We start from the raw sequence: 106,785 nt of genomic DNA, 5'->3' as shown, positions 1-106,785 counted from the left end.
AGATTTGTGAGAATAAAGGCGGTAATGGCTGTGAATGGCAGCGAGAGCGATGGTTTTATGTCTGGGAAGCATAGTAGGGTTTTAAATTACTCTCTCATCAGCGCAAATGCCTCAGTGGGGAATCCAGTTCGGGCCGTGGCTCCAGGGAAAGGCAGCGGTGTTGGCTGAGTAGTTACATGTGTGAGTAAGTCCGTGGATGTGCAAGTGAGTGGGTGCCCAGGGAGTTCAATGAAGAGGGTTATATAATGCAGAAAACGGATTGGGCAGTCTCAAAGACTAACTTGTTTGTTTTATTTTGGGACAGGATCTCATGTAGTCCATGCTGGCCTCAGCTTGCTCTGTATCTGAGGATAACCTGGAGCTCCTGATCTCCCTGCCTCCATGCCCCAGGGCTGTGATGAGCAAAACGGGCTCCGTGCCCAGCTGAGACTGACACCTTTGAGCACAGGCCATATTGGAAAGGCTTCTCTTAGTTCTCAGTAACCCCAAGTGCTTAGTCCCACGGTCAGGGCCCTTTTCTGGACACAGCAACTGAATGAGGATCAGGGAAGTGGGGTGAGTTGTCCAAAGTCAGAGAGCTCTGAAGGCCAAAGCTGGGATTCCAGCCCAAGCCATCTGACTCTGCAGAGTGAAGCCCTGGATGACGGAGTGAATGAAAGAATAAGTGCCCACCCTGTGGGCAAGACCAGGCCACCTGCTGGTCTGGCGTAGAACCCCTTGGTAAAGTGGACATTGAGGTTCTGGACAGGGCTGATGTCTCTCCTAGGATAGAACTCGACAGCCACGCCTCATAATCCTTCTCCCTTTTTCCCCTGCAGGCGGATGCCGCTATGCAGCACTATGGGGTGAATGGCTACTCCCTGCATGCTATGAACTCCCTCAGTGCCATGTACAACCTGCATCAGCAGGCGGCCCAGCAGGCCCAGCATGCCCCTGACTACCGGCCATCAGTGCATGCGCTTACATTGGCTGAGCGCCTAGCTGGTAAGGGCCCTGGGGACCTGGCCATGGAGACAAGATGCTGGGGGGTGGGTTGGGGGGGGGAGGTCACGGAAAGCAAAGGGGGAGGGGTGTGCACAGCTTATTTGAGGCACTCAGACAGCCCTTGGTCACTCAGCAGCACATTTATATAACATCTGTGCCACTGCCTGCAGAATGCTGCTCCCTTGTCAGCACTGTGCTGGGTCCTCGAGCTACCTCAGCCTTCCGGGTCCTATAATAAGCCTTTAAAGGAGGTGTTCACTAGCCCTGTCTCATACATAGCCTAAGGTAGCAAGTCCAGGGCTGGTCCAGGGACCTTTCACTGGGAAGTAGCTGGAAGAGGGCTGGGCTGCCTTGGGAGAAGACTGAACACAGTGAGATAAAAATGATGGCTCTCACGGTGGTTTGAATACCGGTTAAGTCCCAGCCCACCGTGTGGGTCTCCATGCTCCTCCTACTTCCCTCTGTTTTCTCTTCCTGTATTCAAACCCCAAGAAGAGGGTCACCACTTCATTTTCTAGGGATTTGAACATGACAGTATGAGGCCAGACTTGGAGTTACCTATCTGTGCATCCACCTCTCTTCTTGGGACCAAGTTTCCTCCAGGGCAGTGGCAATTCTAGGGTGACTGGCAGGAAGTGGTCAGCGAATCACAGCAATGCTTATGGTCACCAGCACTCAATGCCCAAAGTGAGTCCCAGGCACTTAAGAGCGCTGAGGGTGACGTTGACTTCTGGTTGTTCTCTCACCTCTCGGTGGTTTCAATGCCAGCTTTCCCATGACTGCAATGACATATGTGGAGAAACAGTTTAAAGAGAGAAGAAGTTTATTTTGGATCGTAGTTTTACAGGTTTTGGGCCGTGATTGACTGGCATTATTTGCCGTGAGATTGTATTGAGGCGTCACATCAGAGAGCGCATGGCACAGTAAAACCGTTGACCTCATGGAAGGCAGAAAGCATAGGGGAGAGAAGACAGTCAATGACCACACCCACAGAGGCTCACTTCCTCCACCTTAGCCTTATGTCCTAGCAGTCCGTTCAGCCTTGAATCCGTCAACGGATCAATCCCTTGATAAGGTTAGCAGCTTCATGATCAAATCACCTTTTACTAGTGCCACCAGCTGGAGACAAAGTGTTTAACATGTGAGCCTTCGATCCATTTTATATCCAAAATTAACAATGCATATGAGCAGGAGTTAATGACAGGTGGTGAGCTACAGACTTCCTGGGAGATGTCACCACCTAGTTTACGATGCCCCAGTCCAGCCTGTCCTGTTGCATGGGCCATGTCCATGCCGGGTAGTTGTAAGGGACTTCATAGAACTGCTTGGAAGACCGAACATCCACAGATCCATGAGAGGGCATGAAGACCTGAGTCAGTGGTGGGCAGCATGGTGGGCAGAAGGCAGGCAACTTTTAAAAGCTCCCCAAGGGGGGAGGATCATCAGGAGACCAGGCACAGGAGTGGGATAGGGTCTGAGGACCATGCCTACCTTGGGATACCAGCCTGGCAGAGAGGACATAGCAGCCAGCCTTACTCTGTTAGACCTTGCCAGGCCTCTGAACGACTGAGCCCCTGGTTACCTTTCTTAGATCAGTGTAGACCTTAGTGTCCAGTGTGGTGGTAGTCAGTGTAGACCTGCCCCAGCTGTGTCTACTTGCCTCTTATGGAATGAATTCCCTTTGACCATATGACAGTGACGTTTAGCTCAAGGATTATATCACAGAGAGGATTCAGGACAGAGGCTCATATACACTGATAGGAACAGAGGGATTGGGGTGTTTACCTCACTTCCAAATAGCCAACTTTTAAGGAGGAAGAGTCCTTCTAGGGATTCTTGTGGAAATCTTACCTTCCATGGCAGGAGCTGTATTAGGAAGCCTGGTCTCCCTTGAGTCCGTGTAGTCCTTGGAGCTAGTGGTAGGATGTGGAGCTGCTGTCTCTCCACTAGAATGGGTGTGACTAAGTGGTCCATGCTCCCTCTCCTGCTCAAGGGTAACACTTGTGACTTCAGGTCTGCCTGGGCTAAGATTAGGATAAGTTATAAAGGGTCTGTCCCTCTTAACTGGAGAAGTATCTCAAAGCCTAGGGTTCCCTGTACCTTTCCCATTTAGGATGTAGAAAGTTTCCCAGCCCTGGAGTACAAGAGGACCCTGGTATTGTTCAGAAGCAAAAACACTTGAGCTTCTTCCAGCATTGACCGAGTCCATTTTTGTGTGATGGGAACTTATGGCCCAAGTACCAGTCAGGCAGAATAGAAAAAACTACACACTAGTCTGAGAGAGATACCATCCTGGCTGGTTGCTGTGTTACCAAACACAAAGGCATGCCTGTAGGATCGATGGATGGTTCATCTTTGCCACTCCAATCCAACCATGCAGGGTGGAGATTTGTTCCCTTCCCCTGAAGAGGCAGACGGAGAGTCAAGGCTGGGTGTGATAAGCCTTTCCCATGGGCTGAGGGCCCTGGCAGGGCTACGTTTTCTGCTTAGGAAACGAGACCAGAAATCTGTCTTTCCACCAGAGATGTATAGACCAGGGAAAAGGATGGGATTGAATGTGAGGGACAGAGACTAGGTATGCCCAGTCAGCCTTCCCCTAAGTCATTTTGGAGACCAGCATCAGCTTCTGGTGCTAAGAAGTCTTAGTGCCCAGAATCTAAGGCCCACAGGGTACCAGAGTCCTTTAGATTATTAGCATCATGTCATCTTAGAACATTTTAGCATCTTGGGACGTTTTCCTTTTTAAGATAGGATTTCACCACATAGCTCAGTCCAGTCTTGGCCTCTGTCTCCTGATTGATAAGGCTGCAAGGATGTGTTTCCATTCCTGCCCTAGTATGTTGAGACTTTAGGGAACTTGGGGTATCACCTATCATCACACCCCTTAATGCCAGCCACATCAGGAGGACTTGTCCCCACACTCACATGCCTGACAGCCATGCTCGGAGCTGAATTAGTCCTCTGTAGTTCTGTGAGTGGAGGCTGTTGACAGGTTAGAGAGTTTTTCAAGCCCGGTCAGTGGAAAGAGGATCGGTGATATCCAGGGGCCGGGGGTCAGCTCTGACGGCTGTTTCAGTGTCCAAAGTGGGTCAGAGCAGAGTCAGATTCAAAACTTATTTCCCATAATTAAATGGGCCTTCTCTGCTTGCCCTCCAACGGCTGTACATTTCAAGACATCATCTTGGAGGCCCGCTATGGCTCCCAGCACCGTAAACAACGTCGTAGTCGCACGGCATTCACAGCCCAGCAGCTTGAGGCCCTGGAGAAGACCTTCCAGAAGACTCATTACCCAGACGTGGTGATGCGTGAGAGGCTGGCCATGTGCACCAATCTTCCCGAGGCCCGCGTGCAGGTAGGGTCCGACCCTCCCAACTGTGCCTTGCAGATGAGTGCTAGGAGTTGCACTTGTCCAGGAGTCAGCGTTTGCTTGAGCAGTGCCGAGATACATGCCTACTTCTCTCGTGTTTATTTGGAAAAATAGATGGGGTTGGGCGAGGGCCTGATTATCACATCACCCGGAGTAGTTGTTCCTCCCCTGACTGCTCCTCTCCGTGGCCCCCAGGTGTGGTTCAAGAACCGCAGGGCCAAGTTCCGAAAGAAGCAGCGTAGCCTGCAGAAAGAGCAGCTCCAGAAGCAGAAGGAGGCCGAGGGCTCCCACGGGGAAGGCAAGATGGAGACCCCAGCCTCAAACACACAGCTGGAAGCAGAGCAGCCTCCCCGTCTCCCCAGTGGTGAGCCCCCTGCTGAGCTTCAGCTGAGCCTGTCGGAGCAGTCGGCCAGTGAATCCGCCCCTGAAGACCAGCTGGACCGCGAGGAGGACTCCCGGGCAGAGGAGCCCAAGGCTGAAAAGAGTCCTGGATCTGAGAGCAAGGTGCTGGGCTGCAAGAGGGCCAGCCCTAAGGCAGGTGAGGCTCAGCTCGGGGGTGCTGCAGGCCGAGCGGAACGGCCCAATCTGGCATGATGGGTCTGAGTATGGAGCAAAGCAGGATGGTCAACCCCTGGCCTTCAGGAGCGTGACCAGTTAGGCATGACTGGCTATTGCAGACCTGTGACCCATATCCACCCTTAGTAGTTGGGTCATAGAAAGGTCTAGAGAGACGGTTCCAGGAGAGGGCCTGGGAGGCAGGGAGGTTAAGGAGGGAGCAGGTGAGGGACTGGCTAAACCTCTCTCTCCATTTATGAATTATGATAGCCCTTTCAATATTTAGCAGCCAGTGCAGACAGATGCACAGTATACGCTGAGTGGATTCCACACTGGTACCTGAGATTCCCGTTGCAGCAGATTTCACCTTGATTCAAAGGACTCGGCCCGTGCCTTTTCAGCCCAGAGGTCTGGCCCATTAAGCACTCTCATGGAAAGGGGATCTGCTGGCAGGGTCTAGAGGATGCGTCTTCTTTTTTGTCCTTCATTTTTTTGAGGATTTCTCTGTGTAACCCACATGAGCTGTCCTGGAACTCACTCTGTAGACCAGGCTGGCCTCGACCTCACAGAGATTCACCTGCCTCTGCCTCTGTGTCCCAAGTGCTGGGATTAAAGGTGTGCGCTACCACTCTTGGCCCAGGGTGGTTCTCTTTTAGGACTAGGTATATCCATCTCTGTTCCACGGAGCTGCTCTGGGCTGGAGCCCCTTCCCCTAGCACGGTTAGGAGAAACAGAGTTCTGGCATGTTGTATATTCAGATACAAACTCTAAACTAGGCAAGAAGGGTGTAGGGCCTTTGAGCTGAGGGCTGGAGAGAGAAGATGAGAGCCCTGGATATTCCTTGAAAAGATTAAAGAGTTCCCCAGGGAATGCAGGCATGGATGCCCAGGTAGGAGGAACCCTGCAGCTTCTCTAAGTCCCTCCCAACCAAATTCTGAGGGTCACTTCGGAGGATGCCCTGGCTGACAAGGGATGGTGATGTTTCTAGCCAGACTATGTTCTAGCCAGACTATGTTCTAGCTAGACTATGTTCATTGCCTGATCAAGGGATTGGGAGGAAGTCTCTCTTCCGCGACCAATCCTCTTATTCTGAGTACTTGTTTTGTGTTCTCTGCTTGCAGATTCCCCAGGCAGCCTGGCCATAACGCCTGCAGCCCCAGCGGGCAGCCTCCTTGGTCCTTCCCACTCCTACTCCTCGTCCCCACTCAGCCTCTTCCGTCTACAGGAGCAGTTCCGCCAGCACATGGCGGCCACCAATAACCTGGTGCACTACTCATCTTTTGAAGTGGGCGGTCCTGCACCTGCTGCGGCAGCAGCTGCCGCCGCCGCGGTGCCCTACCTAGGGGTCAACATGGCCCCACTGAGCTCCCTACACTGTCAGTCCTATTACCAATCCCTGTCAGCAGCTGCTGCTGCCCACCAGGGTGTGTGGGGGACCCCATTGCTGCCGGCGCCCCCCACAGGCCTGGCACCTGCCTCAGCTGCCCTGAACAGTAAAACCACGAGCATTGAAAACCTTCGCTTGCGGGCCAAGCAGCACGCTGCCTCCCTGGGACTCGATACACTCCCCAATTGACTGCCTGGCTTCCAACCCAACCATGGTCTTAGGTGTTCCCCTATCTCGGTCCCATGGTTATTCCCAGAAGGCTCTCCGAGTTCTCCAAGAACTAACTTCGAGAGCCCAGGGATACTGGGGCCTGGAGTCCTTTCACTTTGTCTCCCTTCTTCAGAGTCCCAACCCCAAGTGAATCCCACACACCCTCTGCATGGCCCTGCTTGGACCCCATGGAGGTCAAATGGGGAGGAGGTGAGCAACTGGCCTCCCCTCCCCGGTATTGCCTCCTCCCCTGCTCCCTCACTAGTAAGTTGATGTGTGGAATGTGAGATATAAATATAAATATATAAAACTATATTTTCAGGCACTGCCTGCCCCAGGCCCCTTTCCCTGTTCTCCTCACATCTCACTGCTACCCTTGCCTCTGAGATTCTCTCCAGCAGTTGTTCTCTCTCTCTCTCTCTCTCTCTCTCTCTCTCTCTCTCTCTCTCTCTCTCTCTCTCTCTCTCTCTTCTCTTCCCTCCTCCTCTTGATCTCTCTCCTCTCTCTCTCCCTGCAGCCCCATTTTTCTTCCTCCATCCCTGTCCCCCACCCCCCTACCCCACCTGTCTATCCCTAACTGCTGTGCCGTCCCTTGGCCTTTGGTGCTGGCTGTATTGTTGTCCTATATTCTCAGTGTTTCCTTTGGGCTTGTGGTGTTCGGTTTTAGTCACTTTGTTTCTTCCTGTTTCTCTTCTGCTCTGCTTGCCTATCTCCTCCCTCAGCCTGAACCCTCTCTAGGCAACTCTTCCATCCCATACCCCAAGAGTCAACAAAGCCCTACTTGAAGACCCCGGAGCGACAGGCAGGAGGTAGCCCCTAGCCTCACAGCATCTCCCAGATATTAGGAGGGGCTCACAGTCACCTTTCCTTCTCTTTCCTTGCTTGGAGTACCAGCTCCTCAGATTGCAGAGGGGCATGTGGTGGCACTGGGACAGCAATCTCTTTGCAGGGTTCTAGCCTCCCTTATCAGCGAGTGAAGCCTATGGCCACACACGGTCTCAGGATTTGTTGACTTCCTGTCCCAGAGGCCAGTGGGAGTAGGAGCTTCTGTCTATTAGTCACTAGCACGGCAAGGTGTGCTCTTACAGGCTACCCTGCTCTGCGGACTCCCTTTCAGGGTGGTGTGGCATTGGGCAAGCCCCGTACTTTCTGGGACTGTCTTGTCTGGATAAGATGACTAAGAAGATTCTGTTCATTTCCAACCACCCATAGCCTCTAACCTTGTATGGCAGAGGCTTTAGTTAGGTCTAACCATGACCTGCAGTACAAACACTCAGAGAAGCCCGATGTGTAAGTTAGAACATTACTGTTGTTTTGCTGAGGAACAGTGAGTCCTGCATACCTGAAGCTCTCTGTGGGTACCGCCTCAGTTTCTCAGAAAATGCATTCCTTTCTGGGTTAGACAATCTGGATTTGGTCCTATTTTACTTGGATTCCAGTGCGAGCCTTGGGGGCTACTCCATTTCCATGCCCATGGTGAGGGGTAGGTAAGATGACTTGGATAGATTTGTGGTTATGATTCCCAAGCCCCACACCCACACAGTGGGTTGCCTGGCATGGCTGGCCTACAGAGCCAACAATGCCCACCTTAGTAAGGCCAGTCTGGACTGGGGTAGGAGGAGAAGGCTTTGGGCAGTAGAAAGTGGGGAGGGGAATAACCTGAGACAGGAGAAGCATGACAGAAACAGGAGAAGCGAGCATGAGTGAGCCTTTGAACACGAGGTGACTGGCCTCGTGAGAGTGAGGCAGAAAGCCTAGAGTGCAGCCCAGTAGTCCCACTTCCACACAGGGAGCACCAAAGGCAGTTGAGGGTTTCTTAAGAAGGGGTATCTTCCTGGGATCTGGAATCTGGAAGGCGAGTCCAAAGCCTTTCGAACATCAGAGGAGGAGAAACTTGGCCAAGGGGACGAGAGGTTAGCAGATCTGAGGGGTTCTGGGTTGGGGAGGGTTCAGTGGCCCATGGTTAGCTTCAAGAAATTATGTTTCTGAAATGTCTCATCTGGAATTGGGCACAGGGCTGAAACTGTCTTTCTAGTTCTGGGTGCAAATGACCGATTGTCACTGGGACTTGGGATCTAACCATCTCCAGTCTCCCCAACCCTCTAAGGGGGAAGGCCACCCGAGGTCGTGTTCTGTCATGACACAACCCTGCTCTACCCTAGGCTTTTCAAAAAGCTCTTAGATCTTTGTCATTCGTTCTCTCATTTGCTGACCCAAACCCACAAGGCCAGAGAAGGAAGGAAAGACACAGGTGGGTGTTATCCTCAGGGATCTCAAGTTAATTTAGGGTACCAGACTCAGGTACTCAAAGCAGCTGAAAGAGAAGGGGTTTGAAGAGAGATATAACCATGTCTTCTTGGGGGTGATTAGACGGCATAATTTTTTTGAAGATATTAGAGGGCATGAGTGTGGCAGGTGAACCCACTTGCTGGACATTACTGATGGAATCTCTCCCAGGCCTGCTGGTCACTTGGGACAGAGAACCCAAGGACTAAACTCTTACGAGCCCTTAGAGGAAAAGTCCTGCTCTTCTCTGCTCCTTCCCGTTTGAGGTCTCCTTTGCCCTGCTTCCTCACTTCCCTAGAGCATGGTTCAGGGGCCTGGGTCCCCGCCTCTATGCAGAGGCTGATTGGCTGTACAGACCGCTTTCCAAACCAGCTGTTTTGTGACCACTTGTGCTTAGAGGTTGTACCAGCCCTTGACAAAAAAACCACCGTGTATTGTATTTATTTATTCTGTTAGTTGAAGAAGCAAAACTCAAACCTCTCACTTTCCCTTGTCCTGCCCCCTGCATAGCACAGCATGATGCTCTGTCCCGTGTATCTGTCTGTCAGTCTGTTGGCCTCACTTCCTGTGACTTTGTGACCTGTTCTTTGTCCTAATTGGCTAATAAAAGAGAACCTGGCAGCACAGCCCTTGATCCGTATTCATTCTCAGAGATGCCTACCATGGGCTCAATCGATGGTGTTTCAGAGTCTCGCCGTGGCTGATGGGATACAATGCAGGTAGCTCTGCCGGTGGCAGCTGGCCTCTCTGCTGGTTTTGCAACACTCCGTGACTCTTACTTGCCTGTAGCTGGTGAGGCGCACTGGAAAAGTCACTGGGAGCAGACCTTTCTAAGCTTTTGGGGGGCTAAGGTGGCAGGGCAAACAGGCAGGTGGCCCAGAGGACGGTTCTGCAGGGTGGAGAGGGAAGGATAATTTGTGGAGCAACAAGCAAGCCAGAAACAAAGCTGAATACTAGGAAGGCACATCTGAATCTCTAGGCATGGTGACACACATCTGTAACCCCAGCACTTGAGGAATGGAAGCAGGAACATCCTGAAGGCCAGCTCTCCAGGCCACTTGAGATGGTCTCAAAAAGTTGACTTTGGTGTGTGATGCTTTTATTTATTTGCAAGAGGTTTTTTTTTTTTCCTCTTCTCCTCCTCCTTCTTTTTCTTCTTTTTAATAATAAAGTTTACTAAACAAACTCCAGAGTTGCTCTCTGGTGGGACAGGGGCCTTTAAGTGGAGTGAGTTCTTTATCATCAGAGGCAAGCATGCGAGACGTGGACAGCGGGTCGCTGCAGTGGTAAGGCCACGTGTGTACATGTTGTTGGAAGCCCATGTGTAGGAGTGAGGGCCTGTGCCATGAGCTCCAGAGCCTACCAGTATTTGTGTTCTTCCGGATGAGCAGGACAGAGTGAAAGCCAGGAGACAGGGTATGTAGGTGGTGGCTGCAGGAACAGCATACAGTTCAGAAGTTTGTGTGGTGAAATCTTTGTTTCTCCTATTTCAAGAAAAAAGGAAGCCAGGCTTAGAGGCGCATGTCTTTTAATCCCAGTGCTCTGGAGGCAGAGACCGGATCTCTGTGAGTTTGAGGCTAGCCTGCTCTATGTAGTGAGTTCCAGGACAGCCAGGACCACAGAGAGACCCTGTTTCAAGTAAAACAACAAAAGAGAACCAAACATCTCCATTCTTTGGCCCTCACCACACTGGCCCTATCTTCCTTCTCTGAGTTCCAGAGTGTCTCCAAGAAAACCCATTGCCAGGAGGAGGTGTGCTGGGTGGAGCTGGGGCTTAGAGGGTTGGGACCTCCCTCTGCCAGTCCTTCCAGGTAGGAGAACCCAGGCAGGCCTGGAGAGTATGCAGATGGGTTATCTACTGGATTTTCCAGGGTGGCTCCTGACCTCCCTACTTCCCAGGTCTTTTGTGACCCCAGGAGCTGCATTCCTCTCCCAAGCGGGGCTGAGTGTCACCTCCCTGACTGATCAAATGTCACCCCAAATCTCCCATAGGTCTTACCTGGTACTTCCTACATACCTCAGCTTTGAGGGACACACCTTCCCTGGCATGAGCTTGTCTGGTGACACCGCAGTTCAAATCCCTCACTCATTCTCTCAGCATTGACTGAGCACCTGCTGGATACCTAGTCCCGTGCTGGATGCCAGGTACGGAGAAGCAGGCATTAAAAACACGTCCTGGCAATCACAGCTTGGCATGACTCAGAGTTTGACAAAGAAGGCACTGGCAACAGAGAACGTCCTTAGTTCAGCATGGGGGGTTCAGAAAGGTGCTTTAGGAGAAGGACATGACCTGAGCACCATATGTCAGGTGCTTCTTAGGAGTTCAAGAGCAAAGGATTCTGGGAAAGGCACAGTCCATTCAAGTTGTAGGACTGGAAAAGGCAGGGTGGGACTGGAAGACAGAGTGGCAGTGTCAACAGGTGAGGGTAGAAGGGAAAACTGAAAAGCTAGGTATGCTGCCCCCCTCAGCCCCTTCTCTCCCGAGATCTCAGCACATGGAAGGAGGAGGAGGAGGAGGCCAAAGAGTTCTTAAGTTGGAGGCCAGCCTCGGCTACAAAACAACAAGAGCAACAAAGTCTAGAAAACATACAACGAAAGGAAACGGAGTTTAGAGTCAAGCCCTAGGGCTAGAGCCTGGAACTTTAGAAATTGGGTGAGTGAAGTGATCTGTCTTGTATTTTTAATAATTGCATATTCCTCATGGTTTGTGCATGGTGGATCATAACAAGGAGCTAGATGGAGCGAGACCAGAGAGGAGTCCATTGCTATGTCCTGACGAGAGACAGTAGCATCAATCTGGCCTACAAGAGCTGAGGAGAAGGGCCGATTAATGAATGATTTGGGAGGTAAAATCACCATGGTAACAGCAGAATGGGGAAGGCCCTAGGTGCTCCTAGGTCTATGGCTCAGCTACAGGGTAGGTGGATGCCCTATTCTGTTGAACCTGGGGTGAATGTTGGCTCCTGAGCTTAAGTTTGGTCTCGTTGGCGTGTAGACTTCCCCATATTTAGGGAACTTATGGTAGCGTGGACTCTGCTGTTGGTATGGACTTGATTCAACATGTTCTTTGTGCTATGCATCCTTTAAACAATCCACTTAATCCTGATGCAACTCTGTAGGGTAAATATTGTCATTACTCCCATCTGATAGATGGAAAAACTGAGGTACCCAAGACCACCAGACCAGGACCCAGCTAACATTGAAATTTATACTCTTAACCTTGGTGGTTGCAAAGACAGAGACAAACATGGGAGACATGTGATTGAATGAAATGATAGAGAAGTTTGAGGTCAGGACCTCCAGGACATGCTGGTTGTGACAGAGCCAGGGCAAACTCACTACAACTTTCTGTTTACTGTGGGCGCTTTTCTAGCAAACTAGCCCTCAGCTTCCTCTCTTGAATGGGAGCTGTTAATCACGTCTAGCCTGCTGCACAGAAGACTCAGATGAGGTAAGGAGTAAGAAGGCATCTGAGGAGACAGAAGCTGAGCAGTGCCCCCCACCCCCAGCATTAATGAATGAATGGGCAAATAGGAGGTTTCCTCGAAGTGTAATCTGGAGTTTCAGTTTTTCTTAAGGCTTGGCCCGTGTTCATTCTTTCAGATTAGGAGTCCATTCTCAGCTCTGGTGGAAGGAACACCTGCTGACAGGGCCTGGAGATGCTCCCTTTTAGGGATAGGGAACCCTCCTCCATCCCTTTCCCACAGAGCTGCCCTGGGCTAGAGCCCCCACCCCTAATCTTTCATTCTCCTTCGCTTCTGGTAAAGCCGATTAGAGGGCGGCCTCCTGCCCGCCCCCCTGACAAGTTTGTCTGAACTTCCAACAAAGGCTCTTAGAGGGCTGAAGAGCGAAGGCTGGGGCACAGGGAACCTGACACCACTGGCCTGGGATCACCCCAGCAGCCTAGCAGGTTGCACTGTGGCTCTGCCCACCCTGTGGTGAGCAGGAATGTGCCTGCAAGGGGACCTTGGCCCCACAAAGGCCTGGGGGATGCGGTGGGGGTGGGGTGGAGCCCTTCACCTGAGAACCCCTCACAACTCATAGGCAAGCAGTCAGGGACTGCGTGCATTCTCATACACACTTGAATCACACGCATACATCCTAAACCCCGGCCCAGTGGTATCCTGACTTCCAAATTGAGCCACACTCTCTGGGTCTCACATTCATGCATGAATACACCCCCTGCAAATATCATCCACAGCCTGCAGTCTGCCATCTAGACACTCCCACATAGCTGCTTCACCCCCAGAAATGCATTCTTCCAGCTCTACTCACATCCAGACAGCCCACGGTATGCTCAGAGGTAGATGTAGGGCCCCTTCCTAGACAGGCCTTTAGAGCGGGGCTTGGGCCCCAAGGGTTCCTTGGTAATTGTTGTACCGTGTGTGTGTGTGTGTGTGTGTGTGTGTGTGTGTGTGTGTGTGTGTGTGTGTGTGTGTGTGAAGATGCTGTCCTGCTGCCTGGGTGAGGTCTTACACCAGCCCCGTTGCCATTCATACATCTACGGCTACTCCCACACACCCAATCAAGGGGCTGCCCCTTTACACACTGAAGCCTCCCTTCTCACGGTGAGCTTCATGGACCCCAATGAGGAGTCAAAAAGGATCCTGGGCTCAGAGGCCTCACGACATTCAGATGTGGCCATCTTGGAACTCCTTATTTATTTATTATCTATTAAGATTTCTTTTGCCCATTGTTTGTATATGGCTGAGGGCGCACACACGCTACAGCATACATGTAGAGGTCCAGGGGCACCTTTTCAGGAGTTGCTTCTCTTCTCCCACCCGGTTTTTGAGGCAGGGTCTCTTGTTTCTGCCACTGCTACATATGTGAGCTTCTGGCTGACCCCCTGTCTCTCTCTTCCGTCTTGCCAGAGGAATGCTGGGATTACAGACAGGAGCCACCCACCACATCCAGGAACTGAACTCAAAGTCATCAAGCTTGAATGACTTACCCACTGGGGTATCTTCTGTCCCCACTCCACACACACACACACACACACACACACACACACACACACACACCACATACACACACACACACACACATACACCCACACACACACACACACACACACACACACACACACACACACACACACACACACACACACCACATACACACACACACACCACATACACACATACACCACACACACACACACACCACACACACCTGTTTAGATAAGATCTCATGTAGTCCTGGCTGGGATCACCATGTAGTCTTGAATTTATAGAGTTCCTCCTGTCTCTGCCGCCTAAGCGCTGGGAAGACAGACATATACTGTAGCCAACACTGCAATCAATCAATCAATCAATCAATCAATCAATCAATCAATCTCCTCCTCCCCCTCTCCTTCATTTTGTTTGATTGAGACAGGGTGTCTCTTTGTAGCCCTGGCTGGTCTTGAACTCACAGAGATTCTCCTGCCTCTGTCTCCCAAGTGCTGGGGTTAAAGGTGTGCACCACTACTGCCTGGCTAAAATCCTTTATTATTATTATTATTATTATTATTATTATTATTGTCGTTGTTGTAATCATCATTATTTTAAATAAGGACTTATTTATTTATTTTATGTATGTGAATGTACTGTCGCTCTCTTCAGACACACCAGAAGAGGGCATCAGATTCCATTACAGATGGCTGTGAGCCACCATGTGGTTGCTGGGAATTGAACTCAGGACCTCTGGAAGAGCAATCTTAACTGCTGAGCCATCTCCCCAGCCCAAATCCTTATTTTTTAAAACAAGGTCCAGCATCTTTATTTTATAATGGCCTCACAGATTATGGAGTTGCTCCTCATCACTGTCTCTCTGAACTGACTCACAAGGTTTTAGAAGCCCTTGGCTTCTGTTACCCAAATTCATTCATTCCACTTTGTAGCTGGGGTTTCCCTCCCTACTCACACACCTTACCATACAGCTGAGAATGAGGAGAAAAGAACCACTACAGGCTACCATACCCAGAGGCACATGGGGCTCAAGGTCATCATCTGTAAAATGGGGCTAGTGATAATCCAACACTAGGGTTCTTCGTGATCCTTAAATGAGATTAAACACACATGTTTGCCATTCCGTAACTGCTCGTGTTTCTTACTGCAGTTATACTCTTATAAATGCTGGTAAGCAAAACCAGACTCTGCCCTGCATCTAGTCTCACGGGGAGAGCAGAAAATGCTACCCTAGGGGTTGGGGATTTAGCTCAGTGGTAGAGCGCTTGCCTAGAAAGCGCAAGGCCCTGGGTTTGGTCCCCAGCTCCGGAAAAAAAGAAAAAAAAAAGAAAAAGAAAAGAAAATGCTACCCTAATCACCCTGTAGGTAGATGTTAAAGCAGCCAGGTGAATGAGAAGTGCGTACACACACACACACACACACACACACACACACACACACACCCCTCTGACCATGCAGGGTTTACAACACACAGGAGACAATCTGAGGCTGGGATCAGAGGTGACTTAGGACAAGTCACAATTCTATTAGAGGTCAGAACCAGAGCTCGATTTGGAGCTGCAATGAACCCCACATGTGGCTGGTGTCGAGGCCATTTTGTTTCTAGTAGATTGTCTGGGGCTCATTGAAGAAGCTTCATGGGGAGCAGAAGGGTGGCTCGGCAGTTAAGAGGACCTGGGTTTGATTCCCAGCACCAGCATGGAGGCTTACAACCATCTGTAGCTCCTGGTCCAGGGGATGCAAACCCTCTTCTGGCTTCTTCAGGAACTAGATACACGCCTAGTGCACAAATATACATACGAGAGAAGCACCCACCCATAAAATAAAATAAAAATCCATCAAAAGAGAATTTGTTTCATCGCCTATAAAGTGGGGAGTTCTCCTCTCACCCTCCCTGGTTTGTGGGAACCCAGGGAACTGATCATGGAAATGAGGGATTAAGCTGCCTGCCCGCACTAAGGACCCTAAGCCTCAGTCTGGGTTTCCTCTCCCACCCTCCGCTCCCACCCCACCCCCCACCCTCCCCTTCCAAGCCAGGAAACTCGTGTAGCCATCTACCCTGCTTCAGTGCAGGGAAACTGCCACCTCAGCCCGGGATCCCTTCCAAGACAAGTCTGGGACAACAAAGGCCACAGGAGCCGCATTTCCTCCTGGGGGCTGACCGCCCAGCGGCTCCTTTACCTTGGCAAGCAAGCTGAAGAGCTGTTCATGGAAAGAGCTCGTTTGGGGCGTGTGGGTGGGTACATGTGATCCCGCGCGTGTGTGCACAAAGCTGCTTATTGTTGTTGCCCCTACCTGAATGGGCCGATAGACCTGGAAGTTTGGGTCCTTCTCAGGCCACCCTGAGCATCCCAGGTCCTCTTCGCGGCATGGGTTAGGCCACCGGGAGGGAAAGGAGAGCACTGGAAGCAAGCCACAGTGCCTCAGAAAAAAAAAAAAATCCAGGCTAGCAGAGGTGCATAAATGACAATAGGGAGAGATGACAGGGATTCTATTCTTGTAAGGAGAGGCCTCAACCCTGGGTCTCTTCCCAGCACTCACTGAGAAGGGCCTGCGAGGACTAAATGGTTTCCCTCATTCACCTTTACCTACGGCCCTCCTTCGATGAGCCATCTAGAGAAAGACTGTGCGGACGAAGACTAGCCGACCCCAGTAGTGGAGGCTCCCGGCAAAGGCTTCGTGTCTGTTTTAAGTTTGGCTTGGAACTGAGCAGCTTTGTGGCCCTGACTGAAGTCCCTTGGACTGGGTTGGCTGGAAACTGAAGCTATGCAGGCGGGACTCTGAAGTGGCCAAAACTGTCCCAGCAGTGGCTTGGCTTGGTCCTTATCTTATTTTCCCTCACATCGGCCACCAGAGGGTGGACAGATGGGGCTGGGTTGCCTGCTGGAGGATCAGGTCTGTTGGTAGCTTGGGAAATCCTAAACCAGATCCTCAGACAGACATCTTCCGGGCTCTCCTCAGTCCCAGGCAGGATACCCCATGCCTAACCACGCGCCTAAAGGGATGGGGATCACTGATGTTTCGTAATGCGGCGGGAGGGGCTGCCTCAGCAGGTCCGTGCTGAGACATTCCCCTGAGGTACCAGCTTTACGACAGGTCTAGTATAAAATGAAGTTTATTTGGGGCATGAGAAGGGGGGCTGAGAAGGGAGTAGAGGCAGAGAAAGAGGGGACAGAGAAAGACAGAGAGGAAAGAGAAAGAAGGGAAAGTGTGGAGAGGAGGGATGAAGACAGAGAAGGAGGAAGGGGGGTGGGCGCAGAGAGGAGAGAGAGAGAGAGAGAGAGAGAGAAGCCAAACAGTCCTTTTACAGCAAGCCAGGTTCCTACCTGGTTGTTGCTAAGTAACTGTTGGGCGGAGCCTAGAACTAAAGCAAACAATAACCACCTTCCGCCTTCCTGGACTTCCTGCTTTAGGGAAGTTCTTTACACTAAGTTGAAACCTACACACACAGTAGTCTTCTTATTGGGCTTGACCTGGTCCAGTTCAAGGACCGTGTGGAATGTGTCTATGTGCACTGTTTTGGGACATGTCACAAGACTGTACCAGATGGTGTTTCACGCACTCAGTGCGTCCTTTCCCACGTGTCTTTGGTTCTGCTGAAGCAAACATACTGAGTCTCTGGATCACCCGCTCCAGGAAATACTGCTCGTGGGTGGGAGACGGTGTCCCCTCGTTCTCCTGCCCTTCTTGGCTACTGTCCAGGTGAAACTCCATGAGCAGGACTTGGCTCGGGACAGGTCCTGGTTCACAGTTGGTGTCCAGCCAATCCCAAACTTGTTGAGCTAAACTGGAATATCATGTGAGGGACAATCAACGTCCAGGCCCCTGGTGAGCCTGGTTCTTGTCTGGCCTTGTCCTGACTTTGCAATATGTCCTTGGGTAGGTCCTGACTTTTTCTGGGCCTCTGGTTCTTGGGTGTAGGTTGGACAGAGTGATCTCCATATGCCTCAGACAGGCTTAGGTTCCAAGCATCTTGCTAAATCCTTTTTTTTTTCCTGTACAAGAATCACCCCCAGATTCCTTCTACGATCTCTGCCCGTGCTGGGTACTCCCAGGTGTGTATATAAATAGGGCATAGAGGTACAAGTCAAAGGCCCAGCAGCGACTTGACAAAGTAGGTCAAAGGAGTCTCAAAGGATGGCAGCTAAGGACAAACAAGTCTGTCTGTCCCTTCTCGAGCCTGCTTCAGTAATGGCATCTTCAGTGATGGGGCCTAGGACAGAGGTCACATGACAGTCCCCATCTCTTTCTGAGAACATGACCTCATCCTAGCATAGACTTTCTCTTTTCAGACCTAAACAACATTGGATGTTTAGGGACAACACATCAGCCTTCAAGGTAATGGGAGTGGGCTCAGTGGACTAATAGTTGGGGGGCACCATTCTTCCACTGGCCAGATGCATGCCGTGTGCTGGAAAGTCGGCAGTAAGCAGGGTGGATCCCTGATGCTAATGTGCTTTCCCAGTAGAGTGGATTCAGACAGCAAGCAGATGGACAATGAAGTATATACGTTTGGGTCGCTGCTTGAAGGTTATAAGGACTCCGGCGATGGAGGTGTGAGCATTGAGTTTGAATTCAGCCTTGTCTCAAAGGGAACACAGGAGTATAAAGATACCGAAACAGTGCGTGGGGTCAGGGCTTAGACCCACAGTCAGAGATGAACAGACAGACTACAGTCAGGTAGACAGACTGTGGGGAAAGGCTGGTCCAGGCCCAGGCAGGATGGAAGCTTCAGGGCAGAAGAATGAAGAAGGGAGACAGGATCTATTAAACTGATGACTCCAGGCCTTAATCCTGTGCCAGGCCCAGGAGGGCAGTGTATGTGGGGGAGGGGAGAGCCCCCCGCTGGGGTGTAATTTCACGCTGAAGGGCCTGATGGGGCATCCCCTGGACTGATCCTTTCTGGATCAGAAAACCCACTTCCCTTTGTCGCATGCAGGGCGATTAGCGCCTTAACCCTTTGTACGCTGGCTCAGGGCCAGTTCTGCCCCAACTTGCCTCCAGCCCCTGGGGACCTAGCCCAGGGTTCTTTGCTCTCAGCCTAGCCAACTGCTAGAACTGGTCCTGTATGTGTGTATAGGAAGGTTGAAGCTTCCTGAGTAAGGAAGGCCTGAGAAGACCAGGGAATAGATTCTAAAACAATTTCTGTCCATGTCCCTGCTCTCAGGCACCTAGCGTCCTCAGATTGCTGTTACCACTAGCAAACTGTGGACCCCATATGTGGGGGTCCTCCTTTTATTGCATTTTAATTTATTTAGTGTGTGTGTGTGGGGGTGTGCACACATGCCACACTGCACACGTGGAGTCTAAAGGACAGCTTGTGAGAGTCTTCCCATCACGTAGGCTTGGGGGATCAAACTCTGGCTATCAGGCTTCCTTCCCTTGCTACGCTGCCTCATTGGCTCTGGCAGGTGCCTCTTATTGCTTAGTTCAGTCCACACTCCTTCAAGAAGAAGTCTGCAGTCCAGTTTCTTCCTCTGCCTTACTCAAAGGCTGGCAACCCAAGGCCACAGCCTTCCTACACACCTAGCACTGGAAAACTCACTACCTCCCAGGCAATGAAGCCAGCATCTTCTACTCCCAGTGAGTCTCACTGGGAGTGAACACTGACCCTTGAGGTCAACCCTCTGAACACTCACAGGCCATGTGTCAGGAACATCCCAGAGATAGCCCTGGCCCATAGTGACATTCTAGAGCTAAGTGGGTCATCATACCCAGCCCCCTGCACTTATGGTCTCTTACTGATGACCTCCTCTTTGTGTCTCTGTTCAAAGACCCACCAGGAAGTGGTCTCACCTTTGGCTCCATATGTCCTTGCACCCTTCCCAGGCTAACTTCAACATACCTAGGGTCCGCTCCCCTGGCTTGGGGGAGAAGGGCAGGGACCAGACTTGGCCTCCTTTAAGCTCCCTGGGTCTCTAAAACCCCAGTCCCATTAAAAGAAAGCCCCTAAATGTTATTTACACTTCGGAGTCTTAAAAACCATTAACAAAAGCCACTTAATTCAATTATCTTCCCGGCTGGCTCGGTTCTCAGCACTGAGCACTGGCCTCCCCTTGCCACCCCTCCCCACCCCCCCACCGTCATTGTGTCGGGCTAATGAGGTAAACTGAAGCGAGCCTGTCCCCCTGACAGGTTTATGAGAATTTAATAAAGCGTGGCCGGGACCAAATGAGTTGCCTCAGCCTTGGAGAGCTCATTGTCTTCAGCGTCAGCGTTTTTTGACTCAAGCTGTCCCCCCTCCCCCGCCCCAGCTCTTGCCTGGCTCAGCCCCAACCCTTGCCCTTAGTACCTCCCTAGGTAAACCCAAAATCCTGTGTGCCTGGCGGAGACTGGTGTGGCCCTGCAGGGGCAGAGCACCCATGGAAGTCTCCGAGAAGGGCAGAAATTAAATCTATCCGTTGCCCCCGGGAAGTGTCCCTTTGTGGGCCCACAGTCCCCAACACACATCAGACCCTGAAACAGACCTGGGCCACGTCTCTGCTCAAGTGCTATAGACCCTGCCAACCCGAGGCGAATTTGGGCAAGCCTCACCCTTCTTGCTTGCTGAAGTGACCAGCCAAAGAGAGCTTCTCAGATGACGGGATTTCTCTTCCTGCAAGGGCACATGGTGGGTTCTGGGGTCTCCATTATAGCCCGGAGATTCCTTCTTTATACGGACTGGGACTGCAGTCTCACATTTTCAGTGACACGCAGCGCAGGGCGGAGCCCAGGAAGCAGCAGGGATTTGGTTAAGGTTCCAAGGCTGTTGTAGGCACAGGTGGAAGAGGCTCCGAGGCTGACCTCCCAGCTAGACCCGCCAGAGCACTGTGATACCTTAGGAAGCCCGGTGCCGGGCTTCCTTTAAAACCCAGCTGTCCCGGAACCAGCCTTTCTCTGCTTGTCCTGCCAGAGACCCAAGGACCGGAAGCTTCTGGGCAACTCTGAGGCCTAGCATTCTTTTTATCTCCTACAGAGGTGATGCTGGGCATTACTTCCTAGGGGAGAGAAGCTAGATCTGAAGGGAGTCCTTAGCATATCTTCATGTCAGTGGAGCATCAGGAGAGCAAGGCTTAGCGATCAATGAGTGTGATTGTGATAAAAGTTCAATCAGGTCTATGACCAGAGTTGATTGGGATTTTGTCAGCCAGGGCTCAGTAGATGGACCACAGTCAGAGCTGCTTGTTCCCAGGGCCAGAGCTCAGTCTACAACCAAAACAAGAGCTAACGCGTGTCCATGATCAAAATTCAATGTGTGGCTAAGTCCTAGTTCAATATATAATAAAGGGCAGGGATCAGAGAAGTTGCTAATAAAGACCTGGTTCAGTATACTGACAAAGCAGGAGCAGGAGTCAGAGTGTATCAGGGTCAAGTTCACACTGTAACCAAGGACCAAGACTCAGTATGGACCAGGGTCAGGGTTCATCATTAAGGCTAGGATTCAGTTCATGATAGGCTCAGGGATTTTTTTTTTTTTTTTTTTTTTTGACCTTGATGAATTCTATTTTCTGGTCAAGGCTTCCTCAGTAGTTTCTAGTTGTAGAAATGCATAATTTACTTAGTACATTTAGGTGACTAACCTCCTGCCTCAGCTCCCCTGCCTTACCAGTTCCTTGGGGTCTTTGGCCTTCAGAAGAGAAAAAGAGACAAAATTGTTCAGGCGGCTGGAATTCCCTGTCGTGTACTCGGGGCGCCCTCTGGTGGCAGCCTCTAATAGTGTTTATTTTATCTTGGCCCTCTTGCTTTCGGGAAGCCTGGGCCTCTGGTACGTTATGGAAGCCCATTTGGTTGTCTGTGTGCTCTTACATTACTGCACACCACCCAAACAGAGGAGCAGACACAGAGGAATCTTCAAGTAGACAGTGGACACACCCACGAGCTTTTCTCTCTTCCTGTCCAGTCGGCATCTATGATCCCTGTTACAGAGATCTACGTCTCGACTGTCACATCTTTCATTCATCAGTTCGACAGGTATTATCGTTCACCTACCTGTGACAGGTATCGGAGAGAGCATAATAAAGATCTCCATTTCCTGGTTCTCATTCCTCTTCTTAATCACTAACTCCTGGCCACAGCACCCAGAGGAACTCACTGACACCAGCTGAAGGTTCGCAGGGGCTCAGAACATGCTAGGATCCCTTCTCCACCAGACTGGCAGGTTAGACTAAACTAGGTTTGAAGTCTCTGCCTCTCCCAGTTCTCACATGCCACTACCCATAGGCGAGGCTCCTCTGCCTACATACCAGGGACCTCTTCTCTGGAACCCAGGCCTGTGGGCCCAGGCCCTTCATGGTGACTCAGCTGGGCTGACAGCTCCTGGAACACGGTCCTGCAATCTATACATAAATGCTCCAGGCAAACTTTTAGCACTTCCTTTTAGAGCCTTTTCTCTTCCTTCCTCAGGAAGTCTGGCAGATGACTTGTCCCATTTACCTCAGAGAATGGTGTAGCTGCTTACAGTGTCTACTCCAGCCCCAGCCCCAGGCCCAGCCCCTAACCTTCCCCTTGTTTGCCAGCTATCCCTTTGATGCTGTTTTCTACACAGCAGGCAGGGAAATCTTTCCAATCATAAACCAGATCATGTCACTTCTCTGCTTAAAGCCCTCCAGTGCATCCTATTTCACAGAGAATAAAATCCTAATGTCTCACCCTGTCCTTACCAAGCTTGCCCTGGGTCAAGCAGCAACCCCCTCCACACAACTCTGTCACGACTTCCAGTCTCTATAGCCCTTCTCTCTTGTTTTGACACAAAGGGGCCACGTCCATGCTCACCTCTGGGCTTTTTCAATGACTGTTTTCTGAACTTAAAGTGTTCTAGCTCTGCTTTAGCATGGCTGTCTCTTGTCACTCTGTTCAGAATTCAGCTTCTCTCAGAGAAGACCTTCCTAACTCCCCACGTCCCAGAGACACATCTTCCTATTGTGATTTCCAGCATAGGATCGTTTATTGGTGTTTCCTGGTCTCGTGTGTTCGTGTGTGTGTGTGTGTGTGTGTGTGTGTGTCTGTGTGTGTGATATGTGCATGTGTGGACATGGGTACCCATGCATGTGTGCACAGGTGCAGTGGCCAGAAGAGAACATCAGATGTCCCTCTCTGCCCATGCTCTTGGAACGGGACACCTCAAGCTCATTCTGAAGCTCAGTGGGTGGCAGCCAGCCCCACTGACCCTCCACACCCGTTAGTTTATAGACTCAAAGGCATGGCCGGGCTCAGCTCTTTCCGTTGGTTCTGGGATCTGGTCTCAGTTCCTCATGCTTCTTTTTTTTTTCCTCTTTTTTTCGGAGCTGGGGACCGAACCCAGGGCCTTGCGGTTGCCAGGCAAGCGCTCTACCACTGAGCTAAATCCCCAACCCTCCTCATGCTTCTGCAGCAAGCACTCCTACCTGTTGGGCCGTCTCTCTAGTCCTGTTTACTGTATGCTTCTCTGGGTAGAATGTATAATCCCAGTGCTGGGCACACGGTGAGGTTCAGGAATTATCTGTTGGATTCATTTATAAAAACTGACTCTCAGCAGCTACCCTCATTTCTTCTAGTAGGACTAGAAGGAAGACACCCCAGTTTCTGACCCCTCATGGGTTCCCTAGTTCAGGCCAGCAGGCCTAGTTCTGAGACGCAGGGCCTCCTGGACCACCCTGAGTTCCTCATGGCAAATCCTGGGGAGCTCTATCCTTTCAGAAGGATCAGCTCTGTGTTCTTCCTGTAGCCCTGCACCTCTGGGGATCGCGGGATCAGGTTAGAGGGCTTAGTCCTCTGCTCTGCCCCTTACAGGCCTTACCAGGCCCTCAAGAGCTCCTCCAGGTAGGGAGCTTGCAGACCCCATCCTCATCATAACAGGAACAGCCTCCCAGAGGCCTGCTGGGAGGGCCTGCAGAGGTTTGCATACAAAGCTCTTCTTTGGCACCACTATCCACAGAGAACGGGGCTGCTCCACGGTCTCACCCGCTATACTACAGTGAGTGGGTCTGTCCCTTAGCTCTCACTGTATAAAGGGAGGAGACCCTGTGTGGCAGGTCTGGAGACCCGAAGGTGCTATGCTGGGACTGATTGGAAAGTATGCCCCAGGGCACTTGCGTGACTGAGGAGATGGAGTGAGTTCAGATGAAAGAAATAACCATCTTTGGCTGCGGGTGGCAAGCAGGGACTCTAGGGAGTCAATGCCCCCATCCTGTCCTCTCTCACAAGTCTGCTCACACCACTGATCTTTGATCCGTTGTTCCACTTCCGGGAATCTTTATCTGAAGTCTATTTCTCCTCTCCAGTAGCTAACTCCGGAACAAGATCAGGGAATCTTCTTGTGTGTGGGATAAAGAGCCCCAAGGGTGTAATTCAGGGCATCTGTCAGCTGGAAGAGGGTTTGGGTTAGGGCTAACATGGTAGGGCATATAAGGGTGTCACTCCATATGGTGTTGGGGGAAGGGAGGTCCAGATCCCACCTAAGTCTGCATCAATGGGAACCTCTTTCAAGGAAGAGGAAGCAGTTGGTGTTTGGGAAGGCAGAGCACTATCTCAGAGGAGTTTGAGCCTGGGAATGACCACAGACACACATGTGTGCATACGCACATGCACACCAACACATACCCAATAGGGGTGACAAGACGTTCCAAGAAGAGGCCAGGTATTCCAGGTACTGAGTGAGAGCTGCAAAGGCCAGGCTACTGGCTTGTGGGAACAAATTTACTTGCTGGTAAATTTGCTTTCATTTAGGTCCCTCGGAGACAACAGGAGAGGAGAACAAGGCAGCAGACGAAGGAAGAGCCCCAGGACTGTTGGGAACTACCTGGTCCACAGCAGAGCCCCGCGTGGACAGAGAAGAGAGAGCTGATAAAGCCCAGAGTGGCTGGCCAAGGAGTTATCACTGTCAAGGGACGGTGGGCCAGCATGGGCCACCGTCAGCTCTTGCTTGGGTATCTGAAATGCGCAGAGGGACTGGCTCCGAGTCACAGGATCTTCTCCCAGTCTTCTGTTCCCTGGACCTTCTTCCTGGAGCCCTCCTTATATTTCTATTGGGAACCCTCATCCACCTGCCCAGATCACAGGCGGGGCCCAGACTTCAAGCCTAGCTAGGTCTGAAGAAGGTCTGAGCTTTGCATGGTCCTTGGAGCTCTCCTCTCTTCCCTGCCTGTGCTGGGGGTTGGGCACACTCAACAGCTACCCGTCATACTCTCCTACGCATGCGCGATATCAATAGTCATCCTTTCCTTCGCACGCCCGATGTCAATAGTTACTTAAATGACACAGGTCACTCCTATCCCCACCCAGCCACACATCTGACAGCTTCTCCCACGGACATTCCCAGGGTCTCAGAGACCATCTTGTCCAGTCACACACTCCTCTCCCCTGGGATCCCTCCTAGATCTCCAAGGAGGGCTGGGGCCAGGCTGCTGAAGTGTTTAGCCATAGGCTGCCACCACCTCAGGATCCCGGTGTTCATCAGAGGCTCCCAGTCAGTCCCTCTGCCACCTGCACATCGCAGAGTACTGACTCAGAAAGGGCTTTATTGAGTGAGGCGACAGCTGGAATGGTGTGTGGCACAGTCATGGCGGTGGGTGCTGCTAGGTGGGTGTTGCTAGTAGTGAAAATCACACACAGACCTTCGGGATTGAAAAGACTCCTCACCACGGAGGACCCCAGCCTCAGCTCCCCTGACCTTTGCCAGACAGAAAGGATGGGTGTGCTGTAGCCAACTTATCCTGAAGTCAGAACCTTGGTCCCCCAATTAAACCTAAAGGGCTTGTTGCACTCGAAACAAGAAGGGCAGGAGGGCTGCATGCCTGTCAGTGCACAGGGCCTGGTAGAGCAAGCTCGACCTTCATCCCTCTTTCCACTCCGAAGGCCTAACTAGATCCTCTAGATTGGATGAAGTTTCCTTCACAGTGTTCAGACATCACGGGGGAGGGACAGGTTTCCAGGATCCGGGGTGCAGTTTCATCAATGAGGAGAAGAGGATGAAGTAGAGCTTAGAGACCCCGCCCACGAGGTCAAAGCTCTTCTCTCTTTGGAGTGTGAGAACCAATCCCATCACTACATTCTCCCAACTGGAAGTTTACAGATGGTACAGATGAGGCCACTTCTGCTCAGTCCTGGACCTTCTCTACCCACTAAAGCATCCCCCCAAATCCCCCACCCCAATGCGCTTCTCCTGGCCCACTAGGAGGCAGCTAGGTCCCGAGGGAAGTTGACCTGGGTCCCTTCATTGCGCGGCAAGTAGGGGGCCGCGGTTGCAGGTGCTGGAGGGTCCAGGGCAAAGAGGCCTGGGCCAGGGCTGGACCGGCTGGAGGATGCAGCCGAGGCGGCTGGACTGAGCTGCACCGCCGTCGTGTCCTGCGCCGTGCGCTCGCTGCTCTCCATCTCCAGTGCCACAGTCCCTGGACGCCTGCCACCCTGACCCGCAGTGGCAGAGGAGCGCGTGCGGGGAGCTGGGCCCCGGCGGCTGCACACGCAGCAGGCAGCAAAGAAGCCAAGCGCCAGCACGAGCAGCGCGGGCCCCACCACCAGCGGTACGTTGTGTCCCGGCAGGAAGGTTGAGAAAGCTCCCACCAGTGTCACGTTCAGGCCTGCCAGCAGCACGCACAAGCCACAGGCACAGCATAGAGCAGGCGACGGCAGGCCCCGCAGAAGGCTTCGGGAACGGCCCGGGGGCGCTGGGGTCAGGGTCTCTGTGCTCTTCTTTGCTTGTGGCATCGGCCCGCCCACGTCCTGCTCGCATCAAGCTCTGTCTTGCTGCCTGCCCAGAACAGCACACAAGTCAGGGTTCTGCAGGCACACAGCAAGAGTGTGAGTAAGAGGGGAAGGAGCTTATTAACCTTCAACCTGGGTTCATTTCTTTGGCTGCGTTCAGAGTCAGCAAGTTGCCCAGGACATCTTCAACAGCCCAGGGAAATAACCCACCCAAAGGAAAGAATCTGCAGTGTTCCCCTATCTAGTCCCTGGAGTCCCCACCGCTAATCTTACCCGGACACCTCTCCTCCAGGAAGCCCTCAGGCCGAATTAAAAGACTAGTTGTAAAGTGCAGGTCGCTGGTTAAATGAACTGTTTCTTTCTCTTATTCCTTAGTCCTAACCAAAAGGCAGCATTGGGGTTTTAAACAAAGTGGTGGAGGCCTGGGGATAATCTGGTCTAGTTTCTTCTTGCACATGTGAAGAAAACGAAGCACAGAGATGTCTAGCAATTTACCCAAGAGCCAGACCCAGGACCTACGAGACCTGCTGTCTGCCAGATACTACGCTCTGGTAGACGTGGCAATGACATTAACTTTTCTGAACATCACACAAGCAGCTCTGGTATGGGTGGCCAGTGAGCCTGATGAAGCTTCTGATGTTCAGCTCTTCACTGAGGGGGGCATTTCCCCGTGATCTGGACCCCTGACCCCTTTCTAGACCGTAATTCTAGTAAATTCCAGGTCCCCTCCATTTTGCCACCTAGGATCCTGCAGTTGGACCTAGCTTCAGAAGCCTTATCTATGGGGCTGGGGGGTGGGGGTGGGGTGAGGAGACGGCTCAGTAGGTAAAAATGCTTGCTGCCCATGGCTGACGACCTGAGTCTGATTCCTGGAACGCAAGTAAAATGTCCCTGAAACAAGTAAAAAGCCAGATGTGGGGGTCAGCATCTGTAATTCCAGCACCCCTATTGCAAGATGGGAGGTGGAACAGGAGAACCATCTGGAAGCTCATTGCACAGCCAGCCTAGGGTACACAGTACAAAGGCAGAAACAAGAGAGACTCCACCTCAAAGCTTAAAGCAATAGGGTTGGAAAGAGCCAAGTGAAAATTGTCCCCTGACCTCCACTCATGTGATTAGCAGGTATGTACCTTCAGTTACACATGCACATACAAAACAGATTAAGAATGAAAGTCCAATCTATGGATGTTAAAACGCCTTTCTTGAGATCTCTATATGCATCTAGTTCTGGGAATACCATTGGTCTGGTAAAACCAGATCTATGCAGAAGCAACAACAACATAGTCACCGTGTCAGAAGGTGACTTCTCAAACAAAACAAAGCAAGAGCAGGACACAGGGGTACCTGCCAGCACTTCGATTCCAACACGTGAGTGGCAGAGGCAGATGGTTCTTTGTGATTTCTAGGCCAGCCTGGCCTACATAGTTAGACTGTCTCATAATCATCAAAAACAACCCCAAAGCCCCCCACCGAACTCCAGCATTTATGACCTTTTATTTGGGAATTCTAACTTTTAATATGAGGTCATTGAGACCTGTGAGCTGCGCAGAGATCGTGGAACTGTGTCGGAAAAAGGTCCTACGTAGAGAGGGGAGTAATCGGGTAACTCCATGGATGGCACTGCAGAGAGAGAACAGCCTAATGCTGTGCTTACCTGTGAGGGCCAGTAGAGCCCTCCCGACCCCTTGCCTTCCTTCCGTTGCTGCAGTCAATCCTCTTGGCCCTTTGTGTTTTCTTCCCAGTTAAAGCCCTCAAGCCCAGGACTTGAGCACAGAGCTCTGAGCAGGGAATCGTGTGCACTAAAATATCTTGGCTTTAGTGACTCCTCCAAGTTGTCTAGTCCATGGAGATAGCCTAGACCAGGCCTACGCTGGGGATTAAAACCAAGGCCTCAAGCACGGAAATCATGTCTTCTATGTCTGAGCTAGATCCTTAGACTTTTTTTGTTTGTTTGTTTGTTTAAACAGGTTCATGCTAAATTGCTAAGCTGCCTAGGGTGTCCTTGAACTTGTGATCCTTCTGCTCCACACTCCTGAGGAGGTCAAGTTACCAAGGCCTCTATAGATAGAAGTTGAGGCTTGGAATGAGAAAGATCATGGAGGGAGACTGCTGTCAAGCTTTTTCTAGTGCATACAGGGTGCTGACCACTGATGACTGCTACCCATGATCCTGGCTAAGCAGTTCCCTCTCTCTGCTGCCCTGCCTCTGGCCAGGAAGACCTTGTGATCTCTATCTGGAAGTCTGGAGTAGAAGCAGTTTGGGGGAAGAGGCAGGGAAGGAACTTGGGGATGGGAAGTAATCAGGTTTGGGCTTTGAGCTGATGGGCGACTTGAAACAGCTGGGACCTCTCCTCAGGACTTTGACCTTAGCTGTCTGAGCATAAAACATAATGGGTGATTGTTATCTCTGAACTGAGGTCTCTTGTCAATCTGATGCCCCATGCTTAACTTCCTGAGGTTTGTGAAGGTAAAAATGGGATCCTGTTTAGAAATTCCTATCAAAACATCACAGGGAATCATAAAAGAAACCCACTGACCAGTACTTAATCATTTCTGCAAATTCTTTGTTTTGGGTTGAATTGAGCCATTCCCTAGAAGTCACTGTTGTACCTGGGTTCTGTCTCTCTCAGTCTCTCTGTCTCTCTGTCTCTCTCTGTCTCTCTCTGTCTCTGTCTCTCTGTCTCTCTCTCTGTTTCTCTCTTTCTCTGTGTGCTTACATACATGCGTGTGTGCATTAGCATTTAGGTCAGAGAAAACATCATGTCCCTCAGATCTCTCTCTCTCTCTCTCTCTCTCTCTCTCTCTCTCTCTCTCTCTCTCTCTCTCTCTCATGTTTTTAAGCCTGTAGCTCAGCCATGTGGTGGTGGCACATACATACCCTTTGATACCAGCACTTGGAAAGCAAAAGCAGGCAGACCTCTGAGTTCAAGGCCAGCCTAGTCTACAGAGTTCCAGACAGCCAAGGCTACAGTAGAGAAACCCTGTCTCAAAAACAAACAAACAAACAAACAAACAACCAAACCAAACAAACAAACCAAGACTGCAGCCATTGATTGTAATTACCCAGGTAACCATTAGTACCTGGGGTGGTCATCAGTAGGTGGAGCTAAGAGCTAGCTCCTTCGGGGGAAGTTTCTGCCTGAAACCCCTATGCCATCCTGCCTCAGACCATGGCTCTGAGACTTCTGTGTCCAGTAAGAGCAACTGCGTGGCTGGTAGTGACTGCTAGGCCTCCAGCTCTGGCTCCTGCTGTAAGATCCTCTGGGTAAAAGCCTCAGGACTTAGACAAAGATGGCTCCCTTGTCCTCCGTGTGTGACCAGTCTTTTGCTCAGTCAAAGTCCTTGTCCCTTGAGTGGGAACTCTTCTTTTTTTCTTAGTTCCTAAAGTTTGGGCAAGGCCTTTCCTCTGGAAGCCTGGACTAACGCTCACCCTATCCTTAACTCCTCCCACCCTCAGGAAACCTCCCCCACTGCTGTTACTCACTGCCTGCTGGGGCTTATTCATTACACTGACAGTTCTCAGCTCTTGCCAAATGGATTCTGCCTCTCCAGGGTCTAGAGAGACACCATCATCCCTTCCCAATCAATGGCTAGAAGTTTCCCCACCCTTTGACATATGAAAACACCACACACACACACACACACACACACACACACACACACACACACACCAACCTAGAAACAATGTTTGAGGAGGAAGAGGATGTTTGGAAGGCAGGGCTTTCTAGTGTGTGTGATTCCTGGACTTTGTCATCCCATCTCCCAGTGTGCTGCCGCCCACCACCCTTACTCACTACATACACACTCATGGACCAGACATCCAGGACACTGATGCATGGAGAACTGCAGACGTATTCCCATCTGAAGCAGATGAGCTTCTGCTTAGCAGCTGTGTCTCTAGATACCTCCTGCTTGGTGGTGATGGAGGGTCAGTGAGGGGCCTGAGAGCAGTGTCCCTAGGAGAGGTCATGGGGTGAGGAGCTCTGATTCAGGTGTTCCCATGACGCCCTCCTGCTTACAGTGGTCTTCATGCTTCTAGCCAGCAAGCAGCTCCAGACCCTCTCATGGGCCATTTCCCTGTCACACACCTACCTGTGAGGTAGGAGTCCCACTTAAACGGTCTCTACGGGCTCTCATTCTAGCACAGCAGCTGGTCCAAGGGACAAAGGACTCTGCATTAGTCACAGCCCTGTGTTGGTTAGACCAACCTTTGTACCCATACAGGTAACAGTGGCTCTGCTGCCGTGGGTCTTCTATTTCTGCTCAATTCTTCCTGATGCTCTCTGATGTGTTCCTGGTTCCTAGCCAGGGCACCTTTGCCTTCACGACAGTAACTCAGCTACCTGGAGCAACAGGAGCGATGGTTGGTGGGGACTTTACACTGCTGGAGTGGGGCTGTCCTTCCTTCACCTCCTTCTGAGGCTTGGTGTCTAGCCCCACTTATCCCTCCTCCCTGTCCTAGCTTGCCCAGAGCCCGCAGTCCTCCTGGCCTTTCCTCCCTCAGTTCTTCGACATCTTCTCTCCGTTGTCCAGTTCCCTCACCACATTTCAGCTACCCTGACCTCATTGTGACCTGCAGGACTTCATCATCCTTGGCATCACCCCAGACCAGCCCACCTTAGAGAAGCCTAACATCCTATTTTCCACTACCCTCCTGCTTCCATCGCAGTACAGACTCTACGATAGCACCTACTGTGTGCCCAGTGATGTTCCAAGCTGTTATGGTTCAAGTATGGCTCCTCTCTCCCAAACTCAAGAAATCAGACCTCTTAGGGGTGGGGCCTGAATGCCAGGACAATCACTTTTAAAAAGTAATTGGGAGCTGGGCAAGGTAGCGCAAGCCTTTAATTCCAGTATTCAGGAGGCAGAGCCAGCCTTATATGTAGAGTGAGACCCTGTCTCAAAAAAATATAGGGAATATAAGCCAGCCCCCTTCTCTTGGCCCTCCCAGTCTCTAGGATAGTGTAAGTTACTGTAAGTTCCCCAGTCTTAGGTTTTGCTATAGCATTAGAAAATGAACAATGGGGGTTGGGGATTTAGCTCAGTGGTAGAGCGCTTGCCTAGCAAGCGCAAGGCACTGGGTTCGGTCCCCAGCTCTGAAAAAAAAAAGAAAAAGAAAAAGGAAAGAAAGAAAAAGAAAATGGACAATGAGATAAACCCTTTACATATGTTAATTCATTTAATCCTACGGCAATCCTAAAAAGTAAACATATTACCATCCTTTTAGATAAATAAGGCAATACAGAGTCAGGTCAAATTAATTACCCGAGCTCACACACCTGGTGGTGATACATGGCAAGGCCCAGTGTAAAATCTAGGCTGTGCCTCCAAGTCTGTACCTAAGCCACTGCAGTTCCAGGACTGTCCCTCGCTGTAGCTGTTCCTTGATGGTGTAAAGCCCTCAGAGCTGATCCCCATGGTCCTCATGTCTCTGATTTTTTTCTCTGTCCACATGTGATCCATACTGAGTTTACGTTAGCTACTTTTGTGACTTTTCTCATCTTTCTGTCCTGCAAAGTGCTGACCGGCAAAGCTCAACCCTGTCTAAGTCCGGCTTCCTGCCTTCTCAAGTCTTTACCCAAACTCTTAAGCCTGGGAGATGAGAAGAAACCCCACTGGGCATCACCAGCCCACTGTGTGGCTGCCTTCCAGCCTGAGGGAGACTCTCAGTGGACCGTACCTCCCCTGGGAACTGCTGCCTGTCCCATCTTCAACCCAAGTCAATCACGGTTTGAGTTAGCAATCTCTTTCCTTCTTTAATACATGGCTTACAAGGACCACGCTAGTCTGGTTTCTGTCCCATCATGTTCCTGCCTCTATTCATCAGGATCACCGGGGACCCCTTGACAAGCTGTTCAGGATTGACTTTTGAAGCCTCCTGAGCCACACTTCCTGGGAACACTGCCTCTTTATGTAGATTTCTTTCCCACAAAAGCCACAAACTCAGGACCCAAGCTTGGCCCTGGTCCCTCTCACCCTCAGGCTTCTCCTCCACACATCTGCAGCCCCTCTTGGGGCCTTTAAATCCTTGCCACAGACCTTCGCAGCCCATCCTTTTTTCTCTCTTGTCCTGTAACTGACCTTGCTCATTCTCTATTTCTTCTCATCGTTAAAACCCTCCTGGACCATCTGCTGCTCCCCTGGCCCAGATTCCTCCAGGTAACCCTCTGGATTCGGCTCTGTGGAGCTGAGCTCACCGGCTTTCCAGAGCCGGTCTCCAAGTCCTCAGCTGGTTCCCCCAACTCTACCTTCCTGTGTAGATGGTGTGCCACTCAGTTCAGGGTTCCCGAGTCATGGGGCTTCCTGTGTCTAGGACTGCAGGCCCCACTTGAGGTACCTGTCTCTTCTCAGTCCTCTGCGATTAGTAGGGACACAAATGGAAAGGGAACACTGGTCAGAGAAGCCAGGGAAGGCTGTCTTCTGGGCTTCACTTGTTTCTCAGATTTGGAATTGCTGTCTGCCGGTTTCTCTCAGCTTTGGGCATTGGAGAAAGCATAGAGAGTCAAGGGAAGCTATAGGGTAGATTCAACTGTTAAGAGCAGCAGGGACCAGGGTAGAGTAGGGGAACGAAGGCAGCCAGCCAATCTCTCCCCTGTTCTCTTATCCCTCTTTTTCTTTTAAACTTGTTTTCTCAAGGCCCCTTGTCTGGTACCTTCCTTTCTCTCAGAGTTCAGAGCAGGATAAGCATCTCCCCCTTTCCTTCAGCAATCCCTCCAGAGTCCTTGCCCACTTATCAGCATTCCCTTCCCCCAATTTCTGCAACTTCACTTGCCTGAGAGAGTGTGTGGACACTCCCCTGCTGTGACCCGGCTGACCCCTGAGGGGAGTCCCAGGGTCCAAGTGTTCAAGGGGTTGGTCCAGCTCAAGGCGCGGGATCCGTGCCTCACCTGGGAGAGCTGGATCAGTAAACGACCTCTAGGTAGGGGCTCCGGGAGGGTGGGTGCGCCAGGCTGAGATGATCGGTCAGTTTCTCTTTGTCGGGTCTCAGCGGCTTCAGTGGAGACCTTGGCAGCATCGGCAGTGAGTGGGAGGCAGCGGCGCGGGCTGGGACAGCAGAGCCTGGCTGTGGTCTACAGCATCCTCTCGCTGCTGGCGGAGCCCCTTCCCAGTGTGGGCGGCAAATCTCGTCGGGCTCCCACCCGTTGCCTCCAGCTGAGAAGCCTTGCACACGTCCTTCTCGCCTTCGCTCCTTTGAGTTCGTGGGTTGTGAGCACCCCAGCAACTAATTCCCCACCGCCCACGCTGTCTAGGCTGTAGTTTTTCCCACCCTGTGTGGAAACAGTGCAGCTCCTTTCAGGACGCCCCTACCTGCATTCTCTAGCATTTCTGCAGTCTTGGAGGGCCTGGTGCTGCGGAGGGGGCAGGCAGAGTTTTCCCAGAGGTGAAACTTCGAGGTTTTTTTTTTTTTTTTTCCCTTCCCTAATTAGCCAAGAGTCCAGAGAGGGGCGTGGCCATACGCCTCTATAGGCATGAGAGGAAGGTCCAGAGGCAGCTTGAGGCTGGATTTTGTTGCAGAGAGGCTTGGATAGACACAGAATAATGTGGCTGGCAGACTCCTCTGCCCACTGCCCCTTCATTCATCTATAAATGCCTTCACAAATCCACCTGATATGTCTGTCCACAGAGCACGGGCCAATGAGGATCTGTCAGCCATCAGGTCCAAGGCTCCCAGCTTCTTGCTTGGCCCCTGGAGGCCTGGACCAAGATGAGAATTTCATTTCCACTTCCTTAGCTTGAGCAGTTTTCCTCCAGAGAGATCCAGTGAGGATGTGACTTCAGGGGGCTGCCCAGATCACGTATCATCCAGCTGTGATTTACCGCTGCGTTCTCTGAACTGGATCTTTATGGGCCAGGGTCCAGGTGTTGGGACTTCTGCAAACACCCAGTTTCCTTTCTGAGTAGACTCCTTGAAGAGCTCTCTCTCCCACTGTCCACTCCTATATGGGTTAGGACACTGGAGGGTCTGTTGCTGCTCAAGTACTAACCCAGAACTACATAAACTACTACAAGCTTGGCCCCGCCTCCTCTCTTCTCCAGCAGGGTCAGGAGAGAGGGTGTACCTCACTGGGGCCACTGGGGAGGGTGGGTACTGCTGGAGAGAGGTTTCAGGAAGCCCGCCTCAGGGGAAAGAGGGGAATGGTAGGGCCAGGCCTCCAGAACTGGCACTCGCCTCACGCTCTGCCAGTTTCTCCAATGGATGTAGCGCTTGCTTTCTTCATGTTTTAATTTATTCCTCAACAAATACATCTCTGTGCCTGGCCCCTTGGGTATCAGGCGTTTACCACCTCCTATTTTAGGGCTACTCTGCCTGGGAAGGTAAATAGAGGGGATCCACCTTCTCCTCAGCTTTGGTTTATGTCTGTGATTCTCACCCTCTGCCTTTGGGCATTTGAAGCACAGAGGACTGAGGAGGAATGGGAGGAAGGGGTTCCTCATCCATCAGGGGAGAGGGTGAGTGGTGATGGTGCTGAGGAGGAGGAAGAGACAAGTGATCAGAGCAGGCACAAGGGCTGTGGAGAGGAAGCTGTTGCACCAGTCTCTACAGCCGACCAACATTTCTGAAATCGACCCCTTGTGGATGGATATTAGCCCGCTGCTGGCAGGGACCTGAGCTCTGAGGAGAACTGTAGAGACCTGGCTTTTTCTGGTCACCTAATGAGTCCTATCTCATCTGCCCAACATGCGCTCTCCCGTGTTGCCTGTTTTCCAAGGCCACTGGATAAATTCTGTGTACCTGGCTCTCTGCTTTCATGCCTAACAAGGAGAAAGAGACCAGAGCCACCGAGGTGATCAGCTCTCCTTGGAACTACTGGGGCACTGTCAGAGAAGGCGTCTGAGAAGAGTCACTTGCGAGAATAAGACAGTTCCCACCTTGTCTTCTCAAAGCAGGACAAGGAACAGATGTCTGTGGAGATCAAACAATGTTGCTGTTCCTGGAGCTGCAGACACGGAGGCTGTGGCAGCCTTCTGCCTGGGCATGTGCTCCTGAGCCTCTCTAGCTCAAACCTTACTGTGGAGATGCCACAATGTAGCTCCCCAGGAGAGTCTAGTGGGTAGTTTTTTCCCCACTTAATTTAAGCCGCTAGCATTTGCAGCTACTGTGTGCTTTGCCTTGTGCTAGGGACTGGGGGGAGCATCATTCATCATAGTTAGGTAGGCTTGAGAATTGTCTTTGTGAGCACTAGGCATAGAGCTGAGTAGAGTGATTGTCTAGTGTGTACAAGACCCTGGGTTCAGTACTCAGAACAGAGAACAAATGAAAATGCTAACTTTAGCATCGCTGAGCATATAAGATAAGCTTAGGCTATGAGATCCTGTCTTAAAACAAACACGGTTGTCTTTGTGAAGAAGAAGCCAAGTCTTCCTGGAGGTTCCAAGAGTAAGGGGGACACAGGCTGCTAGACTAAGACAAAGGGGACATGTAGCTATGGGATTCTGAGCTGGCCTTGTAGAGGAAACAAGGAGCCTTCTTCTTTTGAAGAGGAGTGGGAAGAACCGGAGATGAGGGGAGAGGGATGTGTGTGCAGCCAGGTGCTTCACAGCCCTGAGTGGAGATGTTCAGTAGCAACAGTGCCAGCATGGACTTAGCTGGAAAGTTCCCCTCCAACAGTCACCTCTGCTCCTGACAAACACATGACAGCCTCAGCCAGGACCCCCATCTATGGTCCCTGTAGTTAGCTTCTATAGCCAGGATAAAACAACCATCTCTAACTCTAGTCAGGGCCCTGGACCAAATCGCAACAAGGGATCAATGAAGGAACAGAGTTGAGATGTTGTCCAGAACAATGAGCCCAGAGAAGAGGGTCCTGTGGGTCTTTCCACGATGCCAGGAGTGAAGGAATCTGTTAGGGAGAGCCTCACTGGAGGAGAAGGTAGGCCCAGTATTCCCAGGCTCATCTCTGCATCTTCCCTGAAACTGGAGTATGGGGAGTGGGGAGGGTGAGACAGGAGGTCGTTCTCAGCCCTCCTCGGTTCCCCGGCCTCCAGGCTTCAGCTTCTCCAGGGTTCTGGTCACCGTGGACAGGCCGCTGCGGGCTCCTGGAGGAGACAGTAGGACAGGGATGTCTCAGTACAGATCCCTATTGAGTTGTCAGATCAGGAAGCCCAAAGAGAGCAGGGGACAGGATGCTCTAGGGCCCCAGGGCAGAGCTGGGACGGAGAGGGAGATGGGGGAGTCCTAGGGACCAAGAACAGCGTGAGGAGCAGACTCAGCGGGAGCCGCTGCTCCAGTCCTGGTCCCACTGCCTCCTAGATGTGATCTTGGGTGTGCCATGCAACCTTTCTGTGCCTCAGTTTCCTAACCATATTTAAAAAAACCAAAGGAACAACAACAAAAAAAGAAGTTTATTGTAGTACTTCCCAGCATGTGGTTTGCAAGAACCAAGCTGTAAATATATGTAAAGTGGTTGGGGCAGCATCTGGAATGGACCCTTCTGCTGAGTTAACATTAGGAGAAGGACATAGCAACATACAGGGTTGGGTTGCCTTGGAGACACTCCTTGCTGGGTTTCCCAGTGTGGAGAACAAGGTCAGGAAGGGAGAGGATGCCTAGTTTCAGGTATCATTGTCAAGAGCCACATTTCAGCACTGGGGACAGTGGACAGTAACCAGGGCATGAGGCCCAGTGGTAAGGGAAGAGGAAGCAGGAGGCCCTCCGTCCTGTTGGGCTGGGCAGAGAAACCCTACAGACAAATGAGAAGGGCTTGTGCATATGGAAGCTGACCCAACACCACTGCTTTGCTGGGGTGGGGACCCCTCCCTGCCCATGGCCTTCAAGGCTCCTCTCAGGACCTACAGAGCTGTCCAGTCAGATAGCAGAGACAAAAGATGGAGCTCCGAACTTTAGGCACTTACCTTCTTTATTGCTGTTGTTGCTAGATCTTCCCTCTCCATGGTCTGGTGCTGAGTTAGGATGGATTCTCAGGTTTCCTGCAGGATGAGAGCACCCAAATTCCCATCTACTGGGTCATTCCCAAATCAAGCTCAGCTTGAGAAAGGAAGTTCTTTCTGTTGTCTAATCTCCGTTGGTGGCTGTCTCTGCTCTCCTCTAGGTCACTTTATCTAGGCTGATTTGTGGAGGGGCAGAAGAAATGAATCCTTGAAAAAATGGTAGTGGTAATGGCTTTTGTTTTATTTTGTTTTTGTTTTGAGACTGGGTTTCTCTGTGTAGTCCTGGTTGTCTTGGAACTACCTATGTAGACCAGGCTGGCCTGGAATTTGCTCTGTAGACCAGGCTGGCCTTGAACTCAGAGCTCTGCCTGCCTCTGCCTCCTCAGTGCTGAGATTAAAGGTGGCCAGAGGTGGTAGGTTTTCATGGAGGGAAGTAGGTGCATGTGAAGCTCCAGAGGACTGAGGGCGTTGGGAGTTTGGGTGTAGGCTGTGGAAGTAATGTAGGAACTATTAAGAGGTTGTGGGACCCAAGGCAAAACAGAGGGTCTTTACAGGGCCGGGGATGAGAGTGTCATCTGGAGAGCTCGGAGACTTTGGGGAACAAAAAGACTCTTATGGGAGACAGATACCTGAGGTTTAGCCGTGTCTCCTCAGGCAGCTGCTGGATTCTGCTACTCTGTAGCCATGGTGACACTGGTATACAACACACACACACACACACACACACACACACACACACACACACACTCACACACACACACACACACACACACACACACACACACACTTTTCCAGGAGCAGTCTCACGTATGGGCATGTTCCCTGACAGTCACTCACAGGTTTGCACACAAACGGTCTTGCACACTCCTTGTCAAAGGGTTTGTGGGGGAGGAAATGCTCACCTATGGCAGGTAGGATGTGGTCCAGGTTGAACCGAGCCTTCAGGAAGGGGTAGGCGAAGATGAGGAGCCCTGAGGAGGGACACAGAGGATGCTGTGATGGGGGAAGTCCTGACTGGTTTGAGGTGTAGGAGGCTGGGGGTGAGTGGTTTGTTTATGAAGGTGATGTAGGAAGGCACAGGAACAAAGGATCAGGACTGTGGGGGTGTAAATGGTGTGTGTGTGTGTGTGTGTGCGTGTGTGTGTGTGTCCCCAGCACTCAGCCCTGGCTGGGGATTCAGTACCTACCTGGGAAGGAGCTACAGACTGCAAGCCACAGGTTTGCAGGCTCTAGTCTGCTCAGGTGAAGAGCAAGTGACCACTTTCCTTCTTTGGCTAGAACTGGGCCAGGTGACACCTATATCGCTGCCCCCTCCCCTTCCATCTCAAGCTCTCTCCTCTCCCAAGACCTCTAGTGTGGCCTTCTGGGCTCCACTGCCGCTTCTCCCTACTCAGACCTGATGGCCAGGAAGCCACAGGTAGGAACCTGCCATGCTGTCCTCCCAGACCGTGTTCCTGGCACTGAGTGTTTAAAGATTGGAGCTCCATGTTCTCCATGTTCACCCTAGCAGGGGCTGGGGTGAGAGATGGTATTCTACATCAATGGGCCTGGCCAGGACAGACAGACAGACAGACTGACTGACAGAGACACAGCTGCTGCTGCTGACACAATGGAGGAGAATCTTTGTCTGTCCTGTTGTACAGGCCTCTATCACCCCACTCCAACCAGGATGATGAATCCTACCACAAACACAATATCCCACCAGGTAGTCCAAGAGGTGTGGGACACCAGTCTGTCCTCCCTTGTCCTCCCAGCACACTCAACCAACCCCCAGGCCAGCTCTCCTTCCTGCACTCCGAGGCTGCACTGTTTATAACACTCTCTCCAGCCAACTCCCACCGACCAGACCAGCCCTTCGCCTCTTATTCACCTCACCAGACCACTGCTTCCCAGAAAAATCCCCTCCCTCTGTCCCAGCCCAGTTTCTGCTCACCAAGTCCAGCAGCACCAAGAAAGATACCACCCACGGCAGCAGCAGCCTTGGACACGGAGACACCAATGATAATGCTGCCGGCCACCAGGCCGAGGGCCACACAGGCCAGCTGCAGGCAGCGGAAGTCTCTGGTGCTAATGGGGATGTCCATGCAGGTCTACCCAGGACGATGCTTCCAGGCCTCCCGGAAGTCTTGGTCTTCTTGGATGGATGCTTGCTCCCTTGTTGGGGCACCACATCCAGGATGGAAACTCCTGGACTGTAAGTCTTTAGGCCGGTCTGGGTCTGGACTTATCTGCAACTTTATCCTATGGCTTTCCAGGGGGCAAGAGGCCTAGCTTGACCTCTTGACCAGTTTACTCTTCCTCCTGTGAAGGGCTCTGAAGCCAGAGGCCCCTCTTGGGGTTCCTGCTTGGCCACATTTCCACTTTGGCCAGGGTTCTAGGGAGGTGGGTCTGCCCCATGGGGTCTTCTATGAACTATCACGTGGGACCTGAGGGAGCTGGGCCCAGGTTCTCCTGTTTAACTTTTGTCCTAGTTCTGTGGATGCTGCTCAGTTGTCTGGGAGCCTGGGCCTATTAAAGTTTAAAGAACTGCAGGGCGGGGTCAGGGGCAGGCCTAGGAAACAGGTTTCTCAGAGGCACAGGCAGCAAGCAGGGGATGAGTTATTCATGGCCTGCAATGTGAGCTTTGTTTGCTTCCCCATGGTCCAGTGGACAGGCAGCCTGGGTTCCACTGTTGGTTCCTGGGCTGGAAGACTGGGCTTATGGCTTCATACGGTGCTCAGGGGTAGGGGTAAGGATGTGAAGAGACTCCCCAGTCTCATGCTCAAAGCTGACTCTGCTGGCCTCTGCCCCTTGGCCTAGCAGAGTACCTGGGACCCTGCTTGGAAACATGGAAGGAGGAACAGTCCTCCAGGTCTACTCTCTTCTCTGTGCTTTCTAAGCCTCTCCTACCACCCTGCCAGCTGCTGGCCCTAGGTGAGGCTGAGAGGTCTTAGCCCAAGCCTTGATCTTAAGAAGTCTCATTTATCTCAGGTAGGCAATGGTACCAGCTCGTTTTAGCTTCTAGTAGGAGGGAAGGCTAAGCCCTGGCAATTCCTGGCTGGTAAGAGACAGTTGGGTAGGATAGGGTTGGACAGAGGAACTGGGCAAGAAGTGTCATGAAGCTGGGACATGATAGGGACCTTTTAGCTTGAGTACCTCTACCCAGCCTGGCTGATCTGGTAAACCTGTTTGGAGGACCAACCGAACTGAGCCTGAGCAGTGGTAACACGAGTCTAGTCTTGATTCCTGTCCCTCCTAGAGCCTAGCTCCAACCTTCATTAACTGCATTCCCTGGACCTATATGGATCAGGGTGTGCCCAGTCTTCCAGCACAGGCCCGTTCCCTGCTCTAACCTGGAGACACTTCTCAAGGTCACATTACCCTGCACTGAGCCCCCAGGCCTCCCCTTCATTGCTGTTTTGTTTCTTACCATCAGCCTCACAGTCCCCTCCCTCCACCGTTTCTCCCTCTTCAAGCTCCTCTTTCTTTCTCCCTGCGGAGCATCTGCCTGGTGCTTGCTGTCTAGCAAACCTCTCCTTGTCCCTCGAGACCTACACGGACAGCCATTGCTGTGCGGCCTTCCCAACCGTGCCTGGGCTGCTCTGCCGCCCCACCGTAAGGGCTCCCTCTTCTTTGTTCTGCTTCTTTTGGAGTCTGTGAACTCTGTGGCTGACCCCGGGGCAGCTTCTCCCCTCGTGAGATCCATGCACTGGGCTGAACAGGAGTGAAGCTTAACTGGGGCTGGTGGGTTGGTTAGGCAGGATCTTGGTTGGGGTGAATGTGAGAGAAATAGACTTCTCCGTAGACAATTTTCAGCAAAACAGCTTTTTATTGGGGGGAGGGAGAGGGATAAGGGCTGTATAAACCTTGGGGAGTGGGTAGAGGTTTTGGGGGTGAGTGTACATCGTTGGCTGGGGCTGAGATGCTGGGCAATGCTTTATTTGCTTGAAGAGGGGTACAGGTGCTTTCTAGACATGTCCCTATAAGGTGAGAGGAAGTTAACCTGTAACTTTGACACCAGGCTACCTCAAGGGTGGAAGAGGTGGGGGTTGCAAGGTTATATGCAGGCCATGCTGGTCCAGAGAGGAGAGGAAACCATCCTACATCTGCTGGTCTCAGGATGAGATTTTCTAGGTTTGGACAAATCTAGACCTCTCAGTTTCCCGCCCCATGTCCCCACACCCTTCCAGCCTCGCACTCTGCAGAATGCTATGCTACAGAGACCTGGCTGAAGCTTCTGATAAAGGATGGGACAGAGCTCTGGGCTTGGCCCTACCTCTCCACCTTGAGTCATCAGGGAAGAGGGCGTCAAGTAAGCTCCATCTCTACCAATAGTCTTCTCTTGCTTTACAGCGTGGGGGAGGGGCTAAACAGGTCCCAAGGGCACCTGACGGAATCCTCAGCTGTAGGACCACAGAGCTTGGATGGCTCCTCAGGTCCCGTGAAGATGGAGTCGGAAGCCATTCCAACGCCATCCATGTTTCCAGGAGAAGGCCTGAGTGTTCCTCTAATTTGTCGCCAGTTTATATCTCATGTCTCTGTCCTTTGTAAAGCATCTCTAAGGCTGGCTTCAGAAAGATGTCAAAATAAATGGCCATGAATACTCGTTCCCTCATGAGTCTCCGCACCTTTCACAATGCCTTGCCTCCCACTCACCCTTCAGTGTTGGCATTGCTCTGGGTTAGTAGAGCCAGTACTGGCTCCTCTCAAGGTCCAAGGCTGAGAGGAGCTCTCCCACACTGTCATCAAGACAGATGCCCTGAGGCTGGTCTGGTCTTCACCACTTGCTCTGTCTTACATCAGGCACCTGTGCTAGGTACTGTACCTCAAGCCAGATTCAAGAACATTCTGATCTCTAAAACCCAGAGTCCAAATTCAACTTTAGACGTTCTGTTTAGCACTGTAGAGGCACTGGGGAGATGGCCCAGTCAGTAAAGTGCTTGTTGTGCAAGCGTGAGGACTTCAGTTTGATTCCCAGAACAAACATTAAAAGCTGGGCATGGTGACATGCACTTATAATTCCATTGCTGTGGAGGGCACAGACAGGTCCCTGAAGTTCACTGGCCAATGAATCTGACTCAGTAAATCTCAGGTCCCCGTGAGAAACTTTTCTTTCAGAAACAAAACAAAACCCCAGGATGAATGGCTCCTGAACACCTGAGCTTGACATCTGGCCTCTCCATGCATGCACACACATGTGCACATGCATATGTGCATGTGTGCCCACACATACACCCTCAACTGCTTGCTCTCCCATTCTTCCTTCAGTGTGGGCTAGACAACCCTTGGGGAAATACATGCAGTGATCTGCTTGCAGTTAGAGACGAGTTTATGGAGGCTGATGGGGAGACAGTGAGCTACAGGAGCCTAGGCTCCATGAGTTCTGGCCCTTCCAAGTACCAGAGTCCTTCTCATGGGAGCCTGGGTTCTTCTGGAGCCATAGGCCTCAGAGCAGCACTGAGCTATGGCACAAACTCAGCCCCACCATAGAATCTCTTTTGTCTCCCAGTGAGGCAAAGACTGAGAGGGTGTCTGCCTACAGAGATGTCTGCCTCTGGTGACTGTATGCTATGGCGGTTCCTGACTATGGAGGGGGTCTGTCTATGCCCTTTCTTTCTCGGGAATGTCAAGTCCCAGTGTGGGTTGAGTGTGTGGAGGGAGAATGGTTGAATGAGCCCCAGCTTAGTTTGGTTCTATTTATTTTCCATGATGGGTGAGAACCCTGGAACACAGTGTGATTAATTCACTGGTCCCCCGGGGGACGGGCAGCTTTCTTGGATGGTTCAGAAGCTGAAGTCAGGGAAGCAGCTTCCAAGGCAACTGCTACCATGGAAACAAGAATGTCAGCTTTCTGGGGACCTTGATCCTAGGGTCCCTCCAGACCTGAAGCTGCTGGAGTAGTTGGCATGAGACCAATGCAAGCTGGCTGTGAACTGGGTCTGGCAAGGCTCTGTGGACCAGAAGGGAGAAGAGGCCCCAGAGTTTAAGGTGGACACGTGGAAGCCCAAGGACTTGGTCATCCATAGCCAGAGCTCCCAGGATCCAATTGAAACTACTACTGGAGCTGGACCAAAGTCCTCTGGTTGGATTTGAGAAGTGAGGCCTGAGGTCGGAGAATTCTAGGTGGCTGGAACCAGTTCTCCTTCCAAGATGGAAGGAAGGACAGCCAGAGGAAGTTGGTAGCAGAGACACAAATGTCTTTAGCCCGCCAGCTCCTTGAAGCCGGCTCCCTGAAGACTACAGCCCAGTGTGACTCCTCGGGCAGGAAAACTGGCTTTTACCATCCATCCCAAGTTTCAATGCTTGGACAAAGCACCACATGGCAGAGCTCCCTCCGAGCTTCCTCTATACCTGTCTCTGTCCAGCAGAGCTAGGACATTGAGGTGCCCCCGTGAATGGTGGCACAGGCAGGACTAGAACCCAGAACCCAGTCCAGCTTCCAATGGCAGACTGTTCCCTGGCACTACGGCTGCCCCTCTGACAGGGACCCCAGGACAGAGTGGTGGGCAGAGCAGCCAATCAAAATAAGGTTCTCTGGGCCCAGAAACCTGACATCTCAAAGTCAGATCAATCTACATTCCACACAGGGGCTCTCAGAGGACTCCCTGGGCAAGGAAAAGGGCAGCTTACTTCCAAGCTTGGTGTTACAGTTTTATTAATTTCACCCAGGAGACAAGATAAGTACAGCAAGATAACCAAAGATGATGGACTACCTGTTGGATGCTCCTAGAACAGCATGGCCCTTCACCATCATCACTTTATTCTTTTTACAGCTCGGTGAGCTAAACACCGCTATCCTCATTGAGAGCTGCTAAGAAATGGTCTCATATGTAATTTGCCTGGGAAACAAAGCCCATGAGTGGCTGTGCTGGGACTTGAACCAAAGCAGAGCAAGGCTCTGGATTCCAAGCCTCACTGGAAGGAATTCCAGTCCCACCATTCCTAGCTATACAGCTCTGGGTCACTTTCTTTGACTTTGTCTGCCTGTTTCTCCTGTCCATTGGATACAATAATAGCATACACCCATAGGACAGCTGTGCAAACCAAATGCCTGTAATTACTTAGGGCGAGCCTACTGCTTTATAAATGTACAACTGTCAGCAAACCAAAGCTACACTGTATCATTTAATCAGCTTTCCAAGGGAGCGGGACCCTGTGAGGTTGGTGGGAGGGCACAGCCTGAGTGAAGGCCGGAAGGATGAGAGCTTGGGCTCTTGGGCTGCAGCAAGATTGGGGATGGTGGTGGGAGCTGCTTGATTTGGGAAGTGCTTGAAGACACCTTCTTCTTGTTGGCTGACCAGGCCAGTGCTCAAGTCCACAGACAGAAGTCATTTCCTAGTTCTGAATGTTTAGGGGCTGGGAGCCTTTGGGCCATTCTATGAATCTGCTTTCCCAGTTGGCCTCACCTCAGGTGGATGAAGAGACGCAAAGGGAAGACCATCAACCATGCCAGCACAATATGCAGACATTCATGCTACAGGACATGGTAGCCCGACTGGACCTGAGACCGGATTCCCTCTTGACATCTTGGGAAGTTATAAAGGCCCCTCCCACCCAGCTCCCTCTAGTCTGGGTATGGGTGGGAGGCATCATTTCTCTTTGTCATCAACTCTGTTTGTTCAGTTTCTTTTTTCTTATTTTCAAGCTGGGGACCCAACCCAGGGCCTTGTGCTTGCTAGGCAAGTGCTCTACCACTGAGCTAAATCCCCAACCCCTGTCATCAACTCTGACAGAACTGGGCATACATCAGGTCTGCAATAAGACATAGTGATGCTTTAGACGGGAAACATGGTCTTCTGTGGGGGTGGTACAGGGCTGTCCATTATAGCCCCTCTTGAAACCTGTGTGATGGCTACTGACCCCCCTCAACCTCTTCTTGGTAAACAGTCTCTCAGAAGCAGAGTTGTTTATGACAGATGTGGTGTTTGATGAATTTCATTTCCTTAACTACAAACTACCACTATAATATCAATGTGGTATTATATTTGGGAATCCCTCCTTGAACTTCACTAGGCTCAGCTCCCATCTTGGAGGTCTGCCTCCTCCTCAAGTCTGCGGTTGAAGGAAGGACTACCAAGGCTGACACAGATAAAATTTTAAATTATTTATTAAAATAAGCACAAGTTATGAGAGAATTTGGGTGGTCGTGGTTGACTAACGTATGTCACATGTGCAAATCTGTTTTATGTGACCCCACAGCTTATCTGACAATGGCTGTGCCTTCATGTCTGGGGGCAGTGGGCACAGCATTTCTCAGAGCAGGGCAGCAGGGCTTCATCTCGGACACAGCAGTCTGACTGCCCTGGGTTTGTGCCTCTCTCCACAAAAGACCTGGGAGAAGGCGGTGGCAGACAAAGATGCGAAGGCACCGGTCTTTGAAGTTTTCATCATAGTAACAGCTTAAAACCATTGGAGATAAGGAGGATTAAAACCCAAGTGCATGGGCATCCGCCTGGGGAAGTCCATGGGCGCACAGCGCGAGTCTGAAGTTCTACGATTGCTGGAAGAACATGGTTAAAAATAAAGCAAACGCATTTTTAAAAAGGAATAATACTGACTTTAGCAACAATCCGAAACACGGAAGAGGATGATAAATGAGGAAGACATCTCGGTCACGGCAAAGAAAGATTATGTGCTTCTCCATGCTACAGACTGGAAGACTGATCTGGTTGGTTCCCTGCCCTTCCCGAATTGAGGGGACGGCTTTGCTCAGCCGGGGAGAAGACAGGCAGAGAGGACGTCTGTAGGACAGAGGAAGGTGGGAGGATCGCCCGAGAAGGTGACAGTGCAGGGGAGAAGAGGCGTGTCTGTTGGCAGCTTCTGTCAGCTCCTGGAAGCCGGCTCCCTGAAGGCTGCAGCCCCAGCAGCCCCCACCGCAAGCTGGATCCCGGATCTGCACATTGGGAGCAGTTGGAGCCGGGCAGAGAGATGTTCCTGCTGCAGGCTATTATGCAAAGTGACAAGTGATTGCCTTCCTTTTCAAAGACAACCCCTTTGGAAAAAGCTTTCTCCTTCGAGGACCCAAGGGAAATGGGGGATGGGTGGGAACCCAGGAGCCTTTGTGGATGGTAAAGGCCTGCTGGGGCTGCAGGGCAGGTCCCTCGGCTTGCTTCACACTTTGACCTCACAGGTTGTCAGGGGGCACCGACAAGGTGTGCCTGCATATCAGTTCAGAGCCCTGCGGGTGTCGAACATGAGTTTGCTTCTCGGCCAGCGTGGGCCAGGGCTCGCCTTCTCGCCAGGCGAGATTTGGATGGAGGGGACAGCTTCATGGAGCAGAGGCCCTCGGCTAGGGCCTCATGTTCCTCAGCCAGTTCATTCTCTTCATGCTGAGACAGCTGGCGGTTGAGGGCAATGGCCTCAGCTGCGAAGAGTGTCAAGTCCATGGTGCTGCTGTTTCTGTAGGGGCCAGGAAAGGCATGGAGAAGAGGGCGGCGGGATTGAGATCAGCCAGGCAGGCTCTCAGATGTACCTGCCTACCCACTGTTGGGCTCTACAATCCAGCAGATTTTCCTGGCCCATGCTGCTCTCTCCTAAGCAGCTTTGCCTGGTTTTGAACCCTGCTTGACTAAGATGAGAACGGGCTGTGAGCCCGGGCAGGACAGTCAGGGCAAATGGTCCTTTTTCAGAGCACCCACCTCTGGGCTCTAAGCTTGGTAGGAATTCATCTACAACCGCTCTGTGTCCTAGCACAAGTCAACTTGAGCTTACTGACTCTTACCTATTCCATCTCTAAAATGGATTCTGGAAACCTTTGTTTGTTGTGAAGACTATGGATATAGCACAGTCATTTGCTGCATGGAATTACAGTTGCTGACACAGACCACGTGATTGTATCACCCAGCATCATCGTTGACGATTGTACATGATGAGATTGTATTTCTTTTCTCTTCTCTGTTTTCAGGGCTGGGGACTGAAGCATTTCTCTCACTGCATTTTTCCAGGATGGACCCTGGTCTTTGAACAACGCATGGCTGTGCATGAAATGCCTCTAGTACCACAATGGACATGTGGTAGGTATTTAAGACACAGAGGCCATTATCATTCTTGTGTGCCTAACAGTGTATGTGGCAACTTGTCCCTCTGCCTTGTAGAGGCCTTGAACCCCTCCTCTCTCCTTTTGCTAGGAGCAGAACCCTCCTATGAAGATGAGCCAGAGAGAAAGACCACCTTTTGTTTGTAAATGGTGACTCTCAGTCATGTTCAAGTGAGTAGAGAACAGGTTTTTCTGCAAAGAAGGACTGGGATGAAGCTGAGAGAGAGGAATCTATGGAGATCAATGACAGGATTGAGGGGCACAGAGAACTCTCTGGAGAGGGCCTCATAGTCTGAAGATGGGCCCATTCCCCACACATGGCTGAGATCTGAGGGAAAGTCAAGGCCAAGGTGGGAAGGCAGTGGGTAGGACGGAAGCGTTTACCTCTGAAGGACTTGCGGCGTGGGGAGTCCCCTTTCTGGAGCTTGCTAGAACGGGAAGGACAGATTGTGGGTAATGTTGCTCCCTCCTTCCAAGAGCTGCCCCCACCCAGGCCAGCAGAGGGGGCAGGTTACTGCAGGTGCTTAGCCCAGCCTGGAGACTTGGTCTGCAGTCAGACCTTCTAAAGATGGAGTAGAGACGTACACTCTGAAGTCACAGCTGCCCCTGCAGACAGTCTTCTCTCCCCTTTCCTGTTAAAGTCTTCACTTTCCCTGCCACTCTCCCACCCCGTTTCAAGCAGAGGCCTTGCTCTTTTGTGCCCCCCCCCCCCCAGCACTTTCTCCAGCACCCACCATACCGTTCTACAAGTCTACCTCTCTCCAGGCCTGGGCCTTACTCCTCTCTTTCCCGAGAGGCTCTGATATGGTAAGGATGGGAACTAGCTACTGAGCTACCGTGACATCTCTCTGGCCTGGCAATGCTTGCCCCCTTCCAGCAGCAGGCTGGTTAGGGCCTGGCAGACCAAGGACATGGACTTCTTGGAGGGAAATGCTCAAGTACTATGACTGATGGTGGACGATTTAAAGTTTTATATCGAGGACTTGGTTTCTGAACTCATGGAAAACACCACCACTTGCCTCTTCGGGCCCTGACTCCCAGCTGCAAGGAGAAGCCTATGACCCTAATGCAGTCACATAAGTTGTAGGACCTTGCTTGCCTCTGGGTACCCTTAGCTAATACTGTTTTATACCATAGACCTTGAATGGCAACTCCAGACTGCCTCCTGGGATGGGTGCCTCTGCTAACAGAGGGAACCATGTGTCAAATCCTCACAGGACACTAGGGTTTGGTGAGAGGGGTGGCCAGGGTGAGATGTAAATCTTTGGCACAACAAGGGGCTGAGCCAGGAGTCATTCCTTCTACCATATGATGACTGGAGCTGCTGTCCCGCCTGTCCCCAGCTTGGGGAAGCCGCACTGCGAGGTGAGAGCTTCCTGGTGACACCTCCTGTAGGCCAGTAGAGGTCTGTGCCACCCATCCTGCGGTCACTCACCCCTTGCACCCATGGATGCTGCAGAACTTGGGCAGCGCTGAGTCTCTGCTTCGCATCTCGAACCAGGAGCTTAGAGATGAGGTCTTTGGCCTCGGTGGAGATGTGAGCCCAGTCTTTGTCGGGAAACTCGTATTTGCCTTCCTGGATGCTCTCGAACAGCTTGTTCTGGGCAAAGAGAGTCCCTTCTGAGGTCACACTGGCCAGGGATGGGCAGGACATGCTGCTACTGGTCACCCTGACTCCGAGTCTGGTAGGACTGTTGCTCACGGTTTGAGAGTGCCAAGGACACAGCCTCCTTCCTAAATGTCCCCTAGGTCCCTCAGTGACATTCAACGACCGTGGAAAGCAAAAATGGCTATGCCACTTGTAGGACAGGAGGTGATGTGTGAACAGCAGCCATAAAGCAAAGCCCATTCGTGGCTCCTGGAAACCCCGCTGTCAGCATGCTACCTCTCCTCCCTGCAGTGCACAGGAAGCGCTCCATGCCTCCGTCTCTTGGTCTGGATTCATCCCACCTACAGATTGTCTCTTCCCCTGGGCAGGGCACACTTGCGTGTGCTCAGGTCTGCTGGTCTCAATATTACAGCTGGCTGAATGTCTATCTCTGTTTTACTTCTGGTCTCCCCCTCAGACTCGGGACACTCTCCCATCCTAAGCCTGTTTGGTACCCCATGGTCACGCCGACCTCACCTATGCCCAGCGAGGTCAGGGCAGCACTTACCTGGCACATCCTGCATACCTCTCCCCGGTCCCAGCCGCAGTCAGCCCCACAGTGACCTACAAAGGGGGGGTAGCCACTCAGCATGATGTAGAGGACCACACCCAGGCTCCACAGGTCACAGCGCTTGTCATAGAAAGTAGCCTCGTCCCTAAAGACCTCCACCACCTCAGGTGCCATATACTCTGCAGAGCCGCACTGTAGGATAAGGGCATGGGAAGGGGAGATGGCGGAGAGAGAGGGTGAGTTCATGGGTGAGCAGACGGCAAAATGCAGCATGTATTTCAAGCAAGAGGAAGGAAGGATGAAGTCACAGACAGACAGACCGGTACCCCAAAGACACAAAGAGAAGTGTCAGCAGAGGAGGCATCATCCCGTATGGCTCATGGCCAACTCCAAGTTGACTTCCTGCCCTCCAGTGGTCCCAGGAAAGGAGCCCCAGGAGCGCGTCCCTCTCCCATCCCTCTATAAGCAGACGTTGTATGTGTACATGCCAAGACTGGCACGGGAGAGGGCTCTATGGAGATTTGCCTCCTTCTTGGAGGGGTTTAAAGTGGCTCTTGCCCAGCTCCCCACTAGCTTAGCGAAGGAAACCTAAGGCTTTAAAATTCAGAGGCCATCAAGTCTTGAACTCTGATGAATGGTCCAATCTCCTCACCCTTTAGAAAGAGAAGGTTCAGGATGGACAGCAGGGTAGCCAGGCAGTCTCAGGCCATGATCGTCCCCTCCCCCCACCCCAGTCCTAGCACAGGAGGCTGCTGAGAAGAATAAAAGACATGCATTTTGCTTCCCCCTTATTATTTCAGGCTCACCTACTCCTACCCAGCCCTCTACCCTACCACTCCTAACTAATTTGATTAGAGGATGGTGAGTGCTCTCAGGAACAGATATTTTGTTTGCTACTGGCAATTAGCGTTAATGAATTTGAGAGCAAGGGAACATTGTATGTTGGATGCCGATATGAAAACACTCCTAATACTGTTGCTTAGAATAAGACACGATATAAGCATATGCAAAGGCAAGTGTTAAAAAAAAAAGGCTATTAGGAAAACTCACTGATGAAGCATGCAAATCTCAAAAGAATCATCGTAATTACAGCGTATTAAGTATGTGTGAGAGAGGTCTTCTGGGGAGCTCCCAGCACCGCGGTATGAAATGTGAAATGTGAAGGCGGAGAAACATTAGGAAAAGTGATCCTCTGTGCAAGATGTCTGGGACCTCACGGTCTTCCCACAGCATGACCCATGTACTTTCCTGGGTGGGATGACTGTTCTATCCTCCTCACAGGGGGATGAGGGACTTACGGGGGCTCTTCAGAGCTTATGTGCAATAGAGCACATACCAGTTCCCAGTTTTCATCTGGGACAAGTCCCCGAAGCAGCCTGTGCTGGAGACGACAGGCTCCTCTTTGGCCAATGAGCTCCAATGGCAGTTTCAGTAGTGACTGGGTGGGGGTCAGTTTGAGAGCCAAAGGACCACTCAGGCCTGAGAAATGCAGCGTGGGGCTTCCCTTCCTATCTTTCTGTTCTGGGTGTCACAGATTCAAATGCTACACACACACAGCAGCAGGGGCACAGGGTACTAGGCCATACGTACTGGAGTGGTCAGCTCTGGTGTGGTTATGGGAGTACAGGAGTTGTTCAATTTTACTCCACTGCCCAAGTCAAAGTCACAAATTTTCACCGGAGACACCTGCAAAAGAAGACAGGACCTGCCATAGGAAACCAGAGGTTATAGGGACAGCAGCATGGCCAACAGAGGCTTGGTTGGCAGTGGCAGCTGCTCTCTCTACCAGACCATATTTCCTGTCCTTGGGTTAGTTAGCAAGACACCTGACGATGGACTCCAAGCTCTCCTCTCCCCCATGAGCTTTGATTTCCTAAGGGATAAGGGGCTGCATTGGATGGTGTTAAGATTGCTGTGACCAGGGGTTGGGGATTTAGCTCAGTGGTAGAGCGTTCGCCTAACAAGCGCAAGGCCCTGAGTTCGGTCCCCAGCTCCAAAAAAAAAAAAGAAAAAATAAAAATAAATAAATAAAAAAAAAAGATTGCTGTGACCTAGCTGGCTGGTGGTGGCACACATCTTTAATCCCAGCACTCAGGAGGCAGAGGCAGGAGGACCTCTGAGTTTGAGGCCAGGCTGGTCTACAGAGTGAGTTCCAGGACAGCCAGGAAGGCTGACCTCAGACTCACAGAGATCCACTGGCTTGCTTCCTGAGGGCTGAAATTAAAGGCATGTCATCACACCTCCTGTTGTAGCAATTCTTAAATGTATGACCTAGTGTCACCAATCATATACACCATTACCACCACGAGTTCCCACACTTGCAAGTATTGCCCATTTGTGACCCCCAGCTCAGGCAACTCTGACCTACTCTGCCTTGATTGATTGACCTGCTTTAGACACTTCATGTAATTGGGACAAACACGCTTGTATAGGTAGCTCCTTCCGCTTAGCTAAAGTGTTTTCACTGCTGTTTTGGGCAGTGCTGGGAGTGGAACCCCAGGCCTTGTGTGCTAGGCTAGTATCCTAGCCATATCTCCAGTCCTGGCATAAATGTTCATGAATAGTAGAGCGGGTATCAGAACTTCATTCTGTTTAGGGTTGAATAGTATTCCATCGTATGTAGAGATCACATTTTGGTTATCCATTTTGTTGATGGGCACAGTGGCTACTAAGAATCATGTTGTTATACAGTTTAGCACACAGATACCAGTTCCAGTTTCTCTTTTCAGTTTTGGGCACATCCGTAGGAGAACTGCTGTTTCTACACTTAGCCTTTGGAGGACCTGCCAAACCGTTTCCCACATTTCACAGCACCAGCAATATATGAGGATTCCAACCTACATCTTCCCTACCATGAGGCATTTTCCACTAAAAGAGGAACAGGGGGCCTAGCGGGCGTACAGTGGCGTCTCGCTGCCACTCTGACCTGCAGTTTGCTAATAACTAATGGTGCAGAACATTTTTCATGTGATTGCGAGCCACCTGCAAGTCTTTGAGGAAAGTCTATTCAGACCCTTTGACCATTTCGGAATTGAGTTGCTGTTCTGTGGCCAAGTTTTAAGAGGCCTTTATATATTTTGAATATTAAACCCTGATCAGATAGACAACTTTCAAATTTCTCCCATTATTCAAGTTAGTTTTTTAGTTTCTTGATAATGCCTTTTGACATTTAGCTTCTCTTAAAATTTAGGGTTTTTTTTTTTAACCATAAAAAAAAGGGGCAATAAACACGCATGGAGAACGGATGAAAGAGAGGACCCGAAACACCGTGTAAGTCCGAGGCAGCAACGGAAGCTCTGAGCGCCCACGGGGCTCTAGGGCCTGCTCTAGCTCCTTAGCGTTCGTCCAGCCTTTTCCATTCCTGTGGGAAGACCTTCTGTATGGTTTTTTTTAAAAAAAACTCTCTAAGTGTCAGTTTCTGCATCCACAAAATGAAGATAGTCGTAGTGTCTATTCCAAGACATTTTATACATACTAAATAGGCATAAGTGCCTGGCACAGCATGAATATTTGAAGTGTTAACTATAATTATTTCTAATGATCATAATAATGGTACATTATAAAGGTGTATGCCAGAACCATTGATAGGATGTCACAATCACAAAATCTTTGTTTTTGAGTTTTGAGACAGGTTCTATGTATCCTTGGCTGTCCTGGAACCCACTCTGTAGCCAGGCTGGCCTCGAACTCAGAGATCTGCCTGCTGCCTCTGCCTCCCCAGTGCTGGGATTAAAGCAGAGGTCACAAGTTTTACTTGAGCTAATACATTAGCATCCCACAAAGAACTGTGTGTAGCGGACTGGCTCACACATTCACTTCTGGCTGTCCCTGAGCTAGGAGCTAAAGCTTCTACACCAAGACAACTGTTCTTGCAGTAGTCCACGCATGTATACACGGAGCTGCGAATGTGGGCTACTGGTACCATCAGTGTCTTCTTACACAGACTTGTTAACGTCATACACTGTATAGAAATGCTAACACTTCCGTCTACTAGTGGCCACGGTAATGCTTACACGGGATGCACTGTTCAACAGATGCATCAGTGTTTTACTGTTAATGAACGCCTTTGGAGATAGAAATAGAAACAAACTCTTATCAAGAGCTTGCTTCCTAATTATTAGTGGACACCATCTGGCATAATATCGTACCACAATTAGCATTTATAGGCAGAGACATAGCCATATAAAGGAACATATCTCAGTAGTCTCTGACTCACGCCAAGTACTCTGAAGCACTGTGACAGAAAATATTAGCTGTTCAGGGTTCACATATTTTACAAGCCTGCAGGCTGAAGCCAATCGAATAGATGATAAGATCAAAAAGGTTCATGGACTAAATAAAGTACCTGAAAGTTTGTGGGGGGTGGGGGTCATTCTAGACAGGATCTCACTCTGTAGCCAAGGTTGGCTTTGAACTCGTGGTGACCCACCTGTCTCAGCCTCCTGAGTGCTGGGATTACAGGTATAAGCTGCCACATCTGGCTGGGATGTGGGGACATTACACAATAGGTACAACCTTCTCATGTGCTCATACTAAGCTGCTCTTGGTGCTTGGCCAGGGAACTTCTGACCCCTGCAGTGAGGCAGGGAGGTATTCCTGATCAACAGGAACTGTAGCATCCCAAACCGGGCCCTAAGTACCTTTTCTGGAGATTCGCACAATATGTTTTCTGGCTTCAGATCACGGTGAGCAATGCCTGGAGTGACAACACAGCAAAGAAGGGGTTAGCATATACACATAATAATCGAACATTCCACACACAATTAATTTTTTCCAAATGCTGTTGTTCGCAGATTAATTTCCAATTATGGTACATTAAAAAAATCAACGAGCTGCGGGAGGCAGCAGTAACCAGAGACACAAACCGAAAGCGTGGTTGATTCTGCAAAGTTCTTTTGAAGTAGAGGCTTTAGAAGCCTGGCAGGGATAAGAAGCGCTAAACGAATCCTGGGCAGTCTGCTTTCAGCACGGCAGAGACAACCGAGGATTCTTACTGTGCCCCCTGACACAAAGCAAGGCAGACGGCCCTGCAAATGACCAGGCTTGGGACAGCGATGCGGAAATAATTAGAGCCTTGTTTGAGAGCATCTTGGGGACTTGGTCGGCTCTCCCTCATTTCTTCTTGTGTAACTGAGTTTAGGAAAAGAATCCTCCAGTGTGACTCCTGGAATGCTCTGAGGACCAAGCGTTCCTCTGCAGTTCTCCAGAGGCTTCTCAGTTCTCCTTCTTACCTGCTCTGCACCACATGCGTGTGCTTGGCTGCCCTGCCTGCAGCAAAGCTAGGATGGAGCTCACAGCTCTTCAGGGGAGACACCCCAGTGTCTGGGCCAGACCTCCTACAGAGGCCTGCACATAGCAGCTGGCCCACAAAGGTGTTCAATGTTGCTGAAATGGCCAAGAAGGGAAACCATCTTGTAAACAATAGAAAGGGATAGAGCTAATGAATGAAGCCATGGTGTTCTGGCAGACAACACGGAATTCTACCCTCCATCCCTCGACAGCACACAGTGTACACAGCACTGCCACAAGGCCTGAAAGTGAATGCGCTGCTTCGAAGGCCTGGGAAGCAGCTGAAGATACAGAGTGATGGGGAAAGTGAACACGCCACAGTCGGACTCCCTGGATCGGCGTCTCAGGCAGCCCTCTGATTCTCTATTAACAGGCCCGGCCTTCTGAAGTTGCTTCACTAGAGAAGAAACAGCTGAGCTCCAGCAAGCTAAGTAACTTCATCAGTCACCTAATTGAATGAGAACCCAGAGCAACTCGGCCTGGCCTGCACAAATTGAGTCAGGCTACCGCTCACCCCACTAAAAGTGAAGGATATTTCCCATTATGGCAAGTGCTCCCACAGAAGATCACAAGCCGCACACAGAGCCTTACTCTCCAAATAGGTGACCGTGGCCCATCTGTGCCTCAGCCCGAGGACTCGGGGAGCCGGGCTGTAATAAAGGCCTGCCTGAGTGAATGCGCCAGCCATTGAGCGCTCCAGTTCATTTCCCAGAGGTTAAGCTGCAGTGTGTCCAGTATTTAAAAGTAGGGAACTTGTTTTGAGGCTGACCCATTCTTGCCCAATTCATCTTCCCGGCATGAAGTTATTTAGAAAACAGCCAAGTTCACCTGGAAATCGTTTTTCATCCTCTCCAACTTTTGGTCACATGGGCAGCGGGCCAGCTAGATGGTAACAAGCACTTGAGAACTTCTAAGACACCATTGGCCTCTGTTCCCTTTAGTGCATTTTTGTAAATAAATAAATAAATAAAAAATAAAACTGCCTTTACCCCTCCTCCAAGGTATGGCTCCTGTGAAAAGCGTGACCCAGTTTTGCAATCTACAGAGGCAGCTTGGGGAGCAGTTGTAAATCTTTGTCAGGCGGGTGTTCCCTGCATGCACCCCGGCTTTCAGAGACAGAACCACTTCCATTCATCATGCTGTGCAGAGCACAGATACCCCCTTCTAGGAATTTTCAGCTCAGGTGCAAAGTCAGGGCCTCAGCATAGATGCTAGCAGTTTGCAGAACACTTCCAGCTGCCGAGGAACCAGGAGTCAATGAACCTGGCCCTCTGCTCACCTGCCACATCTGGCTAGGCTAGATGTCTGACACAGAGTGGGATCCATGTGTGGTGTGCGTGCAGCTGGGTCTGCACTCACAGCCATAGCTGTGCAGGAAGTGGAGCTCACAAATTATTTGCTCCACCTCCATTTCCCTGCCCAAACTAGGAAGAATGCTTTACTTCAAGGAAAGTAATTTAGAAATAAAAACTCTTTAGGTCTAAAGGGAGAAAGTAGAGAAAGTAACATTTAACAAAGTTAAATTATCTATCTATCTATCTATCTATCTATCTATCTATCTATCTATCTATAAAACAAAGGCTTAGAGCTTTTATTTGTGTATGTAGCTGTGTGAATCTTCTGTATGTACTGTGTATATATGCATATACATGACAAGAACTGTGCACAATTACCCCATCACTATACATGGATACAGTTCCTGACATGTGTACACATGTATGCCCACAAGACATACAGAAGATACAGCCAACTCCATAAATGAATGATTCACCCAATACATAGCAAGCATAATGTGCTAACTACCACGGAGGACATGTCATCTCTTTCAATCCTTACCATAATGCCACAGGATACGTGCTACCACTGAAGGAACACGAGGGTAACTCAGTTTGCTGTGGCATTAAAACACGTATGTAATACTCCAACAGACTTACGGACATGCAGAAAGACTTAATCCACTACAGAAGTCCTTAAGTTATCTGATACGGAAGAGTTCCTAATCCTACCAGGCCACTGTGAAAGGGATACAGGTGGTACGCTTTAAAGGATGAAAACAGAGTGATGCTAGAATGCTCGCGTGGGCATGGGCCATCCGTTTATGAGTCTTACATTGTTTGTAAGGAAAAGGAGGGGCCGGGGAGATGGCTCGGTGGTTAAGAGTGCTAATCATTCTCCCAGAGGTCACAGTTTGGATTCCAACACACACGTCAGGCAGCTCATAACCACCTGTAAGCCAAGCTCCAGGGGCATCTGAAGTTTCTGGCCTCTTTGCACATGTCTTTGCTACTTTGTGGGTTCTTCTTTTTTATACCTTTTATTCCCCCTTCACCCCTGTCACTAGATAGGAGAGAAAGATGGATGAGGGGGAGATCTCTGAATCTGATTTCTTTCTTCTTTGAGCACAACTAGTAAGTAACCAACCACAGCCAGCCCCCTCGAATGACCAACAACTTATCAGGGGTCTAGCACTTATAAACCCGCTGAAAAGTTTGCAGAATTTCAAATGTCACTCAATCGCAGAAACTATCTACAGCTGGTAAAACCGTGCCTCTGCTAGAGCATGAGGCAAATCACAGTCAGCTGTTGCAGACAGTCTGAAGCAGCCCCACACCCCACATTATTTAATCTGGGATTAAAATAAAAGCATGTTCTTATAATAATCGTGTTTTTTCAAAGGAATCCAAAATTCCAGAATTCTCAAAAATGTCACTATACAGTACCACGCACAATCATACATGAACCATTTTTTTTTTCAGAGCTGAGAACTGAACCCAGGGCCTTGCGCTTCACTCTACCACTGAGCTAAATCCTCAACCCCAACATGCACGATTAAAAATAAAATGAATTCTAAAAAAGAAGAGAAACATCACCTACATAGAACCACAGTGCACAAACCCACATGTGCTTTGGGCACTGTGAAATCCAGTCTTTTCGCCCCTTCTTTTGCTTATACCTCTATTCTACCCTCTACCATCCCCCACTTTCCACAGTAAAGCTTTGGAACCACATACCTCCCTCTCCCCTACTAGGTGGACAAGTTTGAATTGTGAGGTGCCAGCTGTGCCACCTCCTGGAGAGGTTCCCTGCCAGGACTGTGCCCTCTACCTTGGTACGCAGAGGCTGGTGGGCCCACCCTGCCCACCCTGCCCACCCTGCCCAAATCACCTTTAGTGTGCAGGAAATCAAGGGCAGTGGCGACATCCCGCACCACTCTGCTGGCTTCTAGCTCATTGAAGTGCTTCCGCTTCTGGATGTGTGCTAGGATGGAGCCTGGGCGAGGGGTGGCGGGGGACAGAGGGACAAGAAGGAATGGCTTTGTAGGCTTTGTAAGTTAAGAGCATAACTTCTTAAAGGACAAGTTTGCAGTAGATACACAAGCTTACTTATTGATTAATGTCAAGCATGAACTCTGGTGCCTGGTACAGCAGGACCAGCGTATTTCTGCTGAACTAGATTGCTACCTTCTATGCCTGTCTACGAGGAGTTCAGAAGCAGAAGAATTACATACACAAAAGATACTAATGCCACTGGGGCTCATCTGGCTTCTGAAATGAAAAGGAACCAACGGTGAAAACACACAGACATTCCCCCTCTTCTGAACTCCAATACAGAGAAGAACACAGGCAGGCCTTCCAGTGGAAATTCCCCACACTCCTGGTGTAGGCAAAGCCTGAGGGGTGGGAACAGAAAAGACCGGATTGCTTTTCCTCCTGAAGAGTCTCCCTCACATGTCATTATTAATTCTGTTGGCGATGATTACCATTTATCCAGTGTCTACTGTGTGCCCTACACTGTTCAGTTCTCTTCGAATACATCATCTCAACACGAACGCACAGAATGAGCAGAGCAGAGATCCCATTTTATGAATGGGCAACTTCCTGTCAAAAAAAACGGTTAGGCAGCTTGCCTAAGCTCACACACAGCAAGTGGTGGAGCCATGACTTTTGCCTCAGAGCTTGTGCCACTTCCTTTCTGCATGCAGGACTGTGGTCCAACTGCTGAGGGGTGGGTAGCCTTGGATCCCTCCACTTCCCCTCCATCCCACAGTCTGGCCTCACTAGAGCTACACCTTACGCTACAGAGGATTCTTAACATGTAGTTCACAGTCTATACTCACTCCTGGAAGCCAGTGTGGGGCTTCCACTGGGCTGGGGGTGTCACTCCTGGGTCCTAAGAATGCCCATGATTATTTATTATGGTTTTGCCCTGCTGTTTGCCTGTTATTTATACATTTATTTAAAAAGCAAGGCAGGAAAAAATAGTCCACACACTTCTCAGGCGTCCCTAGGCACAGTCAGTAGTTTCGACAGAACCAATAGGCAGCACTTAGTGAACGCTTCGTGCCTAGCAGCCTGGTGCTAGGTGCTTCTTCTCAGTACTGTCTCCCTCAGTGCAGCAGCCCTCTGAGGCAGGAGCTACCAAGAGCTCTATTTTACGGATGAGAATACTGTTTGCAAAGGGCTGTTTCCAAGGTCATGGAGGCCGACTGAGTGTGACTTCAGCTTAGCTCTGTTGGTTTCTATGTAGCCTTCCTCAGCCCCACACATGCTTGTAGCCTCCATCTAGCAAATGTGCCCTTCACCTGGGTGCCCAGAGGGGAGGGAATGTGCCATTCCAGTGACAGCAGTGTGGTGGCAGGAGAGGCATCTTCCTTCTAACCTGAAGGGTGGCGTGTTCTTGTTCTCCCCTGTATCCCGAGTCTGTGTTTCAAACAATGGGGCCCTCCTCTCCTCTGTTTAGCCTTTTGAGACTTCACAATGTAAGCCAAAGCTTCCGCTTCATAATTAATTTAGTTAAATAGTGAATGTGTCAAAACAGGGGATTGATAAATTGATCACTAACAGTATCTATCCATGACTCCTATTATAATGAAAAGGCATTTATAGACTATCCACACAGGTGACGTTCTAAGTACTGCAAAATGCTAATTACCATCCTTCCCTCCGGCCTCCCTTCTCCCAGACCAAGGGCAGTTTTTAAGTCCTTCATCCTTTTTATTAGCTTGACTCGTTTTAGAAGTCTCTGGGATTCATGATGGATGATCACCACCCTGGGTCTTAATCCAAAGTCCAAACACATACTCAACAAGATATACCTCCTTGCAATTTCTCAAAGACCAAGTAAAATCGTGTGTCATCTTCAAAGAATTCAATCAGCTCCAAAATGTTCCTTAAATAGAGAAAAGGGGGGGGGAGCATTATATGCTAAAGTCCACTCACAAATATCCAATGGACAAATAAACAGCGGCTGTCGTGGGCAGAAAGCAACTAGAAATCAGAATGCTTATTAGAGCCTCATGTTTGAGAAGCGGCCAACGGTGTTAGCGAGATTCAGGTCACCTTATCTTTCCATAATGTTTAGTCTCTGGTGTTTTCACCAAGTCTGGGCTGTCAAACCCCTACCCTAAAACCCACTAGGTAGAGTTATAAAAAGTCCTGGTCACATTAAACTGAATAAAATCTGCAGCCGACTGGAAGCAATTGCGGCTAATAACACTGAATAGTAGGTGTGTGTCCTGGAGGCAAGCAGCAAATAATTACTTGCCCTCCCTCTTGCCCATAAATCACGGGGCAGTATTTACATTGCCTGGAGAAAATGGAAACATCTGTCAAATAGACTTGGGGCCTAACGTGGGCACCGCTAGACCCTAACTGCTAAGCGCTGCTTAATGAAACCGCAGCGTTCCTGGCCACTGTAGCACTTGTGGCCTTCCCCGGTGAGCACTCTCTGTCTGCCCGAGTATTGCAGTGCTCTGCCAACAAGGTCGTCTTGTAACTCAGTGGGGAAGCCACCAGCTTGGATATTGGAGGTGTTGGGGGCTTTTTTTTTTCCTTTGGAAGAACGAAATAAACCTAGTAGAGTCTCTAATGCTGAACTAAGAAGCTGCAGGGCTGAAAATAAAAATCTGTCCCTCATAAAAAAATGCTGACCACTTGGGGAGATACCGGGCTTTTACTAGTGTGAAGGCGTCCAAATAAGATGGCCAAAATGGCCTAATTTGAAAGAAGATTGTAGAGGCAGTGCCTGGAGTTAAATCAACAGCGGCCCCCTTCCTCCAAGCTTAATGACAAAGCCATCAATACCAGGCCACTGGCTCCCTGCTGACCCTGCCAAGGAAGTGGGGGACGGACAAATCTTGGAGGTGACCCTGATTTAAAGCCACTGTGGGAGGACCACTCATTTGGAGCTGTGTAACACAGGGCTAAAGGTTACTGTGGCCCAGTTATCAAGCAAAGAGTGCTGGTCCCACCTTCAGCACAGTAATGGCATCTTAGACTGAGACCAGGAAACAGTAGTGAGCAGTCCGGCAACCCTCAACCTTGTGTCTGCATTAAAGCATCGCTAAAGATTGCTCCCAGGCAACAATGCTGGCCCATTTTCCACAGGCACTGGAAGAAAAGGAAACCCCATTTCTTCCTCAGACGCTGATGAGGAGTGCTTATTCTTTTACCTCACAGACTGCTGCCATTTACAGTACTTCAGTCAAGAGAAGACAGTGTTCTGGGGCTACCGCTATCCCTGCTCCCCTTGAGAGCTGGAAGGAGTTGCATGCAATTGTGGAGAGGCAGTGACATATTCGAGTTGGGGTTGGTAAGAAGGAACCCCTTTGGTGGCTAAGCGCTCCTCAGAGAAGCAGCCACCTACGTAACACTCACCTGTTCCCTTGACACTGGTACAACGTCTCCACCTCACGGAATACTCGGCTTCGACTGTGCCCTGCTTGCTTCTCGATGATCTGTGGGAAGAATGAAACCTGTCAGATGTACTACCTGACCTCAACACAGATGCCCAGCCGGCGTCCCTGAGAGGAGGAGGCAAGGTTAGATGTAGAGCAGCGGGAATCCAGAGCTGGCCTCAGTGACATGGGGAAGCAGGACACCAGCCCTAGGGTTTCCATGTAGGTGTGTCTGTCTACACACAACATCAGGGGAGCTTATGAAGCTGCTGCTCTTGGCTGCACATGGGATCCTGGAGCAACCAGTGAGATAAATCAATTTCTGCTGACTTTTTCCCCCCAAAGGGCAGATATTTTTGATTTTCTTGAGATGGAAGAAGGGCAAGGATGAGGGAAGGCAAGGTGGAGAGGAAGCGAAGACTCTTTACTCAGATGCTACTCAGCCACTCCCACAGACAGAAGAAAAGACCTCTTCTGTTACCCTCACTCTCTGGCAGGCTCTGTGGAAGACATTCTGTCTTGGTTAACCCCGACATCACTATCAGAAAGATAAGGAAGTCACGTCTTCTGTTGTTCCCAGTCCTCTCTAGCCTATACGTGCTTCTTCAGCCCCACGAGGCTTCACTTCCCCCACACTGTGGGCAGCTCTTGCTACATCGCTACATCTCCACTTGGAGCAGCTTGGCAAGTGCTGGATTCAGGGACACCTGAGCCTAGTCAGCAGAGGTTTGTGTGGTGTCTGGTGGACTCTGCAAAGCCCTCCGGAGCCACCCAGAGCCCCAGAGCACTGTAAACAGAGCCTGCAGGCAATCCTTGCATAGCAAGTTCTTCACAGCTTTGAAGGGAACATTCTGCCCCTTCCTTCGAGCTGCCTGGTAGAACACGTCAAGAGATTCTAATATGCTGTAGCACAAACATGTGTATCCAATCGTAACTTGAAGGTTAGTCACACCTGCTAGGAAATCACTCCGGACCCATATTTTGAGCAATCAGCAAGGCACAGTGCTGGGGAACAGAAACTGTTGGACTCTGAGCTACTCAGCTGCAGTCATCAAACAGGGATGGTTGAAGTTAAGAGGCCAACTTCCAGCAGGCAGGGTTCCAGCCACAGCTGACTTCTCTCTGAGGAGAGAACCAGTGGGTTCTGACCACTAGCCAGAGAGCAAAAAACACAGATGACTACTTTGGGTTTGAGTCAGTGTGGATCAGGTTATTAGAACATTCCATCCTGGCTCTGCAGGTCACGGGGCGGATGCTCAGAGAGAAGCGGCGCTAAACCATGTCTTGGGGAGCTGTGCTGGGAGATCTAGCTTGTCTCTAGGTTGTCCGAAGCTTCCAGATTCAAAACATGGATCAGAGGGCCATGCATTCCTTCTGTGACTCATCTGTCTGTCTGTCCACCCACCCACCCACCCATCCATCCCTCCACCCACCCGCCTATGTTTCTTGAGACAGTCTCTCTGTAGCTCAGCCTGGCTTGGAGTTCACTCTGTAGACCAGGGTGCTCTGACACTTAGAGGTTTGCTTGTCTTAGCCTCCCAAGTGCTGAGATTAAAGGTGAGTGACACCACAATGGGCTCCATCCAATTTAACATTTATGTATGTGTGTTTTAAAATCACTTTTAGGCATATTAAAATTTCTTTTTAATTTATAGTAATTTGTTTCCAAAAAGGGATGAAAGTAGGTCTTTTGTTCTGTGTGGAACAATACACCAGCCAGAAGGCTTGGTGGTGATGTTTTTTGTGGTCACAATCCACTGCTGGAATTGGGGTTGGCTGGAAGAGGTGTCTCTCTGGATCCAGTTCAGCAGGGCTTCCCTGACGGAGGCAGTGTGTGGACCTGATAGTTCCCGCTGGCTGATCCGAAAGCTTAACCCACGCGCCTCCCCTGGTTCAGAAAGGCGTCCACAGAGCTCGGCGGTCCTCCACAGTGGGTCTCAGAGTCACTGCGGTCCCTTGGCAAAGACATGCCTCGGGCTCTCTCCGACGCTGAGAAATGTGTCTCTCTGTGCTGTTAGCTCACTGGCTGACCACTGCAGTTTGAACCTGCCCGTGCCCAGAGTTTTCAAACTGTCCTGAGGACCACACTCACCGGGCCAGAACTGCTTCTTAATGTGGTCGAGCCTGATCAAGTGTATTTCTCACACTCTCCAGGGGACGCTGGTGCCGCTGGCTCAGGGACCCCGCTTTGAAGACCACAACTCTGCCGCCATCCCTTTAGTAGCCACAGAATTCAAAACCGAGTCTCCAGAGTCACAGCTACTGAAGGGCAGCACTGAGGCTGAGCCACATCCCCTGCCCCAGAGCCGAGCGCTCAGCCACCTCAGGTGTAGTCCCTGCCATCCTGACACTGTTCACCGCTTGTACTTTGTGGTTTATAGAGGGCGTCCACCAGCTCGTCTTCATTCCCGCCTTCATAGTCACAACACCAGATGCTGAGGGCAGGAGCTGTCACTGCCTTTAGGTACAGGGACCAGAGCTTAAGGAGGCTCAGTGAGTTGCCCAAAGTCATGTAAGTTTCTTAGAGCAGATTTCGGCACAGCGTCTACTTCTGAAGCCGATGATGCAAGTAACCAGAAACGGCCTACTCTGTGCCAGATGCTGATGTCAGTACATTACACATATTAATTATTTAATCCTCACAATCCTATGTAAGTTCTAGTATTTATACCCATTTTACAGATGAGAAGACTGAAGGACAGAAGGGTTGAATAACTTGGTCAAGGTTACAAAGCAGATAAGTAGAAAAGCTCAGGTCTGAGCCCAGAGCATGCAGCTTTGCTCCCTGCTCCAACCTTTCTTTCTGAGCCACCATGTTGCATAATACACACTTTATTTGATTTGGGACAAACTAGGAATGACGGTTTGCACAGTAGAGGTGGGGTCCAGTGGGACACTCACTTTGACTGCATACTCTTTGCCACTCTGCAGGCTCACAGCACCCTGGACTTTGGCATAGGCTCCTTCTCCCAGCAATTCCGAGGTCAGCTGGTACATGTCTAGCGAGGAAAGAGGTGAGAAGAATCAGGATGGGGAGGGTACTGTCACTTAGCTTCGAAGGCCTGCTCCCCTAGGCAGAAGAGACCATGGTGACTCTGCAGCCTCCGTGACAGGGACATCCTAGCTCTCCCAGACAGCACCTGACTCTCAACAAGACTCCATGACACCTGCTCCTCACTTTAGAGACGCCTTGGTCAGGCAGGGGTTTCACACATTCACTTCTGTCCTTCAGCACCTACACTCTGGGCATCTCCTGTGCCAGGTACCACCATAGGGACACAAGGAGGAACAAAATCTAGTCCCTCCCCTCTAGGTGTTGAGTCCAATAGGAAAGACACAGCAGCCCAGAGTGAGTACCAGTGAGAGTTAGCACAGCGTGCGCATGCACACACACACACACACACACACACACACACACACACACACACACACACACACAGAGCAGGTCAGGGTAACCCAGGCCCTGGTGAGTATCACAGTGAGTCAGCACAGTAAGGGCAAGGAGTAGGGAGAGGAGCAACCAGGGAGGGAATAGAAAAACCCACTAGGCAATCCGGGGATCTTCAGAGAAGAATGAACCACATTCATTCATTCCTCATTTGCTGAGCACTCATTTGGCAGGCATGGGGGATATGAAAGGGATAATTCACAACTATTTTATATACACAAATGTGGAGGTCACAAGTTTCTGAAAATCACCCGCAGGAAATTAGAGACCGAGCAGGATGCAAACAATGGCTTGCCCGCAGGTCAGGTCAGAGTGGTCGCTGCAGAGTGGTAACAGACCCAGGCTGGAAGAGTGCTCAGAGACCTGCCCAAGCGCTCAACAACAGAGTTCTCGGAGCCTTTCCAAAGGAAGCTGTGGCTCCACCACAACCCTTGCTGAGCTGACCACGTCCTCCTTTGCACCCTCCTCAGTCTTTCTCTTGAGGCAATCTAGGCTTTCAACCAACTGCCTGAGCTGAAGGCTTAATCAACGTCAAGAGATTTCATCACTCTTAGTCACAAGGTATCTGTGCTTGCATCAAGTGCCTCTGACAGGAAACTCTGTGTTCCACAAAAGACATGCTGATTTTGTGAACGCCTCTAAAACCCCAGTGACTTTTGTCTCCTCCAATGGCCAACACACACACACACACACACGCACACACACTACACACAACACACACACATACACACTACACCACATACACACACACACCACACACACACACACAACACACACACTACATACACCACCACACACACACACACATACTACACATACACCACATACCACACACACTATATACACACACTACACCACATACATACCACACCACACATACTACATATACACCACACACACTACATATACCCCACAAACACATACAAACACACCACACATACCACAGACACACATACCACAGACATACACCACACACACACACACACACACCATACACACTACACATATACCACACATCACAACACACCACAAAACACACACACATTATATACACATATCATACATACTACACACACACACACACATCACACACACACACACACACACACACACACCACACACACACACACACACACACACACACACACACACACACACAGTTTGAGTTAAGCATAAACAATGATTAAAGAGATGGCTCAGAATTAAGAGCACTGGCTGTTCTTCCAGAGGAACTGAGTTCAGTTTCCGGCACCCATGTCAGATGGATCACAACCGCCTGTAACTCCAGCTCCCTACATGGCATTCACTCACACAGACCACACGAACACACACATACACATAAGTGGAAACTATTTAAAAAGTCTTTCTTTTAGGAAGAGCACAGAAACCAGATGCAGTGACTCATGCTTTTAATTGCAGCACTCAGGAGGCAGAGGCAGGTGGATCTCCATGAATTCCAGGCCAGCCTGGTCTACAGAGTGAGTTCTAGGACAGCCAGGGCTATACAGGGAGATCCTGTCTCAAACAAAACAAAACAACAAGAACCAAAACCAAACCATGAACCTCTATACTAAGTTCTCTCTGGCTCCCTGACAGCCTGGGCCTGCAGCTTTCTGTGTGAACAGATGGCACCCTGCTGGTTACTACTTGGAGGTGGTTTAAATGGCTTCTCTCCCAGCCACACTTCAGTACTGGCCCTTACACCCACCAGGATGCTAGGTGTTGGACAACATATTCCTGACTCAGGGCTTGTCATCAGAATAGTCTACAAAACTTGCTGGAATGTGTGTGAGGCTAGCCCACGGGGGAGAGTTGCTGCCTACAGGGAAAGCTGCTTCACGTCTCACAGTGACATAACCACGTAAAGGGGATTTGCCATTCCTAGAATGCCTGCTGATCCTTTGACCACTTTGTAGAAACACTCAGTGATTCATATCTTCTCGTCAAATGCCCAGAGATAACCCTGGCAGCCCCTAGCCTAGTGACTTGCCCCTGGTTATCCAAAATGTCTGATGATGCAACCTTATGTCCCCTGGCTGCATTGCATTCTCAAGGGGGGGAAGGTCAAGAACACAGCACACGCTGCAGCCTCTGCAAGATTCCAGCCTTCCAGGAATCGCAGGAAGAAGGCCCACGTCTGAAGAGGAGCTAGCACAAGCAAGTGAGGCCACTCATGCTCAGACCATTCCGAGGAGCTCAGTGCTCACCTGAGAGGTTCACCCATCCTTTCCCCGTCTTATCGCTTCTCACTCACTCCTGTCTTTTTAATCACATGGATGACCTGGCTCCAAGGGAAGTGTCCCGGACGTCAGAGATGCCTCTCCCCTCCTACAGCACTGGCACAGACTCATTAGAATGTGGGACCAACCTTCAAACTTCCCTGGCAGAGAGTCAGTGGCCCGGGTCTTACGCTTCTTCTTTCTCCTCTTGTCACTATCCACGATGGGAAGGGGCTCACTGCTGCCCATCTCTGGGAGACAAGAGGGGACATAAGGGAAATTGTGCTGTACCGATCAAGCAGTAAGTTTACCCAGAAGGACAAAAGAGAGAGACCCAGGAATTTTATACTGATGGTTTTTAAATATCTGTGAGGGATATTGATTTGTTTTGACCCAGGAGGCAAAACTAAAGGCAAAACCATTATAGGAGATCATTAACTGTGGGAAGGGACTCAGACAGGCAGCTAGATTAGGAGAGGCGACCAGAAGCCTGCATTTGCCAAGCTCATTAGCACATGGATTTAAGTCTGCCACCAGCCGAACCAGAGTCCCTAAACAGAACAAGCAGGGCCCACCTGTGATCATCAGAAAGATGGTCCCTGGGGCTGCGAACTGGGTAAGGAGAGAGCAGGAATAGAACCTGGAAATCAGAAAGCTGAGCAATATTTCCATGACCTGCCCTGGGACTGTGGAAGGCCCCAATCCCCTCACTCCATCTTCTCCCTTCCCTGGTCCTTCTCTGAAGGAGTGCAGGGAGGCCAGCCACTGACAAGTTTACGAGGCTGGATGAGGCCGCGGACTGTAAAGATATCATTATCTCTCCCTGGCAGGCACCCGACGCCCATGCTGGCAGACACAGACACAGGACATTGTGGGCAGGAAGGGTCAGGACAGAAGGAAGCAGCAGGAGGCTGAGATGGGGAAGAGAAGAGGGGGAACAATGAGAGCCCATCTCAGGTTTGTTTCTAGGCCACTCTAGTAGGGGCCTTCCCCTGGTAAAGATAAATTACTTAGAGAACATGTCATGCCCCGGATCCAGAGTGGAGCCTTAATACTCTTTGCCTGCAGTTAGAAATAATAAGATTTCTCTGAAGTCTCTGGGTCTAAATCCCCACCAGGGTGATTAAGCCTCTATATCCTTCTGACGGGTGGAGGATGTGAGAGCCTTCCACCCCAAACTTCAATAAACATAGGCTCTGAGGCTTGGTTTGTCCTGAGAAATTTTAAAATGGAATCTGGTTCTTCGCTCACGGAGGGGAAGGCCCACTCCCTTCTCCAAGGGTCCGGCAGAAGGTTGCTTAGTGCCACTGCCCACATGCATGCTGCCCACAGAGGCAGGCGCTTGGCGGCTGTTAGCAGGAAGCATGCAGAATGGCACTTTCAACACCACAATCCAGAAAGCACAGCTAAGCAGCCAAGCGTCTGACAGCCCCACTTAGATGCATCCCTCCTTCCATGGTAGGGATCTGATCACAGCAGGTTTTCAATTACACCCCAGAACAGAGCAGAAAAAAAAAAATACACGGATACAAAGAATCCACAGAGCATCTGAAAATATCGCTCAAACCAACAGCTTCAAGCTCAAGTTCTACCTGGGGACGACACAGCCCTACAACTCTCAAAGGATTAAATCCTGCTACTGAGGTACCCACACTCGTGAGGTAAATCACAAGGAGAAATGCCCTCCAGATGCATTATGGGGCACTGGGAGAAATTCTTCCGAAACAAAGCGCAAGGCCATTTGTCTTTGAAGGACTGGGGGAGGGGACAGGACGGGGTTGGGACATGACTGGACTGTCTTCCCCCTGGCGTGCGGTCTAGTGTCAGCCCTTGTCCCAACTATTCCTCACCAGTGCTGCAAACCCAGAGTGGAGCGAACAGATGTGGTTTCTGCTCCTTCACCCTCCCCTGGCCACACTCCGATTAGGAGCCTGTGGACAAACCAAACAGCCAACAGGCAGGCAGAGTGGAGAACAGCAGGAGAGCTGGCAGCATTGCGACTCACAGGGGGCTCTCAGACGTACTTACAGCTCTAGACAGAAAACCCTGTTAGCGGCAGTTTATTCGTGCTCTTTACCACAGCAGGGCTGCGGAGCCTCCCGTGCAAGCAGCATACCCCTGGGCAGAGCCACATACTCAATATTAGATTTTATGGCTGCCCACACAAAGACAGAGTACCTGGTCTATTCTGCATGGATCTCAGTGGAAGGAGGTGCGCCAGGAGGGACAAATGGGTAAGGTTTTCCTTGCAAACAGAACTTGTTGAGGGAGAGTTGTTTTTGAAACTAGAAAGGAAAAATGTAGGGAAATGGTGAAATGATAGAAGCATTAACTTCCCCATGTTCATAGCAAGAGGTACGGGGTGGAAGAGGTTGCTGGGATGAGGCAGACCATACTCTAGTTCTACCGCAGAGACCTTAATTCACTGTGTCCCAGCCACTGGACAAATGCATCCTCAGGGGAGCCCCACCATCGTCCTGCACCTCCACCTGCTGGATTCCCTGGTGTAGGAATTCTTTCTGGCCATCAAAGCCAGCTCAAAAGTCCTCACCCCATGCAGTTCTCCAGTAACTCCAGACGAGCCATGGTCATGCAGTCATTCACTCTGGAAGTCAGTTAGGCATGAGGCAGATGGGGTATTACTGTGCAGAACTAGGGGCTGCTACCAAGTGTCTGAGAGACGCTCCACTAAGACACTAGGATTGCCTTTGGCCTTGATCGTTCCCTGTGTTCCCACACTGTCCCGCGTATCCGTCTCCACTATAAGTCACAGTGCAGCATAGATGAGCATCACCCCTCGCAAACTGCGCTGAGATGGAAATAGTGTGTAGTACATAGGGTGCACTGTACCCAGCCCCTTAAACCCTCAGCGCACACTCTAAAAGACACGTAGGTGTGCGAGTATCTTGCAGGTGACGTGGGGAAAGGCTGCTCTGGGCTGTGAACTCCACCAACTCTCTCACACTCCCTCTCCAGAAAGGTCTGAGACATACAGGTAGGTCCTTAGCTTGCTTTCTGGAAGCCCAGTCCTCTTTTAGACTAGGTAACAAGGAAAGGAAGAGTGCAGATGCTTTCAGTTTCCAGACACACGGCGGTAGCCGGAGTCTTCTCTCTCCCTTCAGTGGGGCCTGGGGAGCACGTCTGTGTATTCTGCTAGAGGTGCACATGGGACGAGGGGCGCACTGGACAGGGAAGGCACATGGGCCTGGTCAGAGGACAAAGGAGATGTTTGGTGCCAGTTTTATCAGACAGCCTTTATCAGTCGAGCAACTCTGCCTCTTACGATCCTTAGCTCCTACATCTTCAGAGTAGAGTTAAAAACACATTAACCTGTCTACTTGCCAGGTTGCTGCAAGATCCCAACGACACAGTTAATACAAATGTGCTTCCAACACTGCATTATGTGTGCATAGGCATGTATATCCACACATGAACATACAACAGAGTGGGCGGCCCAGGACACAATACATGAACCTGTTAACATTACAGTTCAAAGTGTGCCAATGGACCGTCTAGTGACATGCTGGGTAGTTTTAGTCTGTACCAGTTTTAATTTGTAGACATGCTCTATGTGATAGGATGTTTTTTTATTTTTTTCTTCATTTTTTTTTTTTTCCGGAGCTGGGGACAGAACCCAGGGCCTTGCGCTTGCTAGGCAAGCGCTCTACCACTGAGCTAAATCTCCAACCCTTTTTTCTTCATTCTTTTCAGGATTTTCAAAGTTATGTGTGACTGAAATTTATCATTTTATCCTATTATTGTCTGAACCGAATTTTACTTACACAGAATAAATGGGCTAGGGGATGTGAATGGAGCTCAGGGTTCAGTGGTGTGTGTGTGTGTGTGTGTGTGTGTGTGTGTGTGTGTGTTGTGAGTGTACAAAGAGTTCAGTGCCAAAGCTCCCCATACTCAAGGCCTTGGTTTTGATTTTCAACACTGGGGAAGGAAAAAGGAAACTTTTATCAAATATACTTTGCAATTTAGAGGTTGATAATAGTTTTCAAATTATGTTTAGATTTTTTTGTATAAAAATTCAACATTTAGCTAGATATGGAGGCAAAGGTCTTAATCCCAGCACTCAGAAGGCAGAGGCAGAGGCAGGCAGATCTCGGTGAGTTCAAGGTCAATCTGGTTTACAAATCAAGAGTCAAGGCCAGGCAATACAATGAGACCCTGCCTAAAAAATGCTGGAGAGTAATTGAAGACGATAGTCAGTGTCAACCTTCTGCCTCTACTCTCTGTGCACTAATGCATATCTGCACTTACATGTGTATACCACACATAGGTACACACCCACACGAACAGACTGCACTGGAAGTACAGCAGGTGTCAAGGATACGTGTGTAAGGCTCAACCTGTAAGGCTCAACCTGGTATCCACACTCATGCAGCAGTTGGGAGAGCCCAAGGAATCCTGCAGGGGGGCACAACCCATACTAATAAGAGGTACCAGACACTGCTGTCCCCGGCTGAGAAAACCAAGGTCTACTTTTCTAAATAACTACCGTTTTCAGTAGAGCTGACGAGTCCACCCCACTGTCTCTCAGACGTGCGTCTATTCCTTGATGGATAGTCTTCCGTATTCCGCATACAGACCACCAGCCGTCACATCTCACATACGATGCTGGAAGGTCACCTGGTTAGCTCAGCTCTGCAAACAGCTCTCACCCTCCCCACTCCACCCCTGCGGCTCGTCGGATCCTAGTCTGTCCGAGTACTTCTTTCATCTTCAAGGGCTTTTTAGAAACGGGAGAATGGTGGGGAGCAGGCCAAAGGGCGTAATCACAGACAAACTCAGCTGCATCCTCAGGGTCAGCTGAGGAGAACAGACAATGGGAGGAAACCGAGGGGCTGGGAGTAGCTTAGTATGAATGCTGGTCACCATGTGCAGGACCCGGGTCCCATCTGCATCACCAACCACAACAAAACCATAAACAAAAGGGAAATGAGAGAACTGCAGGAAGCTTGACACACACTTGAGGAGGGGGTTGAGTAAGCCAGGTGAGACAAGGGAAGAGGGAACCGGAGAGACTGGGGTCATCCGTGCCTCTGTAGCAGCAGAAGCTTTGGTGCACACTACTGTACCCACAGTGCACACTCTCGTGAGGTTTGCTTTGCCAGGCAATGTCTGAAGCCCTTCACAGGTATCAACCTCTACGGACTCACTGCTGCAGGCTTCACATTTAACAGCTGAAGAAACTGATACGTACGGGCAAAAGCAACACGCCCACCATAACCTAGGGACTGAGTGAATGAAGCCTGAGTCTGCCTCAAGAGTGTAAACTTCCCATCTATCATGGCACTGTTCCCGAACACCAATGCCCCTCAGTTTCCTCCCACTGTCACAAGGCAAAGGTGGCAGCTGGTGACAGCCAGGCACCAGTGCTACTGTTTAGAAATCCTGGTACAGGACTTCTTTTCTGATGTACTGCGCTGGCTGCTTTTATGTTAACTTGACACAAACTAGAGTCACCTGCATGACAGGAGGGGACCTCAGTTGAGAAAATGCCTCCGTAAGATTTGGCTATGGGGCATTTTCTTAATTTGTGTTTAGTAGGGGAGGGACCGGCCCACTGTGGGTGGGGCCATTCCTGGGCTAGTGGTCCTGGGTTCTATAAAGAAGCAGGTGAACCAGCTATGGGGAGCAAGCCAGTAAGCAGCACTCCTCCATGGCCTCTGCGCCCACCCCTGCCTCGAGGTGTCTGAGTGCCTCCCCAACCTGCTGTCCCAGCAGCAGAAACTCTGAGATGTGTATTATGAGACTCAGTTCACTATTTATACAGGCGTTCTTGCCTGTGCTCCAATGTCCAAAAGGCTGGGTGGTTCTCTTACACATTACATAACCACAAAGGCCGAATAGCCACATCCTTACCATGTGAACTAACTTTAACCTTCCAGGCATCTCTTGTTGCCCTGAGATACCTTAGCATTTTGTGTGTTGTCATTTTATAGACACCGGACGACAAGCCCGTGTCTAAGCACATTATTCACGTCGGTCCAGAATGAAGTATAAGGTGACAATCTTCTCCCGTCTGACCTGGGAGTTGGCAGACGTGGTTTCTGGTAACATCACCAGGCGTAAAGGGAAAAAGAAAAGGCTCGTTTGAGCAGAAGCTGGTCAAATTAACAGACAATAAATGTTAGGAGCATGTGTGATATGAGCTCCATCAGAGGACTGTCTGTGAGATTCCACAGAGCCGGAGGGTTTTTCCCCTCCAGACCTTCATGTGTAGAAGGGCTGGGCCAGGTGGTTCAAATCGGCAGCAGTGAAAGTGGCATGGGATGATAACTTTGCAGGCCTTCAGGAGGGCCGTGATACTCAGACACCAGAGGCAAACCGTCAGACTCATCTCCTCCCTCTGCTCCCATCCTGGGATCACAAGGAGCCTTTACGGCCACATTGCAATCCCTGGTGGAAGGAATAACATCAGAAGGATAGAGAAGCAGGGACAGGAAGTGTGTGTTTACAGAATATTAAATGAAGCAGTAGTAAGGGCGGGGCTTGGGGAGGGAGCGCACTATAGGGGCGGAGAAAAGCAGGCTAAGCGAGCCATCTGAGCTCATTAACAGCTCACAAGGCCTCCAACACTGCTCCCAGTCTTCTTTCCACCCTTAATAACCACAATCGCTCCTCTGTGGAGGAACGACAACAGCTGCCTTTTACTCGGCCTACAATCCAAACGGTCCTATTAACTATGTTCCTTGGTGCATCATCATTAAGCTGCACAGAAGTGCCCTGCAAGTGCATCTTCTATCTGCCATACAGAATATTAGAAGATGGTCCTCAGGTGAGATTCCGGAAAATTAACACCTTGCTGTGTCATCAGTTACGTAGGTGGCAGTGAGGAACAGCATGAGGGTGACCACAGCTCTGAGCGAGTGCCTTAACCTCCCACTGTCACTGCTCAGCAACAAATAACACTCGAGCACTACTTTGAAACCCTTCGGTCTTGCAGATCCCCAGGAAAGGTTTCCGTGTGGCACACTTGTGAACCTCTGTGCTGGGCAATGAGAAGGGAGCCAGGAACACTGTGGCCTTCAAGCCAGTCGTGATATTCAGGGCAATCAGCAGCCACTCAGAGGCAGGCTAGCCAGGCAGCTCGGCAGGCCAGAGAGAGTACGGAAGGCTTACACCAGGGGCAGGGGTGGCAGGGACAGGAAGGAAGGGCATGTTATAGAATGAGGGAGGAAACCACAGAGGCTGAAACTGTCTTTCCAAACAACTGGAGACAGAGGAGGGGGTATCTGCTTCTTCTCCAACATGGGTCCAGCCACAGGGTGGGGCCTCAATGTAGGTACATGAAGATTTGCCTTCTAGCCAAAGGCAGCCGTAAGAACAGCAGTGCCAACAGAGAACTTGGGGTGGGAGCTCGGGAGGTGGGAGGCAGGGAAGACGGCAGTGCCAGCAGAAGGCTTCAGGTGACAACAGGTACACCCAGCAGCTGGTACTGTGAGAAAGCACGGGTCAGGCTAACGCAGCCTTACTCAACCCTCGTGTGCCCCCAAACCCATCACTGAGGCTTGACTGATAACCTGCCTGGCATGATGAGGCCTCCAGCCAGAGCAAGGGACAGAACATGCCACAGCCTCACTCTATGAGCCATGCCTGGGATAGAAGTACAGACAGAATTTCCAAAGTTTCCTAGGGAAGAACGAGACTCAGCAGGCACAAGAATTTTCACTTGGACGCCTCTGGACTGGGTTTCATCTTGCTACGGTGTGACAGCTTTATCTTACGTGTTTTACTTACTGCTCTATTTTCCTTCTGTCCCTCTACCATTTTGTTCCAGAAGAGATGTGATCCTGTTTACTAAGTAACTGCTGCAGGGAGTTACTGGGACCTGAGAAGGCTAAGCCATCAACTGCTTAGGTGACCTTGAACTCACGCCTTTCTCTGGAAATGTGGGAACCGTTCAAGTCAAAGTAATGTTAAAAAGTAAGTGGGGGCTGGTATGATGGCTCCTCGGATAAAGGAGCCTGTCTTGGAGCCTGGAGACTTGAGTCTGACCCCTGAGATCCACACAGCAGAAGCAGAGAACCGCCGCTTGAAAGTCGTCCTGTGACCGCCACATACAACACGGCACTCCCATCCCCAACGAACACAAAATGAATAAAGATGAGGCTTGAAAGAAAAGGGAGGGGTGAACTATACATCCAGTCTTACCCGCAAGGTTCTTCAACTCGGCAGTGACACTTGTGAACGTGAACTCTCAGAGGAATCCCAAGGTTGGTGTCTGCCAGCCGCAGGGGGTTATCCACTGGCCTCTGTCCAGTCAGTGCCCTTCAGTCTGCCGCCTGCTTCTGCTTCATCTCCTCCAGCGTGGAAATCTTCAAGAAGCGGAAGGAGAGACAGTATGAGATGGCTGGCTTCTCCAAGAGGACCGGAGGAGACGCTGATCAACCCAAGTGCCCCAGCTCGGCCAGGGACACTTGGAAGCAGGCGTACACACAGGAGTCACAGATGTCCCCGGGCTTTAAAAGCTGACCGATGGGTATCTGAAAATCCCAATGCTAAGCACTAGAAAGTTTGTCAAGGGTCCGAATTAAAAAAAAAATCAGATCCATTCCCACTGTGGATTCTAGGCAGTAAAAGATGTATCGTGCCATGAAGACAGAGATGGACCCTTCTCTTGGCTCTGAGAGTCTCACACAGACGCTTCCCAGCTGCTTGCTTGGGAGAGGTGCTTAAGAGCCTGCTCCTGGTGGCCAGGCCCAAGTCTAGCAGGCAAGAGGTGACAATGCCAGCAAGACAAAGCAGACCCTGAGAGTAGCAGGCGGTAAGAATGGAGTCAGTTTTGTGCCAAAAACAATCATTGCTCGTTCCCAAAGTGCTGACTTCATTTTCTGTAGGAACGGTGGTGCTGTTTTACCTCCCCTCCCCCCGGCTTGAGTTATCATGTGTCAAAGTTGCTCAACTTTTGCTCTGAGAAACACACTCGCGCTTCCTCTTTTCTCCAGGGAGAAGCACTGAAAATGTGCTTAAGTGTGAATTTCTGAGCTTCCGTGCCAAGTCTCTAAGTTTCTAACTGGAAACTGGATGCATTTCAACATTACCTCAAATCACATTTTCCAAGCTGGAGTTGTCCCCTGCCCCTACCGTGGCTTCCTTCCTCCTGATCTCTCTTCTTCTCTATCCGATTACATCATCCTGCAGTCATCTAGGCAGAACCATTAAGTCATCTCTCCCCCCTCTATGTAGGTTCCAAATGCTCATGTTGCCAGGCCCTTCTCTCAGCCTTGTCTATAGCTCCTTGCAAAGGAAATCTCAGACTGGAGAGATGGCTCAGTGGTCAGCAGTGCGTGTTGCTCATGTGGAGGACATGAGTTCAAGTCCCAGTACCCACGCGGTAGCTGACAACCATCTGTAACTCCAGTTCCGGAGAGTCTGACAAAGGAATTCCCATTTATCTTTCAAGGCCCATAGCAGATTCCCCAGAGGATACCACCAACTCTAAGAGCGGTGTGCACTCTTCTTTTTCTACTCACTGCAGCACCTCACCTAGCTTCCACCATCCCATTACAACGCAAAACCCACATTGTGATTTTTCCGCCAGCCTGTGAACTCCTTAAAGACAGGATGCAGACATTTCCATTCAGAGATTTTAGCATTTAATGCAGCATCTGGCACAGAAGGGCTCCAGTGAGTGTGAATGAATCACTTCATTCACAAAGTATCCTGCTGTCCATTGCTTGCTCGAGATTTCAGCACACTGGACAGCCCTACTGTGCCCTTTAGTCCCAAGAGGCTCTCCCAGGCTCAGCCAAACCATTTCTAGAGGCCAAGGAAGTTTGGCTCAAAGGTTTTCCTAGTCCCACTACTGCCCTCCCAGGGTCAGCCTTGAACATCTGTGAACTTTATCTTGCTGCCTTTCATGTTACTAGAGGCTAGTAATTATTTTCCTGTAAAGGGCTGGATAGTAAATACTTCACACTTTGTGCCGCATGGTCGTTGCTCCATCTGCTCTGTTTTTAGAGAAAAGTACAGCCATAGATTATATGCAAATGAATGATGATGACACGTCAACCACACCGTAGTCACGGACACCACAGTTTGAAATCACATCCTTTTTGTGTCTCATGAAATGTTCATCTCCTTTTGATTCTCCGTCTCCAAACACTTAAAACTGCAAGAAAGCACTCTTAGCTTGCGGTACCTACGAAAATAGTTGGCGAAACATGATTTGCCAACAACTAGTCTACTGTAAAAGACAAACAAAAGCAAGATTCAGAATTCCATGACAGACTTAATTCCCAGCCGTCTGGAGCCACTCTAGAGCTGTGGATGTAGAAAGCACATGGGCTTTCAAACACTAGGTTCTAGGTTCGGCTCGGGCCCTGACATCCACTAGCAGCACGGGGTGTACTCCTTAACCCCTCTTCACTGACACAATCTACAAAACAGAGACAATAACATATACTGTGAGATAGCAGAATGCATGTCAAACTGTGACACCAATGCCCAGAACTTAAGAGGCCCCCATATCTCCCATTATTATACTTTGTGACACAGCTTCCCCATGTCAACTATAGCTCTGGAAAGCAACCTAGACAGACACTCTGAAAACTACCTCGAGAGAGAACATGGTGTCTGCAAAGGACAAAAGCAGAGAGGGGGTCGGCTGTTTTAGTTATATCCAGTTAGCCTGACTGTACTGCCGTTACTCCTAATTCCTTTGGGCCACTTTCCCTGTTTACCAATAACCTTGAGACTCACAGAACACCAAGGGGTTCATCACTTGACTTTCAAGATAGAGAACATCTGGGGGACACAGAAAAGGCAAAGGTTTATGGCATTTCTAGCCTTGATCCTAAAAGCCAGAGCCTGTACTGTCTTTGCTAGATGTCTAACAGGTGTCATTGCCTCTGCTGGGTGACTCACCCTCCTACAGTATGCTTACCCTCTCTTCCAGGAGTGTTTACCTGTAGTCCAGTCAAAGGTTACATCTACCCGGCTGCCCTGATTTCCAGCTTCCCGTGTGTGCATTTCTTATCCAGATTACCTGTGATGCTTCCTCAGGCTCCCCTTAGGCTGAGCTGGGATACAGTGGACTAACCTGAGTCAGCTCTGGGTCCCTCCACCTAGCACAGAGCTGTTGCTTAATGAGTCGATGAGACTTCTGAAGCATCCTCCCCTTAAACTTTTTTAGCCTGATTAGCAGACTGAGCAGAGTCTGGGTCACTGCCAGGAAGAGGGAAAACCTTAGAGAGAGAAAAGCAGCATAACCAATGGGATCTGAGCGATGGAAAATAGGTTTTGGGGATGAGGTGAAAGCAGGCAGGCAGTGTATCCTGGAGAAGTGAAGATGAGGCCTAACTGGATTCTGGCTTTAAGCACAGAAAAGGTTCTCATGAGAAAATCTTGATCTCATCCACACTTAATAATCAAAGGGAACTTCTCCATATTCATGGGCAGCAGAACAATAAGAACTCGCTTAAGTTAAGGCCAGGAGGTTTTAAGCTGGGAGGAGCTAAGTTAGACGCCACTTTCTAGAGACACCATACTGTTGCTCTTTTTGGCAAGTGGACTGGAGGGCCTTGCTTGTAACTTGTGCTGAAGGCTGTGGAAAAGGAAATGAACACCTGCTCCGGTCCTGTTTACTGTGGAGACAGGTGTGGGAAACCCGAGTCAGGTGAGATTTTCTATCAAGCCATTGGCGTTTCAATTGACTGTTTCCCACCCAGTACTTCTGTGGTGTCATGCTTTGTGGTCCTATGATGGAGTCACCGAGCATTTCTGAGCTTCTTGATGGGACAATGAAAAGAGAGAACAGCAATGGCAGAGTAAGATGGTGGAGAGAATGGAGTGTGTGTGTGTGTGTGTGTGTGTGTGTGTGTGATATGTACAAATTATACATATATGTATATGTTATATATAATTATATATGTACATATATTATATATAATATGTATGTGTACACGTACACACACACACCACTTCCTATGAAACCAGCACCAAACTGGCTACTAATGTAATGACTGATATTGTTACTGATACAGCTTTTGTTCGCTAAGCTAAGCATCTACCACCTGCTGGCCACTGAACTGCTTAATGTCATTTTAGTTCTCAGAGCAGCCCTATGAGCTAGGGAATATCTGTACCCCATTTTCCAGATGAAGAAACCTGAAATTAGGCAAAGTTAGCCGGTGACAGGGGCAGCACTCAAACCCAGACAGTCCAACTTACAAGCCTGTACACTACCTACTGCTTCCCCACAGGAGGGAGGGTCTGGGGTTTAAACCCTTCCTTCTGACCCCAGGTTCATCCTCTCTGCTGTATCTTTAGGTAGGGAGAGCAAAGCAACATATGGCGTCGGCAGGAAAAGCTCTCAAGCGAGTCCTGTCCTGGGGAAGGAGGCCAAGAAACACAATGGGGTGAGTAATGCCTGGACTGAAGGCCAGACTCCTGGCTCCAGCTCTGTCCATCACAGGTTCTTGTTGAATCTGATGGTGAAAAAATAACGAACCATTACGACGCTGTCAATCGTATCTCAGGACCTGTACCTGAAACCCAAGGGCGCCCACAGCCCCTGTAACCTCTTTCTGAGATCGTAGGAGCAGAGACGCGCTGACTGACAGCATGGTGACAGCAGTTCACATAACAAGCAGACTTAGACCTGCGTCACAGTTGAAGCCTCCTCATCCATGTCCCTACTCTGGAAGCTTTGTTCCCGTCAGTCTCTGTCCACAGCCACAGTCAACAGAAGCCTTATGGCATCCAGAGCCCTGCGACATAATGGAAAGACTATGAGTCTCTGAACTCGACTCTCCTGTGTGAACCATGCTGTCACTTACTAGCTACCCAGCCTTAGCAAGGCTACTGTAATCTCTCCGAGGTCTGGTTTCCTAGTCTTTAAATTGGGGATAAATATCCCTCTATTACAGAGGTTGTGAGGATTAAGTAAATTATAGCGTGTAAACTGTGTGGCTCACTGCAGGCCACAAAGCAGACACGTGACGAATGTTAGCCCTCTTCTCTCCTCACAGTCCACATCTCCTCCCAGCGTGCCTGTGCTCACAAGTGTGCATGTTCCCTTCCATGCATTTCTGCCTCCAGACATGACTCCGGCTGCCCTTTCTCCCAGGAAAGAACCCCCTCCATATTCCAGCCAACGTCTCCACCTTCAGGAATCTGGTCATGCAGGAATTGATTTCTCCTCCTCCCTAACTCCCACTTGGTTTCATTTACCCAAGTCAATCTGACTTCAGTTATTTATGTACTGATCCATCTTCCTAACTATACACAAGGGAGAAGGCTTTGAGGAGACAATTACTTACAGGAGAGCAAAAAACATGTTGTTATCATTGGTGTGTACTTTTCAACACTAGAGGCTCTTTCACAGCAAGAGCTTCCTGTGTGGCTGAATGGAATCTTTCTATCTTACAGTGGGAATCTTTATCGAAAGCTCTAGGACTGAGATTTTCTTAAAGCTGTGCATTTTACTGGCTGACGGTAAGCAGACAGCTTTTGTATTCCTAGGGATCATAGTCAGAGTCTGGGAAGCACCAGGCCAGGGGTCTACCGCTGAGCTATAGCCCCAGCCCAATGATTTTGTAGATTTATCCATATTCCTAAGCTAAGATCTGCTAGTTCTCACGTGGAGCTGAATCACTCCTCTGCCCATCCTTCTGGCACATCTTGGACTCCTCTTGGGATACCTCTTCAGCATGAAGATGCTTTCGCTCAGAGGAAGAGGGCTCCTGGAACAAGCTCTCCAGAGAATTGGTCCCCCCACTGGGAGGGTGACTGCCATGACAACTATACTGAAAGTCCAGAACTAGAAGACCAGAAAGCAGTGGAAACGGTTCCTCTCTGCCTTGGTCTCCAAGGCCATAACAGCTTAAGGTACTTAAAACAACAATCCAGTCCATAATGTGTTTGATAAATGTTAGCTTGATCAACCACGGAGAGCTACCTGGGAGCCCTCGTAGGCAGGGTACTCACTTGTGCTTAGCAACTGATGCCAGCCTGGGTATCCCAGAGAGAGTCCATCTGAAAGAATTAAAATCAATTCATTCAGTTTTTTTTTATTTTCTATTTTTAATTTTGTAGAGAACCAGAAGGATGGCTTAGTAGTTAAGGGTATGTGCTACTCTTGCAAAGGACCTGAGTTCAGTTCTCAACATTCATATTGAATAGCTCTAAATGACCTGAAACTCCAGCCTCAGAGGATCCAACACCCTCTTATGATCTTCCTGGGGAGCTATACTCATGTGCACACACGCACAATTAAACAATACAAATAAGGTCAGATGTGGTGGCGGCACACACGTTTAGTGCCAGCATGTGGGAGGCAGAGGTAGGCAGATCTCTCTGAGTGTAAGGTCAGCTTATACACATACTGAATTCCAGACCAGTCAGAGAGACGTGGTTAAATGCTGTCCAAATTAATTCATTCACTAGAGTAGAATTAGAAAAAACAAGTGCCTGAACATGTCACTTCTAGAACTCTCTACCCTTAACTGAGTCCTCGTATAATCTTGATTGAGTCTTTTCCCACCCATAAGATGTAACTAGATGAGACACACACACACACACACACACACACACACACACACAAATAAATGATCAACAAATAACTTTCTATTCAATATGCTGGGGCTGTTGGCAAGGAGAAATGTGAATTTGTAGCTGCTGGTCCCACATGGAAGGGACTACTGTTTACCAAGGCCAAGGGCAGAACAATTGATTACTCAGCCACCTGTGAGCTTTCCCGTACCTGAACTATATCACAGACTATACAGGTCCCTGGACACTGCACAACTTCTCTCATAACTAAACTCAACAACAGCAAGGCCAGGGCCTGAAATCAATAACAGCAATGAAGAATCTTGGCTCATGAGGAATTCCTGTACCTTTGTGCCTCCGATGCCTGTAAGTAGGGCAACATCCATCTAAACCAAGGCCCTCCTTAGCCATGAAGGAAAACATGACGTCTCCTTCTAATCTTGACAGCTTGTAAAACAAAGACCAAAGCGAGTAAAAAAAAAAAAAAAGTCACTGACTCATTTGACCACAGGCATTACAGAGACCTACTATGTGCCAGCCCTGTACCATGAAGGGGTGGTATGGCATAGACCTGGCTCCTCGCCACCAACTGTAGTGGGGGTACTTAAGAGTGATGTACCCCAAGACAGATGCTAAGAAGTCTATAGGAAGTTCCGTCTCTGCTACAGGAATGGAATGGGAGCATCCAATCCAGCAGGAGGATGAGAAGCTTCACCAAAGAGGTCACAAGACGTGGTGTGTGCACCCGTGAAGAGGCTGCAGAATTACTACAGACCACATAACAGGAGACCATGCTCTTCCTAGCTGAGCATGTACTGCATTTTGCCAGCTTGTTCTCTGAACTTCTCTCTCCATGATTGGGCTGGCTGGTGCCAGGCCTTCTGATTGCCAAGTCTGCACTAGAGCAATGACACTCCTACACAAGCCAAAGACCCTCGACTATGAAAAGAGGAACACTGAGGTGGGAACAGATGCTTGGAAGGGGCTCCAAACTTCCCAGCTAGTTCACCTCTCTACACAATCCTCACCCTGTGTCTATTCTCACAGCACTCCCAGCCCAGGCCCCTTTAGAAGGCTTGAAGCTAAGGACAGTGGGCTGAAGCTCTCTGATGGGATCCAGGGAAACACTATACATCAACTCCTCAGCTGGTTCTTGGCACATGGCCTGTGGTCAACAAGTTTTAGCTCCCTCCTCATACTGCAAGGTCAATTCCACGGGTAAATCCCAGAGGCTCCTCCAAGGTTCAGGTTACATCACCACCCCTTTCCCCCAAGGCCTCCCTGAAATATGCCAGACCAAAATACTCTTTCCTGGAAATCACAACAGTATGTATCAGTACCATTGCAGGTGGGCACTTTACATATAATCATACTTAACCCTCACAGTGACATTATTATAACCATTTTTAAAAGCTCTGAGAAAAATGAGTTGTTCTAGGATGCGTCCTAGGAGAGGGGAAAGCATGGCTGACCCCCAAAATCAGGCACTCCCACGCTCTTTCCTACCATCAGATGGTCCACAGTCCTACAGCTAGCTATAGGAAAGAGTCTGCATTCTACCCACACCCCTACCTCTCTGTTGAAAGAATGTGGCAGAAGCATTTAAACACTGTCTTGCAAAATAAGTGGAAACAGTCAACTTAACACAACGAAGCACACATATTTCATAACGTGCTCATGCCAGTGGACTGTCCGAGCCTTGAGCCCTGCCACAGACTTGAGCGTATCCTTGTATGGTCTGAGGCTCAAACCCCATACAGGCTGAACTCTGACAGCGGGTACCCATCGGGTCCCGACCTGTCACAACCCAAGCCCGTCCACAGGCACAGGCTGAGAGCCCGAAATAGGATTTTATACGCTGTAGTCTGGGCTGGGAAGCAGCTCTGAGGACAGTTCTAAAAGGATGTCCCCCTTAGCTGCTCCTCCGTAGAAGAATCGGGTCGTGACCTCGAGCTGCTCCGAAGGCCCTGACTGCCCCTCCCGGTTGACTGCACCGCCACACTCCAGACCCCGGCCCCGTTTCCCGCGGAGGGACTCCTCGCTGGCTCACTTTTACCTTAGTTGACCACCGCGGGAACGGCCGCGCGCACCCCCACCTGCAGGTCTCAGTCGAGAACGCGGAAGAGGTGGAGCTAAACTCAGGGGGAGGGCCCTGGCAGAAGGGGGCGTGAGGGGGAGGGGTCACGCCTGCGCCCCGAGGGCCACACGTGGCGAGAGGACTCTGCGCAGGCGTGGCGTATCAGATCGACCTCAGGTTGTTGCTGGTTTAGTTTCCAGGCAGAAAGTGGAAGACACTGCCGGTGCAAATAATTACTTCTGCGAGCCAGAACGGAGCTTTTTATAAACCCGAGGGCAACTCTGTTAATTAAAGTTTATTTTTTGAGACAAGGCCTAACTCCGGACTGACCTCAAACTCGTTTTTCTCCTGACTCAGTCTCCAGAGTTCTCTGATTACAGACGCAAACCACCCGGCATGACTATAAAATTTCTATAAAGGTCTGTGTATACAGAAGTTCATGAGGGTTTGGATAAAACATTACTTTCGGTAATTAAAATTTTTTACTGTTTTTTTTTTTTTTTTTAAACAATCTCACTATGTAGCTGTGGCTGGCCTGGAACTCACATGTAGACCTGGCTCAAACTTAAAGAGATCTACCTGCCTTTGCTTTCTGAGTGCTAATATTAAAGGCGTGCGTCACTACACCAGCTAAAACAAATGTGTTTAAAGATCTATTTCTTCGGCTGCTGCTGCTGCTGCTGCTGCTGCTGCTGCTGCTGCTGCTGCTGTGTGTGTGTGTACTAATTAGAGTAATACCTCGACCAGCCTCCCTGCCTCACTTCCATAGGCTGCAGGTGCCTGGGACGGGAAGACAGGGTGCTTGGCTTCAGTTCAGGTTCTGACGCAGTTTTTCCTTTGTGTGGTGAAGTAAACTTCCCTATCCTATTCAGTATTGTTAGGGTCTGGTGAGTAAGGGGCTTAAAGAGTGTCTCCGTTTCCCATCACTCATCTGGAAATCATTAATTCCCTCTTCTGGCCTGTGTGTATGAGGGAAGTGAAAATATTCAAGACTTTGCTAGATTTCCAATCTAGATGAAACTTGGAAAGGGGCGTCTTTTTCCAAGCTTTTGTATTTAGTTCCTTTCCAAATTTGAGTCATTTTCAAAGGCTGGATATTGCAATTACTTTCATCTTATAACCTTCCAGGCCCACCAAACTTCATGTCCTCACAGCCTTTCCTAGCCTTTTCCCCAACTCTCAACAGCCAACCAGTCCTGAGTCACTCAGGCATATATTGGGATCCAGATTCTCAAGTTACTACCTCCCTCCCCATGGCAACCGTGGTGGTTAATTAACATTGGATAAAGGCTCTGGGGTGCTCCTAGGAAGGAGGGCAAAACATGTAGACAGAACTCAGACCTTCCTCTGGCCCATTCCACCGCATCCCATAGGGGCATACAGGGGCAGCAGCGAACATAAAAAGGGGCCACAGGGCTTGAAAGCCGCAGGTCATCCAGCAGCATTACTCATTGTGGGATGTTCTGTCCCAGGGTGGAGAGGATAGGTATTCCCTGTCCCCGACCCCTAAATTGATGCAGATCCTGAGCCAACAAGATAACAAAGCCCTGGCTTCCCAGGGAAACTGCTTTTGTTAGGTTTTGCCTGTTTGGGTGAGAGCATCCTTCTCAGCCTCTCAAAGCGTGTGTGTGTGTGTGTGTGTGTGTGTGTGTGTGTGTGTGTGTGTGTGTGTGTGCGCGCGTGCGCGTGCGCACATATGTCCTTCCTAACACATTTCCAGACATCTCAAATTTGAGATAAATCTAACTCTTACTTCCACCATGTACATGGACTTTCTAACAGTTGGACTGTCTAATGACTGAAGAGATATTTATTGGTTTGTAATGGGTTTGAAAACAACACTCTTTTAGAACACTGGGTTCCGGGCATTAGAAGGAGAAGCAAAATGGAGAGTCTTCCAGATTCTAGAGCAGACACTAGGGACTGGGAGGAAAGCCAGGCAGCTGACTAAAGACTTGATTACGTCAAGCACTCTCATCTGCACTTGAGACACGGTGTGTATTTGCTGAGTTATTATCATGTCTGTTCACAGGGTGAAGATGAAGGAGCTTAGAGCTCAGACCTCACTCCACTTCTACTTTAAAAAGATATCTACACCAGGTGTGGAGGTGCATGCCTTTAATCACGGCGCTCCGGGGGCAGAGGAAGGTGGATCCCTGTGGGTTTTAGGCCTACCTAGTCTACAGGGTGAGTGCTAGGCTAGCTAGTGCTACATGACGAGACCCTGCCTCAAAAAAAATTATTACAACTGTGCATGTGATATGTGTGAGTGGGCACCCGGGACAAGTGGCAGCTCTCCTTTCGCCTCTACATGGGTCTTGAGAATTGAACTTAGGTCATCAAGGTTACATCATTGGGCAGCAAGTGCCTTTAGTCACTGGGCCATCTTGCTGGCCTACCACTTCTGACCAATCAATAGAAAGTGATTTACAGAGGGAAGGCCAGGAGCTCAGGTCTCTGCCTCCCAGGTAGAGTCCCTGCTGGATCTTTTGAAGGTATGAGAGGACCTTTGTTAAATCTCCAGGACCAAGCTGCTTTTAACTCCTACTTGGGAGGCTGTGGTTTGGGGACAGTGACTTCTAGCTGTCTACTGGGGAAGATGCTCTGGACTGAAAGGGGCTTCTTGTTCTGTGATTGGGGTAGTGGCTGTATTTCCTACTGCGTTTTTAGCCATCGGTTCCTCCAAACCACCATGAATATGAACCGGGATTGCCAGTGTCAAAACAAGGAAAGATTTCCCCTTTCCAATGAGTACCTTGAAAGCAAAGCCTTGCACTGTCCTCCCATCCCCTGCTCAAGGCTTCTAACTTAGCTTAGTCTACAATTTGGAGCCCTGGGATATTTGGGTGTCCTCACGCTGGGAAGCTAGTCAGTCATGACAGCGCTCATATGGTTTAGGAGTTTAGGACAGAATGTCTTCTTAGTCCCACTCGTGGTCTCTCCTGTGACCCGCAAAGACCCATGTGGCACCCAGAACACTGCTTCCCACCAGTGGTTGCTTTAGTTTGTATCTTTTATTTTACCAAAAAATAGCAAAATCTTTCCTCTTTCACAAAAATAGATTTCCCTCCCCACCCCTATGGTCCCTTTTCACAGCCTAGATTTCAGAATATATTATGCAGCCCACCGTGGGGGAATCTCCCACTGTCCTCAGTTCTGAGATACTGCCAAGGCTGCAGGCCAGCATGTTTCCCTTGGGGACATTCCAGGTCCTGTTGCCCTGGAGAGCCCCAGTTGTCTCTCTGGAAGGCAAGGCAGTTCCTCAGACATAAGAAGGGGCCTGGTTTTGGAGGTTTGCCTCAGCATCCAACTCTAGCCAAATGCAGGGTGTGGCAGGGCTTCCTGGCAGCAGGCTAGAGATCGTTACTCAAAACAGAAATGGTTGTGTCTCAGAAAGTGTCTGACGACCTCCATTGCACATGCATCTTGGTGTCACAATCAGCGGCCCGGCCCGAGAGTAGAAGTCAAGAGCCTTGGAGTTTTAGCAGGTTTCAGTTTCCTCTGATGCATACTGAGAGACAGTGACAATATTCTTGTGTGACTTCTTATTCCCATCCTGGCCTTTGGGGATACAGGCTCTGAAAGGGCAAAACCTATTTCTGCCAGTTCCCCTACCTGTGAGTCTGTGTATAAGGCTCAGCATGGAGATACTGAGTAATGGCTACTGAGTGAGGATCCCAGCCCCTCAGAGAGATGTGCTTGGAATTCCAGAAGCCTTGAATGTATCAGGAGGTTGGGCTGAGGCAGGTGTTTTTAGGATGGGAAGGTCTCCATCAGCTACATGATCCTCAGTGTCCTGAGATAGAAGAAAAGACTCTGGATTCTCCAATTCAAGTTCCAGTGGCTTCCTGGTCTGGAGGGCTATTTTGTGCTGGCCTTCAGCCATGTCAGTAGGTTCCAGGTTTGAGATCGAAGTATCTTGTGTCCAAGTTTAAAATCCATGGGACCCTGAGGGATCAAACCCAACCCTCGAGAGGCTTACCATTTGGGCTTTTTTGTTTGTTTTTGAGACAGGGTTTCTCTATGTAGCCCTGGTTGTCCTTGAACTCACTCTGTAGATCAGGCTGGCCTCGAACTCTGAGATCCAACCTGCCTCTGCCTCCTAAGTGCTGGGAATAAAGGTGTGAGCCACCACCGCCCGGCTCAGAGGCTTAATGATAGCAGGCCCTTCTGGAGGCAGAGATGAGTGAATTGACAATTCACAGACATCCTTGGCTGAGCAAATCAGCCACGTGGTGGTAGGTCAGAGATCTAATGAACTCAGGGCAAAGCTGCATTGTCCAACCTCCACTCAAATGCCAGGGACTCATGTTGGTAGGAGATGGCAGTCTAGAAGATTCAGAGGTAAAATTCCATCCACACACACATTTTGTACACTTGTACACATGGTCAGGGTTGGGTCACTAAGCTGTCATTACTCCTATAATGGTCATGGACTTACAGTCAACCTGTCCATCCATCCATCCATCCATCCATCCATCCATCCATCCATCATCCATCATCCATCCATCATCCATCATGAGGGCCTACTATGTGTCTGGAAGGACTTGGATCTCTCAGACAAATCCCTCAACCAATTTCTCTCTCTCTCTCTCTCTCTCTCTCTCTCTCTCTCTCTCTCTCTCTCTCTCACACACACACACACACACACACACACACACACACACACACACACACACACCTGCATGCTCAGGTACAGGCACTCACTCTGTAATTTTCTTGCCATCACTTCGGCCACATCCATCTTCCCCGATGGATCTGGGACCCATCATGGTAGGGTGGAAGTGAAGTATCAGAACAGACACCTGTTTGGCTTACCCTACTCTTGGACTTAATACGAGGGGCTAAACTCCTCCTTGTTGCCCACTTGAAGTCCTCCCTTCTCCATGCATTCTGGGACACACAGACAGACTTCTGAGAAGTCCAGAGGTGTTGGGTCTATAGAGGGTGCCTGCTCTTCAGTAGGCTTTCAGATTTCTCTACCAGCAGGTTCCTAAGGGTCCCCTCTCCCAGCTACACTGTGTTCAGATGGTCCACCTGAGAGGCAACAACATCCAGATCTGGACTCAGTGACAGATCCGTTCTGTCATCTCCCTCTGTAGAGACACAAAGTAAGGAAGGGTTAGTTTGACCTCAGCCTGCCGACGGGCAACTCCTTGCCAAATCATGGGGTTTATTGAGTCTGACCCCTCCCCAACCTCAGCTGCAAACCATGAACACTGACATCTCCATGAATTCTCTGTAAGAGTACAGAATCCACTGTTAGACAAGTTGTCTCCCCTCATATATTCATCTGGGGATGGGCGTTTCATACAGATCAAGAGAGAGCACTGGCAGAGAAGGGTAGTCAGACATAGCCTTACCAGCGGCTCTAGTTCCCTCTGGTCCACGAGGCTGAACTCCTGGATGAAGTAGTAAAAGTGCTTATAGCAGGTGTTGACATGTGCCTCCGCCCCCATGCTGAGGATGCTGTCAAAGTGGTGGATGTAGACGTGGACAAAGACTCGGAAGAGTCGCGTCAGGATCTTGGTGCAGACCTGCTGGAAGTTCTTGGGGAAGGGAACTCCTGGGGATGGAGATGAGTGAAGAGGAATCAAAATCCTAGGGGCAAAACTCTGCCCCTCCCACAGGCAGTCTTTACCCCTCCTCAGCACAGGACACAGAGACAGGCAGAGCAAGAGTTTGGCTGTGGGTTGGGGATTTAGCTCAGTGGTAGAGCACTTGCCTAGCAACCGCAAGGCCCTGGGTTCGGTCCCCAGCTCCGAGAAAAAAAAAAAAGTTTGGCTGCTTCTATAGCTTTCTTTTGGGGTGGGGGAAGTTCTGGGGACTGGACCCAGGAATCATTCGCACCACTGAGCTCCAACTCCAGGCTTCATCTTTCCTTTTAAAGAAGGGCAGATCTGAAAATACCTTCTGCCGCTATAACCCAGGTCACCTGCCACATTCTCCACTCCCTAAAGCAGAACTTTGCAAGCTTACTGCTGGCCAGTCTGCCTCAGACCACAATGAAAATCATGGCATAACCTCTCCCCAGAAGCCTGAGCACCCATACGGACATGCACATCACTTTCTCCTGTACAGTCCAATTGGGAGGCTGTCAGTACGTGGGCCAGTTCTTTATTAAAAACATGGCCCTTCAGAGTTAAGTCTCAATATCCCAGCATGGCATGGAGTGAAGCCTTTATGAGCCAATCCTGACTGCCCTCTGCAGCCACATGCTCAATCCCGCTGCTTACTGTTCTCATAGCTGGCTTACCCGCCACCCCATGCTAACACTTAGGAACTGTTTCAGATAGCATTCATTCAGATATCATTCATTCCTTCAGATACCCAGTAACATAAAGAACTTTCCTTGTGTGAGCCCAGCTCTGAGCTGGGCCCTTTGTACCTCTGCCCTCTGCCCTTTCCAGTTGTGCTGATGGCTCTGATAGTCATTCTAGATATGATAAAATGCAGGTAATGTATAAAGGTGAAGCCACTTGCCTCAGGGCCCACAGTTATTAATTAGTACAAACTGGAGGCAGGATTCAAACCTCTCTGTACAGTAGTGCCTCTCAGAGATAAATGATACAGATCCTGCCTGGCCAGGAAAGGCCACAGAGGTGTGGGAAAGGCAGTGTATGCACACGCCCCACATCCAGGGCAGAGATACAAGTGGCTTACACCCTCATTTCTGCTATGACAAAATCACCGGTCATGTAGTTAAAAGTTTACTCAGGGCTCACACCCCAGGGATGTAGGCTAGAGGAAATTAGAGCCAGGATCAGACTGAGCCCGGGCTCATTCACCTCCACACGCCTTCCTTTCCAGTTCCTTTCCACTGCTCTTTGAGAACCCAACCTAGTCCCTACACTCCCATCGTACTTATCTGGACAATGGCATCTGGGACCCACAATACTGAGTTCCGGTTCTGAGGCCTTTTCTATTCAATGCACGATCCTACAGTTGGCCCCAGTTTGCTCCTGTGTGAAATGAAGGTACCTGCTGCACACAACACTCTGGAAAAGGCAGCAGCAGCTGGGGAGGGGCCCGGTGCTTGAATTGTGACTCAGTGCCCAGCTTTCCTCAGCATTCAGACTTCTTCCCTCGGGGCTTGACCATCTGCCCCACCCATTTGAGTCCCTATAGCCCAGACGGGTGCTGGGACCCAGTTTGCAGGTGGAGCTTCCATGATGAACACAGCTCAGCTTCTGGGTGGGGACCCTGGGCCAGGGTAACTTTACTCATCTCCTAGCCCTGTCCTCACCTGCCCAAGCCCAGCTGAGACAAGAAAAGACCCATGGGCTGGACCTGACTAGGGAGCCCCAAGTCTGAGGGAATGATACCCTTTGGGCCAATCCAGGGTCTAATTCTTCCCTTTCCTGGAGCTAGGATTCAGGAGGGACTCATGGGAGGGGTGGAAGCAAGATCAGACCAAGCACAACAGTATGTCTGTCGCTTGTTCCAGAGAGAGGAGAAATCGTGCCTGTGGACATGCTGGGATAGGCCACAGTGAAACCACTTATGCTTTGGACACTCATGCCCCAAATGGCAGGCAGATAGTCCTTGTTTGATTCTAACCAAGATCCTGCCTCAAACAGTTTCCTCTTCCACTATACAGGAAGGACCCTCCCTGGCTATGCTAACTCTCCAATCACCAGTGCTCACCAACACGTGTAGGAAAGACATCCTCATCATTGATGAGACCCTCGATCCAGTCCATGAGCAATGCCATATAGCGGGGCGCTGAGAGCTTGGCGGGCCTTCGGTACTGACGCTCGTCCTGCCAGCGGTACTCGTAGCGGGGCCCACCAGCCATGACTGGGCAGCTGGTTTCACTGCAGTGCTCAGCCATGGTCCCATAGATGAGGTTGATACGATTAAAGAAGTCCACCACATGCACAGCGATCCAGTCATCGATGCTCTCACCAGGTGGCAACCTCACCACACTCCGCAGGTCCAGGCCGGACTTGAGTGAAGCTTGTGCCTTCTTATATAGCTCAAAGCGCTGCGTGCCAGGCTCGAAGCGCTTCCGGGGCCGGAAAGTCTTGTCCTTAGCAAACACCTGCTTCAGACACAGGGCCATGGCCGGGCAGGTAACGTTGGATGTCTAGGCACAGGGACCTGAAGATGCCCTGCCAGAGACAAGGGCAAGGGAAGTAGTTCAGGGCCTTTTAAAGAGGGTTTCGCTTCCCAACACATCCTTTTTCTTAGCTGTCAGCCTGGGGACAGTTTCTTTACCTCCATGATGCCCTCATCCCCAGCAGTGTCTAATCCTTTGTGGACTACTTTAGCCACACGCCCCACCCCTGAAGCGCTTCCACACGCCTTTCACTCGGCTTACTTTCCTCCCTGCTTTCTTTGAATCTTGCAGAGGGTGTGCCCTGGGCTCCAAACCGGTGTTTACAGGACTTACTGTTGAACTTTACAGAAGGGACAGAGGTTTTCACAGGCCGGCCAGGGAACAGGGACCCCAGACAAGATGTTCTCAGGAAGGCCCATAGGCCAGTCTTGTAGCGAGAGAGTCTGGCTGCACTGTACTTGGGGGAGGCCATGCACCCTGGGCTTTGATTTCCTCTGGGATATCCCGAAGTCTATCCGGCCACCGGGGATTCCCAGGGAGCAGAAGGGACTTTTTTTTTTTTTCCAAAAAAAATGTCTTTTCCTTTTTCTTTACACTGAAAGAGGAAAGGGCCCTCACAAGGCCAGCTGGGTGGCCTTAAGTGTGGCTGCAGGCTCTGCAGGAAGGGGAGGGTGGCAGGCCTAGAAGAGTGCTACTTCCTCTGACAGACACTAGAGTTCCTTTCCTCAAAGCTAACCTCCTTCAATTCCAAAACAGTCTGAGCGCTGCCTTCCTCTTGCACCTGACAGACACTCCGTGGATTTTCAGCATGCCTAGTATGCACCTGGCTCTGGGGACTGGGGAAGAACAGCCAGACCCATCCTACTGGACTCTCTGGATGTTTGCTTTACCCCTTAGAATGGAAGGATCCCAGACTCAGAACAGACTTCAGGGAGTATCCATTGGAGTCCCCCGAAGTCCTAGGATCTTGTCCCTGCTTCAAAACTAGCTTGCTTGTGTCACCATGGATTTAGTCCATGCAAATCCTTGAACACCCTACAGGTGTCTGAGCAGCTCAGGCATTTAATCTCCCCCACCAACATACATGAGCTATTGACTGGGGCAGCTACAAACTGAGCACAGACCCTGACCCCAGACCCTGACCCCAGACCCTGACCCCAGACTTACAAAGCGAGCTCAGGCTCCATGCTGAACTCTGGCTTGCCCCCAGCCCTGGCTAGTCTGAGACCTGAGCCTAGCTCCGCACAGAATGAGGCTTGAGACAGTGGTAGGCAAAGCTTATCCTTCACCTCCGACTGGCTTGACAGTGACACAGTTCCCTTTCTCACTGGAAACTGCTGGGGCAGGATTGGGGAAGAAAGGGACGGAATAAGGTGACAGGGTGACCAAAGGCAGGGAGCATAGAGGTTACTTCTGGCAACAAATCCAACTTACAGAAATGTTTGGAACAGGAGGTCTCCCTTCTAATTACAGCAGGCAGACAGTAGAGAGAGCTCCTGACCTCTTGGGAGAAGCTCGAAGACACAGAAGGTCCTCTCATTTATCCTGGCCTCCCAACTTCTTCCCAAAGAAATGCCAGCTTGGGACCTGAACGTCTCGAATGAAAGCTCTGTACACTTCAGTTGCTGTCTTCCTGGGGCAGGCAGAACTTCCAAAATCAGTCGCTGCAATCAGTGGGGGTTCTGGCCTCCTCAGCCTCCCTTGCCTGATCCCCCTGTCGCCAGCAGCCACCCTGGGATTCTCCTTGATCCCTAAACACGTCCTCACTCTCCTGCCTGTGTGCCTTTTGCTGGTCGGTTTCTGCTTTCTCTTTCCATCTGACTGGATGCTTCCTTCTCAGCAGCCTCCTCCAGATCCCAACCTTGTGTGGGCTTCTCTTTACTGTTTCTGTTCCTACCCCTCTCCACATTGAGTCAGGACCTAGGTTGGTGACTAGGCTTTGGGAAAAGCTTAGACTCCAGAGTCTTAGAGTTGGCTGGGGAGATGGCTCAGTGGCTGAGGCGCTTGCAGTGCAAGCATAAAGACCAGTGTGGATCCCCAGAACCTGTGAAAAGCCTGACAAGGCATGGCAGCCTGCTGTAACCTGGCACTCAGGAGGCAGAGGCTGGAAAGCCCTGAGGCAAGCTGGCTGGGTGGACTAGCCAGACTTGGGAAGCCCCAGCTTCAGCAAGATCTTGCCTTGGGCTGGTGATGTGTCTCAGTGGGTAAACTTGCTTGCCTGAGTTTGATTCCTGGGACCAACATGGTAGAAGAGCACTCCCACAAACTGTCTCTGACCTCCACGTGTGCACTGTGATGCACACATAAATGTGTGTGTGCACATAAATAAATGTAATTAAGTTTTAAAAATAAATCTTGCCTCAATAAACAGAGAGTGAGGGGAAAGAACTGATATCCACTCTGGGCCTCCATCCTTGCATGCCCACCCTCACATACTCACAACAACACACACACACACACACACACACACATGCGCACACACGCACACATGAATAAAAGTCTTTAAGTTGAAATAGCTCTGAGAAGTCAAGTGGTGCTTCCCACATGAACAGATGGAGAAACTGAGGCCTAGGAGGAAGATTTGAGGAGCCTGACTTTGCACCGCAAGTTATAAGAAGTAGAGGTTGGTATAAAAAGGGACTCAGCCTATGACAAGATACAAAGTTCCCTTTTCCTGCTGTCTGGCCACTGGCTTGGTGTAGATAATCAAGGAGGAAGGGAGTAGAGAGGCCCCACCTCCTTGGTGTACAACTTTAGGGCCCAGGACTTTTCCTAGAAAGAGTAAACTTGGAGGTGAGTAAGCTAAGAGAGCACCTCCTCCATCCAACATCTTACTACTGTCCTCTCCCAGCCTCACCTCATCACTGAAATTGTTTCTTACAGAGCCTCTATTTCCCTTCCCTGTGGACCCTCCACTTTAACTACTGGGTGGTTTGTTCACTCCGTGATCAGGCATTTAATCCTCCCAGACGGAAGAGCACAGGCTGACTGACACTTCTCTTAGCTAGCCCCCAACCAGAGAGACACACCTGCTCCTCTCTTAGCCTGGCTTAGAAACAGCCAGAAGATGGCCCCAGTTTGAACTCAAAATTCTAGCTTAGCATGCCCTGCGGGACAAGATCTAAGTTTGAGATTCTCAGAGAAAAGTGGGAGCTAAGACACAGCGCTTGCCCAGCCAGACCCGCCCCCACTTCCCGCGAGCCCCTAAGAACCTCCCCTTATCTTCAGCTGTTAGGGCCAAACAGGTCCTAGGACCCAGAGGAGCCAGGCTGACATTTCCGCTCCTGAAGACACGCCCCCCCCCACCAGCTACCGCCACCCCCACTCTGGACTTCGGGCTCTGGGAGCCTCGGACCCTGGGCTGAGGACTGTGGCCAGTCTGCTTTTGGGCCGGGGTCGCTCCCAGAAGGTGCTACGCGAGAACCACGAAGAACTAAAAGTGGAAGCAAGACCGGGCCGCATGGGGCGCAGAGACGCGGCGCTCACTCACCCGCTCCGCCTGAGTGGACAGCTCCGGGTCTCCGCAACGCGCCGGGTCGTCCTCCTGCCTGTGACCCCCGCCGGGCGGGTCTCGGCGTCTATCTACCAGTCTGCTCTGGGCCGCGGCCGTCGTCCCGCCGCCAGTGCTCGAGGAGACGCCAGCTCCGCCCCGGGCTCAGCCACGCCGCGGCCACGGGGCGGGGAGGGGCGGGGAAAGGGACTCCCCCGACCCAGGATACACACTCTTCTCTCTAGCCTTTCCGGGAAGTGGGAAGTCTGATCTGGCTCACTGTCTCCCTGAGGGCAAAGGACTAATTGAGGAGCCGCCCCAAAGGACCGCCGGGATCTTCCCTAAGGAGATAGCCTCAGATTCATAGGCTATAGAATGGGAACAAGTTCAGCTTCCTCCTGAAGCAGAAAGAAAAAACGCTGTGGTGAATTGTTTCCTAGCCCTCCTGCAGTTATCTGAGTTTTACTTGTCTCTGAACTAATAAAAGTTCCTAGCAGCTTGTATGTTCAGCGTCAGCCCACTGCCACACGCAGCAACTCAGCACTCACCACTGGAAGCTGCTGGTAGTGGGTGGCGCATGTCTTTAATTCCAGCACTAGGGAGGCAGAGGCAGGCAAATCTCTGTGAGTTCCAGGCTAGCCGGGGCTAGGTGGTGAGACACTCTCTCAAACAAAACAAAACAAAACAAAACAAAAAAAACCCACTTAAATGAATAAGCGAATGAAAGGTGGGTGGGAGTCATGGACTAGGTCACTCCAGACAGGGAGGTTGACTCCTACACACCCCTTCCCAAGGAATGTTGAAAAGAGACCCCGCCTTCCTTGCACCTGCAGGGGACCTACTTGTTCTGGTTTATAGACTCTCACACCACCCAAAGTTTACCCATTTCCTATCTTCCATTGTCTCTATTGTTCTTTAGTGGCTTTTCTCCCAGCCTGTTCCATCTGGTTTCAAACCTTTGCATACCTATCTGCATTCTCCACCCTTCTACCTGGACTCCTCCCCTGGAAACAGGCTGATATCCCACATCAGTGCTCAATTCATAGCATGGCTCTGCCCCCGGAATCATTCCTCGGGCTCTGTCTGAGGTGGGCTCACTGTCCCAAGACTTTCTAGAAAGTCATCACCTTGAAGACTTTCTAGACTAGGTGGGTGTTATGGTTAACCTCCATTGTTAACTTCACTAGCTTCAGAACTGTCAAGGAGACACACCTCTGGGACTGTGTGTTTCCATGGGGGCTTAACTGAGGAGGATTGACTCTCCTTGAATGTGTGTCCTACTGTCCCCAAGGGCTAGTTTCTTGACCAGCTGCCTCAGGCTCCTGCTGCCACAGCTTAGAGCCGCTCTTCCTGACATACTTTCCCACCATGGTGGACTGCACTCTCAAACCCTGAACCAAAACGAAACACTTTTCCTGAGTTGTCACAGCCTGAAAAGTAAGTAACACTGAAGGCCAAGGCAAGCAGCTGGGCTGCTGAAGACATCCTGGAGGAGGACGTGAACCGTGAGCAGGAGTGACTGAGAAATTGCTGGAGCCTTATACTGTGACACAACTGCCCTATTGGATTCTCTGGGTCTGGGCCTCAGCCTGCTTTCTCAGTTACATGAGAACACACTTCTTTTTAGATCCTTAAGATTTTAGGTTAGAACTGAGGACTTATTCTTTGACTAAGGGCTTATTTCTGTTCCAGCATAAAATTCTCCACTATTTTGTGCCTGTGTCTTAATCGGTCCCAAATTTTCTATAAATTTTTACATATTGGTGGAATTCACATTTGGTATACTATTGATTTGACATAATAATCAATGCTTTTTTGCTGAGTGTGACAGTGCACTGAGATCAAGATGAGAAGTCAGTCACTGATTTCAGGTGCTGACAGGTCAGCAGCTGGAACACAACATATGCTGGTGACCGGGTCAGAGCTTAGTCATTCAGAGATAGAAATGGGGTACACCATGCACCATGGTCCACAGGCAAGGGTGGGGATGTCCACAGGAAACCCAGAGCACCCTGACTGTTTTGGGGAAGACTTTAACAGTGGCGCTGCATATAGGTATAGCTAGTTGTAGGGAAGCCATGTAGAGACTGCATCACCAATGAGGTAGCAAGGGCTGCAGATCGCTGTTAGCAACCCTAAGCTGAGGTACACTGGGAATAGGAGATATGAGAAGGCTCTGTGGCCTAAGGAGGAGACCATACCCAGATCACAGCAATCGAGGGAAAAACTACTGGTCAATAAGGGCTTCGTTTCCCTCTGATTTCCTTTTCACCTTTGGCCAAGTTCCCCATAGTCGAGTTTCATTAAAAGCCAAGGACAAGGGAACCTGTTGCCACAGCCCAGAGGTCAGCCCCCTGGATGCAGAGGTGGGAGGAGGATCTGGTGGGACAGTGTTGGGCCAGGGATGATGTCACAGAGGAAATGACTTAGAAACTGCTTGAGCTCCTCTTATCACTCTGCCCTTAATATTTTACCAGTGCCGTTCATAATTTCTTCTCCCTAACTCTTGGATGATTTAGAAGTGGGACTTTAGTTTCTCATCCTAGGAAGGGTTATTTATGTTTTTCTTGTTCACTTCTCTTTACATTGCCTTGTGGTCAGAGATCTTGGTCTATGAAATTCTTTGGAATTTGATACGACTTCCTCTGTGGCTTTACACATGGTCATTTTCTGTGCCTCTAAGTTAGGCTTTATAGGAAAGGCAGGAATTTAGTGAAGAATGAAAAGACTCTCTCTCACTCTGTGGGAAATGTAGGAGATCCATTCTGAAGGAATTTTAGACGTTCTGGGATTATCTGCAGACTCTTGGATGTCTGTAGGGCAGGAGGTAGGAAGAGTTGAGGTGGGGGCAGCACAGAGAGATGGTGTGGTTTCTTAGTGCCCATACTCCTCCCTGCCACTCTCAGTCTGGGCTGTATTCTTTCAGGAGGCCCTTCTGAGGCTGAGAAGACTGAGACCATGCAGACAAGTTCCTGCTTTACTGTGCATTTACTGTGTGACCTTGGGTTAGTCTCACCCTCTCTGGTGGTATACTGTAACTATCCAATACTCACTGTACATCTATACTTGTAAGTCACTGTTCCCTCTCACTGTGTCCTAAATGTGACAAGTGGCACTAGAGGACTCCAACAGGGCCCATCTCTTCAGGTTGGTGAAGCCAGAAAGGATCTAAGACAGTGTGTGCTCTCCCATCTCCATGATGGAAGGAAGCTCCAAGTGACTACACTGGTGTGCTCAGGAGATCTGGACTCCTGTCCTTACTTCCTCCACTGCACCCTCTGGTGTCCTGGGAAAGCCCTGTCCCCTCTTTGGGACTCAGTTTCCTCATTTGTACCACCAAGGCATCTTGTAGCCACACCAAGCCTTCTCCAAATGCCTTATCAGAACTTGCTCTCGGCCACATCCTGCTAGGCCTGTACCCAGATAGAGTGGCCTCTTCCTGGGGACTCCCAGCCCCTCCCATGCCAGGAAAGGCCCCCATCTTCCTCCTGAAATGAGCACATCTACTTCATTTTACCAAGCATCTGGCATTTGTTAGAGCCTTTTTAGGGCTAACCCTCTCTTCATTCACTGCAGTTTCTAAATCAGCTTCTGCCCTTCCCAGGAGGCAGGACTGCTCATCTTGGCCTATTGAGTGGAAACCTGACAATCAGAAGAATTGGGGTGAGGCCTTCTTTAGCTGGAAGAAGACAGAGTTCAGTGAAATGTGACCAGCGACGACAGGATTGACAAGGATATGCAGTAAGATTTAGTGTGACCTTGAACAAGGCACGTGTTCCTGCTGAGCCTAGTTCCCCTTCTCTAAAATAGCAACAGCATCTGCCCCACTGCCGAGCTGTTGGAGCAAACGTGATGGCTCCTGCAAAAGCACAGGGCAGTGGCCAGGATGCTTCAGAGGTGCTGCCTTCAAAGCACTTGTGCAGAAGAGCCGAGCTTGTCCTGGGGTCCTGGGATGCAGAAGCCACGGCTCAGGCTGATGTGAGAAGACACTAGCACTTTAGAGCTGCCAGTCACGGTGCCTCCCTGGCCTTGCCTCTTTTTGAGAGGGAGATGTGCAAGCAGAAGTGAATCAGCAGCCCCTTGTGATATCTTATTAGGGTCTTACTTCCTTTCAGAGCTTCAGACTGCCGAGTTCTTTGCTTCAAAGTCCTCCTCCCTTCCAACTCCTCCCCTGCCCCTTGAGCTGGAGACAGCTTTCACTTCTCCAAGTTTAAGGTCTTCTTCTATCTTGGGAAGAAGGTCTCTGGAGTTTTTGATAGGAGCCTGGTTTATATAAGGGAGACAAGTGCATAGTCCCCTGGACCTCAGCATGGCTCTGGGAGACAGTGTCTCCTTCAGTCCCTTGGGCTAGTTCACACCCTGGGAGTGGAGGTGACAGTTGGGAAGGAGTGTTCCAGGTTCAGCTTTCCATGGTACACAAAATGTAGCCCACAGACTACACAAAATGTCCAATCCCATCCCCTCCTGTGCTGCTGTGCTCCCTCAACTGCAGCCTCTGGGGACGCCTGCCTAAAGCGTCAAAGAGTTCAAAGTCCATCAAAACCTCAGTAGACTTCCCCACGGTACTCTCTCCTTCTTCCACAGCTTCCTTTCATGCAGGTTTAACATCTAGAGAGTATGATGGGATGTAAACTGCACATCCACTCCTGAAGTGCACCTGCCATTCGTTTATTCATTCAACAAGTGCTTACCAAGGGCTATTAGAGGTCCTAACTTGTAATGGATTAGGAGCACACTCTGTCCTTACCTGGTGGGACTCTGTCTTCTGTGGAACTTTCATTGGATTAGTCATCTCACCGTCTAGTTCAAAACACTGAGACTGGAACATTAGTGACCATTATCAGGGAAGTGTGTGGCTCACAGAAAAGGGTCCTTGGATGTCACTTAGTCCAATAATCTGGACCTACTTGAGAAAACTGAGGCACAGGGGAAACTGAGGCACAGGGGAATATGGATTGTTCTACTGCTAAATCATAAAATCAAAACAGAGCAAAACAACAAACAACAACAACAACAACAACAACACAGTAAAACTTTGATATACTGGTGCTTTGGCAACCTGGGGAGTTTGTCTTCCCTTCAGAGGGAGGGATGGAGAAATAGGAAAGATAGTTTCACTAGCAGGACCAGGACATTGGATACGGTCTCAAACTGTCCTACAGCTCTCTCTGTGTCCCCTCCTGATGCCACTTTCAGGACATGGAAAAATGCTGTCAGCTGCGGCAGCAATTCTGACAGTGGTGGGCTTCACTTCTTGGTGGAGACCCAACTGTACCCCAGGAAGTCTGGTTCCATGCCGAGTGTAGCCTGTGACTTCCTGCACTTGTTATCTGGCTTGTCACAAGGCTGCATGTGAGGCTCTGCATAAAAACAGCTCAGGGAGTGGTCCAAGTGTGTGTGTTGTCTTCCAAGAGTTTTACTGAATAGCCTTGGTTACCTAGAAACAGTCTCTTTTGTGGGAACGCTTGATACAGAGTTCTTGGTGCTTTGCAGATGTGCCCCCATTATCTTCCCTTTTGTTCTATAAACCCTTACAAGTGGGGTCTTACTTATTTCACACCCCTTGCAACCCCATGGTAACACTAAGGGCTAGAAGGAACTTTTTGTCTTATGCAGTGCTTTCAGTACTCTGGTCACTTCTGAATCTGTCTAGATATGTGAATATTGACTTCAAAAGAGGAAATGACTTGGCTTAGAAGCACAGCCCGAAATACACACCTGGGACTCAAGCTCAGGCTCGGTCACAGGGCCTGCACTTGTGACCTGTCCCACCCCAGCATTTAGTAAATGCATTGCTTAGAGAGCTGTCTCAAATGACACACGAGGAGGTTGAAAAGAGGACTAGACACTCCAGGAATGTTCTCCTGGGAAAGAAGATAATACAGTCATTTGTGCCTAGGTCCATGGTAAAGCAATTAACAGAGTTAAGTACGCCTGTCATCCTCAGTAACTTTGACCCCATTGAGATTCCTCTAGTCTTTTGATATCAAAATCTTCTGGGACCGATCACATTCACACAATGTACAAATAGCACCCAAGGGAGAAAGCCATTTAGTGAGAGCTGAGGGCAGAAAGAAGTGGGGTTGGGGGGGGGCACGTATAGAAGAAAAGACAGATAAGGTAGGATACAGAAGGAAGGCTGAGGGTCACTTGCTTTCCAGAGGCAGGCTGCTTGCTTCTGGAAAGAGGGCCTCTAGTGAACCACTAAGACACTCAGATCTTCTTTGACCTCTCTCCTAGGAGACCCAGAGGGCACAGCAGGCTGCTGCTCTGAGACAAACTGAAAACAAGATTTCAGCAGACCAATCCCGGCTCCAGTGGGGTGTGAGTTTTCCCAATGAGCTCTGAAGCTGAGTTTCCATTAATCCCCGATTTCTCCAGAGCTGCCACCCAGCTTTCGGTATCTCATCCCCCCACTTGCTCACCACAGGCTAGGACAAATGCATACTGGATGTACGGAGAGCAGCAACCTGTACAGGCAACACCCAATCCACACAGCCACGGGTCAGGTCCACATCAGGAGCCACAGTGAACCCAGTGTTTGGCTCTAGGGATCATGAGCCAGGGGACATTTCCACTCTCAAAGTTGTCCAAGGAAAACATCTGGGCCCCATGGGTCTGAAAAGGCCTCTACTTTCCTCTCAGGCCACATTGAGGTTCTTACCTAAGACATTCTGGTAACAGTGTCCCCCCACCCCAAACTCCGAGAGCTTTCCTGGAGGCAATTATCAAGTTTTATTTATTTTTATTCGTAATCTGAAAACTTTGTACAACATATTTTGATCATGTTCAAGCCTTTCCCCAATTCCTCCTACATCCACCTCTCCTTGTCTACCCACTCAACATTGTTTCTTCCTTTAAAAAAGAAAACACCATCAAATCCAGTTTGTGTTGCTCATAGACTCTTGGATGCATAGCCTTCCCCTGGAGAGCAGCTGACCTACCAGGGACCACATCCTTAAGGAAAACTGACTCTCCCTCCCAGTAGCTATCATTTGCCCAAAGCTCCTCAGCTAGGGATGGGATTTGTATCCTCTTCCCGTCTCCATGCTTCGGCTTTGTCTGGCTTGACTTTGTACAGACCTTGTGCTGTTGTGATAGCTGCTGGGTAAGCATGGCTGCCTTTCCCTGCCAGTACTGTGCATAGCACCTTCCAATCCCATGAGAGTTGGCCAACAGGGACAAAGTTTCCAGGTGAATGCCGGCTTGGTATGTTTTCCATGCTCTATAACTCAAACATGTGGTGTCTCCAGCAACAAGGTCTTACTGTCAAGCTCTGGAGGGGAACCCAGAGCATTGGCTATAGTTAGTACTCTTGTCTATGCCATTAGCCAGCAACTCCAAAAGAATTAATCCATACCTGGCACAGATTCATATATATATATTATGAAAAATGGAATCGGCTTATGTTAAATAGTAACAACATTGTCTCGCATCAAAGAGGCTGTCACGTAGTGGCTTTTCACACTGAAGAGATGGACAATCTAGTAGTTGCTCAGTCCACTAAGAGGTAGGCCTCAGCAGTCCTGATCTAGTAAGCTTCCTGGAGCTCCGCTGGCTTAGTTAATGATGGAAGCCTGCAGATGGTGGTTCTTGTATCAGCAAAGAAGTCACCATAGCAACAAAGGAGTTAATGAACGAAAGCAAGATAGAAGGCCAAGCAAAAGGCAGACTCTTCCTTCTACCCACGTCCCCTTTGAACAGTCTGACCAGCTACCAGGAGGCAGCTTTCAGAGCTGGTGTATCAGCTGAGGCATTAAGGACAATTCCTCAGGCACAGCTTCTCAGTCAACTCATAGCAAGGTGACATTAAAAGCAGCCATTGCAAAGCTAGGTGTGGTGATGGATGCCTTCAATTCCAGTACAGAGGCAGAAGCAGGAGGATCTTTGTGAGTTCAAGGCCAGCCTGGTGTGCATAGTGAGTTTCAGAACAGCCAGAGCTACACAGAAGGCCCTGTCTCAAAAAAACAAAAATAAACAACAAAAAAAGCAACCAATACACTCAACTTGACACACAAACAGCTTACTTTAAAACCATAACTTTTTGTGGGCACACACAGATACATCAAATAATACAATTTTTGTAAACAAAAGTAATTCTGATAAGCTAGATATAAATAATGACATAAGCTGATGTACCTTGGCCCCAGGTTCCAGGTTAGTTTCTGGTCCAGATGTTAGCTTGCTGGCTGTATGGCTGCCTGCATCTTATTCCCTACCCTCTTGTCTTTGCCTAAGTGTAGGCGATGGTCCAGCAGACTGGTGACTAATGAGTGCTACGGCATTAACATAGCCTGTGTGATCTGAGTGTAACCTGTTCTTCCCCTCCAGCTTCTGAACTCAGCCTCAAGACTCTCCAGGTTCTTAACATCTGCTCCTCATTTGATGAGGGCTCAAACCTTTCAAAATTCCCAGAAAAGGATTTTTGAAAGCGGCAACATTGTACAGGAAATAGCATAATAGAAATATATGTTCCAGAAGAGGAGGGTCTAGATTCTAAAAGAAAATTTACATTCCAGCAGTCCCACCCGCTATAGAGACGTGCACCTTGCACAACTCAGAGACTCAATCTAGCTATGACTGTGCATCTTCGTTAGCGTTAGGCACTATACATACCCTGCTGTTTTATTATCTTTTAACTTTGGAGGCAGGACTATTATTTTACTTACAGATGAGAACTCAAAGGCTCAGAGTGCATGGCCAGACAGCTAATGAGAGACAAAGCTGGGGTTTTAATTTAGATCTGACTCAAAATTTACGATGTGGTCTCCCCAGTGTTCTCATCTGTAAAATGGACATTTAATATCACCCTTACTGTCTTGCTGCAAAGATCAAATGAAAGGAAACAGGTTATGGAAGCAAGCATACCCAGAATCTGTTTGGAGTCATGTATGAAATGAGTCTCAGCAAACATCTATGCTTCCTCTTTCTTCATTAGTACCAGGGCGAAAATTCAGATGTGTCTGCTACCCACACCCCACCCCTCCGACAACTGTCCAGTGGCTGGATCACAGTGAGAAATGGTTGAGGAAATAAGAATGCAAGGTGGTGATGATGTCACATCATAAGTGATCTGGGGCCACAGGGAGCCACAAGTCAAGAGTACCCAGGCAGTAGTATTTTAAACTTGGTAGTAAATAAACTTTAATTCTCTGAGTGAGTTGGGACAAGGACCAGACTCTCAGGTTGCTTACCTCTAAGGAACTCTAGGAATTTCATGGACAATCTTTAAGGATTCTTTTAATGTTGAGATGTAGTGAGCTAGAACAAGAACAAGCCAGGCTGCTACTCTGAAAAGATTGATTCCAAAGCTTAGTCATTATCTTTCCATTTTTCTGGCTTACAAGCTCTAGACTTTTTGTTTCTTATGACAGCCCCTTGGCTTTCTAAAAATACTTATTTATTTTTATATGTGAGTACACTGTAGCTGTCTTCAGACACACCAGAAGAGGGCATCAGATCCCATTACAGATGGTTGTAATCCACCACATGGTTGTTGGGAATTGAACTCAGAACCACTGGATGAACAGTCAGTGCTCTTAAACCGCTGAGCCATCTCTCCAGCTCCACCCTTTGCCTTTACTTATTTAATTTTTTACTTGTAGCTTCTAGAAGAAGTAAGCAAAATAGCTACTGTCTGAGACTGGGACATAATCACATTTGCCAGGACCAGCCCTCAGAGATGCTTATAGACTCGGGTGGCTTGAGTTAAGTGAATTTATTCAGAATCTTAAAGATCTCCTACCTCTGTGTAAGATTTCATGCTAGAACACAGGAATATAATTCCATCTCTAAAGGGTGTCATCTTTGTAATGGCTGAGCATGAAATGTTCAGGAAACAGAGCACATGACCCAGGCAGGAGCAACAAGGGGAGAGTAGGACTTGAGGAAAGTGGAGATGCCAGGAGAGCGAGTCCTGTACCTCACCTAAGGTGCAGTAGAACTGGCCCTGGTAGCATGGGCATAGATACCACCCCAACCCTTCCCCCTCACCCCTTCCCACCCAGGCATGAGAGCAGAACTTGCCCCAGTGGTGTGGGGTTTGAGCAAGCTGTCAGGCTGGCCAGCTCAGAAAACTCTCAGGTCCAGATCCAGAGCTCTGAATTGGCCCACCCCAACATCTACCCCATTGATAAACTGCTGTAGTGTGTGAGGGGCTGGTCCTACAGATTCAAAACCAGAGGATCTCCATGACACAGGGCATCAACAGGATACCTGAGGAGTCCCAGTGAGGCTTCAGTATCGACAGAGTAGCAGAAGCCTGGGGCCTTAAGACTCATTGCAATGAACGTTTGTAAGCTAAGAAATGTGGACAAAGGGTATATACTCTGTGACACACACACTACAGCTTCCACAGTGAGAACTCTTGTCCTCTGTTGGGAAGGTTGCAAGGGTAGAGGGCAGGTACGAGGGGAGGGTAAAATGAGTGGGGTTGGGGTACATGATATGAAATCCAGAAAGAACAATAAAAAGTTAAAAGGAAAAAGAAAGTAGAGATGCTTTAGTGGAGTTTTGAAAGACAATTAGGAAAATTTGATGAAAGGAGTATAGGCATTTCAATCAGACAATAATCAAAAAGACCAGGACAGAAGTAGGAAGTCAGAGCACAGTGATCAGGGAACTGTTAATAAAATGGCTGTTGCTAAGGAGTCCAGCAAGAGATGAGAGCTTGGAGAAGTCAGGAGGCACCAGATCTGAAAGCCTTTGTGAGTTGATCCAAAGGGACTTTGTCCTGAACGCTCTGAGGATCCTAGGAGGCTTGTTTGGGAACCATTTCTTTCTTAACGGTATCCCAGTTTATTAATTTATTTATTTTTGTTTGTTTTACTGCAAAGACAGACAGGCCCTGAAGTAACCCTGCATGACTAGATGTGCTCAGCAGACACAACAAAGAAAAGCCTGGGGCACAGACAGTCTTCTGGGCATGGCTCCTGATGTAGGCAGGTGCCTTTAAGTCACCTCTCCCTGTGCCTGACGTCTCTTTGCTAGCAGACAGGGATAAAAATGCTGCCAACATGTTGCTATACTAGCTGTGCTCCGGGAGGGCTCTCCCTAGTTAGAGCAGGATGTCTCTGGAAACGCTCATGGTGTTCTTTCATCACCAGGAGAGTTGGCAGACATGTTCCTTTGGACTGGTTCTGCCACCACCCGTGCCTTCTGGATAACTGAGCTTACTGCCGTGGCTGGAGTGTGAGGTGACTGGAGGTTGCTCTCTTCTGAGCTGGAGGTGGGGGAGGGCAGGACAGTATAAGGAGAGTGGGCGGTACCTCTCCCTACTGAGCAGGCTCATAGGTGGGACTAAGATAATCCGAGTGAAGGAGTGTCTGGCACATAAGGCCCAGGAAATGTTAGTGGCTATTGTACACACTGTGAAGCAGAAGACAGTTGGGCTCACAGGATCTATTTTCTGCATGAAAAGTCCTTTTCTTTCCTTTGTGTTGTATGTATATATGCTTTAATAATATTTACCTGTTATTTTCTATTAGACCATTAACTACCACCTTGGCAGGTACCATGCTCTAGCAAATTTTGTATCTCCTGCCACATCAGAAAGGAGC

The 106,785-nt window shown here is 50.0% G+C and overlaps 5 protein-coding genes across 9 annotated transcripts; 1 reads left to right on the top strand and 4 right to left on the bottom strand.

The window, feature by feature from the left end:
• The first annotated feature begins 821 nt into the window (after nucleotides 1-821).
• Dmbx1 (diencephalon/mesencephalon homeobox 1) lies at nucleotides 822-9,412 on the top strand. 2 transcript variants are annotated; one of them, XM_032888989.1, is made up of 4 exons: nucleotides 822-984; nucleotides 4,158-4,336; nucleotides 4,547-4,889; nucleotides 6,028-9,412. In XM_032888989.1, exons 1-4 carry the CDS (start codon nucleotides 831-833, stop codon nucleotides 6,480-6,482), a joined length of 1,131 nt encoding a protein of 376 aa, XP_032744880.1. In that variant the 5' UTR covers nucleotides 822-830; the 3' UTR covers nucleotides 6,483-9,412. The 2 variants fall into 2 exon arrangements, with proteins under 2 accessions (XP_032744880.1, XP_032744873.1); XM_032888982.1 differs by having other exon boundaries at nucleotides 831-982; nucleotides 4,141-4,336; nucleotides 6,028-6,482.
• A 16,455-nt stretch (nucleotides 9,413-25,867) lies between these two features.
• Nucleotides 25,868-33,409, bottom strand: Tmem275 (transmembrane protein 275). Its single transcript, XM_032888975.1, has 2 exons — nucleotides 33,285-33,409; nucleotides 25,868-26,436 (listed from the first exon to the last, which is right to left on the bottom strand). The coding sequence occupies exon 2, from the start codon at nucleotides 26,399-26,401 to the stop codon at nucleotides 25,868-25,870; it is 534 nt and encodes a 177-aa protein (XP_032744866.1). The 5' UTR covers nucleotides 26,402-26,436; nucleotides 33,285-33,409.
• A 2,946-nt stretch (nucleotides 33,410-36,355) lies between these two features.
• Kncn (kinocilin) lies at nucleotides 36,356-39,371 on the bottom strand. Its single transcript, XM_032888965.1, has 4 exons — nucleotides 39,221-39,371; nucleotides 38,190-38,258; nucleotides 37,252-37,326; nucleotides 36,356-36,435 (listed from the first exon to the last, which is right to left on the bottom strand). The coding sequence occupies exons 1-4, from the start codon at nucleotides 39,369-39,371 to the stop codon at nucleotides 36,356-36,358; spliced, it is 375 nt and encodes a 124-aa protein (XP_032744856.1).
• Nucleotides 39,372-45,692: 6,321 nt separating this feature from the next.
• Mknk1 (MAPK interacting serine/threonine kinase 1) lies at nucleotides 45,693-83,741 on the bottom strand. Of its 4 annotated transcripts, XM_032899533.1 has the most exons (14): nucleotides 83,655-83,741; nucleotides 81,035-81,082; nucleotides 75,257-75,420; nucleotides 67,243-67,344; nucleotides 64,328-64,425; nucleotides 61,407-61,486; nucleotides 59,846-59,919; nucleotides 57,916-58,020; nucleotides 54,102-54,157; nucleotides 51,052-51,147; nucleotides 49,459-49,653; nucleotides 48,738-48,902; nucleotides 47,687-47,730; nucleotides 45,801-46,665 (listed from the first exon to the last, which is right to left on the bottom strand). In XM_032899533.1, exons 4-14 carry the CDS (start codon nucleotides 67,340-67,342, stop codon nucleotides 46,437-46,439), a joined length of 1,242 nt encoding a protein of 413 aa, XP_032755424.1. In that variant the 5' UTR covers nucleotides 67,343-67,344; nucleotides 75,257-75,420; nucleotides 81,035-81,082; nucleotides 83,655-83,741; the 3' UTR covers nucleotides 45,801-46,436. The 4 variants fall into 4 exon arrangements, with proteins under 4 accessions (XP_032755431.1, XP_032755424.1, XP_032755426.1 ...); XM_032899540.1 differs by lacking the exon at nucleotides 47,687-47,730 and having other exon boundaries at nucleotides 45,693-46,665; nucleotides 49,459-49,514; XM_032899535.1 differs by lacking the exon at nucleotides 81,035-81,082 and having other exon boundaries at nucleotides 83,655-83,719.
• Nucleotides 83,742-88,538: 4,797 nt separating this feature from the next.
• Mob3c (MOB kinase activator 3C) lies at nucleotides 88,539-92,224 on the bottom strand. The gene is made up of 3 exons (XM_032899521.1): nucleotides 91,323-92,224; nucleotides 89,039-89,241; nucleotides 88,539-88,771 (listed from the first exon to the last, which is right to left on the bottom strand). The coding sequence occupies exons 1-3, from the start codon at nucleotides 91,738-91,740 to the stop codon at nucleotides 88,742-88,744; spliced, it is 651 nt and encodes a 216-aa protein (XP_032755412.1). The 5' UTR covers nucleotides 91,741-92,224; the 3' UTR covers nucleotides 88,539-88,741.
• Between the last annotated feature and the right edge of the window lie 14,561 nt (nucleotides 92,225-106,785).

The sequence above is a fragment of the Rattus rattus genome, chromosome 1 (assembly GCF_011064425.1).
Source record: "Rattus rattus isolate New Zealand chromosome 1, Rrattus_CSIRO_v1, whole genome shotgun sequence".
In the NCBI taxonomy this organism is placed as follows: Eukaryota; Metazoa; Chordata; class Mammalia; order Rodentia; family Muridae; genus Rattus; species Rattus rattus.
Note: the sequence above shows the minus strand (reverse complement) of the source record. Positions and strands in the feature narration are given on the sequence as shown.

Coding starts and splice junctions, on each gene's coding strand:
- Mob3c (XM_032899521.1), bottom strand. CDS start 91,740: ATGGCCCTGTGTCTGAAGCAGGTGTTTGCTAAGGACAAGACTTTCCGG. Junction 89,242..91,322: donor TGTCTTTCCTACACGTGTTG/GTGAGCACTGGT, acceptor CTCCATCCCCAG/GAGTTCCCTTCCCCAAGAAC. Junction 88,772..89,038: donor AGAGGGAACTAGAGCCGCTG/GTAAGGCTATGT, acceptor GTGTCTCTACAG/AGGGAGATGACAGAACGGAT.
- Dmbx1 (XM_032888982.1), top strand. CDS start 831: ATGCAGCACTATGGGGTGAATGGCTACTCCCTGCATGCTATGAACTCC. Junction 983..4,140: donor ACATTGGCTGAGCGCCTAGC/TGGTAAGGGCCC, acceptor CTTGCCCTCCAA/CGGCTGTACATTTCAAGACA. Junction 4,890..6,027: donor GAGGGCCAGCCCTAAGGCAG/GTGAGGCTCAGC, acceptor CTCTGCTTGCAG/ATTCCCCAGGCAGCCTGGCC.
- Tmem275 (XM_032888975.1), bottom strand. CDS start 26,401: ATGCCACAAGCAAAGAAGAGCACAGAGACCCTGACCCCAGCGCCCCCG.
- Mknk1 (XM_032899533.1), bottom strand. CDS start 67,342: ATGGGCAGCAGTGAGCCCCTTCCCATCGTGGATAGTGACAAGAGGAGA. Junction 59,920..61,406: donor TACCAGTGTCAAGGGAACAG/GTGAGTGTTACG, acceptor TCTCTATTTAAG/GAACATTTTGGAGCTGATTG. Junction 47,731..48,737: donor AGCATCCATGGGTGCAAGGG/GTGAGTGACCGC, acceptor TTCCCGTTCTAG/CAAGCTCCAGAAAGGGGACT.
- Kncn (XM_032888965.1), bottom strand. CDS start 39,371: ATGGACATCCCCATTAGCACCAGAGACTTCCGCTGCCTGCAGCTGGCC. Junction 38,259..39,220: donor TCTTGGTGCTGCTGGACTTG/GTGAGCAGAAAC, acceptor GTCCCTCCTCAG/GGCTCCTCATCTTCGCCTAC. Junction 37,327..38,189: donor CCACATCCTACCTGCCATAG/GTGAGCATTTCC, acceptor CTCATCCTGCAG/GAAACCTGAGAATCCATCCT.